Source organism: Panthera onca, chromosome B4 (assembly GCF_046562875.1).
Source record: "Panthera onca isolate mPanOnc1 chromosome B4, mPanOnc1 haplotype 2, whole genome shotgun sequence".
Taxonomy (NCBI): domain Eukaryota; kingdom Metazoa; phylum Chordata; class Mammalia; order Carnivora; family Felidae; genus Panthera; species Panthera onca.
Genome location: NC_138345.1, coordinates 28,977,844 through 29,122,022, shown reverse-complemented (window position 1 = coordinate 29,122,022; position 144,179 = coordinate 28,977,844). Strand labels below are relative to the sequence as shown.

The following is a 144,179-nucleotide window of genomic DNA, read 5'->3' as shown; positions in this document are numbered from 1 at the left end:
CAGTTTGAAAAACACCTAGGAGAATATGTGAAAATTTATTTACTAATCTCAGAATCAGTGCTGAAAGGTTAGAGATGTTTAGAAGATTTCTCTAAGAACAAAAGAGCTGGAAGATTCTATTTCTTCCCCTATACCCATCCTCCCACCCCTAGCCTAGCTAGCTTGGATATTTGCAGGAATCAACACAAACACTCTTAACTACTTTGCTAACACTGTGTGCCCCATCCCCACATTTTACAGAGGATGTGTCCCATCCAATCCACCCCACTTGGCAGGAATCCCTCCAAAGTGGCTCCTGCCATGTTTCATCCTACAGGCAGCCTTGGCAAGGACCAGAGACACTCCAAGTGACTCCTGCCCTGTGGGGAAGGGAAGATAACTACATACACCAGGTCAACTGCAGACCCAGGAAATGAAGTTTATAACTGGCAGTCCATAAAGAGTGCCCTGCCAACCAGTGCATGTCCAGCCTTGGCAATATCTGATCTAACATCTGGCACTGCTCACCAACAAAAACCTCTCAGGGGGCAACACCTGAATAGACATTTTTCCAAGGGCAACAGACACATGAAAAGATGCTCAACATCACTACTTATCAGGGAAATGCAAATTTCCTGTCAGAATGGCTAAAATCAAAAACACAAGAAATAACTAGTGTTGGTAATGATGTGGCAATACAGGAACATTTGTGCACCATTGGGAATATAAATCGGTGCAGTCACTGTAGAAAACAAGAGGTTCCTTAAAAAATTAAAAGTATAATTACCCTATGATCCAATAATTCCACTACTCAGTATTTACTCAAAGAAAATGAAAACACTAATTTGAAAAGATATATGCACACCCTTGTATGTTGCAGCATGATATAAAATAACCAAGGTATGGAAGCAACCCAAGTGTCCATCCATAGATGAATTGATGAAGAAGATGTGGTACACACACACACACACACACACACACACACACACACACACACTGGAGTATTATTTAGCCATAAAAAAAAGAATGAGACCTTGCCCTTTGCAACAACATGGATGGACCTAGAAGGGTTATGCTATGTGAAATAAGCCACAGAAAGACAAATATCATATGATTTTACTCTTGTGGAATTTAAGAGACAAAACAAAGAAAAAATGAGACAAACAAAAAACCATACTGTTCATGTAAAACCAAAAAGCAAACTTGAGACAACTGGGAAAATTTATAAACTGACAAAATATTTGAATAGAAGAAAGACATATTTTAATTTTATTCCATTGGAAAAGAATCCAAATTGTTTATAAGTGAATATATGGGATTTTTTTTCCAAACTCTCCTTTGCTGAGTTTGGAAATTTTAAGAAAATTTTAATATAAATGGTATCCTCAGTTTAATGTTTATATTGCAATTCCTCAAAATAATTAAACATTACACATATGAATGGGGAAAAAAACCCATACTCTTAATACAAAGAAGAAACTGGTGGGTACCAGAGGGGAGGTGGGTGGAAAGAAGGACAAAATAGATAAAGGGGATTAAGAGTACTTATCTTGGGGTGCTTGGGTGGCTCAGTCACTTAAGCATCCGACTCTTGATTTCAGCACAGGTAATGATTCTTAGTTCGTGAGATAGGCCCTCCATTGGGCTCTGCACCGGCAGCGTGGATCCTCCCCTCCCTCTCTCTCTGCCCCTCTCCTGCTTGAGCTCTATCTCTCTCTCTCTCAAAATAAATAAATAAATAAATAACCACTTAAATTTTTTTAAAAAAAAGAGTACACTTACCTTGAAGGATATTGAAAAATGTATAGTATTGTTGAATCATTATACTGTACACCTAAAATTAATATAACACCGCATGTTAATTATACTTTAATATGTGTATGTATATACACATATATACATCTATATTTAAGGTATATATACATAGGCAAACATTCCTACACAATAGAGAAATTAAAAGGGTAATTATTCCCATTGTAGAGTAATATACTAGCGTTCTTTTAAAAGTACAGAACTTGTGGGGCACCTGGGTGGCTCAGTTGGTTAAGCGTCCAACTGTAGCTCAGGTCATGAGCTCACAGTTCTTGAGTTCAAGCCCTGTGTTGGGCTCTGTGCTGACAACTCTGGGCCTGGAGCCTGCTTTCGCTTCTGTGTCTCCCTCTCTCTCTGTTCCTCCCCTACTTGCACTTTCCCTCTCTCTGTCTCTCTCAAAAATAAATAAAGAGCAAACATTTTTTTTTTTACAAAATAAAAGTACAGAGCTTGCCTTTGCATTAAAATATTGTATCTATAATTTGCAAGTCTTTCAGGAATTGATCTCATATAAATTATAATGTACCTCCATTTAAATAGATTATTATAGAGAGCAGCTCCTTTTAATCAGGGGGAAGAACCCTGAAACAGGTAAGTTTTAGGTGAGTTTCAAAGGACATGGTATTAAGGACATGGTATTAAAGGACATTTAAGAAATGGTAGATGGGGACTTGGGTAAATTATTCCAGGTGAGGAAAATACCCTTAGTGGCAAGCTTAAAAGACAAATGAATTCAAAGAAAATGGAAACTGGGGAAACAGTAGAGAGCCAGGCTTGAAGGTCATTAATAAAAAGGGTTTTTGAAAATAAATTAGCTTTTAAAACTGGTGAATGTTACTCAGAGAAGCTATGGGTCTGAGAAAGTATGGAAATGGATAAGTGTCATTGGGTATATTTCCATAAGTAATGTCAACCCCTTTTGGGAATTTTCTGCATATGGATCATCCTCCTCCCCTCCTAATTCAAAATGGATAAAAGAGGGGCTTCTGGGTGGCTCAGTTTGTTAAGCATCCGACTTCAGCTCAGGTCATAATCTCACAGTTCGTGGGTTCGAGCCCCACATTGGGCTCTGTGCTGATAGTTCAGCCTGGAGCTTGCTTTGTGTTCTGTGCCTCCCTCTCTCTCTGCTCCTCCCCTGCTCACACGTTCTCTCTCTCTCAAAAATAAATAAATTTTTAAAAATGGATAAAAGACTTAAATATAAGGTATGAAATTGTAAAACTCCTAGAATAAAACATGGGGGTTAGCTCCTTGACATCAGTCTTGGCAATGATTTTTTTTTTAGATATGACACAAAAAGCAAAAGCAACAAAAGAAAAAATAAACTAGTGGAACTACATTAAACTAAAAAGGTTCTGTACAGCAGAGGAAACATCAGCAACATTAAAAGGCAACTTATAGAATGGGAGAAAATATTTGAAAATCATGTATTTGATAAGAAGTTAATATCCAAAATATATATAAGGAACTCTTACAACTCCATAACAAAACAAAACAAAACACCTGATTAAAAACTGAATAGACATTTTTCTGAAGAAGACACACAAATGACCAACATGTACATGAAAAGGTACCCAACATCACTAATATTCATGTTGACACAAATCAAAACCACAATGAGCTATCACCTCACAGCTACTAGAACAACTATCTTGGAAAGTACAAGAGATAACAAGTGTTGGTGAGGAAGCAGAGAAAAAGGAACCCTCATGCACTGTTGGCAGGAATGTACATTGGTACAGCAACTATGAAAAACAGTATGGAGGTTCTTCAAAAAATTAAAACTAGAAGTACCATATGATTCAGCAATCCCACTTCTGGGTATAATCTGAAGTAAACGAAATCACTATCTGGAAGAGATACATGCACACTATGTTCATTGCACCATGACTCACAATAGCTAAGACATGGAAATAGCCTAAGTATACATCAAGAGATGAATAGGTAGGGGCACCTGGGTGGTTCAGTCGGGTTAAGCGTCTGCCTTCAGCTCAGGTCATGACCTCACAGTTCATGAGTTCCAGCCCCACGTCTGGCTCTGTGCTGTCAGATTCTCTATCTCTCCCCTCTCTCTCTGCCCCTACCTTGCGTGTGCTCTCTCTCTCTCTCTCTCAAAATAAATAAATAAACTTTTTAAAAAAATTCTTAAAAAGCGATGAATAGGTAAATAAAATATGGTTTTTAGATATATGTACACACACACACACACACACACACACAATGGAGTATTATTCAGCCATTTAAAATGAAGGAAATTCTGCCAGGGGTGGGAAGTGGGTGAAAGTGGTCAAAAGGTACAAACGTCCAGTTATAAGATAAATGACTTCTGGGGATGTAATGTACAGCGTGGTGATTATAGTTAACAATACTGTTGTATATTTGAAAGTTGATAAGAGAGAAGATCTTAAAAGTTCTCATCCCAGGAAGAAAAGAAATTGTAACTATGTGAGATGATGGATGGTAACTAAACTTATGTGATGACCATTTTGTATTTATACATATTTCAAGTTATTATATTGAACACCTTAAGCTAATACAATATTATATATCAATTATAGCTTAATAAAACAAGTAGGGGGGAGAAATGTTGACCCCATTTATAGAATTCTCCACAGCTAGATCACCCTCCTCCATCACCCCCTACACACACACACACACACACACACACACACACACACACACTTCTTCCTGAAGCAGAGAGAGAAAAGGAATAGTTCCAACAGCTACAAAACTAAATAATAGTTGTACCAGGTTGAATCAGAGAAAGTGTTTTCTACTAAACACCAAGACTTCCTTCTGCCTGTTTCCAAGGGGCCAGCTATGGGGAAGTTAGCAGTGCATCTGCATTCAATGAAGGTCTTGGAAGAGACCCAAATCACCACATTCGGAAGAGTTCCAAGAACTCTGCGAGGCTGTATGTTCCAAACAGAAAGAAAGAACACAGAAAGCAAGGTTTGAAGTGGAGCCCAGAAAGGAATCTAGTAACAGGAAGCAGGAGTGTGGAAAATGAACATTTTAAATTAAAGTTGCTCAGGGATTCTCAGAATCAATAGACAATATACATGCTTAATGTTTGAAATATGCTTTTTTACAGCATTCCTTTTTGTTCACTAAACTTCTTCATATGATTTTGAACAAGTGTGCTGACAGAGAACAAACAGCCCATGAAAGAGAACACTGGCTGATTCTGGGTAATAAATATTCCCATGTGTACATATACCAAAGAAAGTGCTATATTCATAAGGAGCATATTAGTGACGAGAGGATGCTTTCTAAGAACATATTTCACTTTTTAGGTCCACAATAATAATATGCAGTGTTGGGGCATCATATCCTTCAACACATGGAGAAACGTAATATTAAATGAAATCTAAGAATCTGGGCAAGTATCTTAGAAAATTCATTTTTGGGGGTAAAAAAATGCCACCACCCCCCCCCCCCCCCCGCCAGTGGAGTGTCTGGCTAGCTCAGTCGGTGGAGCCTGCGACTCTTGATCTGAGGTTGTGACTTCATGTCCCCTATTGGGCATGGTGATTATGTTAAAAAAAAAAAAAAAAGTAAGTCCACCCAGAAAAATTCTGTCACAAGCTGCAACATGGATGAACCTTGAGGACATTATGTTAAGTGAAATAAGCCAGTCACAAAAAGACAAACATTATGGGGTGCCTGGGTGGCTCAGTCAGTTAAGGGTTCAACTTTAGCTCAGGTCATGATCTTGCAGTTCATGAGTTCGAGCCCCACGTGGGGTTCTGTGCTGTGTCTGCCTCTCTCTGCCCCTCCACCACTTGTGCTCTGTCTCTCAAAAATGAATAAACATTAGGGGCGCCTGGGTGGCTCAGTCGGTTAAGCGTCTGACATCGGCTCAGGGCATGATCTCACAGTCCGTGAGTTCGAGCCCCGCATCGGGGTCTGTGCTGACAGCTCAGAGCCTGGAGCCTGCTTCGGATTCTGTGTCTCCCTCTCTCTCTCTGACCCTCCCCTGCTCGTGTTCTGTCTCTCTCTGTCTCAAAAATAAATAAAAACATTAAAAAAATTTTTAAAAAATGAATAAACATTAAAAAACATTTTTTTAATAAAAAAATGTTTTAAAAAGACATTCTGTGATCCACTCATACTGTTATCTATCTAGTCAAATCTACAGAAACAGAAAGCCAAATGGTGGTTGCCAGGAGCTGAGAAAAAAGTATATGAAAAATTGTTATTTAATGGATATACAGTTTTAGTTTTGCAAGATGAAAAAGTTCTGGCATTGGATGCACAACAATAAGAATATATTTTACAATACTGAACCATACATTTAAAAATGTTTAAGATGGGATATTTTACCTTATGCATGTTTTACGAAAGCTAAAAAAAATTTTTTTAAACAAGGGAAAAGAGTCAGTCCACCAAGTACACAGGCTTTCTGAGAAGCAGTTGCAGAAGGACTGAACAAACATTTGAAGTACATACAATGTAATATTTTTAAGTATGCAGTCGGAAGAAAGAATAAAGTAAAAGAGCATTTACTGGGTCTCAGTGCAGGCTCATCAATATTAGATCCTTCACATATGTTGTATTAAATTCTTACAATAATCCTGAAAGTAGATATTCTGGTCCAGATGCTGATATGCTAGTCCTGAAAAAATTGGGGTTTAGAAAGGACAAATATCTTGCCCAAGTTTCTGCAGCTAATAAGCAGCCTAGGGGAATAAGGTTGCCCATTACTGGAAGATAAGAGGGTCATTACAATGAAAGTTTAGAGAATTAAGAGAATTAGTTTTCTACCTGTCCCACTTTATTGTCACTTTTCTTTCCCACTTACTGAATCCAGAGAAGAAATTTAAAAGCTAAGTTATTCTAGCATTTATGGAGGAAATTGCAGGGAAAAGCCTTGAGAGTTTCTTAACTTAATTATAGCATAAAATTTTGAAACTGGAAGTCGTATCAAGTTACCTGACAGAAAACAGTGCCTGGGAAAAGGATTCACAAGCCTAATCCCGTGAAGTGAGCCTCCAGGGGGAAAACAAAATATGGTTAGCAGCCATGCACATTTTTCACATATATATGTTTAAGTTTCTCTTGATATGAAGTGTGTCAGTCAGAATACCAGATAAAATTGAACTTCTCCACCACTTAATAAATACCTTTCGTAAAAGTGAACCAAGGACTTTGTATCAGTCAAGGTCATATCAGGAAACAGATGGCACACACAAACTCTGCAATTTGAGGAAAGTTTAATAAGGAGCTATTCATGAAGGTGTGGGCAGGATACAAGGAAATCACAAGGGATAGCACAGTACCTTGGGGCTAGTGACTTCAGGGGTTATCCTCCCCTCTCCAAGGCCATCATGGACTAAGGGAGGGCGCTATTCCTGAAACGCAGAGAGAGAGCATGGTTGATGCTGTCTTTTGGCCACAGGATGCAAGCAGTTTGCAGTGACCCAGCAGCGAGAAACTCCAGAAATTAAATCTCTCTATTCCCACTCTCCTCTATTCCTGTTTCTGATCTTCTGTCAATGCTCTCCATTGGCTGCACCTTATTTAGGCCTTTTAAGGCACAGAGTAAGGTGGAAAAGAATGGAGAGTGCATTTGGAGAGGCAAACAAAAGGTATCCAGCAGAGACTGACTAATATTTTATAGCTCGTGTGTGAAAATAAGTTAAGGAAGAACTAACAACAAAAAACAAGTCCTCTGGGGTTTGTTTGTTTGCTTGTTGTAATAAAATATATTAGAAAACTTACCACTAAGTCTGAGAAATGTGTTAGTTAGGTTTTGCTATAACAATGCAGCATCACAAACAACTCCCAAATCTCAGTAGATTACAATAATAAACATTTATCTTTTACTCTCAGGTCTACAAGTCAGTTCTGGTTCAATTACATTTGGCTAAGTTAACTGGACATGTCTCCTGGCTGAAGGTTGGGATCAGTTGTGCTTCACGTATCTTCTCATTCTGGAATTCAGGCTAAATGGCCAATGATTACATAGAGCATGGCAGCTGGTAGGTGCACAAAGGGAAAAACAGAAACCATAACATCTGTTAAATCTGTATTTTTTACTGGGATGCTTATCATTTCCACCTTATTGAATCTGCCAACGGAAGACTTTTGACCAAGCCCAATGTCAATGGAGTGGAAACATCAATGTATCGAGAAGGGTAGAGTGAATATTTTCTAAACAATAATTAATCTACTATACTTAGTAAAACTGCCTCTGAAAATATACCTTATATAGAAACACCCAGGCTTTATGACTACAAATAGATTTTTATCCCATTAACTGTTTTTTATATATATACTTTTCTTCTTATTAAAAGTATCCTCTGGGTGTGATTATGCATTCCCTGCCAATCACATTTACCTTCTATGTTACTGAAAGAAACTGTCTAGGTAAACACTGTTAACAGAAATGTTAGCCTAAAAGCACATTTATGCACCTTCACGTATAGGTATAGGTGTAGGCCTCTGTGTAATGCACCTAGAAAAAGATGAAAAGCACTAAAAGTTTATACATCACACCCTAGTAACTTATTCAAATTTCAAAGCTACTCATAGCCCTTCCTAAATCAGCAGAATTTTTAAAACATATTAAAGCTGATTTTTAAAGATTTATATGTTCAATGTTTCCTTGCTGCCCATCTACAGTTACAATGTTTTTTTCCAGCTTTATTGGGATGTGATTGGCATACAGCATTGTGTAAGTTTAAGGTATACAAATTGTTGAATTAATACACTTATTACCACTGTAGCCTTAGCTAATACTTTTATCACATTATATAACTGCCATTTCATTTTTGTGGTGAAAAATTTAACATTACTCTCCTAAAAACTTTCAAGTATGTAATACAGTATTATTAACTAAACTCACAATGCTATACATTAGATCCCCAGAACTTATATCTTCTAACTGGAAGTCTGTATTATTTGTCCAACATCTCTCCATTTCTCTCATCCCCATGGTAACCACCATTCTACTCTGTTTCTACCCGTTCACTTTTTTTAGATTCTGCATGTAAGTGATATCATACAGAATTTATCTTTCCTTGTCTGACTTATTTTACATAGCATAATGCTCTCAAGGTCCACTTGTGTTGCTGCAAATGGCAAGATCTTCTTTCTCGTGGCTGAATAATATTCCATTACATATATATCACCACATTTTTCTACCCATTCATCCATTAACAGACACTTGGTTATTTCCCTATCTTGGCCATTGTGAATAATGCTGCAATAAACATGGACATGCAGATATCTCATCAAAATCTTGTTTTTGTTTTTGCATCTATATTTTTCAGGGGTATTGATCTGTGGTTTTCTTGAAGTGTCTTTGTCTGGCTTTTGGTATCAGAGTAATTCTAGGCTTGTAATTTTGTAATTTTGGAAATGTTCCCTCCTCAATTTTTGGAAGTGTTTGATTTTAATTTTTCTTTAAATATTTGATAGAATTTACCAGGGAAACCATCTGGTCCTGGATTTTTCTTTGTTGGGAGCTTTTTGATTACTGATTAATGTTCCTACTCATTATTAGTATGTTCGTATTTTCTATTTCTTCATGATTCAGTCTGATAAGTTGTATGTTTCTAGGAATTTATCCATTCTTCTAGGTTATCCAATTTGTCGGTGTATAATTATATATACTAATTTCTTATGATTTCTGTGTATTTCAGTTGCAATATCTCTTCTTTCACTTCTGATTTTGAGTCTTCTGTCTTGCTTAGTCTAGCTAAAGGTTTTCAATTTTGCTTATCTTTTAAAAAACAGCTCTTAGTTTTGTGATCTCTTCTATTATTTTTCTGATCTCTATTTCATTTATTTCTGCTCTGATCTTTGTTATTTCCTTCCATCTGCTAACTTTAGGCTTAGTTTGTTCTTCTTTTTCTAGTTCCTTGATTTGTAAAATTAGGTTATTTCCAAAGATAAAGAGAAGGAATCAGAGCATACTACCACAGAAAATCACCAATTAGCAAGGGCAGAAAGAGAAGGAAAAAGAAACAAGGAAACTACAAAAAAAAAGCCAAAAAATGATTAATAAGATGACATTAATAAGTCTTTACATATCAATAATTTCTCTAAACAGAATGAATTCTTCAATCACAAAACACATTGTGGCTGGCTGGATTAATAAAAGCAAGACCCAACTATATTTTGCCTACAGAAAACTCATTTCAGCTTTAAGGAAAACATGGGCTCAAAGTGAAAGGATGAAAAAAAGACATTCTATGCAAGTGGAAACCAAAAGACAACAAGGATCACTATACCTACACCAGACAAAGGAGACTTTATGCCAGAAATGGTTAACAAGAGACAAAGAAGATCATTATATAAGATAAATGGGTCTATGTGTCAACTATACTTCAAAAAAGTTAATTTCTTTTAATTAAAAAAAATAAAATTAAAAAGTTTTTTTAAAAGATAAATAGGTCGACTCATTAAGAGGATATAATCATCATAAAGGCACCCAACATGGGACCACCTAAGTATATTAACCAAATACTAACAGGTCTGAAGGACAAAATAGATAACAATACAATAATGGTAGGGTACTGCACTTGCATCAATGGGTAGATCATTCAGACAGAAAATCAGCAAGGAAACAATGGACTTGAACCATGCTCTAGACCAAATGGACCTAATGGACCTATAAAGAACAGTCCACCAATAGCGTCAGAATATACATCCTTCTCAAGCACACACAGAACACCATCTAGGATAGATCCTATGATAGGTCACATAACAAGTCTTATCAAATTAAAGAAGACTGAAATTATACCAAGTATCCTTCCAGCTACAACGGTATGTAACTAGAAATTAACAACAATAGGAAAGCTGGAAAATTCACAAAAGTGGAAATTAAATAACACACCCTTGAAAAACCAATGCATAAAGAAGAAATCAAAAGGGAAACCAAAAATTATCTCAAAACAAATGAAAATGGAGACACAATCTACCAAAATTTGTAGGATGCAGCAGAAGCAGTTCTAAGAGGGAAATGTAGAGAAATAAATTCATAAAGTAAGAACAAAAGAAAGATCTCAAATAAACAACCTGACTTTACACCTCAAGGAACCATGATTTTTTTTATCTACTAATTTATGTATTATGCATGAAAGAAGGAAAATCACAAAAACCTCAAAAAGGATTTAAGCAGTTATACAGGTAAACTTATGATCCTGTTTAGGAATTTTTTTCCCGTGTGCCTGACAAAGGGTTGTGCCACCTTTGATTAGATAGTTCTGGTGACAGACAGTCACCACCTAATGTGGTAGTCTTTTGGACACTCTCCTTTTGTTTTTTAATATTTTTAAAAATATTTATTTATTTTTGAGAGAGACATAGACAGAGTGTGAGTGGGGGAGGGGCAGAGAGAGGGAGACACAGAATCTGAGCTGTCAGCAAAGAGCCAGACGCAGAGCTCGAACTCACAAACCGTGAAATCATGACCTGAGCAGAAGTCAGACGCTTAACCGACTGAGCCACCCCAGGTGCCCCTTCGACACTCTCTTTGATGGAATGTTATAGTTTACTCATTTTTTTTTAGTAAATTCTACACCAAAATGGGGCCTAAACTCATGATCCCAAGATCAAGAGTTGCATGCTCCTCCAACTGAGCAAGCCAGGTCCCCCATTTGTTTTGTTTTTTTAATTGATCCCAAGTCTTCCTTTCTTCAGCTTCCTCTCAATTGTTCCTAGGTTTGTCCTTGAGAGTAAAGCAAATGCATCCCCTCTTCTGTTAGGATAGTTGCTCCATATTTGGAAACAGCTAGAATGTGTGCTACTACCCTCCCTGTCCCCCACCTCTCACTCCACCAGAGCTCTAGTCTCTTAAGACAAGGGCTCTTTCCAAAAGTCTTCATATATCAGTGTCTCCAGAACTCTTCTCACCCTGTTTGCACTCTTTTAGATTACACTAAGAAAAAAAAATATTCAGGGAGATTTAATTTTATATTTTAAATATTAAGTATTCATGGGGTGTCTGGGTGGCTCAATCAGTTGAGCGTCCAACTCTTGATTTTGGCTCAGGTCACAATCTCATGGTTTGTGAGATCAAGCCACCTGTGGGGCTCTGTGCTGACAGCATGGAGCCTGCTTGGGATTCTCTCTCTCTCTCTCTCTCTCTCTCTGTCCCTCCCCTGCTCATACTCTCTCTCTCCCTCAAAAAAAAAAAAATTAAATAAATAAATAAATAAATATTACGTATTCACATTCACTATGCCTTCCCCAAGCATCCAACCTAAAATAACTTTCATTATATTCTTTCAGGGTATCTTGTTCTATTCCTTTATAGTACTTATCATATATAAGTGATACTTACAAATCTAATTAATCATAAATACCTAATTTAGATAACACTTTAAATTATTAAATATTTATTTAATAATTTAATTATATCTATAATAATATCTGTCTCTTCCACTGGTCTGTAAGTTCTCTGAGAGCAGGAACTATATTTATTTTGCTCACCATCTTATTTCTTGTTTTCAGCATAATCCATGCTACACAGTATATATTAATAAGTATTTATTGACTGATTCTCAGCTGTTGAATAAAATGAAATTCACATTGTGAACATAATTAAAGAAAACAGAGTGTCATTGTCTTCCTACATAGGAAAAATATCCTGGAAGAAATTAAGAAAAAGCAAATTTTGAAGAAGACAAGGGTCCTGGATTGATGGAGAAAGCAGGGGAAAACACTCCAGCATGTAGCGCTTTATCTAACGTAGTAGAGAATGGTAACTGTTTACTAAAGTCCATATTCCCTTCTTCCTGGACATATGGTTAGGTTACATTTCTAAGCCTCCCTTCCTGTTAGACAACTCCTTTGCTGGTGACTAATTTATGTTCATGCTGGAACATGAACATAAGTGAGGGCTACTGCTTTTGCATTTCTGTTTTAGAAGTGTCTCCTTGCCCTTTTGTCTCTTCCCAGCCTCATCAATGCAGATAACAACAAGGCCACAAGTGGTTTATTCTCCATTTGGGGTGGAGCCACAAGTTGGAAGGAGCCTGGGTCCATTTTGGACTCCTCGGAGCAGAGCTGTCCCACTCACTTGGATTGTACATTTTCTATTACTGCATAGAAGAGACATAAACTTCTTTGCTCTTTAGGCTACATTATCAGTGGGTCTCTTCTTATAACAAGTTACCTTTGTGGGACACCTGGATGGCTCAGTAGGTTAAGCGTCCCACTCTTGATTTCGGCTCTGGTCAGGATCTCACAGTTCATGAGACCAAGCCCCACATTGGGCTCTGTGTTAACAGTGCAGAGCCTGCTTGGGATTCTCTCTCCCCCTGCTCCTACCCCGCTCACGTGCACAAACACACCCTCTTTCTGTCTCAAAATAAATAAATAAACTTAAAACAAAATTTTACCCTTTGCCCTAAGACATCTGTCATTTAGAAAATGTTTGATCAATATTGCTTGAATTCACAGTATAGAGAATGACATGTGTGGCATAGTCTAAAAGAATCTAATCACAAACAGAGGAGATGAATATGCTTCAGACAAGAAGCTAATGAAGAGTAGTGAGAAATCGCTAACCAATTGTGGGAAATATTGGGGGTTATTATAAGCATATATTAAAAATATTTTTAAATAATATAAATTGTATTATTAAACTCTCATGTACCACTCCCTCAAAATGAATAAATGTCAGCATTTTTGGAACTCAGTTCAGATTTTTTTCATTTTTTTAAAGAAATAGTACCTTATAGCAGGAACTTGGGTGGCTCAGTCGGTTAAGAGTCTGACTTCAGCTCAGGTCATGATCTCACAGCTCGTGAGTTCAAGCCCCACTTAGGGCTCTATGCTGACAGCTCAGAGCCTGGGGCCTGCTTCAGATTCTGTGTCTCCCTCTGTCTCTGCACCTCTCCTGCTCGCATTCTGTCTCTCTCTCTCTCTCTCTCAAAAATAAGTAAACATTAAAAAAAAGAAAGAAATAAAATAGTACCTTATAAAAAATTACTGTCCCCTATAATTATCCTGCCTGGAGGAGGTTTTTCAACATTCCTCCCAAAGTCTGGTACCTACAGTTGAAACCCAAATAAGGACTAATCATGAGAGTACAGAGTCTATTACTCACTGGGATTGGGACGGTAAAGTTCTAATAGCAAAAACCACGATTGCATTTCTTACTTAACAAGTGCTTAACACTACTTGCTTATGTTAAAGTGGAAATTTACTAACACTGCCTAGCCATCTTTCACATTAACTACTACCACCTGTTCTCCCCTTTCTAGGCTAACAAAACTTGTGAAATTGACTTCTGACGTAAGTGCACCACCCGACATTTACTACTTGTAATTGTTCTCCTGTTATTTTGGTCTATTGGTGACAGGGCATGACTTTTATTCAGGAGAATTTTTGGCATCTAGTTGCAGACATTGCCCATTTATGAGGACTAAAAACTCCTAGGTGGATCCTAGCACTTCCAATACTTTATAATAAGTTTATCACTTGGTTCCTTTCCCAAAACCGGTCAATATATCAGGCAGATACAGGTGCCTGGTAAAAGCAGGGTCCTATTTTAGTATTTCTGTTTTGTTTTGTTTTGTTTTGTTTTGAATCTGAAGAGGTTTCATCTAAAAGTTGCTAGACATTTTCTGCCACAAGGAGTAGCGACATCAATTATTCCTTAGAACAGACTTCCTTTGTTTTGAAAAAACTACACGAAGGAGCCATTTAATTATATTTCCCCCAATTGTTCTGTGGATTGTTCTGTGGTGGCATGGAAAGTTGTTTGCTTACAAGGGCAGACTGGGTGAAATTAGCCCAAGAGATTTCCAGATAGTATTATTGAGCAAGAAAAGTAAGATGCACAGAGATGTGTATGATTCCATTTATGTAAAACAAATGAAACAAAAATGTGAACGTGTATAAATATGTTTTTAAGTGGCTACATGATCATAGAAAAAGTACATTAGGCTACATACACCAGACTGTGAACATGGGATGGTTTTGTGGTACAAGGAAAAGCAAAAACAGGGAAGACAAGTAACAAAATAAATAAATAAAAATAAACTTTAAAAAAGATATTTTTAGAAAAGAACACTAAAAAGTAACAGTACCATGTAATATAAGTGAAAGATTGGACTTTGCTAAACTAGTTGAAGTCATCATTTTTTCAAATATAAAAGCAATGTGGTAACAGATTTGTGAGGGTTTAGGGACATATGTGTTTTAAGATGAATATCAAAACACAAAACAATAACAACAACAACAACAACAAACCCTTATGTACACTAGTAGAAAGACGATAGTAAAACCCTCTATGACAAAAGCAAGTGCAAATTATCTCAAGTGTTTCTGTTAACAGATTTTAAAAATGCAGTTTGAGGTTACAGTTAATAGCATCTTAAGTAGAGGGAAAAGAAATGCCAAATAAAGCAGATTTGATTCCAGATCATGGAATAAAATAGGCAGGCTATAATGGCTTCTTTCAGGTATGACTTAAGATCCTTCCACCAGTGGAGCATCTAGGTGGCTCAGTCAATTAGGTATCTGACTCTTGATTTCAGCTCACATAATGATCTCACGATTCAGGAGATAAAGCCCTGTGTCAGGCTCTGTACTGACAGCATGGAGCCTGCTTCAGGTTCTCTCTCTCTGCCCCTACCCCACTCGTTCTCTCTCTCTCTCTCTCTCTCTCTCTCTCTCTCTCTCTGTCTCTCTGTCTCTCTCTCTCAGTAAATAAATAAGCTTTTTTTTTTAAAGGCTCCTCCACCACAGGTATTAATGTAACCATTTTACAGATGATGAAACTGAGTCTTTGAAAGTTTTGGCAGCTTTCCTAAGATTACTCTACTTGAATTTGAGCCCATTTCACATAATTCCAAAACCCATGTACTACTCACTATCATAATAATTGTCTCACTATAGAATGATATACTATAGATTTAAAATTCATTTAGGAGCATGACATACATATCCTGTATTTGCCATGGCAGGCTATATTGTATTCCAGAGTAGTGCCACCGAGTTCTTCTTTTCTTTTGTATCAACCCAAATGTTCTCTGTGTTTCCATGCCCCAATATATATATATTATCATTATCATTATCATTTAATAAGTTTTATATTTATTAGATCTGTATAGGCTCACAAACCTATATGATCTTCACACACCTCCATCTCGCTGACTTCTTCTGTCTTACTCCACTCCAGCCACTCTGGCCTCCTTGTTGTTCCTCAAACACAATAAGCATGTTCCTGCCTCAGTGCCTTTGTACTTGCTATTTCCTCTACCTGGAATAGTCTTCCTTCAGATGTCTACTTGATTCACTCTCCTCCTTCACAATGAATCTTTTCCAGATCAACTTACTTAAAATTAGAATCTTTGTGGCCAATCTGACTCTTGCTAAATGGTATCTCCTGTTTTATTTTTTCTATCACATTCATTATCATTTAATAAGTTTTATATTTATTTACTTTGTTTGATCCCTACCACAAAAATGTAAACTTCACAGGGCATTGATTTTCTCTTTTTTTTTTTTTTTTACTGGCATGTCACAAGCATCTAAAATAGTACTTGGAACACAATAGGTTCTCAATGTGTGGAACAAATGAATAAGTGCATTGCTGTTCTCCTTTCCAATATTCAGATCTGATAGTATGATGTTCATTAGATATGTCTTTTAATTACCACATTCTGGTCATGCATCTCATGCTATAAATGTCTACAATTTCTACATGCCTGTGATTTCTAGAGATAAAAACAGGACTGAGGGGTCAGTGGTGAGACAAGTGAGTCAATAATATTGTTGAAGAAATAGTGATTGTATAATATGAAAATATAATTTTTATCTATGCCTATAGTTTACACAAAAATGAATCTAGGTAGATTATATACATATTTTTAAGTGGTGCAAAGCTACAGAAATTCAAATTTTATGTTGTCATTAGAAGGGTAATAAACAGGGGCACTGGGTGGCTCAGTAGGTTAAGCGTCAGACGGCGGCTCAGGTCATGATCTCATGGCTCATTAGTTCAAGCCCTGCATCAGGCTCTGTGCTGACAGCTCAGAGCCTGGAGCCTGCTTCGGATTCTGTGTCTCCCTCTCTCTCTCTGCCCCTCCCTTGCTCATGCTCTGTCTCTCTCTGTCTCTCAAAAATGAATAAACGTTAAAAAAATTTTTAAAGAAGGGTAATAAACAATGTCAATATTGCAAAAAGAAATCAAACAAATTTATAAGAAAAAAGTTAAGGTTTTAGTGGCTAAAAGGGCAAGGTGTAAATAATTTATATAATGAATACACAATTTGTAAACAAACATGGAAAAACCTTCAATGAGTTAACAACAAATGCAAATGAAAACTATAATATGGTATCATCTGACATTTAGAAAGCAATGTGGTTAAATGGCTATCACAATGTTAAATGAAAAAGGCAGAATTCAAAATTATATCTGTCATGGTTATAATTATGTATATGGACATGGACAGGAAGGGAACCCAAAAGCTAGATGTAACTTGGTCTGCTGGTTTTATGAGCATACTGAAATTTAAAGTTTATTTTCATCCCTTCCTTACCCTACCCTATCCTATGTTTTGGTATGTTGACATTTGAGGTCAATCCTCACCTGGCCAGTTTTGGTTTTATTGTTGTTGCAGTTTTAAACTGAGAAATACTAATTTTCTATCTCTGTCACACCATATTTTTTCCCAGAGCATTAGGCTTTGTAGTTTTGAGAGCCAGAATAGTACAGAGGTTACAAGCACAGACTCTAGAGCCAGACTGCCCTAGTTTGAATCCTACTTTTTACTTGACCTTGGGCAAGTTACTCCAATGGCTCAATTACTTCACCTTTAAAATGGACATAATAATAGGGGCGCCTGGGTGGCTCAGTCGGTTAAGCGTCAGACTTCAGCTCAGGTCATGATCTCACGGTCCATGAGTTCGAGCCCCGCGTCGGGCTCTGTGCTGACCGCTCAGAGCCTGGAGCCTGTTTCAGATTCTGTGTCTCCTCTCTCTCTCTCTCTGACCTTCCCCCATTCATGCTCTGTCTCTCTCTGTCTCAAAAATAAATAAACGTTAAAAAAATAATAAAAATAAATAAAATGGACATAATAGTAATCCCTCACTTGTGTGGTTTTTGCAAGGATTAAAAAAGTTCATGCATGTAAAGCACTTAGGACAGCACATAGCACTAGATAATAGTGACTATTATTATTATTATTTTAATTAATTAGTTAAATAATTGATTATTTTCTCTCTGTCTCTCAATATTCTCAATATTCTTGATTAGATTGAAACTCTTGTCAAGCAAGCTCGACAACCTTAAGAATCATAGGGTTCTTCCGTCTTGCACTGTTGGTGGGAATGCAAACTGGTGCAGCCACTCTGGAAAACAGTGTGGAGGTTCCTCAAAAAATTAAAAATAGATCCACCCAATGACCCAGCAATAGCACTGCTAGGAACTTACCCAAGGGATACAGGAGTGCTGATGCATAGGAGCACTTTACCCCAATGTTTATAGCAGCCAAACAATAGCCAAATTATGGAAAGAGCCTAAATGTCCATCAACTGATGAATGGATAAAGAAATTGTGGTTTATATACACAATGGAATACTACCTGGCAATGAGAAAGAATGAAATATGGCCTTTTGTAGCAACATGGATGGAACTGGAGAGTGTTATGCTAAGTGAAATAAGTCATACAGAGAAAGACAGATAGCATATGTTTTCACTCTTACGTGGATCCTGAGAAACTTAACAGAAAACCATGGGGGAGGGGAAGGGAAAAAAAAGGTTAGAGAGGGAGGGAGCCAAAACACAAGAGACTCTTAAAAACTGAGAACAAACTGAGGGTTGATGGGCGTTGGGAGGGAGCGGAGGGTGGGCGATGGGCATTGAGGAGGGCACCTGTTGGGATGAACACTGGGCGTTGTATGGAAACCAATTTGACAATAAATTTCATATTAAAAAAAAAAGAATCATAGGGTTCTTTGCCAGGAGTCTGTTGTTTTCAAACTATAATTAATGGTTCAGGTAATGACAAATCTGATCTCTAATGCCATCTTTGTACTATGTAACCACAGAACACAGTCAGGCAAGTCACAGTTTCTCCAGGTGGCAGAACAGACTCGAAAGGGTTGGGATCTGGAGCTAAACCACCAACCATGTGGGACAGACAGAGGAAGAACAGATCCCTCCCTAGGTACTAGGAAATTAAGTCTTAACATTTGCTGAAATACGTGTCATGTTCCAGTTATTGTGCTAAGTCTAAAAGCAGAGTAGTCGGTAAGAAAAGCCATTGCTTTCATAAAGGGTAAAGACAAACATCAAATAATCACAAGTGCAATAAGTGCTACTCAGAGATCCAGGATTCTAGGGGAGCTTACAGTCTGACAAGCGGATATTCCAACCACATGATCACAGTCAACAGAACACAGGTTGATCCAGCATAGGCTGCTGTCAAAGTGAGTGGCAGTATCTGGCAATAAGGAATACATAGCAATTATTACTCAAAACTACAGGAGGCATGCTGGGACTCTTTATTCTGGAAGTTCCTGCCACCAGGCAACATCAAGGAGAGAACTCAGATACTCAGAAGATTAAAACAGATTGGCACATCCTGAAAGGAGGTGAAAAGAATGTACCGTATTCTAAAACTCCAAGTAATTCAGTATGGCTGGAGCCCAGACAGGAGGAGCGCTGGGAAGGGAGGCAGGAGCAGCAAGCAGGGACTAGATCTTGAGAGCATTTTCATACCACATGGTGGACATCTGCCAAAAACCTGCAGCCTGCTGGCTGGGGAGTACTATCAGGCTCAGTTCTCTTGCTCCTTTCCACCTAACAATAGCACCACACTGAGCCTCTGCCAGTGTGGAGAGAGGCATTTTCTAGCCGCCACATTAACCCAAATGGTCCAAACCCACATTCAGAAGGACTTGTAACTAATATGGGCTGTACAGTTGCACCTGAGAGCACAAACAAGGGGTAAGGCTCTCTTTTCCTTCTCTCTCTTTCTTCCTCCCTCTCTCTCTCTCTCTTTTTCTCTCTCCTTCTTTTTTAGGTTAAAGTCCAACAACTTCTTTTCTAATGAATAAATAGCTCAATGTTTATTTTGCCTTTTCCCTCCTATGTCCAAGGGAAATGATAACATAGTCCTTAATTTTTCTTGCTTTGAATGGGGTTTGCTGAAAGGGGGTACTAGTGTCAGTAGGTGGCAACATGGAAGGAAGCTCTGCTGGGAATTCTCCATCCAAAGGGAAGAAACACCCACATGCCTACAGAAAAATAAAATAGGCCTTTTTATCTCATCTGTGAGTTCTTTCTCTGTGATCGTTTTTCTTGGAATCATGCTGATATTCACTTTGTTATTATTTTAAAACTATATAATTTTGGAACTATATTTGTGCTATAAACACTACATACTTGTACCACATAGATTACCTTTATGAAATAACTTCACATTTATAGAAGATTTGGCATTCTACTCTAAGAAAAACTTTCTCTCCTGCTTGTTTGCTTATCTCTGTATGGACTTGTGTATTCCTATTTTGTTCAATGCGTTGTAGTGTGTTACTGTCCTTACTTACTTTTATGTGCAAAATGAACCAGACTTGGCCAGTGGGGATCCCTTCAAGCTAGCTTCTATGTCCTTTGACAAGTGTTTATAATTGTTTGAACATTTCCTTACTCTCTTGAACAACAGGTGATCCTAAATCATCTTGCATTTTCTTTGCCTCAGCTCTGGTACCAACCATTTCCAACAAATACTGGCTCCTTTTAGCAAATATCAATATTTAGAAACCAAGATCTAGGCACTCACCATGTTCATTTCTACTGAGCTGTCATTGCTTCTAAGCTCTCTCAGAGAACAGAGCTAGGAAATATATGCATGTATACACATAGACATACAAACACACACACATTTATATTTATCTCTATATGTATCCATGTATGTATATTTTTTAAACTCATTAGTTTACATACCAATACTTTTAATTCCAATTCAGCACTTCAGGTTCTCTCCGGCCTTCCTCTTTCCATATCTGTAAACTCTTTCTCCAACACTGAGAAACCTGACTCACATGATCCTCAGTGTGTTTATTTATTTGTTCAATCTACCTGTATGTAATTGATCTATCTACCATGTTGGTTGTCTGCTTAGCCCCAGGCACTGCCATTTCCACAGCAACTGCCTCTTTCAGAGGAGGAGAATGGATAGAAAGAGTGGCTTAATGAGAGGAAAAGAAAAATGGAAGGAAGGAAGGAAGGAAGGAAGGAAGGAAGGAAGGAAGGAAGGGCCAGTTCCATCTCAAAGCTTCCCACCTACAGATTGTTCAAAAAACCAAGGGCTTACTCAAAGGCAAGGGTTCAATAGTGTTTCCAAATGCCAAATAGGGAAAGAAACAGAGAGTCTGATCGGCATTCAACTGTCTGTGCTTCTTGCAGTAACTCAAAGTTTCTGTCAATAATAATCTCAGAGAGTCCTACAGAGGCTTTTCTACAGACACTGTGATTATGGTTGAGGGTATTGCTGCCATTGCCATAGTACTGTCCCTATTTGGGCTCCACAGTTATATTTCTTCTAATTTATACTCACACACCTGTCCATGATCAACCACCATGTCATAATATCTGTGTTAAGAGGAGCCTACACACAGTGCTGAGACCAACCCTTCCCCATGGAAGCTTTTATATTGAAAGCTAAAGCTCTTAGAGACCAAATACAAAGACACAAATACTTCTATGAGGAGTTATCAGGCCTTTATCCTGCCTAGAAAGATCTTGATATTCTTTTTAGATAAAAACAGTGATAATTTCTGGCTTTTTCAGGATAGTGATGGTGCATAACAGGATCTGCAATTTACAAAATTCCGGGGCCCACATACTTTTATTTAAGAAAGGTAGGAAATTACCTTAGAGACATATGTGAAATATGAATATTTTATTACACTTAGAAGACCTCAGCAAAATTCCAATATATGAAGAATATTCTTCACTTCCTCTTAGAGAACTTGTGGCACCCTCTGATGATAAATCTGTATCCCTCCTTAGATAATAATTTATCCCCTTTACAGAAATCTCTAGTCCAGGGAGTAGTAAGCTTTCCTCGACAATATCACATTCAAGCCAACTTTAGAAATGCTCCTTTAAAGTCCAGAAGCTTAATTTCTGGGCCAAATCTGTCCAGAATGGATCAGAATAGTACCCAACTGTCCACCAACCATGGAAATGAGAAATAAATGATAGTATATTCAAAAGCAAAATATTACACAGCAGTGAGTGTACTACAACTATGCAGCAGCACTGCATCTCACAAACATAACCAAACGTGAAAGTAGGCATCGTGTATGATTCTGTTCCTACACGATGTCTACTTTCATGTTCAAATATAGACAAAGCCAGTGCATGGTGCTACAAGTCAGAATTGCAGTCACTTGTGGGGGAATAGCTAGAAGAGGGCATAAAGGGGGTTTCCAGAATTCTAACACTATTCTGTTTCTTGATCTGGGTCCTATCCATTCTGTAAAATTTCATCAAGCTATACACTTAAAATTTATATATTTTTACTGTGTATATTAAATTCAATCAATATATATTTATGCCTCAAAAGGCTCCTTGAGTGAAACACCACTGATCCTTAAGGAAGGATCCAGAAATTTTCAGGGAAAAAAGACCATTCTTAGGTCACTTTCTAACATCTTCAGGAAAGGTCAGGATTGTTTTAAGTCCCCTGGTTATGACAGTAGGCTTCTCTTCTGTCTCCACACCTGCTTACTCTGACTGACCTTAGCCCCATATATTTGAATCAGACCATGTGGGTACCATTTTGTGACTAGAGGATTTTTGGAGGTGAGTGAAACTCCATGTTTATACCTATATTTTGAGAAGGCTGACTCTCCCCAAGTCAAATTTGCCAAAATTTTTTTTAATGTTTATTTACTTTTGAGAGAGAGAGAGAGAGAGAGAGAGAGAGAGAGAGAATGAGCGGGGGAGGGGCAGAGAGAAAGGAAGACAGAATCCAAAGCAGGCTCCAGGGTCTGAGCTGTCAGCACAGAGCCCAATGAGGAGCTCGAGCCCACGAACTGTGAGACCGTAACCTGAGCCAAAGTTAGACGCTTAACCTACCGAGCCACCCAGGTGCCCCAAATTTGCCAAAATTTAATTGAGAGCCTACTGAACATCAAGTCACATTCAAGGCCTGGAGACTACTCATGCTGAGGTGGGGAAATCCAGTCATGACAGGTAAATATCTCTAGAAAGTAGGAAAATTTAATGATCTTCTTTAAAATGTTGAATTTAAGATTTCAAAGATCCAGAACCAGAAATATTGAGCTGATATCCCATTTTTCAGTCTTAAGTAGTAGATAGTTTTGAAAGCTCCCCATACCCAAAGTGGTTCTTTGCCCTTCAAAATGATGTGAGCCTGTAGCCACATTTAGAGCTATGGGACTTAAATTGGTAGGGGAAATTGGATTTTTGTTGCTTTGGAGAAGAGAGAAAAAGACAAATAAAATGTGTGTCTTTATGACTTACTTTTCCATAGGATTCAAAAGATGTTAATCCATAAATTTGTGAACTCCCCATTTGGCTCTCTGGGAACCAATCTAATCTTAAGGTAACATATATGTAACTATTCCCTATGCACAATGAAGATATGCAGCTATTGAATATGTTCACAGCAGCATGTCCCTGGAATAGTTTCAGGTTGATGTCTGGCTCTGCTTATTCTTACCATTATTATCAGCACACCTATTCATACCCCAAATCTTGCTCAACTGATTTAAAGACACTTTCTAACTTTTTTTCATTGCTTCTATGTCATCTTTGCAGTTTTTTTCCTTTTTTAATTATTTGTGAACACTCCTTAGTCTCAGCCCAATTCCTAAAACTGCCACAATATCCAACTAACAATTTTCATTTTTTCCTCATATATTTTTTCCAAAATACATCATAACAAGTTATCCAAGACTTTAACCAAGTTATATTCTTGCATTCTTGGCAACTGAATCATTGAAAGAATGAGTCTGATAATCATCCCCAATGACATTTTTGTCAGGGCTTTCATAAAATAATCCCTATATTGGAGCAATAAATAGTTTATTTGAATTTTTCTTGAAAAACAAATTATATTTAGAATGGTTCTGTAATCTGTGTACTTTTCCTAAGAGACTCCTTCTAGGTCTTTCTTTGTTCATCTCGTGACCAATAATATCCACAAATATAACTACCACCTAAGCAACTCAGGTATTTTATAAGCCCATAAAAAGGTAAAAGAACCTTCAGAATGTGTGTATATTTTCAAAGTCATTAGATTAATCTAGAAGTATCATCTGAAGCAGAATTTTGTTTAGGAATCAGGATGTGTAATTTTTTTTTTTTTTTTTAATTTTTTTATTTTTGGGACAGAGAGAGACAGAGCATGAACGGGGGAGGGGCAGAGAGAGAAGGAGACACAGAATCGGAAACAGGCTCCAGGCTCCGAGCCATCAGCCCAGAGCCTGACGCGGGGCTCGAACTCACGGACCGCGAGATCGTGACCTGGCTGAAGTCGGACGCCCAACCGACTGCGCCACCCAGGCGCCCCAGGATGTGTAATTTTTAACACCGAGAACATATGCTCTCCTTTTTTCTTCCCCTCTTTATTTCTCCACTACTGTGATTCTTCCCTTCATTTGAACAGCTTCTAAGCTCTTTATTCTAAGATTGCGCCCTGTTTTTGCTTTTCTTTATTAATCTTACTACTCAAAATCTGAAAGTAGGATTCAGTAAACTTTCTAGGTGAAACCAAAGGGGACGTTTGTCAAACTTGGCACCCTCTGGTTTAAGGTCTATATCATGCCGCTGATACTTATAGTTTCCAACCTCTGTTGGCTCCTTTACAATCTAATGCCCTGTAGTCTCTACTTACTTTCTGGCATAGGAAATCTCTCCTCTTTCTTCACAGATAACATGGTAAATGGTTTTGAAGCTTTTTCAAATGAGGAAAGCGATGGCACTAAAAGTTGCATTGATCGTATACTATTTTATAGTTTATGAGATAGTTTACGGGATTGTTAGAAATAAATGACAGGCCTCCTAATTCCCAATCCCTATGTCTGGAAAGAATTTAATACTATTGTCTTACTCTCATTTTACTTAGTTTTAAGATTATCATCTATTAATAATAAGTGTAACTGTTCTCCCATTAATGATGGCAATATAAAGTCTTCCTTCCAAATAATTTATTTAAGTAAAAATGCCATTACATTAAAGAAACTCTAAATAAATAATAGCAAAGGTGATATGAGGATATGGCAAAAATCGTGAAAATCAAATGACTAAAGTTTGGGAACCATCACTATTTGGGAAACTATTTGGGAAACTATAAAGACTGATGTAGAATGATGGCAGGACAACTGAAAGTCAAATGTCATTTACTCTGTTCTCTAGATGGTACTTAATGATTCCCGTGCTCCCTTATGACATCAGTTGAGGTCATAATGGCAAGAGACAATCCCAGGCTTTCCGCTTGCCTGACTCCAGCCAATAGCTGACTGGCAATTAGAGAAGCAATCCTATCACACGTTTGGAATAGTCAGAAAATGTGCTGATAGGAGCCAATCAGAGCGACAATCTTCAGGCCCTATAAAAAACATAAAACTGACCCAAGAAAAGAAATAGGTAAGTTGGCCAGTATCAGGGAGCATAGATTTGCATGCTACCTCACCCCTGGGGCACCAGTCTCTGATTTTTTTTTTTTTTTTTTTTTTTTGGCTCTTTCTAGAAACTAGATGTGAATCCTGGGCAAGTGTACAACAGTGACAGAAAGAGCACTGTGCTCTCGGTAACCCTAAAACTTTACTAAGGACACCGTAAGGTGGGAACCATCTTTGCTTGGTATTTATGGTATTTCTATTATAGCAAATATTCTTTTTAGCTAAAAAATGATAAACATCTTGTTTAAGTGGCAAGTAGTTGGGATGGAAGTTTTGTTTTTGGCAAAGCCATAAGTGGGGGGACAGGGCTAGGGAGACTGACACAAAGATCTTGCCCTAAACCCTTACAGGGGGACAGAAGTTAGAAGAGGAAGCTCATGCTTTTGTTTAAGAGCAATTTATAGGAACAAAAATTATAACAATATTTATTAACTTTAGGAAAATTTTAAAACTTTTATAAGCTTCAATGTCTTCATCTGAAAATAAAGAGAGCAATAACATACCTCATACTAATTATTGTGCAGATTACATGAGATAATGAATATAAATCACCAGGTCACACTAATGCTCCATAAATGTGACTTCTCCATGAAGGCAAAGAACTGAGGTCAAGATCTGAATCTTACCAGTTATGTAACCATGGGTCAGTTTATTTATTTATGACTCAAAATTTTCCAAAATGTATATGAGGCAGATTATAAAAATTCCAAATAACAAAATAGTATACATAAAATTTCAGAATCAGGGAAAATATAAATTGGAATGGAAAACCAAGTGAAAAGAAAAAATATAACATATATGTTCAGACCATTAAGTCTTTTCACAAGTACTAATGTGTACTAAAGTATAAAATTAGCTCTGGGCTTCCTAGCGACCCGAAAGAAGATGGGAAAATGTTTGAACAAAATATCCCTTCATTCTCCATGGGGAAGAAAAATATCAAATGCTCATGACAAACATGTTTTCGAAGCTTTAGTCTCCTCATCCTTAAAATAATAAAAAATATTATCTAGCTTTCAGGTTAGATGTTGAAGACTAAGTGGAATAATGTATATGAAAAAGTACTTTTAAACTTAATGTGCTATATAAATGTTATTTATTATTCCATATACTTTATCTAATAGAGCAGGCTTCTCACACTTTGGGATCTTCTCTTAAGTTACTGAGCTAAATTACTTTTACCATAGGACTATCTAGCATCTCCAGGTACTATTCTAATTATTTACATGTATTCAATTCCTCTTGACAATAATAGTAGCTGATATTTTATTATCCCAAATCAGATGAAGAAATTGGGACACAGAGAGGTTAAGTAACATTCCCAAGATTACTCTGCTAGTATGTGGCAGTGGTAACATGAATACCGAGGAAATTTGGCCTCTCAATACATGATTTTAACCATACTTTTACACAGTTACAACTAGGTATAAATTCCTTATACTCACAGGGCTTATGTAACTATAAAGAATACCCATCTATAAATTGAATATAAACCAACCAATAAAACCAATAAGTTTTAAATTAAAGGTCTTAATGTGATGTGACAGAAGATAATTGTTTTCCCCATAACTACTGGTAGCATGAATTTGATGAATTTGGTCAGGTTAAAACCAGGTAGTGCAAGACTACATTACCTCATCACTGTTTTTCATCCAAATTACTGTAAACCATTGTTCATATAGCTTATAGTGATATTATGCCTTTACTTGATATAAACACATCATTTACATATTAAGTCTGCTTTGGTTCTTTTCTCATTAGTTCCCTGATTAAAGTAGAATTGCTTGGTGCTAACTCAATTATAAAAACAGACTAAAATTGCAGAGTAGCACTTGGCCGTAAGGAGGTCATTCAGATGATGCACAATATGCTTCTTACTTTTAAATTATTGTTTAAATGAAAATTAAAAATTTTTAATTCTCACGGAGAGCTCAGAGATACCAGTTTGAGAAATCCCACCAGAGACTATTCTTTAAAAAGCAGGTGACCAGATGATTTCTTCGTAATTTGATGTGCAACCCTATCCCACTCTGTTGCCAGAGAGGAAGAACTGAGCACCACCTCCTGCCAGTAAGAGAAGAAAGTCTCTAAGCAATGTCTATACTCCTCCAAGTTTCCACCTCTTTCTATCATGTACCCAGGGCTCCTTGGGGCATCTTGAGGTGGCGAGTCCAGCTAGTCTGAATCCTATCAGAAAAGAGGGAGACTTTAGGGAGATTTGGCTACAATAAACCTGTTCTGATGGTACCAAGTGCCACATGCTAGCCCTAGTGGCCTCAGACAGACAAGGGGCTCTTTCGGGATTCTTTCAGCAATAGCCAAGTCCCAAGACCATGCTCAACTTGAATTCCAAGCCGAAAGGGTCTCAGTTCTCAATGAACAGTTCAGGCCCAGGGTGAAAGCAGATCCAGAAGCACTGCTTCAGGATCAGTTCAAAATAGATAGGAATTTAGCCTTGGTTCCTATTGTAAGTATTCTTCAAATTATGTTTTGCAAACTGAGGTTTGATGTATTGGTTTCCAAATATGCACAGTGGACACAGCATACTGATGTGAAGATACAAATAGTTTTAAGATGTCTGTTACTGAGGATTGCATATTAAAGACTTCTTTGAGGACAGCAAAAATGTTGCAATAATCTCTACAGAGAAGCAAAGACAAGAGTCCAGCATGCCAGTGTCTGGCTTAAAATTACCATGAAATAAAGAGCCAATAGCACGGATCTTTACTAGCAGTTCTGAGAATGAAGCCTGGACCCTAAAATAGAGTGACTAACTCAATCTCATGATGACTGAAACCTGATCTTGGCCTCATCAACATTTTACACTACTCCTGGATAAGCAATCGCTTTAAAGAACCCCCAGTAAGGATAAATAACACCCATCTGGCATTTTCTTTTGCTAGGTGAAAAATGATAAGAGGTAAATGATAAATGATAGTAAGTCTGAAATTAAGGAAGGTCTTATCAACAACTTATCACATATAGAATAAAGGTAGCAAACAGTTGGCTGCCACCAGGGCTGTAGGCTTATTTATAAAAAGTTGATCTAAAATGACCATATTTTCTGATTTTCCCTGTATAATCTAGGCTGTTGTACCAGTACAGTTATTAATAGCGCCATTTTCACTCTTGAAAATTTCTCAATTTTACTACAAATTATCTAGTCACCCTAGTCACCCTATCTATGACACCATCCCATGTTATTTTATACTCCACCTCCCCTTCTGATCCTCTTCTCCCTCATCCTCTAGGAATCCCTTATCATCTTCTTTACTCATTGACCATCTTTCCCTGTTTTCCAAGTTTTTCATGCTCCAAAGTTACCCCTCTATTCAGTATTCACTCCCATGTAACCCAAATTCATTCAACTCAAATGATCCTGGGAAATGATTAGAAAGCAAGCAATGTGGTTATTACATGGAAAGGAGTTTGTGCTATCTGTGATTTTACAAATAATTTAGAACTATAGAATGGGGGGACAGTTTTCTAATGCCTCTTGAAAATCTCTGCCACTTGTCAAAGTAGGGTGCAATTGTGTTAATTATGTAATCACTTCTGTCTGAGTTATTTTTGTGACTGCTATTATATATACACTTGTTCAGTTATATAATAGGGATCGCTGACTTGGCACCCTTTATTCTGAAAGTTTGCCAACACAAAAAGAAGTACAAGGAAAGACATTAGAAAGAGATCCAAAGAAGCAGGATTATATTCTTTATTACACATTTCCATATTTTCCAAGTGGCTTGAATTAAGTTTATATTACTTTTCACCATCTGGAAGGAAAAATGAATATAATAGAGGAGAATAATATGTAAGAAAAGAGTAAAGATCACTTAGGCCACTACTTATTCTTATCAACAAGAAAATATGAAAGCTAGCTTTGACATTGGATAATTGTCAGCTGGTTACAAACACATGTGTTTATATCACATATAAAATAAAGCTTCTTTCAGTGGTCAAAAAGTTAAAGTGAATCATCACACCAGCAATCCAGCTTTGCAAGAACTGCCTCTCTTTTATTAGTTACCCTTAACTGGCAAGATAAAGCCCCGCCCACCCCCACCCCCCCCACCCCCCCACCCCCCCACTGCTTCCCACTGTGTGCCATAGCAAGGTGTTAACCAAGACAGACAGGAATAAGTCTTGTAAAAGCACATTTTTAAGGGGTGCTATTTCTTTGCACCACCTACTTTGAGCACCAGAATTTTTACTGCAATTGTCAGTTGAGGGCTATTCAAATTCCCAAATTCTAACTTATAACAATGCCTAAAGTGTTCTTTTAATGCAGAACAAATTCATTACAAATAACTGACCTAAATATTAAAATACAGTAACCACCTATGCAGATTCCTTCATTAAAATCAACCCCCATTCCCCCCACCCTAAGAAATTATAAGAAGCCTTAGCTAGATTTAGCTAGATATAGCTAGGGAAATTATTTACAATTTGATCCTGTTAAACTCTTCTTCCTTTGTCATCCTAGACCTGAATTATTTACTGACTTTTTCTTCCCAATAATAATTCATGTTCTATAACAGTAAATGATCTTTCTTGTATGGAAGCTTTAATGATTTCTCACAGAAAATTTTCATCTCTTTTTCTATAATTATTCAATCTCATACTTTAAGCAAGAAGCACCAAACGTGCTTCTGTTGCTGTGGTTATTCCAATTCCTCTTTGACCTCAAATCTACACAAGGGTTAAATTTTAAACAGGATAGTCTCTGTCAGTATACGATTTTTTTCATCACCAATTTGCAGGTGGGAGTGGTGGGGGTCATGGAGGGAAATATGTTCTATTTTTTTTAATAGCACAAAGAATAACTTTCATATTGAATACTAGAAGAAAAATTCCTCCTTTTCATATTTTTACTATGATACTTCCCATAGCATACTACAATACAAGAAAACTCCAAGCTAGGGTCTAGGTTTACTGTTTTAACCATTTCGTGTCCACAGGTCCATAACAGGTCAGTTACCACAGAGTCTTGAATTCTGATAAGCCATAGAGGAATGAGACGTTTGAGTAACAGCTGAGGTCACCCAAGATTTAGGGTTCAGAGGATGAAAATGGCTGCTGCTGGTGGAGGCATGCATATAGCTGTCAAGAATATAAGAAAAAGAATGTTGAGAGAGTGAATAGTGTTGGAATATGCAGTTCTAGAATACTTGCCAGCAACATGACTAAAGGAAAACATAAATATAGGAGAACCATTTTTTAATAAGAGAAATGAGTAGTTGTCTTAGGCACTTAGAACAGAGGTTATTGAATATTTTTTAAAGAATTATATCTTTCATCTTGTTCCTCACCATGTCTATTGCAAATTATCAGATCCCATCACTCTGTAATAATTAAAATAGCTTTCTTTTATTAAGAAATAACATGCATACAATATAATAGATTTAATGTACTAATCAAAGTATAGCTCAAGAATTTTTGCATATATGTGTACACATATGACATACATATATACATACAAATATGCATATCTTATATCTATGTAACCAAATGTAACCAAAACCCAGATTATAAAGTCCCCTTCTCAGCCTAGAATTATACAGCAATTAAAAAGTAACTGATTTTAACAGAGAAAATAATTTGAAGATCACTCACACTGATTGTACTAGAAAATGCATTAGTTATGAAGAAGAGACCCCATAAAACAGTGCTTTTAGACAAATTAGTGGTTTTCTATTTCCCTTATGTGAAAAAAGAAAATCCAGATGGAATGAAGGCTCCACAGAACCTAATGTTCTTCCTTCTATGCAGCTACCCCTAGCCATGAGCCATCCTCTTGGCTGTCACAGAGCTCCTGACTCCACCTAGGTGTGGTGACCACATTCCAAGCAGGAAGAAAGGTGAAGGTGAAGAGCAAAGGGCCCTGCCTGCTGAGTCAGGCCCCTATCAATGCTTTCTCAGAAACTCCACCAAATCACTTCTGCCTAAATCTCACTGTTTAAAACTGTGTGGCAAATAGTTTGGGGGGTAGCAAACCCAAAACAAAATTAGAATCTTTCTTTCTTTATTAGTAAGAAAGAAAGAGGGGCTGGATACTGGCTAGCCAACAGTCCCAGCCACACCAATGGTCACAAACTCCTCCCATGAATGACCTTTCTTGAAAATGCCACTGTGCTTAGATACATGCAATCTAAAATCATCCCACAATGGGTAATGAGTTCTGAAGTAAAACTCCTATAATCTCTGCCACAGATATAAAATTAAAACATTTGGAAAAGACTGGTGAGGTACTGCTTCAAAATATGTTTCCTAGAAAAGAATCATAACATTTCACTATTCTTAAGAAGGAAAATACAGGAAAAATATTAAAGGGTAAAATTAAAAGAATTTGTTTAAGACCACACAAATAACTAAAGAAATTTGATAACATGGTGCACATTAATTCATTATGGTCCACAAATGGAAGTTTGGCCATTTCCGAATTGTAACTCTTTTCATGATCATTTGGATTATGAGCTTTGATTTAAACTAAGAATGATTTTTTTTTAAAGAAACTGAATGGACTAGCATCTTCAGATGCACAGTCTCTTAACCACAATTATGAATTCCCAAAATTTGAAAACTAAAAACTTTTTTGCAAGTTGCAGTATCTGTTTGGTGACAAAAGCTGACTTGACTGATATGGGGCTACTTATAGTCTTTATTTACCCCCATTTAGTGTGATTGGTCATATATTTTATTATTATATTTGGTTATGGAATGCTGCATCGTATTACTGCTTTAAAATTATGGTAGTTCCCTCTCATCCATGGGCGATACATTCCAAGACCCGTAAGGGATGCCCAAAACCTCAAACAGTACCAAACCCTATGTATACTGTTTTTTTCCTACACATAAATACCTTTGATAAAATCTAATTTGTAATTTAGGTACAGTAAGAGATTGACAATAACTAATAGTAAAATTATAACAATATACTATAATAAAAGTTATGCGAATTTTGTGTCTCTCTCAAAACATCTTACTCTACTGTACTCACCCTTCTTGTTGTGGTGATGTGAGCTGATAAAATGCTACATCATGAGATGAAGTGAGGGGCATGATGCCGGCATCGTGACAGAGCATCAGCCAACTATTGACCTTCTTACAACTCGTCAGGAGGAGGATCATCTGGTTCCTGTGGAGGGTTGGCCATAGGTAACTGAAACTGCAAAAAGCAAAACTGTGGATAAGGGGGACTACTATGGTTTAAAACTCTGAATTCCAAACCATGTTTTCCTTCACCTCACAGTTTTAAGAGGTAAAGGTCTTAAAAACTGCATTACCTAATTGGTTCACAATTTGATTTGTTTAGAGATTCCTATTACTATCAAAGCTCATTCGAGGAATTACACATCATTGCTTTTAAATATTTTCTAAGTCTTGGAATCTAAGAAGTCGAACACATTTATTTCTGCCCAAGTGTACATAGCATTTTGGTTCAGTAACAAACAGTAAATTCAAAAAGGATAACTTTTTATTACTATTGTATTAGTTAAATTCTAGCTTTATAATAATGCTTTGGCTCATTTGTTTAATGTTTATTTATTTTTGAGAGAGAGACAGAGACAGAGTGTAAGCAGGGAAGGGGCAGAGAGAGAGGGAGACACAGAATCTGAAGCAGGCTCCAGGCTCTGAGCTGTCAGCACAGAGCCCAACGTGGGGTTGAACCATGAGACCATGATCTGAGCTGAAGTCGGACACTTAAACAACTGAGCCACCCAGGCACCCCTAGCTCATTTGTTAAAAAAAAAAAAAAAAAAAAATGTGTTAATTGAGCTTTGTGCAACTGATAAGAAATATAAGGTTTTTTGAATAAACATATACCAATATCAAACTTGAAAAGAAGCAGAAAATGAGGCAAATGGTTGCCTGAATTCTTCCTTTTCATTTTACTGGTAATATGTATGATCTTAGAGATTTGTTTCTTATTCATATGTATTTATGAACTGAGTCATGGTCAATGGCTATAGTGATGCAGGCAAAATGTAGATTTTTAAAATATAATACCAAAACACTGTGATGCAGCTGTGTAAATTCACAATTTGCATGGACTTTAGGTTTTTTCCTCCACTTCACCACAGCTTCTCTGGATCTCATCGTCACTAAAACTTCCAAAATCTCAAATTCCAACCTTCTACTCTCTGGATATAATTCACTTAGATATGGAACTCCTTTCTGTAGCTTACAAACCTCTGCAGAGACTAATTTCTGACCTCATCTGATGTCATTTTCCCTTTCTCTCAATAGGCTGCACAGACATTGGCCTCATTTTACTTCCTGGAATACTTCAAGCTCCATTCTGCCTCAGGGCATTAGCACATGTTGTAACCTCCTTCTGGTCTGCTATTTCTCATGTATTTTTCAAGTTTGGCTCCTTCTCATCCTTTAAGTCTAGTTTCAATGTCACCTTCTTAGAAACAATTTCTTTTAACACCTTATCTGTGTGTTTCCCTCCCTGTTACTAAGACTGCACTCTATGTCTTTAATAGCACTTACAATTTACAATTACATATTTATTTGCTTGCTTTCTTCTCTGTCTCCCCACTAGACTATGAACTCTTTGAAGGAGATGGTAAACTGTCTCTTGTTCATTAATATATACGTAGCACCAAGCATCACATCTGGCACATTCCAAGCTCTGAAGAACTATTTGAATAAACAACATGAGAATTATTTATCCTATGTCTTTCAGTAATTTTTTCTAAACATCTCACTCTACATTTTACCTTTGCCCAAGCAAAAGATGTCCAAATCTTGTGTATCATGAATGTTGGCTCAAAAACTCTGAAGAAAATTCTCCCATAAGAAAATATATAATTAGAAATATTAGAAGATTCTAATTTATAGATAATAAAGTATATACACACATGCACATCTACATATGTATATATGAATGTACATATATAATTATATATGTGGATGTGTGTGCATATAAAGGAGTGGTGGAAAGGATGGGAGAGAAAAGAACTGGACTAGGATCGTGGAGAGACAAAAGGACACAGTGAAAACGGCCTCTAGAAAATTGTTTCTATTGGAAAGAAAAGTGCTTAAAAATTACTCAAGAATGTTAGTCTACTCTGTTCATTAGATAGCTTTTTTAAGGATGTTTTCCTGACTATAATCAAATAAATATCACAGAATTTTACTGTCGTCAGGTCACTATTGATGAGATTACAAAATAATCTCTTTACCGCAGTCGTTCATTAAATATATTTGCATCCAAGTCTTTCGTCATCTACTCCAGTTGAAGGAGAGCAGGGACAATAGACATAGCCCAGAGAAGGGATCTAGTTAGGTTCTATCTAAATTGGCCTAGCACCCATGCCTGTAGGTGTCTGTCTGGCAAAAGCAAATGAATGCATGGTAAGCCGTACCTCCTGGTTTACCGTGGACAGTCCCTGTTTATTCCAATCATCATATAGTTAATAATATGTCCCCTTTCGCTCTCAAGTGTCCTGATTAAAATGATGAATTATATAGTCACCTTAGCTATCGCTCCTTAAGAATGTTACCTATTAAATGCCAGGCAGGGAAAGGGATGCCAGACCAACAGGTATGTGCACAGGGGGAAAGGGATCCTGAAGAACTAGGCAATTCCTCACCCCTTTTCTTCATCCAGTTCCTTTAAACATTGCTCTATCCTTGGCTCATTAGAAGTTTAGCTGGAGAAGAATTTTGAATGTGTTCAATTAACAAATATGCAGTATTAGACACATTTCGATATTTGCTGGCTTTTTGACTTTACATTTACAATCATCATGTTGCATTCATTTTGTATTAATTTTTTTTTTAAGTCTCAGACTTCATTTTTATTTAAAAGCCCAATTGGAACCACCAAATACCTGACTCAGCTCGCAACTAGAGACAGAGCATCAAATTTCCCAGCCCACTTAATTTGAAAGCTTGCCAAGATAGGTGAAAGACCTTATAAATATGTAAAGCAGGAAGTTCAAATTACAGTCAAGTAAATCTCTAGTGATTGATGTTCTTTTCAAAACAATTAAAAAAAAAAACTCATAAAAGCAGCACATTTCTAAGACCCCCTTACCAGAGGTTTCACCAGAGTTCAGACTGGACAATGTACTTTTAGTACTCTATTTATTTTGGATTTTTACCACTTCCTGGAGGCCGGGAGGAGGCACAGTGGGAGGATCCAAAAAAACTCAGTACCACAGCCATTTTGTTTGTAAGGCAGAGTGGTAGAATTCTGTCAGCCAGTAAAGGTTTTTGAAACAGAATTTTTAAGGAGGAAAAAAAAAAAAGTATGTCTATTGTTTTAAATTTAACCACTAAAATCGTTTTATTTTTATTCTTTGCACAAATGGTAGTTATTGCAGCTAACGAGTTCTATTTTTACAAGGAATTAAATCTCTCTAAGCTACAGGAGTCGTGAATTTTGTTCAAGGAGGACTGCCTTCTTTAGGTACCTATGATGTGAAATCAACAATGTTTTGATGGAAATAGTTTTTTTTTTTTTTTAATGGCCATATTTGTATCCAAATTACATATCCACGTTTGCGAAGTGATCAACGATTTGCTTAAGAAATGCATTATATTCCGTTAAAACCCCCATACAGGAAATAAGAGGGTTCCTTAAGACGTTAAAAGGGCATTTTCCTGAGCTTACAGGCAGTCGTTGGTGCTATTGTTTTGCAGTGTCACTTAATAGCGAGCTTAGACTTTTGTCGTTTGGGTGGCTGTGCTTTTAAAAGCCCAGTGTAAAATGGCACACACACTGCATTTTTTTCCGAGCTGCAGGAGGCGGGGGGAGCGGGGGATAGTGCAGACTGTAGGGACACTGCCCTCCTAACCAATCAGAGCACGCCTGCTTGCCATCGCAAAGTTGTTAACCCCAGAGTCTTCTGGCTGCCGCTGCCTCCTCTGCTTTTAATCTTCCGTGGATATTTCTCCGATTTTTTCCAAACGCCCACAGATCCTGGGGGAAGCCACCCTATTCAGCCACTGATCATGGAAGAAAGTATTACTTTTTATTTACCAAATATTTTAAAGATGTTTGAAGATCCATATGCTGCCTGGAGGCTGTTGTTTCTAGGGACACAAGTATCCAGCCTATATTGTTACAATTATTTTTCAAGAACTGGCTTCTTCTTTGCCTACACTAATGGTAAGTTTGTATTTTTTAACATTTATTTCATTAAATCTTTGAATGAGCCACCAGATAAAGAGGATTTTCATTGTGTTTCTTCTAACAAAACCAATCTTTGTATTTTTCTTTAGCTTTGATCTCTGCATATTCCACCTAATCTTGTCTGGTTAATTTTTACTAAAAGAAAGAAAGATAGTTTTTTTGTTTTCATTATTAAAGCTAAATGTTTATAATATAAATTATACTTTAATTACTGTGAACTACAGGAGAACTCAGCTATTTCAAGATGGACTTGTTTTGTGCCAGCAATGTTGGTAATGCCAAATATGTGCATATCCCCTTTATAAAAATTATGTATTACCTAATTTGTCCAGGACTAAATTATCAGCAGGCAAACTATGGATGTAGTTTTTGTTTCTTTCTTTCTTTCTTTTTTTTTTTTTTTTTTAACTGGCCTATTGTGGTTTTCTTGATGGATTACTTGGATACAAACTACCGAAAAGCTGCCCTTGGTATAATGAAGGTGGAGATTGACATAACCGGGTTTATATTAAGTTATGGCTGTTACTAAATAGTGGGTCTTTTATTTGCTGATCAGATCTAAACTTGTATTCCATAATATTAATTCTTTGAGGCTCTTCATTAGATAATCTTCGTAGATCTAGCTTGTTTTTCTCCAAAAAGGTATCTTTGGGAGACATTTTGTAATTTTTGGCATTTTTCTAATTTTTTTTCTTTTTGCACACGGTGGGAGATCTTTTTTGTTTTGCATTGATCTGTGTTGGTGGCGCTGTCGTGCTCCTCAACAATTTATGTCAGTTTCACTAAAAGAAAAAAGGAGGAAAAAAAAAGAGGTGGGGCAAGATTTGATCTATTATCTTATCCCTTTATTTCCTTAAAGAAAGTTCAATTTGGTCAGAGGAATTATTCAGTTGTATGATTGAAATGTTTTTGTTTTTTTTTGTGCACTGTGAACTGTGGGTGAGAGCAGACATGTCGTCACAACCAGTCCAGGGAGCATCAGAGACAAGCATGCAGTTTGCAGTTGTGTTTTATCTGATCTGATTATCTCTAGATCAGAATTTTTCAGTAATAAGCTGTTGGTTTACCCTCCCTTTCCCCAGTAACATTTTGCATTTTCTTTATATCACAATACCATACGTATTCATGTTTTTTCAATGTAACAAAACATTTGAGTTTTAGTTCACTCAATGTTGTAAAAGTTTAATTTCGTTTTGAACCTAGAGATTTCTTAAATAACTATTCTAAGTTTCTCCTAGGAATTTTCTACTAGTTTGACGTACAATAATGCCTACATTATTATTTTGAAATGATACTTCAATTAGATTTATGTATATTCTTGTTTTGAAAAAAGCAAGTATTTTGGAATAACATAATTTTTTGAGAATATATACACAACTGCTTCTAACTTTAAAAATACTGGTATTCACGTATCTAAATGTAGGTAAATGTTTTTCATCTTTGTTCTTATTGAGAATTATCTGACTAGAGAATATGGGGTTTAGGCCCAAAGCCTCCCAAGAACAAAATGTATACTATGATATGACATAGGTTATACCCGTCTCTGTGGACATTTTAGTTGTTTATGAAGAGTGTAAGTATGTCCTTCATTTACAAAGAAAGTGGGAGGGATCAATAATTGTACCTAAAAACATAATATTTTGCCAAATAAAGTAAAAACAACTGAAATATTACCCTAGACTACCTTATCATATGATTGAATAATTTCTTGAGAGAGTGAAAATTTCTGGACATATTGTCTTTATTCACTTTGAAATATGTAAATGCTCATTTCACTGATCATTTAAAATTCTGAAGTAAAAACATGTGTGAAAATGACTAGGAATAGTATTTCTGATTTTTGTGTCCCCATAATTTACCTGTATAGGACTCTTTCCTTCAACTTCACAAATAATTATGTATTATGTCTATATTTTGCTTATACAATGCTACAAAAATTTGAAACTGTCCACTGTCACATTTTATTTCTTTATAAAATGTAAATGCCCCCAGCAAGACTAGTTTTGACATTATAGATTATTTATAGAATGAAATACTGCAGGTGTAAATATATTATCTAACCCTCTGGTTATTCTGGAGAGTTTAGTTCTCTGAAGTTGATCTACTGAATAAAATAGACTTCCCAATATGTTTGTTGCTAAAATATTCTGTTATTCAGCTGGTGATATATTTTATTTTAATTTGTAAAAACTAAAAAGGTTTATATATTGTAGCCCCCCTTTTAAAAACAAACTGATGCTATGAAGTCCATATGTAGCTATGCAATGCTCTTTGTTCTCCTATATCATTGACTATTACATCATTGATTATGAAGTAACCATTATAGTTAAATTTTCACTTTTTAAAATCAACCATATTATATTTATATTAAAGATATTCTTTTATGTATGACTCTTATATCACTATGTAGGTAAGGAGGTTTAAATCTAGGAGGCAAAAACAATTTATTATTTTATATTATTCTCCATTTTTAAATCCACCTTGTACCTCATTTTAGCTCTGGATTCTATGGACATTAATTCTTTTTTTAATTGACAACATTTTTGTGGGCATTTAGTTCATGAGTTTGGTGTGATTTAGATTAGAATTGTTATAAACTATAATGTTTCTCTCATGAAAAAAAATCTTTATTTATTAAATGAAGTCTAGAGAGAACTCAGTTTTCCATAGTAACAGTTGCCAGATCACGAGCAATGAGAAAATAATTTTTTTAATCCTGAAATGTCATTTTAGTTAATAATTATACATTTATTTCTTTTTTGCATACCATTTTATCAGAGATAGGAGGAAATAACAAAATTGACTATATTAAAATGGCATATCATATTTTTTACCCTGTTCATCCCTCTCATGGAGGGGAGGGGTCAATGAGTAGTGAAATAGCCAAAAACAGGTTGCAGAAAAAAATGAATAAATGATGCCAAAGACACGGAGAATCTGTAAATCAGATTCTAAACAATAAACCTCAGAAAAATGAACTTGAAATTATGGAGTTCAGTCAATAACAGAAATAATCTGAAAATGTTATTAAGACTTAATGTAATGAACCAACACAATGTCCCAATTTATTAACTTGTATTCATTAGTATTGCTAAAGTTTGAGGAAATTTTCAGGTTAGCCATACCTATTAGGAAAAATGAAATAACAAAAGGAAGAGATATTAAGACAACCTAACATAAAATGCTAAAAATATTAGCCAAAACCAATCTAATATTCCTTGGAATGAACTTCTGGAGAAGAAGGAAATATAGCTAAAAATTTAGCTCTTAGAAAACCAAATTCAATACAGGCCTGAAATCACATATTTCCAACTCCACCTACTTCTTGTGCATATTGACCTCTGCTGTTTCTTGGACATATCATTACTTTCCATAAGACCATACAGATTCACTACAGTCCTCAGCATTTTTGTGCAAGGAAAGAGAGGGGGAAAGTAACAGACAAAATGGGTATTTGTGGTATAACTTTTTTTTATCTCTCCAAAAAGATTCTTAAAAGGAGAGTCTAAAGAGAAAGTAAAACAAAGAAATTATTTGTTTATGAAAAAGATGAAAGGGTTGTACTTTATACATGATTTGTTCAACGTTTTTAAATTTTATTTTATTTTTAATGTTTATTTTTGAGAGAGAAAGAGCTCGAGCTTGTGGGGGAGGGGCAGAGAGAGAGAAGGAGACACAGAATCCCAAGCAAGCTCCAGGCTCTGAGCTGTCAGCACAGAGCCTGACTCAGGGCTTGAACTCATGAACTGTGCGACCATGACCTGAACTGAAGTCAGACACTTAACTGACTGAGCCACCCAGGCACCCCAATTTGTTCAACATTTATTTTTATTTGGGGATTTATTTGTTCTAGATTTTCCTACATATTATGTGCCAGTGTGCTAAGATGCTGGGTATAATATTAAGAAGAGGCATGCATCCCTGCTCTCATGGAGTTTATAGTCCAAGAAGGTTCAAAGTTCTAATCTAAGGTGTTAGATATTGGTAGGGTGGGAGAGGTCCCATTTGGGAATAAAGGCCAAATAAGATTTCTGGAGTAAAAAAAAATTGTGTTTAATTTAAATATGTTCTTATGGGGATTTAACAAGTGTCCTTCTATTGAAGAATCATTATTTGGGCACCAAATATTCACACATTGAGGGGAAAATAGCCCTTAGATTTTAGATACAGCCCAAATAGATGCTATATAAATAGACAGTTAACTAATCCAAATTTCTCTTGCAAAGTGAGAAATAAAACATAAATTTATTGGGGCACCTGGGTGGCTCAGTTGGTTAAGCGTCTGACTCCGGCTCAGGTCATGATCTCGCGGTTCGTGAGTTCAAGCCCCGCATCGGGCTCTGTGCTGACAGCTCAGAGCCTGGAGCCTGTTTCAGATTCTGTGTCTCCCTCTCTCTCTCTGACCCTCCCCCATTCATGCTCTGTCTCTCTCTGTCTCAAAAATAAATAAACATTAAAAAAAATTTTTTTTTAAAAACATAAACTTATTTTCTTGAAAAGAGAGATGGAGAAGATCACTCTGGTAGTACTAATTTGGGGTGTGTCCTTGTGAGGTCCATTTAACGAAAACTTTTAAATGTGGTAGAGCCCGATTTTGTACATTTTGTACATTTTATTCACATTGTCATGAAATAAATGTCTGAATTTAATATAAACTGTGAAATGAAGCAGGGAAATACAATTGCAGTGTTAAAGGATTATATCAAAATTAAAATATTTATTTTTATTTTAAAATCTGTAATAGTTTTAGTGGTATATATAACAGAAACTTTTAAAATAAAAACAAATATTTTAATCTACAAAAGTAACATAATTACACATTTGGCTAATAGTTAATTAGTTAAGCACATCAGATATGGAGCAGGAAATTAAGACCACTGTTATGGGGCACCTGGGTGGCTCAGTCGGTTAAGCACCTGTCTCTTGACTTCGGCTCCGATCATGATCTTGTGGTTTTTGAGACTGAGCCCCACATGGGGCTCTGCAGTGACAGTGAGGAGCCTACTTGGGATTCTCTCCCTCTCTCTCTCTGCTTCTCCTCCTCTCTCTCTCTCAAAATAATTAAATAAAATATAAAAAAAAAAGTTGTTTAGAAAAAGACTGTTGTTATATGCAGATGATATTGAGCAGAAGGCTCTTCATTAAGGATTCTCTATATATGGTTTAAGATGACCTCAAGAATAAAGTAATAAAATTATTTTGCTATAGAGCCAATTAATCCACACTAGCTAGATGTATTATGCCATTTAGTTTGCTTTTGTACTAACATAGAACCTTACTGACAGCGGCATAAAAAATATGGACATTTATTATTTTAACTAAATCATTAACAGGAAGCAAGCCTGTTCTAGGTTTGGTTCAATGGCTTAACAATGTTACCAAGCTCCTTAGCAGTTTACATTTTTTTATATTGCCACAATGTCAGCAATGTCTTTCCTCATAGGCACATTATGACTGCTGCAGCTCCAAGCATCATAGCCTGATATTACAATTTCCAAAGGGAAGAGAGTTTCTCTTAATGCATCTTTTTATAAGGGAAGAAATTCTTTCCCAGAGGCTCATAGCACCATGTTTCTTACAGCTCATTGACTAGGTTTGTAGGATGTGTTCATACCTCACCCAGGCATGATAGAGAGATGAAATTTCTCATGATTGGTTTGGCTAGGCAAGAGCTCTTAGAAGGATGAATACCTTCTCAGTATCCAGTGCTCAATATGGTAGCTTCTATTTGCTTTGTATCAATTTTAACTGCTTTGTGTGAACTTCTTGAATGATAAAACTTAAATATCTGTTTTCACAGAGACCAGACTGGGCACAAAGACAGCTAATTAAAACACACACACGCACACACACACACTGAAAACAAACATTTAATCAGAGCCTACTTTGCTCCAGCTTCTATCTAAATTCTACTTTTTTGTTGTATCCTTAAATTCTCACACAAACTTTGGAAATAGGACAATTGTTATACCCATTTTCCAGAAGAAGAACCTGAGGCTTAGAGATTTGGCTCAGGTTACCTAGTAAATGAAAAAGCTGGAGTTTGAACCTGGGAAGTTTGAAATCAGAGGCTGTGTACTTACCTATTCTTCTATACTATCACATTAGACATTTGTAAAATTTATGTTATGTAAATGGACATCTTTTAAAAGCACTATATGATGTCACTGTTTAAATAAATCTAGTAACATTTTCGTTAAAACAGTAATTGGCCACCTAACTTACCAGCTGTGTATATATCTGATTTTTGTACGTTGAGTTTGCTGAAGGCACACTTGTACCACATCTTGTCTCTTCAGGAATATCTCATGAAATTCTGTCAGAAGTTGGGTTTTTATAGGGAAGAAAAAGATCAAAGCCTAGAGATTCCGTGAGGCTTAGTTGCAGTGGGTAAATACATCATTCATAGCAGTATGTCCCAATAGAATTTTGGCATCTATTTCACAACTTCCAAGTTCAGTTTTATGTACAGAATGTTTCAGTCTTAGCCACGTTGGGGATGTATGGAAGTTTACCCCCTGGGATATTTTGGGGGGATTCACTGTACTCTAGATCAGTGGATCTCAAACTTTAGTGTGCCCAGAATCACTTTAAACACAGATTGCTAGACCCCACACCTAGGGTTCTTGACTCGATTGGTGGAGGTGGAGCCTGAGAAGCTATATTTTTGGCAACCTCCCAGATGCTCCTGGTGCTGCTGATGCTGTTGGTCCCCAGGGACCACCCTCTGAGACCCTGCTCTAGAGAGTTGGATGGTACCTGCCGTGATAAATAGTTTGCCTTTGAAATATGCCAAACTTAAGAAGATGTCATTTAATACTTGGCAAATACATGAATAAACACACATTGAAATATTCAATAGGGTTGTCAGGATAGCCTCACTGAAAGGGTGAGAATTGAGCAATGACCTAAACGGAGGAGTCTTCTTATGCCTCAGCATGAATATCACATTTCAGCTTTATTTGCCAACAAATCATATATGTGTGTATTTTTAGCCTTTTTTAAGCAGCAATCTACAATTTACAAATTATTTTTAAAAGTAGGTAAAAATAGAACTTAGTTGTGTTCAATAGCAACTTACATCTGAGAAAGACTTCTATATCCATGGCATTTTTCTGTTTTTTCTCAAGATTTTATCCCACCAGCCATTAATGGCCCACATTCATTAATAGGACATGGTTTCGATGAGACTGAGAAAGAGGCTGCCATGCCAATGACCTATATTTAGCTTTGAAACTCAGGCTGCTGCCCCAATCCACTGGAAACTCTCCAACCTCCAAGACAAAGGTCACAACCTCTAGTTGAAAAACACTATCACATGCCAAGGAGCAAAGAGGACCTTTGCAAAGAGTTTAATTGCTCCAGTGCTTTGACACTTAAGAAATTTTTATTTCTGAAGGCCTTTGCTCGCTTTTCAGTAAAATAGAAAGTCCAAGAAACAAACTGCCAACATAAATGAGTAAAAGGCAGATTCAATGTCCTTAACATTCCCAGAAGCCGATGTAAACTTTGAGCTATCCTTTCAAACCACTAGAGGCTTCATCAGGAAGCTAATGTGAAGTACCCTGAAGAGACAAGAGTAGTAAGGGTGGACTGGTGTGGTCCACTATCAAAAAAGAGTCATTCAGCATCCATATGATGATAAACTTAGAGCATTTTAAATGGTCTGAACCTGACAAACTGTGCTGTCCAACACAGTAGTCAAGAGCCTCCTGTAACTATGTAAGTTTAAATTAGAATTAAAATTAAAAATTTGGTAGCTACACCTGGCTGGTGGCTACCATATTGAGCAACAGATTCATGGAACATTTCTATCTTAGTCTGTTCAGGCTGCTATTACAATACCATAGCATGGGTAGGTTATAAACAAGCAAACAAAAACATTCATTGCTCATAGCTACAGAGCCTGGAAGTCCAAAATCAAGGTGCTGGCTGATTCAAGGGTCCAGTGAGGGTCATAATGTCCTGGTCCATAGATGGCTGTCTTTTTGCCTTCTGTGTCCTCACGCAGCAGAAGAGGTAAGGGAGCTCTTTGGGGTTTGTTTTACAGAGGCACAAATCCAATTCATGACATTTCTACCCTCATGACCTAATCACCTCCCAAAGACCCCACTTCCAAACGCCATCACATCAGGATTTAGTATTTCAATATATGAATTTGGGGGGACATAAGCATTCAATCTATAGCAGTTTCCACGATTGCAGAAAATTCCGTTGGACAGCACTGGTTCTTCAGACTATGGCAGGCTCACACTGTTGCACGAGTGCTTCTCAACTCCTCCTGTAGTTAGAATCATCCAGAAACTTAAAAACAAAATGCCTGCACCACATCCCCAGAGATTCTAGTTGGTCTAAGATCAGATCTAGGCATAAGCATTTTCCAAAAGTGACTCACAGGATTCTGATACACAGCTGGGGTTGAGAATTGCTAAGTTACTCACTCTACTGAAGTAAGCCCTAAACCAAACATTTAAGAGGTTAGTAGATTTAGAACTGCTACATCTCATCTTAATATTTCAAAAGCTATAATCCATCTCATGTAAAGTGAGGAAGGTTCAAACCAAATTAAAGAATAACTGGACAGTCAGGCCAATTCTGTGGGATAAAGCATTGACTGCCTAATGAACACAACATCAGCTGGAAGAAAAACGGCCCAATAGCCACTGTTAGTTTTGCATACTAAAAGACTATTCTGAAATTAATTTGAGTTTTTAAAAAATAATGCGAAGTTTATTAAAGTTAATATCCAAGGAAGCTCTTCCTTATGTTTTAAATTTAATTTACAAATCTTATCATATTTATAAATCTTGCAAGTTTTAGAAATCATGGTCTTTTAAATTTTGGTCTTATTTATAGTATTACTTAAATGCTTTCCAACTCTTTATTCCCCTTTATACTGCACTTATAAACTTACTGCGTAAACATTTTCAAGAAGTTAAGAAAGTCTTACATGTCTAATAAATTTAACTTCTAAGTATGGTGACTAAGTTCTCTTTAATGTTTCAACACACATATAACTTTGTAGGAATTATACTTAAAAGTCTAATAGGCTGAGCTCTTACAAAACACTTTTGTACTTATTCTACATCTTTCTGGAGTTTAAAGAGTCTTACCTACTAAGAATGTCTTACCTACTAAGAATATTTTAACCCCAGAAAGATTTAGAATGAGTCTAACAAACCAGTTATGTCCTACCAAAAAATTTTGGAGTGATGCCTTCCCAAGTGAAAATTTTTATCTGCCTTCTCAGCTTATTGTGGTGCCTAGATGAGAAGAGGTTTTGGCTGCAGCACACTGTATCTGTGTCTGAGACACTAATGTAATATGCTGAGCCTTATTTATATTCATTGTATCAAAAAAAGTAAAATTATTTGCTCAAGATATTGAGTCATACCTTTCTGGACCTTTTTCCAAGTCAGGTTAGGATCTTTGATCCACACACACGCACAAGTGGCTACAACAATGAACAAATATTTATAGGTTGTGCATTTCTTAATCCTTTAGATATATCCTTTAGATATAAAGGGTTTTATCTAAAGGTTTTATCTATATTTATATCTAAATCTAGACACCTTTGAACTTGGCAGAATCCTTCACATACTGTAGTATAGGACAATCAACTCTTGGATATACTAAGAGTTACTTAATTGACACAATCTCTTTCATGGCTTTGTCTGAATATATGATCACAATTTCCAAGCATATTCTACTGACAAGGTTGTTTTTTTTTTTTTTTTAACCCTCACAAGAGCTGACAAGAGGCTTCTTCATACACATTTCTATTGAAGACATATGAGAACAATTTAAGTACACAGCTTTTCCTGATCTGTTTGAGTCCTAGCTCTGCCCTTGACTACATGTATAACCTTGGGCCAGTTACTTAATTGTGCAGACCCTCAGTTTCCTCTTCTATGAAACAAGGTAATATCACCTACCTCACCTGGTTTTGTGAGACTACAATGAGGGAAAGCACTTAAAGCACCAAATATAGCACCTGACATGTCTAAGCACTCAGTATATGCTCTATGTTCATTTTTTCATAGACCACCCCCCCCCCTTGATGTCAGTGATCAAAATAGGCTTTGTGCAGTGTGTTGGGAATTAAAAAGATAACCCCATTCAGGTGTATGGATATCGCAGTATTAGGGAGGCTCTCATTATCCTCTGCAGTTACTCTTAAAAGTCAGTAAATCCCAGTAAAATGTCAGTAAAGTCAGAGATCCTTTTCAGTGTAATGATTAAGGTTCCTTTGTTACCTGCGTTTTGTTCACTAAATATATCTCAATAAATTTATTGAGTTTCTACTGTATTAAAAACAACAGCAACAACATTGTGCTGAGCCTTAGAGGATTAGGGAGAAGAGAAAAGCCAATGAGAATTGGGGTAGACTTCATGGAGAAAGATACTTTTGACTAGGGCCTTGAAAGACAGTAGGCTTTAACATGTAGAAACTGAGAAAAGACATTCCAGGTAAAGAAAGCCATGTGAGCACAGGCAAGGAGGAGAGAAAACACATGGCATTTGGAGATGCCAGCTAGAAGTCCAGTGTAGGTACAAAGTAAGCTATAATTTGGGGGGGGGGGGCGGGTGCAGAAACTGGGAGAAATGGACCTGTGATGGTAGCTTGGAGCCATCACAAGGAGGATTCAGAATCCCAAGCTAGGGAATCTGGATGTCCGTTATTGCCAATAGAATACCAATTCAAGTGTTTGTAATTAGCCAAAAAATGGTGATGGGATAAATAGGAGGAAACTGCTTCTTTCTTACATCACTGTTTGCCTATTAGCCTGAGTAGAAGAAAACTTCAATGGTCTAGATCTCTGGCCAGGTAAGTTTTGATGGGGGGAATAAAGAGGAATAGAAAAGGTTGAAAAATGTGGGACAGTTTTCAGTAAGTGTGGACACTGGGCAGCAGGGGGCAGCATGAGGGCACTGAAAAGTTAAAAGAATGTGTAGGGCATTTGCTTCTGTAATATTTCTTGACAATTATGAATTTGCATCTATAAGGCTACTTATATTAATAATAACTTAGTGTTCTTTTCCCAGAAATGAATAAATTAAAAGAGAAAAGAAGAAAAGTAACAGGCTGGCTGATGGCAGAATAACATCACTGTTTATTTAAGAGCATAGAAATAAACAGTTGTCTATGTACTATTTCCTTTCAGAGTTCATATAGATTTGAAAATGTCTAAATTTCAATTTGAAAGCAATTGGTTTTCGTTTGAAAAACGAAAGAGTTTATGACTCTTAACTATTTTGCATTTTTTCAAAGTACCCTTGTTCAGCTACACTGTGTCTAAAGGAACTAGTAAAAAAAAAAAAAAAAAAAAAAAAATGAGAAAACACCTGAAAATAAAATTTTAGTTAAATAATGAATACAAATTTTAATATACATTCTATTTTACACACAAATATATGGAATTTTAAGTTTTGGCCTTTTATGACTGTGATATTTTGGTACTTTCAAATGGAATTTTTCTTTCTATATAAAATTTGAGACTATCCTAAATTTCACATTTTTCTGGTGAAGTTCACCTTTTTACTAACCTTTTTAGAAGTCTGGATGGTTCGTGATAGGAAGAATAGAAAATTAGAAGTTTCCCTTTAGATTTTTTTTTTTTTTAGCTCTGGAATTTACCATTGTGAATGCTCCATTACACCCACCAGAAAATCTCTCTCTCTTCCGTTGTATGAGGAAGATGGTATAATACTGTTCATATACCACACACTTACAGAGAAACTTTCTTTGTTCCTTCAAGATTCTCTCAGTGCCCATCACACATGTTTAGGAGGCTGTGATCTCTGCATGGATTGCCCTTCATGTCCTGCTTTTTATTGCCTCATTTCACCTTTATGTATGCTTCTTTCCTTGTATTAACATAATACGTTATACTTGTCACTTGAAGAAAATTTTTAAAATTTTTTTAATGTCTATTTGGTTTTTTTTTTGGGGGGGGGGGGGGGGGAAGGGACAGACAGAGAGGGAGACACAGAATGTGAAGCAGGCTCCAGGCTCAGCTGTCAGCATAGAGCCTGATGCGGGGCTCAAACTCACGAACCGGGGCTGAAGTCTAATGCCCAACCGACTGAGCCACCAAGGCACAAAAAAATTTTTTTTAATGTTTATTTATTTTTGAGAGAAAGAGAGAGAGACAGAGCATGAGCGGGGGATGGGAAAAGAGAGGGAGACACAGAATCCAAAGCAGGCTCCAGGCTCTGAGCTGTCAGCACAGAGCAGTGAGATCATGACCTGAGCCGAAGTTGGACGCTTAATCAACTGAGCCACTCTGGCACTCCTATACTTGTCACTTTAAATGGCCACATAAACTGGGGGCTGACTATTCCATAATTGTTGAATATTGATTTCCACCTTCATTAAGGAAAATTTGAAATGATGAATAAGTGTTCGGTTCTTAAATAACATGAAAGGAGATAAAAACAAATAGCTTCATAAGTTTATGAACCATTTTCTCTATATTTCATTTCAATCATTTGTAAATTTAAAAATATAAAAATAGAAAATTTTTAACATTACCTTTCAAACCAGGATACACCAGTATGTACACACAGGACATACCCTGTTTGTTTTTACAGGAACTAAGTCCATTAAAGGAAATAACATCTTTTTCTTTTGTATCTCCCATGGTTCATAATACAATGCTTGCACAGAGGCAGGGGCCAATAATTAAAACATTAGGAAAATTTATTAAAATGTATGAAACATAAGCTAGTTTTTTGATGTAAAGATTTAAATGTACTCTTTATACTTCTTAAATTGTTAAACTGGTTAAATTGTTACTATTATTGTTCTGGTTGTTTCTATTTGGTATTTTTCTTAGTGCCAGGATAATAGTATTGGCTTATTTTCTTGATTTATTACATAGAAATTCCCTGTACTTTTCCAGTGAGAATATCAGACTAATTGCAGCTCTATTACTAGATTTAATTATTTTGATCATTTCCGCTTCAGCTTTTATTTTGAACTTTGTCTCTTTCTTCAGATAATAATTCTCAATCCTTATTTTCCAGTTTTAATGATATCTTTATAAGCTACATGGATTTCTCAGATCACATTTGACCATAGTTATGGCAAAGCTACTTCTACTAAGCATCCTTTTGTTTAAGCATTGAGTGTTACTAATTACCAACTAGCAGAGCATTACATCTTTGACTCACGCAGTGAAATCACTCGCCCTCTAGGGCATAGCTTTCACTTTATTTGCTCTTACACTCTTCGTAAGGGTTTTCTATACTATGTAAACATATAGCCAAGAAATACGAAAGGCATAATTACTATGAAAATCATATATCTCAATTTTAATTATCTTTTCTTAGACTTTTACATTTAAAAAATTTTACATATCCTCATTTTTTTTCTACCAACTATAGAAAAGGCAAGATGTTCATACAGTTTGACAGTCGGAAAGTTGGGAGGGATCAAGTCTTAGTGCTTTTTTTCAAAGTCCATTTTTTTCAAATGGCCCAAGGACATTAAGATCAAGATTACACAGCTAGTTGGTGTTAAGAAGCAGGATTATAACCTACATCTTTTAACATAAAATGTTCATGAATAACTATTTAATACAGATGAGATAGCCAAGCATGAGTTATTTTTTAATTCATTGATGACTCAATTATAAAATGTAACATGGCTTAAAAACCTTTTCTTTCTTTCTAAAAATAGTCTTAAAAACCCACATAACAGAGGCACTGCTATTATTATAAAGTTAGATTCTTTTCTCTATACTTAAAATTGTTTTGTTTTTTATTCCCACTGAGAATTGAGAAAACAGAATTTTAAGAAAGACCATTAGAATGTAGTTCAAAATTACTCCTGAAGAACCGTTAATTTTCAAGTAGACCATGAAAGTGTATTTGAAGCAGCACAGATTCTGGAACAACCCAAGAAAATAAAGACAGAGAGTTCTGCTAAGATGGAAGAACAGAACACACACAGTAGTGTCTGCTACAAACCTGATATAAGGGTGTGTGTGTGTGTGTGTGTGTGTGTGTGTGTGTGTGCGCGCGCGCGCGCGCGCGCGCGCTAGCATTTTTGTGACTAGAAGGACAAAAGATAGGGTTTAAAAAATTGGGGGAGGGGCGCCTGGGTGGCTCAGTCGGTTGAGCGTCCGACTTCAGCTCAGGTCATGATCTTGCGGTCGGTGAGTTCGAGCCCCGCGTCAGGCCCTGGGATGGCCCAGAGCCTGGAGCCTGCTTCCGATTCTGTGTCTCCCTCTCTCTCTGCCCCTCCCCCGTTCATGCTCTGTCTCTCTCTGTCTCAAAAATAAATAAATGTTAAAAAAAAAAAATTGGGGGAGAAGGAACGCTTTTTTATTCAGATAACATTTCCTTCTTTTTAAGGTTTGGGCTTTGAGTATTTCTGTTTGAAGAAAATAAGGACCGAACAGCTAGTGTATACCCCGTTTAGTATTTATATTAAAATGAAGGTAATTAGGACTTGGTTCAGCCTACTCCAGGGCAACCAACTTTCCAACCTATACTGGAAACTATTCCTTATCTGTTTTTAAGAAAAATGCTCAGCTTTTTTGGTGAAATAGTATTATCTAATAATTCTTATTGGAATCTTACTATAATAACAGGCACAGAAACTATATTGTAAAATTTTGTAGGGATTAAATGAGATAGTGCAGGGGAACCTGGGTGGCTCAGTCACTTGGGCATCTGGCTTCAGCTCAGTTCATGATCTCATGGTTTGGAGTTTGAGCCCCACGTCGGGCTCTGTGCTGACATTTTTTTTACAAATTAAAAAAAAATTTTAATAAGAGAATGCATGTAAAGCAGCCAGCCACAGTAAGAACTCAGTAAATTTGGTTACGTGGTTTCTATACCAAACAATATTTGGAGGCATGAACTATGTCCATGTTACAGAGGAGAAAATTGCAACTCAAAGAAGTAATAATTTAAGTTTACAGAGCTAGGAAAAAGCAGAGTTGAGAATCAAACCCAAATCACCTCTGATTCTGGCATTAGTATTTTAACCACTACATATTAGCCATTTGTTTTATTGGTGTATCATCTGCTAGAAACCTTAAATGCTGCTTTTTAAATGGGGGAAATTGGGCTGCCTGGGTGGCTTAGTCAGTTAAGCCTCTGACTTCAGCTCAGGTCATGGTCTCACAGCTCATGAGTTTGAGCCTCACGTTGGGCTCTGTGCTGACAGCTCAGAGCCTGGAGACTGCTTTGGATTCTGTGTCTCCTTCTCTCTCTGCCCATCTCCTGCTTGTGTTCTGTCTCTTTCTGTCTCTCTCTCTCTCAAAAATAAACAAATATTTTAAAAATGCTTTTAAATTAAAAATAATAAAATGTGGGAAATTAGTGAGCAGAGAAAATTCAGGGAAAAACATTTTTATTAATTTTCTGTTCTAAATGGAGTGATGATGAGAAAGAGGAATTTTTGAGAAAAATATATTAAAATTATAAAAATTTATAATTGTAAGAATTAGAATATAGATACATTTCTTAGAATAATTCAAACTTATGATAGGTTTTAAGGGGCAAAAAAAGATTATTGAAAAATAAATGAAATGGGTGAATTTGGTATTGTGTTCAAGATTTTCCATTTAAGGAAATGTCCAAAGCCCCCTCAGTCTGCCAACAATCTTCTGTGATCAACTGCATGATTTGGACAGGTCATAGATTTTCTGTTCCAATATGCTATTTTGGGGCAAGGGTATGTGTATGCCCTTCCTAACCACTACAGTGAAATTGAAATAATAAATTCTTCCTTAATATTTGTTTAGTACTTTGTAGCTGTCAAAAATTTTTCACTACATTACCTCATTTGTTCTTCATACTGGCCTAAAAGAGAGGAAAACAAGTATTCTTTAAACTAAGTATATGAGATACTTAAGGCTTAGAAACTAAATCATTTCTATGGGATCATACTGCTGGGAACTGGTAGGTATTAGATTAGCATCCAGAGCTTTAAACATGGATGCCAGTATTCCTTTTAGCAGGTGATGCCTCGACTTACTTACTGTACCATGTTGCTACTCGGAGTCCAAAATGTTACTTATCCTTTGACTGTTTTTACTCAAAGCACTCAGCCTAAGGGAAACAGTAGCAGCTTGTACAGAGAGGCTCTGACCCCCTGGGGAGCTTGCTTGACCAGATTTGGAGATTGAGTAGTCACTGAGTTCAATGAGTCATTTGTCAATGGGGGGGAAAGGTGCACCAGAGCTCCTTGTAGATTTAAACCTAGGAATGATACAAAGTTACTAAAGGGAAACAAAACAAAAAAAATCTAACTTTTTTTGATGTTTTATTTATTCTTGACAGAGAGAGACAGAGACAGAGACAAAGCACGAGTGGGGGAGGGGCAGAGCAAGAGAGGGACACAGAATCCGAAGCAGGCTCCAGGCTCTGAGCTCTCAGCGCAGAGCCCAACGTGGGGCTGGAAGTCACAAGCGGTGATATCATGACCTGAGCCAAAGTCTGACGCTTTACGGACTGAGCCATCCTGGCACCCCAAAACAAAAAAAATCTAGATGAATGTAATGTTTTATCTAAATTAGTTGTGTGTGTGTGTGTGTGTGTGTGTGTGTGTATCTTGTTGGACTTTGGTTTCATGTGAGGACTTTTTTAGCTTGGTTTTGTGTCCTTAGGTAAGAATTTTGAAAGTCTTTACAATTCATGTTGTATATGTATATATATACATGTATGTATATATATGTATACATATATGTATATATACATGCAATACATGTATGTATATGTATACTATATATACAGTATTTTATACTGTATATATAGAAAAAAAAAGCTCTGAAAAATAAAATGACCTATGGGATAAAATAGAATTAAAATGTCCTTTAAAAATCGCTCATGTTTATTGAGCATTACTTTTGTGTCAGGTTCCTGATAAACTCTTTGCATTAATGATTCTATTGAATCAATGTATCAACCTACATGGCAGATTCTGTTGATTACTATTTCACTGATGGAGAAACTGCAGCTCCAAGAGTTTTAAGTTAGAATAGAAATCTCTGAATCAAAGTGGTTCACCATGTTCTTTTTAATAGAGAAAGTTTTAGGCAGAAACATAGCTAAATATTTTGGTTTATTTGGTATTAAATACCCAATACATTGTCAAAGTATAGCAATCTGCTAAATTCTGTGTCAGAATTCTGTTCATTTTTATACTTAAATGTCTTATTTTACACTGGTTTTAGCAGGATAAAAATCTTAAGTGATAATAAGGATAATACTTTACATTTATAAGATCGTTATGCTTTTTTCAAAGTTCACATGTCAGACTTCTCAAGTAATTAAAGGAATAACTTGATCAGAAAAAAAACTTTTATTTCCTTGAATTACCTAGATTAGAATTTCCCAAAGTGTGTGTTTATAGAACTAAAGGTAATAATTGATAGTACATAGTAAGGGGTTGCATGGTCAGATAAATTTGGAAAATACTGTAATAAGCATTTGTAAAAGATTTCTTTTCTGCAGTTGTCCTGATCCTTTGCCTTATGAGCCTATACATTTTTTAAAAATATATATAATAGTATTTTTCTAACTTACTGCTTTTTTTTTTTTTTAATGTTTATTTATTTTGATGGGGGTGCACAGAGAGAGAAGGAGAGAGAGAGAATCCCAAGAAGACTGTAGGCTGTCAGTGCAGAGCCCAATGCAGGGCTCAAACTCATGAACCACGAGATCATGACCTGAGCTGAAATCAAGAGTCGGACAGTTAACTGAGCCACCCAGGTGCTACATATGTGCTACCACAGTGTACCTGTGTTTAATTTTTGGCTTATGAGTCTAGTGTTTGGGAAACTTAATTCAGAAGAAATCTTAAGATCTGGATATGACTTATGTCCTTATTAGTTACTCATTTAAGCAAATTGGGTTGGTTTTTTGTTTACTAGTTTCTGCAACTTTAAAGATGGAAGATAAGTTTTACTTCCTCCTGTAACTAGGATTTTGTAAAGACTTGTGAAATAATGGAATGTATTCTCTTTTAATGTCTAATGTGGGAGGTGCTGATGATGTTAGCCACGCTGTGTCCCTGGCTCTGTCCTGAAGCTAAGCTGATTTTTGGCCTTGAGGTGCTCTCACTCCTGTGGGCAAGTAACAAGAAAACTATCACAGAAAAAGTATTGGGAAATCACTTCAAAATTTTACTTGGCTTTGGCTTGCCTGGTAAATGATTAATTAACATGCTTCAGGCACCACTCAGCCTATGACTCCTCCAGTTCACATCTCAACTCACCAGAGTGTATTTTCCGCCCACAGTGTCCTATAGAAATCTTGCTGGCTATGATCTCCAGTGACGGCCTCATTCTTTTTGGTCTTCCTCATTAATCTTTTTGGTCCTCCTTGAAACATTTACCTCACCCAGCTTCTCTCTGTGCTTCTCCCAGCCTCTTGTCTCTCCTTCTCTGTTCTTTTCCTGGCTCTTGTCCCTTTGCTGTCTCCTCGATGTTGGTATCTCTCCGGCTCTGTTCTCCATGCCCTTCTCCTACTCCATGAATCATTCTTCACACCTATAATCTCAGTCCTTGCGGTTGAAATCGTCACTTTCCCTTCCCTACTCCGGAAGAGAGGAGAAACTGGATTTAGAGTATTTATCTAACTAATCGGCACAACAGTTGCTCAACGTATCATAAAGAATACAGTGAAAGTAAAACTTTAATTTCACTAATACTAACTTATTAGATGATAGAGAAGATAATTCTGTGCCCCACGTTTCAAAAGGAGAATGATTTCCTGCCTTGAGTCATAAAAGCAATAATAGCAACTCAAAAAGTCTCTCTCTCTTGAAAGCCCTCTTCTCAATCTTTTTTGTTGTTTACCACCCACTAATAAATTTGATATAAGCCTTCCAATATGAATTTCTACTTCATGAACAGTTTTTCTCTTTTCTCCAAGTTTCATTTCTTCACCCTATGTACCATTTATACCATACTGATTTGTTTATGTTGCTTAGTAAAACTAAAGCTCAACTATAGTATGTTTTATGTGCTCAGACTGTAAGACACCTAAAAGGTTACTACATTCCCTTTCCCTCCCTCCCTTTTCCTCCTCCTCTCCCAGCCCGCTCCTCTCTTCTCTCCTAACTTGCTCATTTTTATGTCTTTGCTCCTTACAACCTTGGACTAACACCTGGGCTGTACACAGTAGTCTGTCAGTGAGTTCCACTCATTGCATTAAATGAGTTAACACTAATTTAACAAAATTCAGTTTAGATAAATACTACCAAATATGATATATATGTTTTAGTTCTTCAATTTCCTTGTTTTCTAAGGCGGACTTTTATTCTTCTGGCAAATTAATTGTTGGAATGTGTGACATTCCTCTAAAGTACTAAATTGTTATTCAAGTTTCAAATGATTTCCTGTTTATAACTCCCACTTATGCATCCAACTGCATCCAGTAGTCTAGTGTTATCCTCACTAAAATAATGCCACAGAAGTCTCATCAACTGCCTACTAGGACTGGGGAAGAAAAGCTCAGATCATGTGTGGGACCTGGGAATTAAGGAAGCCCAGTCCTCAAAATGGTTAAACTTACCTAATCACCTTTTTTCTTTCCAGAGAAAATTTAGACCATTTTGGCAAAATCCTTGCTGGGTTCATAATAGATTTTCTACAAATTTAGGATTTTATATTTCACAACAAGATGTATTATTTTTTTAATTTTCAAATTTCAATACTGCTGGCACCATTTTGCGAATTTTTAAAAATATTCTAATTCATTCTCAGGCCCAATTTGTTTGAGTTGTGTTTCTTTTTCTTTTCTTTTTTTTTTTTTTTCCAGTTAAAATTTGTATTGGAGATAAAGGTAAACTGAAATAACTTTGAGTCCATCCTGCTACAGTTTGCTAAGATTAATATTTTCCCTTTATTCTTTTAAGGTAGAGATAGATTATTTCTGGATATATTCTGAATATTTTATCAAATATAGATCTTAAATATTCCATACAGAATTCCATGTATAAATCAACTCTGTAGAAGAATCAGTTCAGATATTATTTCTTTGACACCCTATTAAATACATTACAAAACAATTGCAATATTTACTTTCCAATATTTCCTTGAGGGGGAAAAACACATCATGAAAGCATTTCCAGTTTTTATTTTCCTAAATGTTATGTTGGAAGAATTATTTGATGCCATTGCTTTATATAGCTTATCGTGAAAATAAGAAGCAGAAAGTTAGGAAAAATAACTTTAAGTGAAAATTTAGTGCTTTTGCACAATGCTCCCTTATAGCCCTATATCATTTTCTCATGTTGAGATCATTATTATGCATTCACACATTTTAAAGAAAGTAATTTCACTTTTTCTCAGTTAAATGTAAAAGCAATATCTCACTTTATTATTAACTCTATGAGGCTATAGGGATCATGCAGATCATTGTTCTGCAGCACAAACTGCTTTACCTAGTTCTTAGTAAATATCCAATCAATATTTGTTGAATGCTTGAAGGAATGAAGAATCTAGACTCCTGCTAGCAAAACTGGCATCATGGTTTTTTAAATCTTATTGTTTAATCAAAGAGAGTGTAACTTCTTTGCATCACCATCCATTCTTGCCCTCTTTCCTTCCTGCCTCAGAAGACAATTCTAACATTAATCAATTTATACGATTCTTTGTTTTCAGTGTACAAACATGCCCACATCTCTCCCACTTTCAAAAACAACACAATCTGTGACCCAAATAGCTACCCCTTTGTCTCTGCCTCTCCTCCCTTCATTGCCAAGCCTCTTGAAAGGGAAGGCTACATTCAACATCTCTTTTTTCTGACTTGTAGTTCACTCCATGCTTCACTTTATAACCTGGATATGGGGGCTTCACTCTGGAATCAGACACTAGGGATTTCAATCTCAGCGTTGCCCATCACCAGCTTTGTGACCATAGGCAGTTTCTGCAACCTTTATAACAGGACAGATCTCATAGGACTCTCATGAAAATTAAATGAGATAATACATTTAAAATGTACTTCCGCATTGCCTGGCACATAGTAAATGGTAGGTATTATTCTTACTGATTGGAAGTGTAATGGGAGTTCAGAGATGAGAAAGAATGGTGCAGACTTAAGAATTATTTTGAATTCACATAACCACTCACTCATTCTTCATATTAGGAAATTAGAACCCAGAGAGATTAAGTAGTCACAATTTCGTGGAGGGCATGATATTTGATTTGGATTTTGAGGGATAATAACAATAGTTTATAATTACTGAATGTTTACTGTGGGCTAGAGACCATTCTAAATATTTACATGGAATGTTTTATTGAATCTTCAAAACATTCCTGTGAGGTCGTATTTCGCATTTCGTTAGCTAGAAATATACTGTCAGTCAGGGAGAACTGAGAAAAAGGAATGAATAAAAATCTGGAGGCAGGAAAGACATGCTGATTTCTAAAGATGGTTATGAGACATACCAGCCAGAGTGAAGAGCTTGTCTTAGGCAATAATGAGAAACGATGTTGGACAGAGTTAGGCAAAGTTATGAGGCCTTAACAACCATACCAAAAATAAAATTTTTTTTGGCTTTATCTAATGGGCAAAATAAAGGGAAGATATAAATAAGTGACTTGGGGAGGGGAGGATACCCACGGAATGGGGATTTAGGCACACCGGTTGGGTGGCATGAACTATGAAGCCCTGAAGGGCAGTTTGTCCTTCATATACCCAGGAACCTCTACCAGCCACTATTAGTTACCACTAGCCACTAAGAGAGTACCTGCAGCTTCCTGTTAGGTAGGTGGTTAATAACGGTTTCTTGAAGGAATGAATGAATATAATTATGAATTCCCACTTTCAAGTTGGGAAGTGATGAGAGCTGGCACTATGGTTAAGGCAATGGGAATGGAAATAAGGAGACAAATCCTAGATACAGTTTCAAAGAATAAATAATAAGACTTGGGCACATATTAGACATGAACTAAAATTTAGAACCATACTTCAGGTTTATTATATATAGCAAACTGCAGTGTTAGAGCAGTTGCATTTCACACATTCTTCGTTGTGTTTTCAGCAGAATTTCTGTATTTGATGTAAACTGAAATGAAGCACATTTCAGCATGATGATATGAGTAATTATTATTACCATTAAAACTTCTATCTCTTTACTTCCTACTCCTACTCCCTCAACCCAAGAGCTTACCACTTTTACCACACACCTGGTTTGTTTTTGGAGTCTTCTACTGAACTCTGGCCAAATAAACCTCACCTTCACACACCTGGCAGTTGCCTTCTCTCACTGTTTTGTTCATACAGTTGCTTTCTCCCATGAATACCTTTTCTTCTACCAGTTCATTGCCATTACCAGCTGGAATATTAGTCATCTTTCAGAACCAAATCACATGCTATCTTCTCCATGATGTCTGATCAGCCCAGGTGAAACTGACTTTTCCTTCTGAACTCCCATAGCAATGCACTTCACCATACTGCCTAATACTCGTCATTTGGTTTACTGGGTATTCCCTTATCAGAATCTTACTTGTATTCCCTGCATTTAAGCCTGAACCTTTATTTCTGCACTCCTGGCCCTTAGGAGAGAGGGAACTGAATTGAGTATGAAGCTTGAGACTCCGGTCTTTGGGTCCTTGAGAACCCAGTAGGACCTGGGAGTCAGAAATCCAGGTCATTGAGCTGGATGGAGAGTCGCTGCAAAAAGAAAATGTCACTCAGCAGGCATATTATCTGCGAAAAGGCAACCTTAATTTGTAAGCATATCTCTGAACCTGCCATGGAGGATGATTCTAGAATTTCTAGAGAACAAGGAACTGATTTGTACAGTATCCATAAGGGATGTAGAAAATGTTATCCATAAGCTGTTATTTTCATGAAGTTTAAAAATATATATATTTGTTTCCGTGGTGGTTCATTCATAACTTAAGATCCTATTTTGTTCTATAAAGTCTGTAAAGACTTTGTGCTATGAAGTCTTCTATAAAATCAATGGAATTCTACTTGTGGGATTTTTAGAAATCTAATATTGTAGGTTGCAGAGGACTACTAGACTAATATTGAGCCAGAACTCTTAAACTTGGCTAAATAGGTGTCTATTTCACAGTGTGGTTGGCAATTCTGGAGGCTCCCAGAATATGATACGGGCTCTCGTGGCTAATTCTTTGCACATGCTGCTTCTCTTGCCTAATATACTTTTCATTTTTTTTTTTTTTTTTGGCAAGGTTAACTCATACTTATCCTACACAATTTTGACTCAGATATCATCTCCCCCAAAAAAACCTTCCCTGAATGCTTTCATTAGAGCACTGCCTATGGATTGGGTGCCACTCCTGCCTGTTCCCACAATAGCCTGTGCTTTCATTATAACACTTACTTCAGGTGTGGCAGTTTTCATCTACAGGTCCTTCTGCTCGAGCTCTGAGCTCTGCCAGTGATAAGTCATCAGCAGCATACTTAGAAGGCCACGAGGGCTCATAAATGTTTGCTCATTGAATAAATGCACAGTATTAGTATAGAAAATGTGGATGAAAGTCCCTCTGCCTCCCAGAGGTAAGTTGTCAGTATGAGAATTTTAGGGTAATTTTTGAGAACTGGAGTCTGTGTGTTCCTTTTCTTCTCCCCACCTGGTAGAGTGTAGCTAAACCAGCCTGGAAGATAGCAGTTTCCTATGTGCCTTAAGCAAGTTAACAGTTCCCGTCCAACCCAGTATTTAAGAATTGTGATTATTTTTACTGTGTAGCCCCCAGGGAGAAAAGCAGACTTATAAAACATTTTTCTATCTCAGTGAACTTTTGAAATTTTGCTGCCAAACCTACTAAACCCACCCTAACAGTCTTTCTGGTTTTTGTTTAATATGCCACCGGAAAGAGCTCTCTGGATACCTAGTTTCATGTATAATATAAACCAAAAATTAATATATCAGTTCTTCCCCTTTTTTTCTGTTTTGATTTGGCAGGAGCACTACAGGCTTTATATGATTCAATCTTATAAAGTTTTTCAGAGAACAAATGATAAGTGTGAACCCATGACTATGTTATAGAAGCAGCTTTTTCCTTCAGTGCAAACAAAATCATGAGCTACATATAATGAATTGGCTGTGCAATCCTGAAGTAGGTCGTTTAAAAAAATTTTTTTTCCCTTAAGGTCATAGTGCCCGATAAGAACTCCTTTTGCTTCAATTACAATAAAAGTGTGAATATGGGTACATAAAATGCAAGACTAAAAAAAGACCTATTTTGGAGCGGAGAAGGATGCGTACCGTTTATACTGAGTTCAGTGGATGGGAACTGACCAAAGATTTGCTGCGGAGCCTGTCAAATATTATAATCCAGAATTTCATTAAATGCAAAAATAATCGCTGGTAAAAGTTCACCCAAAGTATTATTTTGCCCCTAATTTCGTTTGTATTTTTGTTTTAAAGACCTAAAAAGCCGCGATAACTAAGACATGCATTCACCCACTGAATTTGCCATCGGTGCGCAGCGCCGTCTGGAGCGCCCCTCCTAACCCCCACCGAGGGCGGCTTTGGCCCCCCCAGAGTCGCCCCCGCCCCTTGCGCTGGCCGCTGGCGGGGGTGACAGGTGCCGAGCCCGCCCACCCCCGAGTAATAGCACCACCCCGCAATTCTCCCGCCGTTGCCTTTCGCTAAGCCGGCTTGCGGCTGGGTAGTTTGCCTGCACCTTTGCCTGTCAGAAAACGGCGCGGGGAGGGAGCGAGCGTGAGAAAGTGAGCGTGTGCGCTATAGGAAGGAACAGGAGGGTCGAGGCGTCGGCTCCCGGCGTCCGAGCGCCCAGTCTGCCCCGTCCCGCCCGTCCGCCTCCGGGCCTGCGGAGGGTGGGGGCCGCGAGCAGCGAGGCCGGCGGGCGCCGGGGGTTGGCGGGACGCGCGCTCCGTGCCGGCGCCCGGCCTCGAGCCCGCGCTCCCCCCCGCCCCCCCCGCGTGCCCGCGCCGCTGCGCGATGCAGTGTGGGGAATGGCTGGGGTTGGCTGAAGAGCGCACAGTGGAGTTTTAATGTCCGCCATGTTGGCCATGGCGTATTGAAGAGAGCGAGCGAGAGAGGAGCGGAGCGGCACAGCCTCCCACCCTCCCGGCTGGTATTAGTGCCCGGACGGCGGGCTCTGCGCTCCGCCCCTCAAGTCCCCGGCAGCGGTAGGCGAGTGGGGACCGAACCCCCGGTTCTCCATGATCCCGCTGGCCGGGGCCGTTTCCCCAGAGCGGAGAGGTATCTGCTGCGCCTGAGATGAGTAAACTGTCGTTTCGGGCGCGGGCGCTAGACGCCTCGAAGCCGCTGCCGGTTTTCCGCTGTGAGGATCTGCCCGACCTGCACGAATACGCCTCGATAAACCGGGCCGTGCCGCAGATGCCCACCGGAATGGAGAAGGAAGAGGAGTCGGTACGTGTTAACTCCCCTGTCCGACCCAGCGCCAGGCCCCGCTCCCTCTGCTGCCTGCGGCGGCGGCGGAGCAGCATACCCACACAAAATGGCCGCCATCTTCTCTTCGCCGCCGACTCTCAGTCGCCGGCCGGGCCTTTACCCCGCCTCCCCCGGCCTCGACCCCCGGCCGCCGCGGCCCGGCGGGGCCTCCTCTAAGGCCACCCGCCGACCCCGGCCACTTGTACCCGGGTCCCGCGGAGTTCGGGAGCCCGAAAGGCACAAAGGGGTCACGTGACGAAGCTGCCGGCAGCCATTTTGTGGTCTTAGTTCTTGGGTTGGGCCTTGTGCATCCGGAGAGGGGAACGGGCTTGGGTGGCGGTGGGGGTGCGGCGAGCCGGGAGCCGCGGAGGACCCGCCTGCAGCCCTCCCGGCAGGCCGCTGGGTGGCGTTCTAGGGCCACCTCGGCCTTCGCGCGCTGCGGGCGCTGGGGAGCGCAGGTTCCGTGCACAGTGGGGGAATTTCGCTTCCCGATGGCCTGGAAAGGTGGCTGGGCTCTGTGCGGCCCCCACGCGGAGCCTCACTGGGGCATGTAATGTTGACAGCAGGTCTGTGAGGCTTGTAGTCCTTTTACCCCCTGCAACAGAGTGTTGAGAGTACTGCGTGTTTACGCGGATGACTTTTATAGAAGATAAGGTTCATTTTCTGTATCTTTGGGACTTTTGCATTCATTCCTCCCCAATTCTAATTAGTCGAAGGGTAATAAACTACTATCTATCCCTGACTTTTTCTTTGATCTTTGAGACTATGTTGCAGACTTATTTTGGAGTACGTAGCTTTTCTAAAGCCTGTAACTTTATTAATAGATTTTTTTTTTTTTTTTTTTTTAATTAAGTGTAAGTCTGCCTTCTTTCTGGTTTCTCAACATAGGGGAAGAAAAGACCCAATTTAAGAAGATGTTATAGATCTAGATTTCGAAAGAGGGTCCTTACTTATCGATAACCGAACTAAAGTTAAGTGAATTCATTTTACAGAAATCTTCACATTCAGATGTTTTATATCGGGTGGGTTTCAGTATTTAACTATTTACAGCAAATAGACATTTTATCATAGCTATGGCTTTACCTTGTTGTGGAAACTGGGTTGAGACAGGGATAATAGAATCTTCCTCTCATTTCCCCCAGATTCTTGACAGTATAACTTGATGACTTCTAATCCTAAGGAATTGCATACTTTGGTTTTCAGGTACAGCCATTTAAACAGGGTGCAGTGTATTGACAGTTCAAGGAAATCAAGGAGTCGCAAGATTTGTGTGCTACAATTTTGTTGTGGAAAATTGTACTGTAATACTTCTATTTGGTACTGTACGAATTTTAAATGTAGAAATTATGCTCTGTAATGTTGATTTTGAAAATAAAGCTCTTCAAATTGTTTGGGTTATTTAACCTTTTAAAGTAAAATAGTTCTGACAGTTGAATGTTATTTTTGAGAGTAGTGTTTTAAATCTAACTTTACAGATAAGCTAAGTGATAAGTGCATGTAGTAGTTGAGATTGTCTGGTGTAGCACTGACTTTCAGCACTTATCAGACAGAACCTCTCAATTTATTTTACTTGTGTCAACTTTAGAGTAGATTGGTGCCATTTATTTTTTAATAAGTGATTTGTTTTTAAAAATTAAAGTGCTTGTGACTGCAGAATCTTGTCTTTTGGTTTTATTTTTGTTTCTAAGTTTTACAGATCATACTTTCAAGTTGGGGTGTTGGTGTTATACTGCCTTGGAATTTAATTTGTAGTTCTTGTTTTGCAGCCAGGGAAGGTGGGGAGATGCTTTATAAAAGCAAGGTAGCACTACAGTACATGTTAGACATTTAGTTAAGTCTTGCTTCTGAGTATTTTGGACAGTCTCGAGCTACAACCTGAACTCCGAGCTGAACTCAACTAAAGTATCAATGTTTGTTAAATTTTATAGATAATTTTGTTCACGGAAATAATTTTGACATCTTATAGTGCAATGGATATCATTAGTAACATGTGCAGTCTCTCTGAGGAATGTGAGGGATTTTTATTTCCCTTTAAGCTACCTTTTTCCATCATCTGTTTAGAATTTGTTTCAATTTACATCCAGCCAAAACTATGATCAGTGAAGCATAGACATCAAGAATAGATACTGAATTTAATACAAGGATGTAAGCACTACCAAGTAAATTGCTGCTGTACAGTCCTGGTTCATGTTGTCAGTAGTAGTAGGCCATATAAGTCACAATATTGAAAATAGCATGCTACACAATATTGAAAATGTAGGCTAAACATAGAAATAATTGAATTCTGAGTTAACTTTAGAAAAACAAAAATATTTTGATAATTTGTTGAAGCATGATGTACTTGTAAAGGTGAATGGTTAAAACAAACTTTTGCCTTGGACATTGAGGGTCTAGCTAAAAAAAGTATAATGGTATGTTGATCATGAAAGATGGGGCAGATTTAAATGACAGTTTTGTATATACCCCCTGATTAAGAAAGCATTTCATGATCAAAATGTATCTGCAGTATTGTCACGTGAACTGTCTGGTAATTGTTACCATATTTTGTTTCTGTGGTGAAGGACAGACAAATTCTAGGTCTTACCACTGAGAAAATAAAACTTACTAATGTACTCCTATTTAACCAATTTTAATAATATAAGCTGAACACAATTAGGCATGCCTCTTAATTTTTAAGAAACAACTTTAAGCAGAAATTCTCCCCCCACCCCCGTGGCTTTACTCAATTTTAGAATTTAGTTGTTATTTATTAGTGTAGTTGGATTGAAAAATAACTCCAAAAATTGTAATAAATTGAAGAACTTGACTGAGTCTTAGATGTTTAGGGATTAAATGTTTGAATTGGTACACTGTCATACATTGTAGCTTGCTAAGTCAAAAAACAACATTTGATGAAGTCTTGGAGTTGATGAATTACAGAAGTAATTTTCAAATAGGAAGTCAATAGACTGTCAGTTCTAAAATGAGATAAATGAGTCCCTTTGGGTTTAAAAAAGAAAAATTTGGGTAAGTTGAGAGGGCAGATGTTTGCACCATTATAATATTTTAACATTTTTGTTAAGATTATAATCTTAAATTTGAGATCTTAACTTTGAAGTTAGAAATGTTGAAATACTAAGTCTAGTGCCACGGCTTCTCTTTTAATTGAAGGGATAACTTTGCAAGATGTTAGTACTATTGGTGTGTTTTTAATAAAATTGATTTATGTTGGTTAGAATTGGAGCTTTACATTAAAGTATAATTCTGCTAGGAAAGACATTCTGAAAACATTGGTTTTAAAGTGATAATTAATAAATTGGAACTACCTGGTTCCTATAGTGTAACTTTTTCATTGGGATGTCCAGGGTGTTGTGGCTCTATTATGAGTGGAGAGTTAACCTTTCTACTCCTATTACCTAGTCTGATTTGGGTAGAATAGGTGATGTAATTGATACTACCCTACACAGCTACCTTTGAGACTGTTAGAAATAGGGTCTAGCCATTATAATCCAGCACCTTGTTTTAATTGGGTTCTATCTGGACAAAATGGTCTCATACACCTGCCTTTCTCTCCTCTTAGAACTACCATCCATTATTAGGTCCTGTATATAATGTTATTAGATCCAAGTTAAGGACTAGTTATAAAGTGGACGGGTTTTTGTTTGTTTTTAATTAGGGATAAATTAGAAATATGTATATATCTCTGAAATGAGGAAAAATAAATGTTACATTTTCAAAAATTGATAAAAGTCTAGTTTTTCTACTTTGAATGATCAATTTAAATGTTTTCTCATTTTTTGAAATAAACCAAAAATCTTTTTTCCCCTTTAAAATTTTATGAGCTAAGATTTTTTTAGTCCTTGTATTTGGAGCTGTAAAATTAGATTTCTTCCTTCTTTCTTGGAAGTGAAGAAAAATATGTGAAATCTCAGTTACAGTAGAAGCAAAGTTTAATTTTTACAAATAGTTTGAATTAGAAAGGACTCGAGAATTTTTTTTTTTGCATTAAGCAGCCAATAACTAGTCTATTTAAAATGAAAGATAATTGAGAAGCAATAGTAAAATTTAGTTTCCAATTTCTACCTGAAGATATTTTTTTAATTTATTTTTTTAGGTAAGCTATATGGCCAGCATGGGGCTTGAACTCATGACCCTAAGATCAAGACCCACATGCTCTACTGCCTGAGCCAATCAGGTCCCCCCCACCAAGATATTTTTGAGAAATTTCTAAGTTGTAAGGACTGCATGGAAATTATTCTGGAAGTAGTGAATTCCCACGATATGCATATAAAATTTTGTGATGGTATATTTTTCTAGGAGAAAAGTTCATATTTGTCCATCAGTTTCTCAAAGCATTGGTAACAAATTGGAGCAGAAAGCTCAAGATTAAGGGCTACTAACTCTCCTAGAAATTTCAAGTGAAGTCATTTTGGTTTTATTAGACTTATTAGGAGAAGGATAATTCTATCCTTAGCTATAGGCAACTCAGGAAGAGACGACTCTTTTCCACCCCGCCCCCCCTCCTTTCTTTCTTAATTGGCTTAAGGAAGAGACTACTCTTAACTGCAAAAGGAACCTCTTGAAAACTATGGTTCCTAGGTGCCTAAAGAGCTCTTGTTTCGGTGTACTATTTGATATTTAAAATTTTGGATTAATACCATTTGAACTTAGAGTTCATTTTCTTATAAAACAATGGTAATGAAAACTGACAGGCTTACATTATCTATCATGTTTTGTAGAGGCTTTGTGATCTGTAATGGAGTTTGTGCTGAACTACCATTTCTTTCTTTTAATCAACAGTACTTAATTAAAAATACTGTCTAAATGTAAGGTAGCTAAATTTTGTAAACGAGGAATAATCTGTACTCACAGGTTCATGAATTTGTGGGTAGATTAAGTATTAAACCAACAGTCCTAAAAACTAGGTTTTAGTTTTATATTTTGCATACTACTACATCACGGTAGTAAAAACAGATGAGATAGAAAGATTTGGAATCTAATATATATGATTCAGTTTTCCTAAAAAGTTAAGGTTATTTCTTATCAGCGGTTGGTTAAAACAGCAGTTTTAAAGCAAAAGCTAGCATTTAAATGTATATTTATTTGATAGAGAGCACATGTGCATGCTCATGCTCTTGAGCAGGGGAGGGTCAGAGAGAATTTCTAGCAGGCCTGACATTGCCCTGCGCAGAGCCTGATGCAGGGCTCCTATCTACTGACCATGAGATCATGACCTGAGCCAAGATCTCAGTTGGCTTAACCAACTGAGCCACCTAGGCACCCCCAAAAGATAGCATTTTAAAAGTAACACTAATACCATGGGATGAAGACATAGTTTGTAATTCTGCTTCTTAAGATAACCAGCAAGGAAAAGAGAATTTTATATTGTAATTTGGGAGTGAAATGAGTTGTGAGTTTCTAAGTGCAAAGTGGTATGAAAATATGAAATACAAAGACAGGAGTAGAGTATGTCTTTTACTTTTTAAAGTAAATTTTTGAACCCTCAAAGTATGATTTACGTTAGTGTTTTGTAAATTTTTTGTAAGAATATATCAATTTATTGGGAAATCGATGAGAAATGATTCAAATATTTTAAATAAGTTGCTAGAACTACTTTCAATGAGTTGCTTGAAGCTTTGTCGTCTGCAACACATTTGTAAATTTTGGCAGGTCTTGATCAAGTTTATGTAACTTAAAGCCTGCGATTATAGGAAACGATTTTGAGTTATTGAGTGTTTTAAACATAGTGGAGACCCAACTTTAAATATATATGAAGTGAATTTCATCCACCAACCCCAGTGTAGTAGGTAGATGAAAAACAAAAACATGTAGTTAAATCTATTATGACCCATTATTTGAGTTGTAGCTTTGATGAATGGGGATATAATCAGTTCTTTGAAAGGTTTCGGTCAGCTTCTGTTAATGCATGGTGACAAGTTTGCTGAATTTTGTAACAGATTATTAAAGCAGATTTTGGTTGAATTCACTTCAGTATAGAGTTCTGGCTGAAATGACATGGCCTTAGAGTGAATCCAGGGGTAAAGATGATGTGAGATTTAAAACATCCCATCAATGATTTAATAGTTTCAATTTTTTTTATATATTGGGATGAATTATTTTCAGTATTTTAGAACCACAAGTAGCAGTTGTATATTCTCTGAGAAAATGTATTTTGGCTTTTGTGGCTTACTTACATTTACACAATCCCTTGTATTTGGGATTATCCAATATGAATGTGTTAGATATGTTTTTTGTCCTTGTAGCGTTGTATGTAGTTGCAAAAAGTGTGTCTTTAAATTTGGGTAATAATTTGAGAAAGACAATTTTATTTTTATATTTTTAAAAATATTTATCTTTGAGAGAGAGAGAGAGAAGGAGACACAGAATCTGAAACAGGCTCCAGGCTCCAGGCTCTGAGCTGTCAGCACAGAGCCCGACGCAGGGCTCGAACCAACGAACCATGACATCATGACCTGAGCCGAAGTCAGCCACTTAACCAAGCTGCCCAGGCGCCCCAGGAAAACCAATTTTAGACTCAAGGCCTCGTGCAGCTTCCGACAGTTGAGTGTATGCACACCTGCTTCCACTCACCCAGGTTTTCTTAACTGCAAAGTGAAGTAAGGCTATAGTAATTTCCTGTTGTAATGAGTATATTATGGTCTTTTTCCAGAAGTATTTTATGTGTTTACAGAATAGTCATTCCATCTTGAATTAGTTAATAATTTCATTTGCATATTATATAAACATAATTTACATGGAAATGAAGGTAGTCTGGGTGCAGGGATAATTGGTTCCAGTTTAGTCCAGAAAGACTCACAAGTTCTAAAGGATTTAAAGAACATAAACTGGTGCTGTAGTCACAAAGCTTTTATTGTTATGAGAATTTGAAATTAGAGCCAGAATTGTGTAGTTGTGGTTGCAAATTTGTGTTTCACCTGTAAGAGTCTAAAGGGAAACAGAATTTGTGTTTCACCTGTAAGAGTCTAAAGAGAAACAATATAAATATGGCTGTTTTGAAGCCTGAAACAAGAATTTGATCATTATTCTAATACATAGGTGGAGATATTTGAGATGAGGTATGTTGTACACAGACTGAGAAAATGTAGATTAGCCCATTTTCAATCACTTTTGTGGCAAATACTTGTGCATTTGCTTTGAGGCAAGGATTGTTATAGTTCCCATGGTTACAACACTGAACAAACAGGGTTCCTTTTTTCATGGGTCTTACATTCTAGAATATAGGCTGTATTAGGGCAGGAATTTTTGTCTTGCTTTATTTCACTGATGTGTTTTCAGCACCCAAAAGAGTGCCTGGCATGTAGTAAGTGTTCAATATTTGCTTCATTGAATGAATTCTGTAATGGGGAAACACAAAAAAGGCAAATGACAGTAAAAACTATAACTCTTATGTTCCACTCTTAACAGTGGAACAAGTTAATTTCAGATGGAAGGAGGAAGATAGAGTTTCTTGGCATAGATGGTCAAGGAACGTTGGATCTGAACCTGGAATGGTGGGAACGAGCCAACCCTTTGAAAATCTGGGTGAAGAACATTCCAGGCAGAGAGACCCACAGATGCAGAGAATATGAGGTAGGAATAGAAGGCAAATATGACCAGGGCAAAATGAAAAAAGGTCCTCTGAGACTCAGGACCCAACGATAGTCAGGAGTCTATATCTGGTAAGGTATTATAGGCTACTACAAGGAGTTTGGATTGTTCAGAAATGAAGTAAGCCATTAGAGAATTTCAGGCAAAGGAGTGCCATGATCTGAAGTCATGTTTTTCAAGATTATTCTTGCTATCATATGGGAGAATGAGGCATATTGAGCAAGAATGAGAGTTGGTGACTTTAACTAGGGTGGTGGTAGTGGAGATAAAGAGAAATGGATGGATTTGAGGTATATTTTAAAGGTAGAACCAGCAGAAGTTGCTGGTGGATCTGAATGTATTAGATGGAGAGAAAGAATCAAGGATTAACTCTTGATTTTTACCTTGAGCACCTGGATGGTAGGTGATTAGGCCACTTACTGAAATAGGGACAGAGAAGGGAGGATACAGAAAGAATGGATGTGTTTGAAGTGCCTCTTGTCCATATTTAACTGGATATGTAAGAGTGTAGTGAATTAGAACAGTCTGCACTGGAAGTGTATGTAATATTTTAAAGTCATGGGTTGGTGCTATAAATTGGCAAGTCTTTGGGAGATGGCTTTTAAAGCTGTGCCTTGTGGCTCAGCTAAAGGAGGAGCTATTAAAGAAGTAGGAAGAAAATTATCAAAGTGTTTCAAGAAAGGAAATTGGTTAACTGTGTCCACTGAGAAGATGAGTAGGGGAAAGTGATTGTTTAATTTGATTAGATGTGTGCCATTGGCCTATTTTGGTGGAGTAAGTAGGAAGGAAAGCCCGGTGAGGATAGAAGAAATAATGAGAGATAAAAGAATCATGGCAATTGTAGACGATGCTTTGCAATAGTTCTGCTATGAAAAGGAACAGAAAAAACAGGACAGTGGCTGAAGTAGGCTGGGAGATCAACAAATGATTTCTTTTAAAAATGAGTTACATTGGGTGTAAATGTAATTAATTTAAAAAATAATAAAAATGAGTTACAGAGTTTCAGCAGACACAAAGGGAAGGTAGGACATAAATGAGGGAAGCAAAGCTAGTCCTCAGTTTCCCCATCTCTACCCACCTAGTTTCCAGGCTTCGAGCATATGTAGAGGAGATCCCAAATAGACCCTGACTGACAGCCTCCTTGAGTTGGAAGAGAGAAAATTCAGAGTTTGGGGAAGCTTAAGTGGCTTCAGGTCAGGGTATCAGACACGCACAGAGAGCTCCAGAGATTCCCTTGAGGGTGCCTGAAAACTGATCTGAGCCTGTCTGAGGAAACTTTGAAGGCTGAGGCAAAAGCAACTGTAAAGAAGTAGGAGGGACAGTCCTGGGAGCTCACACAGGACTAGGAATGTGTTGTGTTCTCACTAGCCAGAGTGGAAAGACATCCTAATAACATGGGGCATCAGGTAAGATTTCTCAGAAGAGTTACTTCCTTAGTTTTAGGGCCAAATTAGCTCTAAAGACTGTTCAGGATACAGCCTAACAAAGATTAAACACTATTCTCAAAAGGATCAGACTAATTACAGGTAACTTAACTGTGTCCCAGAATAATGCTGAAAAATATTCAAAAGAATACTAAAAGATCCTACAACATAAAACTTAGTGTTTAGCATCCAATAAAAAAATTACCAGGTATGCAAAGAAGCTGGAACATCTAACTAACGACTAAGGAAAAAATACGGAAGACACAGAAGTAACCCAGGTAATAGAATTAGTAGACCAAAATGTTAAAAGAGTCATTATAAATAGTAGACTTAGTGTAATAGTTGGAATGATGTTGTTAAAAAGGATAAAATAATCCTGTCCCCTCTTCCACTGGGGACTTTGTTCCTAAAAACTATTTCCTTAAAACTGTCTCTCCTGGATCAATTTCATAGAGGGGGTTGGTCGCTAATTAGAGCAGAAATACTTCTTCCTCTTTAAAAGTAAGAAAAAAGGCAGATGTGAGAAAAAAAACTCAGTTCAGTTGTTAGAATTGACAGTGGGAGAATGAGGTAATTTATTCTATGATTCTATTTTCTCTGTGAAGTATGAGGTGAGGTCATCACCTCAGAGTGAGGGGGGGTGGGACCTTAAGACAGATGAAGGTATGTGTGGGAAAGCTGACTTACTAGAGAAATGTGGTATGATTGATGGATGAGCTGAGGGCTCAATATTTGTGATCATTTAAAGTGAGACCTGTCAGCTCATTTCAGCAGTTGAATGCAAGCATTAAAATTGAGTTCAAGCACCAAGTAGGTATATGATAGGGGTTTTGGGGGGTTAATGTTTGCCCAACAAGTACAAAGGAAGAAGAGAGGGATGAGAAGATTAGTGAGGTAGATTGTCATGATAGACCATGGAATCTAAACTGGGTGAGCAGGGAAAGGAGATATCAAGAAGCTGATGAATAGTGGAGAAGTGGTAGGAGTCATTGGCATAAAAGGCTTTGTGGGAGGCAACTGCTGGAATAGGTGAAACTAAATCATGAGGGTGGTGGTTAAAAAGTGAGACGCTTGATTTTGGATGTCAGAGGTGGCACAGTTACTAGTGAAGGCAAGAGCTAGAATATAATCACAGGAATGGTGGCTAAGGTGGAACACAGAAAAAGATCAATGTGGGTGAGAAGGTCATGATGGCAGAAGTGTAGTTAGTAGTAGTTGAGAACAAGACTGGAAGCTCTGTGACTCGACCAAGAGAGTGTGTATGACAGCTTTGGGGAGAATGATGTTCTGAATTTCTGAGGGGGTTATGATTTTTGAAAGGAGAACAAAGAAATGGTATGGGATTGGTGGTGGAAAGCAAGGAGGATGAATACTTAACCCACCTCTAAGTAAGTTGGACATGGGAAAATAAATAGCTGCTTCTTAAAAGGGCTATAGGGAGCACTATTTCAGGAAGACACTGCCAGCCTTCAGTCAGGGCAAGAAGTTGAGGGAACAATGAAAGAAATTTGAGAATTTTATGAAGAGGATATCTCTATTCTAGATAACTGAGTGGAAGAGTTTGGGAAAGCAAGGAAGTGTGGAAGATTGGATCACATTAGGTGATGTTGAGGTCAGAGTGATGATAAGAGCCAGGGAAATGCTATTAAGTAAGTTTTGGACTCTGTTGGCAAAGAGGTTTATCCAGCCAACTTCAGATGCACAAACGGTTCAGGATACCTTCCTAGTAGATACTCTGATCTATATGAGCCATTCCTGCAGCTACATATGGTGTGATAGCCTGAAGGATGTGCATCCCCACTAGGTAGAAACTGGCTGCTTGAGGAACTCCAAGGAATATCTATCACTCCTGCTGCAGTTATATACAGGCATACCTCAAAGATACTGTGGGTTCAGTTCCAGGTCTTGCATAGCGTGAATACTGGAACAAGGCGAATCAAATGAATTTTTTGGTTTCCCAGTGCATTTAAAGTTAGGTTTACACTATACTGGAGTCTATTAAGTGTGTAATAAGATGTCAAAAAAAAGTACATACCTTAATTAAAAAATACCTTATTGCTAAAAAACGTTAACTATCATTTGAGCTTTCATTGAGTCATAATCATTGATCACAGATCACCATAACAAATATAATAATGAAAAAATTTTTGAAATATTGAGAATTACCAAACTGTGACACAAAGATAGTAGTAAGCACATGCAGTTGAAAAAATGAGGCCTATACACTTGCTCTGTGCAGAGTTGCCACAAACCTTCAATTTATAAAAAAACACACTACCTGTGAAGCTCAATAAAATGAGGTATGCCTGTAAATATCTTTACAATAAAGGATTTGGGTACAGTATGCTTGTTTCAGGATCCAGCAAGTGGATATTTGAGGTTGTTATTGAGTATCTGAGAACTCTCCTTTCTCTGCGTGGTTCTCCACCGGGACTATACTATTCTCTCATCTTCAGGATATTCTGGAAAATTGTGGAAATGCTTTTGATTGTCACAATTTTGGGGAGATGGTCTTGGGGTCAGGAACAGTATGAGTTCCATCATGCAAAGAGTAGTCCTGCAACACAAAGAATTGCCTGTGGGACTTTTGACTATCCCACAGAACATCCTAGTAGGTGAAATTTCCACTTGTAAATTTTCTGAGTCTAGGACCTAAATGTAAAGTGTTTTTGTACAGTTTTTATATATACTAACATTTCTAAGATTGCTACTAGTATATAAAATAAGAGAATATTATACTGTGTTTTGTTTAGAACTTTTGTAGTGAGTTGTTACCATTTTGGAAATAACTTCATCAACATCATTTGTAGTATTTGAATCAACAGACCTAAAGCATAAACTCTGTTTTTTTTTAACTGTCACATTCACAGTGATTCTTTGTAGACATGTAGCATCTGTGATTGCTTCATTTTGTCTTCCTAGGTACATACCCCAAGCATTTACATGTTGAAATACATATTTGATTGTAAATTACTTTCCTTTTATTTCTACTTTGTTTTGCAGTAGGTTCTTGGATTGATTTGAAAAATATGTAAAGCAGAATAGTGAAGGAATTTGAAAAGAAGGAGCATTGGATCTGATAGGATTGAAAATAGCTACTCTACTGGGCTCAAAACATGAGCAGTGGAGTTAGGTTTCATTTCAAGTTCTGGTTGTCCTACTTAACCCCAAGTCTGGTATAATTGAGATCTTGTGTAAAGTTTTTAGCATGGTGCCTTATTATGCAGTAACTGCACAGATCTTTTTAGTTTACTGTTTTAGTTTCATTTTTAATCCTTGAAGGATAGAAATGTGTTTTTTAGGTTGGTTTTAAAATTTTCAGCAAATTTCCATTATATAACAAGTGATTTTTGTTATAGAGTGTTTTGATAGTACTAATTTTGATACACATATAGTTGTATTCATGATAGAATGTGAGATACTAAGCAAGGTGTCAAAGAACATGGCCTTAAGTAGACAAGTATATCGACCAAATGGATTGTTTTCTCTCCTTAAATACAGGCTTGGTTTCCCAGTGGATGCTAAGATGTATACAATATGTTTTGAAGAATTCATCAGCTGAAAAAAAAAAGATTTCTGCACTTTTTTACAGGTTCTGTACCCTTTAATGATCTTCAGTTTTTAAGGCTGCTCCTTCACGTAAACCTACGCTTTTCAATCTAAGAATTCCTTAAAACGATTAGTCTGCCTTATTCTGAAAGGTTTATAATTGCTTCTTAATTGGTCTCACTATGGTTTTCAAATTTATAACCCCCTCAAAATTGTCAGCATACTCTCTAAAATTTGAATATGGCTGTTGCTTTGATATCTAAAATCTTTTAAATTGTTCCTTTTTCTGATAGAGTAGAATGCAACAACTCTTCAGTGGAGTTTATTGGGTTCTGATGATCTGACTTACCTCTATTTTCAGTCTCTTCCCTGCTTACATTCTGTATTAGTTATTAATTGCTGCACAATAAATCACTCCCAAACTTAGCAGCATAGAGCAGTAAATACTTAATATCTTACACAGTTCTTGAGGGCTAGGAATCTAGGAGCAGCTTTTCTGAACAATCCTGGCCGAGGGTCTTTCATAAGGTCCCAGTAAAGCTCTTGGTTAGGGCTGCAGTCTTCTAAAGGTTTGACTGACTCTGGAGAATTTCACTTCCACACTCCCTCACATAGTTGTTAGCAAGCTTCAATTCCTTGCTGACTGGAGGCCTCATGAACTTCTCCATTGCTGCCTCATTGTCCTAATGGTATAGCAGCAGGCTTACCCCAAAGATAGTGATCCAAAAGAAAAAGAGCACAAGTAAGAGAGCACAAAAGACCAGAATAGTAGTCTTTTATGACTGACTTTGGAAGTTACATATATGGTCACACAAACCAAGGCAGGTAAATGTAGGAGGAACTACACAAGGTTGTGAATGCCAGGAGATGGGGACCATTGGAAGCTGACTACCACAGTAGCCACATGCAGAATAAATGCTCTCCCTTTCAAAGCTGCTACAGGTCTCATCCCATTATAGTATCAGCTCATAATCCAGAATCCCATCCAAATTGGTTTCAGATACCTGTTGTTGCTACTCAAATTTCTCTCAGCGTGTTAAGCTAAAGGGGAGTATCCACCCCCTCCCTCACATACCCAGTATGCAGTACAGGGTAAGGCTTAGGAAAATCCTTTAAACCATTCCCATTCAGAGCAGGAGGCAGAGGGTAGACAGTAGTAGACACAAGACGGTTGGTTCCTGGTCCAAAGCATATCTGAAATCAGTCACACAAATTATGATAGTTCCTTGGTTGAATGTCAGTTCATGAGTATAATTCACCCAAGGCTCTCAACTTTGTCTTTTGGGCATTTGGTTCTGCCCTCTGCGCACCCTTTCTTTTTCATGAAAGGTAGAACATGTTTGTTATTGAGTTTTCTTAGCTTTCTTCCTGCCAACATTTTAGGATTCTGAAGACCTTTTTTCATTTTATATTGTTTCTTGTCTCATTAGTTCAAGCTGGCAGAGTTTCAGAATATGTAATTCTTTAAAAAAAAAAAAAAACTTGTAGGTCTTCTATGTACTTTATGGGGTCTATTTCATTAGTTAAATGCCACACCGTGAATATATTTAAGAGAAGCCTTTTACTACCGAGAGCTGCTGCTGAGATACCACACCCTTAAGCTTCCTAAAAGCCTTATTGTTTGAGAGAATCTGAAGAGAGTTGTTCTCTTTACTAGGCCTTTTGTCTGGCACAGTCTTTGATCTTTCTGAGGTTTTAACAAAAGATTTTATACTCACTCCCTCAGCTTAGTTTTAGACCACGTTTTTTCCATTGGTGCTCTGGATTTGATATTGGCTCAGAGACCATTTCTAAATTTTAGTGTTGTTTGCATCCTGGAGAAATTGCACATTTTCAAAACCCTCACTCAAGTCCCGGCTCTTCTTTAACAGTTCTTCATTTAGTTTGTTTTTGTCTTTGTCTTTGTCTTTTTTTCTTTTTTTTTTTTTTTACCATATAAAGCCAAAAAACAAGGCAGCACTTTTCAACTCTCTGGTTTAAAAATCTCCTTAGCTAAATCACCCAGGTTATTAGGTAACATTTTCTACTTTTCACATAACTAAAGGTAACAACAGTGTTCTTGAACTTTCTGTACCCTTCCTAACAGGGATACCCTTCCTGTAACATCTACCTCACTTTTCTGCCCTCATTGCAGCCTTATAAAATGCCATGTAGCTTTTATTAACAGTTTCTCCACTAATACTGTCCTTAGAGGCCATGGTCTAGTTCCAAAGCCATTCCAGCATTTTAGGTTTTTGTTACACCATGAGGACTCTCGGTACCAATATATGTGTTAGTTATCCCTTGCTGCATCACTACTTATCCAAACCCTAGCAGCTTAAAACAATCTGACCTACCTTTTCTCAGGATCAGGAATCTGGGAGTTGGTTTACTGGGTGATTGTGGCTCCGTATCTGCAGAAAGCTGTTCAGGGTTGCAGTCACCTCAAGTGGAAAATGTGCTTCCAGGCTCACTTATGTTGGCTAGAGGTTTCTGTTCCTCATCACACGGGACTCTTCATTTACTACCTATTTGTCCTCCTCACAACCAGACAGCTGGCTTTCCCCAAGCAAATGATCCAATAGAAAGAAACAGTGTGCTCAACTAAGAGAGTGCCTAAGACAAAAGCTGCAGTCTTTTGTAACTTAATCTTGGAGGTGATTGAGACACCATCATTCCTGCTGTATGCTACCGCAAGCCCTCTGCTCAATAAACTGAACTACTTATTGCACTTAATATTCTTTTAATTGCTCACCTCTGCCTTTCCTTACACTATCCCCTTTTACCCCAAAAGCCTTTTCTTTCTTTCCACAGGGTCACTCAACAAACTCCGGTTTGCTGTCAACTTTTATGAAGCCTTTATTGACATACCTTCCCAAGCCCTGTCATATATAACCTGAACTTGTAGAAAATAAACTCGTTTATGTGATTATTTCCTAGTATCTAAAAGCCCTTTGAAAGCAGAAATAGTGTTATATCTTAACTACTTAATATTGTTCTGGCACCAATGTTTAATTAATGATTAAATGATTCTGAGAAAATCTAGGTACTTCATGATTTTTTTGTTATCTAAAATGGTAATCAGATACCTGTTTTAAATGCCTGTGAGCTTTTGGAGTGAAACTAATAAAGTAGGATTTAAGCTATAATTTTTATGTGTTTTTGTAAGATTAGGAAGAACATGAGACATTCTAATGATTATGCCAAAATTTTAAGCCAGAAAAAATGTCATGACCTTTCTAAAAATACATTTTGTGAGACACTGTGCTAAAAGTACTTACTTTATATTGTGTAGATTTATCAAATATGAGTAAGCTTATACTTACAAAGTGTAATGATAAATATTATGGGGTCTGTAGACATGTCTTTTCCTTCAAAGGGTTCATAATTCATATGATAAATAAACTATAATCTGAGGCAGTCTTTTTAAGTCCCTGTTGTAAAGATCAGGAATACATACCTATTTTTACTTTGGGTAGTTTATCACTCCGAATATAATAAGGGGAGCCTGGGTGGCTCAGTCAGTTAAGCACTGGACTCTTGATCTCAGGGTCATGAATTCAAGCCCTACGCTGGGCTCTCTGGACTGGGTGTGAAGCCTGCTTAAAAAAAAAGTCTAGTAAAACCTCGCAAACCAACTTCTAATGTTAAGTCCTGAAAAGTCATCTTTTTTGCTCCATTTGAAGTAAATAAAGTAAAAATCATGCAAGATCAAAATCAGTTATTTTACTCTGTATATGAGAATGCTTTTCCCTTGGTTAATTTTTCCTTTGCAGTGCAGTACCAATAAAATAAGAACAGTTTGTTTTGTTCATTTTGCATATCAGTAAATGTAGAATCCACTCCACAAAAATACATTATTTTGTTTTTGAGTTTTTCCGTGCACTATCTAAAAACATTTATTGAACTCTTTATTTTTTTGTCTGAACTTTTGTGTTGTGATTTAGTAAAATATACTTGAGAAATTTCTAACTTTTGTAATAATGAAACAACATCTTGGTTTTTTTGTTTTGTTTTGTTTTGTTTTTGAAGATGGGATAGAGTAAAGAAATGTTTGAGAGGATTAACGTTTCCCCCTGGTCTTTGTATTTTTTAGGACTGGGTATTTTCATATAAAATTTCTCAGTTGAACCTTGGTTCTTGTTCATATGTAGAACTCTTATTTCTCAAGGATTCCTAATAATTTGTATCACTGGCAAGAAACCAGTTAAATTACTGTAATGCCCCTTTATTTCTGCCCAGCTACCTTAAATCCTTCCTGGAATAAATCTTAAGTTTGAATAAAAACCATCTGTAATTTCTAAGATTTGGATCTAGAAAGCCTTATCGGTTAGGAAATAATGGAATATAATCTAATGTTTACTGTATAAAGTGGCATGAAATAAGATGACCACTCATTCCTAATAGCTGTGTATCTTCTACAAGTATGGGGGTGGGGGGGAGCTGTTGGAAAGGCATCCTTTTGATATAAATGTGTTATGCTACCCATAACATCTTGGTGTTATGCTGTCCTTTCAGTTTAATGCATTCAGATTTATTATGAATTACAGTGGAGAAATTAGAGAATCAAGAGGAAAGTTCAGGTAGGGTAGCAAGAACTTAAAATACCCTGAATAACAATTCCTAAATAATTCAGATGTTGTCTCCATTGCCACTTCCCTAATTCAAAGTACTATCATACTCTTGCCTAGACTTAAGTATTTTCCTAAGAAGTCTTCCCAAGACTGCAATTACTGCCTTCCCCAGTATTAGCAAAACCAGTGGTCCATTGAATACTGTGAAATCTCATTGTGTCGCTTCCTGCTGAAAACCTCTGAAGAGCTCCCATTGCTCTTAAAGTGGCTTATATATTAGGCCTTATGTAACCTGGCCCCTACCTTCATTTAGTTCCTCCAAATCCTTTGAGGTCCCTCCATCCACAGGAGGATCATTTATTGCCATGTGCTGATACATTATTTCTCTACAGGTTGGTTTAGTAATCTCAGATCTCAGCTCCAGGTCACCTCCTTCGGTATCTATCCGTTAGGATAGGTCTGTTACATTCTCCCATAACATAACTTTTTAGCAATTACTGTTACAAACTTCCATCTCATTTATTTGATTATTTGCTTAGTCTTTACCATGTGATTCTTGGGTCCAAGCACCTTTGGCATTTGAGCTTAAATTTCTTCATTATTTGTTGAATAAATGGGTACATTATTGGCCTGTTAATTTATTCATATATCTCTAGTTCAGTGTATCCCGAGTTGTGTTTAAAGATTAAGAGCATAAATCCCATTATAATTTAGAGTTACAGGACAATAGTGGTATTTCCATCAAATTTTTTTACCACGTGGTTACATGTGATTAGACAGGTCACTTAACTACTAGACCTCACTTTTGTCATTTGTAGAAGGAACTAGTTGATATGTAAGCTTGCCTCTGACTCAGATGTTCAGTGGTGTTAATGGTTTCCCTTCATCAGATGGGACAAAGATTGATTTCTAGCTTCATTGTCCATTAGGTTGATTTGGAGGTTCTGTTCCACGTGACTCCAACTCTGGGATTCAGCTGAAAGAGCAGCCTCCATCCTCAATTTGGCTGGATGCTGTGATAGAGGAAAGAGCTCTGGAAGATCTCTTATCTTGGATCTTAATGCTCTGGCTGGAAATTACATGTCACATAGGCTCACAGCTCATTGGCCAGAAGGAGCCACATGGTTCCACCTAACTATGAAAGGACCAGTAGGTACAGCCCTACCATATGACCAGAAGGCAAAGAAAAAATATCCGGCAAACAACACCAATGACAGATCTACCCTTCTCATCAACCAAAGATTTGAATCACTGTCTTTAAAGCAAAATATACTCTTTTCCTCTCCCAGTGAACCCGCCCAAAAGTCCTAGCTAAACTGCGTCAAGCTTGAAGTCTTAGGATTTCCAGGTGATGTACATAATTCTCTGCATCCAGTTTGGATGTGTTTTTTTCTTGATCTGGAAACGTGTGAATGAAAATACTATCTCCGTCACTGCCTGCTACCACCCCCCAACCCCCCCCCCCCACTGTAAATACACCCAGTATACATCAGATATATATTGTGGTATGATAACCACAATAAACACTCCCATTTGGATAATGAGAGGAAAACATAGCACTCCCTAATCTAAAGCAACTCAAAAATCTCACCAGGCTGACTTTTAAAAGGGTCCCTTTCCTCTGGATATGGGGAATATTCTTATTTGGGTACTAAATCTGCTCTTCTGGAAGGTCTCTCCAGTCCATTGTTTGTTGTGGCTCTTGGCATTCTTTAATTCTCCATCATCTTCCCTAGCCTCATCTGAAGTAGGTATTAGAAAATATTAGGGGAGGTAATGCAAGTATACTTCTAAATCAGTCAGATTTTAATATGGGCTTTTGATTTTTGTTAATTGGCAGCACAACTTTGTAGTAGGCTTCTAATGTGTTTTCATTTAAGCTCAGTATGCTAGTAGCCTGTATTCATAGTTCTTTATCAGATGCCAGTCTCCTAATTGCTAGTAGCATAAACCTATTAACTTTTGCTGGAAAAGCTACACCCTTAATGTCCTTTCTTTTTCCTCAGAGCTGTTTTGTTCATCTGAAAGCATTAACACAGTTTTAATTGGGTCTCTGCTTTTGAGACTGTAATCAATTCAAGTGTTTTACTCTGAGCTGAAACTTACCCTCAAGGTCTGCTGCTCTTCCTTTGTTAGTCAATAGCCTTCTTGATTTTTACTTATGACTCAGATGGAGAAACATTCTTCAAATGCTACAAGTCCCTGTCATTCTTGTTTTACAAACTAATCCGTTTTTTAAATTTGTTACTTACAATACTGAACACAGAGCAACGAGCACACCGTTTTGGTGTTGTTTTTTTAACCTCTTCTCCTAAAACTACAGCTTTATTAAGTACATTATTTGCTTTTCAAACTATAACTGCCTTTTATTTCAAATAATTTGTACTCCCTAATATGGATTATCATCCTTCCATCCTCTGAGAAGTGTCCTTCCTGCTTGGCCCCCAAACTAATGGAATATATTTTAGTCTTTGCGTTACAACAGTATCCCACTTCTGGAGCCAATTTATATCAGGATCAACTAGGTTCTGATGTGATAAGAAGCAGCTTCAAAAGTTTATTTCTTGTTTTATGTAACATTTTTTCATGGATCAGGTGGGGAACTAGGCAGATGGCAGCAGTCAACATCTCAAGTATGGTGACAGAAGGAGATTGCGAGTGTTTCACCAGCAGCAAAATACTCTGGCCTAGATACAGTAAGTCACTTTGATTCACAACTCATTGGCCAGAATTAGGCACCTAGTCCCACCAGCCACAGGAGAGCCAGAAAGCACAATATTACTGTGTGCCTGGGAGGCAGCCAGGAATAATTTGATGAACAGAACTAAGGGCTATCCATTACACTTTCCGTATTTCTCTTTGTGTGTTGGGAAAAGAGGATGAAGAAAGGAGGGTATTTGAAGACATTTGTGAAGACATAAAAGGTATACCTTCAGTAAGCTATGTTCTGAACCTAAGGTTTTTAACCTATCCTCCTTTACTCCATTTAAATCAAAAGTTTTGCATTCTTACCATGGTTTGGTGAGATTATAATATAAATATCTCTTACTAGAAGGTATACTTTGGTTGGCATCATCAGATTGAGATAAGCGTAAATTTCTAATTAAGTACAGATGTTTAACATCAGCCCTTTGGTGGCATTTATTACTGGAAAATTTGCCTTTATGGGGTTAAAAAAAATTGGCAGTGTCTGCCATAGTTTGCTTCTTTAAAATGGGATCATGAAAGTATATTACTTTTGTTTAGGTATAGAAGAGTCAGTTTTATTCTGACCAAATTTAATGCAGCTTCTAAGATAAAACTTAAAAGCATGATTTAATTAATGCTTTTGTAATGCTTTAAATATTATCTCAAAGCTTTAGTTATTTCATCTCTTTCTGCTATGAAATAAGAGAATTCATGCAATGTTTATATAAGCCTAAAGACCTTTGCAAGAAAGAATATAATTTCCCTTCTCTTATGAATATAAATACTAACTAGAGAATAATTCAAATGTGAAGATTAAATCTAAAACTGCTGTAGGTATGTTGTTCAAGTTTTGCAACCATTTGCCCTTCCCAAATAAAAGTTACGCATTTTTCTCTTCATAGGAAAGAGAAAACCAAATTTATTTCAGGTAGCATAAATTAGTTTTAAAATGTTCCAGTGAGTTATCTCATATCCATTGTAGGATAAGATGTGTGGTGAAAATAATCTTTGAAGTGAATTACTGCCATGAATTTAACTTGATCAGGAAAGCTGAGAGAACAGGGCTTCCTTATGACTGCAGTGCAGGTTTTGGTTTTTTTTTTTCTTTTGTACTTTAGAGTGTATAGAGTTCTCGTTCTTTTGTAAAAGCTGAAAAAGTGAGTGGAGTTACTATAGTAATGTGCCTGAGTTTGTCATATAAAGTTCTTGAAGTTTACAGTGAGTGAGATTTGACAGTCTTCGGAAGTTAGGATTGTTTTTAACAATGACAGACTGCCAATAAAAATTAAGAGGTTTAAAATGTCCTTATTTATAGGATTAGTTAGAAAGGACCTCATTTAAGAAAACACGGGTAAATTTGAACTTAGTCTTATCAACTTATTGATTCACATATAGCTACAGTAAAACAATGTCTATTAATAACTTAGCCATTTATTGAAATTTGCTGTTACAATAATACACCAGTTTTATAGACACAATTTCACTTAATCCTCAATGCAGTTTTTATAAATTAGGTAGCATTTTCTGCCCTTTAATGATAAGGAAAAAAAGGTTAAGTTGGTATCATTATTTATATTATTAGAAGCTAGTAAGTATGTGCTAGGTGCTATGCTGAAAGGTTACCTGCATTTCTTCATTTTATCTTTATAATGGCAGTTACCTCATTTTACTAAAAAGAAAATTTAGGGTTAAAGAAGTTAAGTCACAGTTTAAGTGACACAATTGGAATTCCAATCCAGGTTTCTGACATCAAAGTGTGTGCTTTTAAATAGTATACCTTGTAAATGTCTTCCTATTTGATAAAGGGTATTCTAATAAAAAATTAATATTAAAATCAAATTTTATTTCCATACAATATGTTTTGTAATTTATAAGAAGATAATTTATGACACAAAATAACATTAAATTAGAATGATTTGGGATTAAAAATACTTATTTTCGTCCACCACTGTGTTTAAATAAAGGGGGAGTGAGTTTGAGTAAGTAAAGGAAACAGACATATAATTTAAAAAGAAAGTTTTGAGACTATCAGAGCACCTTTTATTTTTTAGCTACTACAAGACACAGCTTTCAGAAATTATCACACTGGGAGTTTAATGGTTTTGGTGAAACCAAGGGACTTGGTATTAGTTAAGAAAAGAAAATTTGTGAGATTAGTTTTAGTGTATGAACTTCCTATACTTTCTTTGTATACTAGCCACGTTATAGTGTTTTCCACAGTTACTTAAACATGCACAAAACTTAGCATTCATACAAACCCTGAAAGTTTATACTTTTGATAGGTAAAACAAAATATTAATAAGAACAATATAACAGCAGCTAAGTCTTGATTGCTACATCGACTTGCAGAAAAATACAAGAGATAAATCTGTTATTTTTGATGGAAGAACAAGTTTCTAACGAGTCTGTTTCATTCTTCTTAGATCCTTATCTCTCTAGGGTGGTAAATCACTTAGTATCCTCTTGACTTCTTTTATGGTAGATTATATTATAATACCTAAATAAAATACTTTAAAGCCAAAATGAACTCCTTCCCAATTAGCTGTTAATTCAAAGCTTATTCTCTTTTTGGAGGAAATCTCATATTACTATTTATTTCTGTAAAGAAATTACTTTGTTTCCACATTTGGTAATAAATGTGGTATCAGAGATATAATAAAGTATCCAGTATAGTAAAAATTTTAGTGTAAAATAAGTATAAATTTTAATGTATTTCTATGGTCTATTCAGCAAGGTAAAACAATGCTTATTAGAAGAAAACATACTTTATACTTTACTGTGGACCTGTATGTATGTAGGGATGATAGATGATTAAGAGTAGTTACACAGGAAACATACGTACCTGGTCTTGGTTCTCCTAGGACTTACTCTTGCTCTGCTCCATCCTTCATATCCATGGTGCCTGGGTACTACCAGCAGTTAGGCTGTTTGAGCATTAATTTAGTAAAACACCTCAAAGAGAATCCTGTAAGAGAAGTTGGGGAATTGCTGTTATTTCCTTATCTGGTTGTAGCTTTCCACTGATCCTTGTAGCCATGATGCTGTTGTTATCTCTTCATCTGTTTAAAGTCCTTTCTGCTTCTCTCTTAGTATTCTGAGTCCTCCCCTGAGTACCAGCCAGAACGCAACCGTACATGGGGAAGGCAAAAGAAGACAAGAAGGAGGAATTAAGGCACAGTAGAAAGACCATGGGGTTCTGGAGTCAGACCTTAATCCAAATCCTTCTTCCACCACTTCGGGCAAGTGACTTAATCTTACTGAGTTTCACTTTCCCTGTAAAATAGGTATAGTACTACATTTTAAGAATGAAGGTTAAGTATCTAATATAGGGTCTAAACATAGAGATAAAATTTTACTTAATAAACTTAACTTCCCCCTTCTTACTGTCATTTTCACCATGTAAATAGGGCATGCTTTCGTGTCTGTCAGTGATCCACCTTACCACAACCAGACTGCTAAATCTTCAAAAGTAAACAGTGTAAATAACTACCAATATTAAGAGTCTCCAAATTTTATAAGAGTCAGATAGTAAATATTTTAGGCTTTGCAGTTCTTACAGTCTGTCACAACTACTCAGCTCTGCTATTGTAGGGCACAAGCAGCATGGGCAATATGTAAATGAATGAGTATGGCTATGTTCTACTAAAACTGTTTACAAAAACAGATGGTGAGCCAGATTTGCCCCCCCCCCCCCAGGCTATAGTTTGCCAACTGCTGGTCTGTACTACTGTCCATAAAAGGGAGTTCTATTGTCAGAGATTTCATAGTCTAAAAACAGCCCCCCCTTTTTAAAAACAAACAGTGAAAAATACCTCAGTATGAGTTAACAGTGAAGTCATAAGGTTATGTTTCCCGAAATTGATAGACTTTCTTATTGTAGAAGAGAATGGTTTTTATATGCCACAGTTTAACATATAACTTTAATGCTTACCATACTTTTTAATATGATAATGCTTACCATACTTTTTAATACTGAAAATTAAAGGTTTGGTCCCACCAAACATTTAGATGAATTACACTAAATGGTCAGTAATAATTAGGATATATTGACTTCTGTATTACTCATTTGGAAAATCATAGTGCATTTTAGTATATGTAAAACCTGTGAAGATTCTTCTGTACAGAAACTGTTCAACATTATTTATCCCTGTCCATGCATTTCTCAAAATGAATCACACAGCTCTTCACATAACACTTAATGCTGTCTCTAGAACTATTCAGAAGACAGTATTCTGATAATATCTAGTTTAGGTAAGGAAATTAATTTAAAGAGCCAGAAAACTTTCACTGACATGTGATCAGAGATAGTGCAGTTACTTGGCAGTAATTCTGGAAGAAGTACTTGTACCTCTTCCTCTGGATTTCAAGGAGTCTTGTTTTTCTCTTTCTTTTTACTCTTTTTTTTTTTTTTAAGCTATTATTGGGAAATAATTTCAAGTTTACAAAAAAGTTGTAAGAAAGAGTAGTACACCCATACATACCAATTGTTAACATTTTTCCCAATGTGCTTTATTGTTTGCTTTTTCATATGCTATCATGTATTGTATGTGTTTGTATAACACATGCACATACATAATATATTTTTCCAAACCATGTGAGACTAAATTGTCTACATCATGGTCCTTTATTCCTAAATATTTCAGTGGGTATTTAATCTTTTATGGTACAGATAGTCTTTGAAGATTACAGTTTCTTTAATTTTTTTTATTTTTAACAGAGGATCCCATTTTGAGTTTGATGTTTTCTCAATTAGATTCAGGTTTTGCACTCCCAGGTAGAATATTACATAAAGGATGTCATATTCTCATGGTATCACATCTGGAGGCACATATACCTATCTGCCTCTCATTGATAATGTTAGTTTTGATCACCTAGTCAAGGTGTGGACCAGTCTCTCCACTGTATAGTTACATCTTGCATCTAATAAGCAATCTAATAAGCAACTGCATCTAATAAGCAATCTGAGGGGAATCTACATCTTTTGGGGAATTAATATAATGAAGTTGTTAAGAGTTCATACTAGAGTCACAGCTGGGTTTGAATCCAGCTAATTGAATGAACTTAGGCAAGTTTACTGATACGTGAAATACGTGAAATACGTGATGATAGTTGCCACATCTTTTTCTGTGTGTGTATATAACATACATTGTTATGAGCTTTAAATGAAATAAGATATACGAAGGCCTGGCATGTAATAAATGTTCAGTACATGTTGGCTATTACTATTTTAGTTCTGGAAAGATGAATTAATAGACACAGTAATAAATTCTAAGGCTTTATACCCAAAGTTATAAAGGACTTCACGATGTTGTTTCTTCCAAGTAGATTAATATTTTATCTGGGGCACCTAGGTGGCTCAGTCAGTTGAGTGTCCAGCTGTTAGCTCAGGTCTTAGTCTCAAAGGTCGTGAGTTCAAGCCCCACATTGGGCATCACGCTGGGCGTGAGCCTACTTTAAAAAAAAGATTAATATTTTATCCAAGATGAATGACTTTTTAAAAATATCTTATTATTGAGCTTGTTCTAATTCTTGGTATTCTTCCCTACCTATTGTGCTCTGTCCCTTCTGGTATGTGTGAGGCAGGTAGTTTAAGGGTGAAACCCCTATCAGGAAGTTTTTTTCTGAATTCTTACTTGCTTAGTTTTCAATTTCATGAGGATTTTAATTGAATTTTTATGAAACAGACATTTTAAAAATCACCTGTATCTATTTTCTATTCTACCACTATGAAAGTGTCATGTAATAGTTGTAAGAGACTTTCTGAAAGGGGTAGATATCCTAGTAGAATTATAAGGAGTAGAGAGAGGTTTAGATGGACTTAAAGACAGGGAATATCACATATAGGTATCACTAACAAGTTCTTTTAGGTGTTTCCTGTGGTTGGAGTGTGAAAATCGGTAAAAAGTAATAAAGTGTTAGACTGGAAGAATTAGCTAGAGCTAGATCATGCCAAGAAGTTTGAATTTCATCATGAAGGCAGTAGACAACCAAGGGTTAAATGTCAGAGTGATGGGATCTAACTTTTAGAAAGGCCCCTGGCAGTAGCGTTAGAAGGGAATTAGAGGATAGTGATACTAGAAGTAAGAAGGCTAGTTGCTGCCTGAACTGTAACAATAGGATTAAAAAAAAAAAAAGCTGAATAATTTCTAGACATAAAATGAATGAGAAATCTATAGGATCTGATGGCCTTATTTGGAAATGGGGAAGTAGGAAGCAAGAGAGAGATGGAAAAATCAAGTCTCCTGACTTGCGTGACTAGATATATGATGGTGCAATTCACTGCATTAGGTATTACGAGAGCAAGAACAGATTTGGAGAGTCAGCAGGTGGGGATGTTCATGTTCGTGTTCTGTGAGGTATGTCTGTGGAACGTATAGTAAGAGGTCTTTATACATGTGCCTAGAGTTTAGCAGAAATCTGGGCTAGAAATTAAGGTTTCGAATCATGTCATCAGCATACAAATGGCAGTTAACGCCATGATCATGGATGAAATTGCAAGAGTGAATATGTACAAGGGCTAAGGACTAAATCTTGGCATAGCTTTTGTTTGTATTAGATTATATAAACACATTTAATTTTAGACAAGTTTAAATTTGATTATTCAATACTGTTGATTTAGGGTAGTAACCTCCCAAAATGAGAAACACCGTTTGTATTTTATTTGACTGTGTGAGTTAAAAGGTATTAAATAATGAGAGATGACTAGCTAGCTCTCCAGGATATGTCAGAGGCTTAGAAGTCATCAGCATAAAGATTATAACCAGAAACAAGAGATTTTTGAGCCTTTTTACATTTAATTTTTAGGGAAGCATTCCAATTAGATTGTCACTTCTGTGGGACGCCTGGGTGGCTCAGTTGGTTGGGCGACCAACTTTGGCTCAGGTCATGATCTCACAGTTTGTTGAGTTCGAGCCCCACGTCAGCTCTGTGCTGATAGCTCAGAGCCTGGAGCCTACTTCAGATTCTGTGTCTCCCCCTCTCTCTACCTCCTCCCCCCCCCCCCCCGCCCCTGCTCATGCTCTGTGTCTGTCTCTCTATAATAAATAACCATTAAAAAAAAATTTAGATTGTCACTTCTGTGAGAGTAGAAAGAAACTAATTTCAGTCCCTTCCCCTTCACATGCCAGTCAGCACATTGGGCATGCAGGCTCTTAGTAAATACAGCACAAGCCAAGTCTAAAGGGATGTAAGGGGTGCAAAAAGAAATGAGAAGGCAAGCAACAAAATTGAGCTTAATTTTGTCTGGGGCTACCTTTGACCATGTTACATAATACTTTATGTCCTGAATATTTTGTAAGAAATGGACTAAGTTGACACTATTTCACACCGCAGAGAAGAAACAACACTGGACTATTTTACATGTACCTTAGCAAAGGTCTTATTTTACTGTTTTATACTCTAGAAATAAAGTAAATTCAGAGTATTGATCTCTAAGTGGGAGAAGGGGTAGAGGGTAATAGTTTTATGTTCTTTTACCATTTATTCCTTGTAGAAAATAGTAAGAATTGAATTGTTCTTTTTCATCCCAAATAATCCATATGTTCAACTATTTTAACTATTCACATGAGTATTTTAAATACAAAAGCCAAATGTGTTTAAGCCTTAATTTGTTTCTTTGCTTTTATGAAATTTAATCTTAGTTTTTTTATGAAGTCTATTCCAAACCAGAACAGTTTGTGGACCTTAAATAATTGGCGCAATTCACTGGCTCATCTATTCAATAAATATTTCTTCGGTATTTGTGTTAGGCACAGTTCTAGACCTATGGCAGAGCTAAGCAAAAAACAAATTCCTACCTTCATGGATCTTATATTTTAAGGAGAAGGAGATAAGACAAATAAAACAATAAGTAAATTCAGTAGTCTGCAAGGAGCTAAGTACTATAGAGGAAAACAAGGGGGTGGGATAAAGTGTTCTAGAGTTAAGAGATGAGAGAGATTTCATATTTTTTTGCAACATTTTATTATGAAAATTTTCAAACATATACAGTGAAGTTTCAAGAATTTACAGTGACGACCTGTATACCCACTAGCTAGTTTCTACTGTTAACATTTTACTCTACTTTATGTCCTATCCATCCATCTCCCCATCCATTTTTTGATGCATTTCAAAGGAAATTGCAGACATCAGTGCATGATTTCCTAAATATTTCAACATACATGTCATTAATACAGTTCAGTATTTACTGTTGTTTTCTTTTGAGGTAAAATTCACATACAAAGAAATTCACAAATAGTATATGCTAGCTGAATTTTGACAACTCATATACTTTCATAACCCAACCCTCATCAAGATATGGAGCATTGTTACCATCATCCCTGAAAGTGTCTTCATTCCCCTTCCCAATTAATCCTTACCCCCACTCCCCAGAAACAAGTACTGTTTTGATTTTTTTTCACCATAGATTAATTTTGGCTGTTTTAAAATTTCACATAAATGGATTCAAAGAATGTGGACTCTGTTTTATAAAGCTATTTTTACTTACCTCGGTGTTTTGGGGATTTACTCATATTGTTGCATGTATAAGTAGTTCCTTTTTGTTGCTGAGTATTATTCCACTACATTACTATACCGTGGTTTGTTCATCTGTCCTATCGATGGGTATCTGGGTTGTGTCCACTTTGGAACTACTATGAATAAAACCATATGAATAGTCTTATTCACGTCTTGTTGTGGGCTTGTGTAAATTTAACCTACGAGTGAGATTACTGGGCATGTGGAATGGGTATGTTTGGTAAGATCTTCCATACCTTTTTCTCAGTGACACCGTGTATGCGAGTTCTAGTTATTCCACATCCTCACCATCATTTGGTATTGTCAGCCTCAAGTTTAGATATTCTGGTGGCTGGCAAAGAATGATCTTTGTGCAAAGATGACTTTTGAACAAAGACTTGAAGAAGGTGAGGGGGCAAGCTATTTAAGTTTGAAAAACAAATAATCTAGTATGGAAAAGCAAAGTGAATGAAGAGGAAAATAGTGAATGATGCCAGAAAAGGGGGAATACAAATCATTTGGGACCTTGTAAGCAGTTTTAAGAACTTTGGCTTTTATTCTGAATGAGGTAAGAAATAACTGGAATATTTTAAATGGAACAATGGCATGACTTGCCTTGCATATTAACAGATTGGCTATTCTATGAAGAATGGTAAAAAATGGAAGCAGGGAAACCAGTCAGAAAGTTCTTCTAATGAGCCAATCGTGAGTTGGGTGTTTGGATGTAGAAAACTACACAGTCCTTGCTGAAGCCATGTTCCTGAATAGGCACTGATGTTTAGTTCTTAGAAATGTCATCAGAGAACAGAAGAGAAAGTAATGCAGCTCAGCCTTTGTGTTCAAGTAGCAGTGGAGTCTAGCTCTACATGCGTAAATAATCAGGGGTTAAATTTCTCAAGTGGCTTTTTATAAATTAGTAATCACTTATTTCCCCATAAGGAATTTCATATATTGTTGCTTATAATAGCGTGTTTTAATTTCTTAACCCAGAGGGTCTAAATGTGGTCCTAATTGTTGTTACGTCTAAGTGTTAAGGTCATTATTTGCTTAAACAAAAACTTAATAAGTGAATATAATTTAATCTTTATTTAGGAATTTGTACAAAATGACCTTAAATAGCTCTTTTCGGTTTGCTAATATTTATTAGATATTATAAAACAAAGTATTGAGTGCCTGCAATAAAGCAAAATATAGTACTAGATGCTGAACAGGTTACAAAGATAATTGTATTTAGTCTTCATCCTTAAAAAAAATTTAGAGTCCCCAAATAATACAAGAGAATACATCTTTTAAAGGAAAAAAATTGAAGGTTAATTAAACATAGTGTCCACATTTTAGAGATCAGTATATATACAATTACAACACAATTTCTAAATAGAGAATGTAGTACTATAGAAGCACAAACTGGGGAGCATTTGTGCTAAGATGAGGCAGAGGAAAGATAATTTTAAAATAGACCTAGAAGAACAAGTGGGAATTTTCCATGGAGGAGCGGGGGCATGGTGAATGGTAATGTCAGCAGAGGTAGCCATTCATCCATGTGAGCAAAAGCACAGAGCATATGCTTAAGAGACCTTTGCAATACTGTCCCTTCAGATAATTTTTATCTACACATAGCTAATGTCAGTCTCATTTAATCAATAAAAATGGTATTTTCTGACTTCTCAAATGTAAGTGACATGCCCTGTTTAGAACCAGTTAACCCTTTCACATTAACTACCAATGCATTTAACAAAGAGACCATAAAAAAGCACCCGAAAGGGCAACCTCTTTCTAGGGATAAGCAAAAGTAACAAAGAGGAGAGTAAAAGAAAAAAGCATTAACTGCATGAGAGAAGAGAGGGAAAGTTGGGTAAGGGAGGGAAAAAACCAAAATAATACAAATAGGTAGCAAAGTGACTTGCTGGACTTGGAGTCTATGAGGAAGCTAGGATTCTTACGTATTCTTATGTATTCTTATTCTGTCTGTAAAACCCATGCTCTTCCTGTGTACTAGGTGGGCTGAAGTAACATGAGTGAATACTTACGGAGCTTAGTGTCATGATAGCAAGTTTCATGGACACATGACGATGTGCCTCTGAACTTTCTAAAGATTATTGTTCAGTCTTTCCAGATCTTTTTTATTGTTCATATTGCTATGTATAGAAAACATAATTACTTGCAGTACAAGAAGCTTTTTAAGTTATTTGCTTAATCATAAGTTATAGTTAACCTAACTCCATTTTATGTGGGATCAAATATTAAAGAATTCTTTAGATCATTTAATTTTATTTACTTTGTTCCTTGTAAAACCAAACTTGAGAATTTATGCCTCTGTTATTTTATGAAAAATTATAATTGTTCTTGATATTTTGGTAATTAATTTTTAGTTGCAACTGTGCTTAATATAAATACAGTATAAATTTTACCTCCCCACTGTGTCAAATGTATAAGTAGTCTTCAAACATAGTTATTCCCTTTTTTTTTTTTTTTAAACAGTCTTTTAAGTAACTCCCATTACTGCAGATGTTAGCTTTGCACTAGTGAAAATGATACTGTCCTTGAAATCCTTTTCCTATTTATGTTTACAATAACACATTGTACTTTTTCTTCATAGCACTTACCACACTGTACAATTTATTTTTAAGACTATTGTATTAGTATCTGCTCTCTAGTAGAGTGTAAGCTTTACAATGTTAGGAACTGTGTGTATTTTATTTACAACATTGTGTTCCCAGTGCCAGGCACATGGTTGGCACTCAATAAATATGGACTGAGTTAATGAACAAATTTAATCCTAGATGTTCTGCTCTGTATCTCTAGTTTTTGTTCTCTACCAGCATTTCCCAAACTATTACAGAAGTTCTCCATGAGCTATTAACAGATATTTTCTGAAAAAAAAATGATTCTGTGGTCATAAGTTTGGAAGGACTGCATCCCCGTTCTTGAACAACCCCAATTTCCATTAGTATGTTAAGACCCCTCAGAAGTCCTAAAGTTCAAAAAAAAAAAAAAAAATCTAAGGTTAGAATCCAGCATTTTGTCTTTTTTAACTGTCATACTCTTTACTAGACTATTTGAAATTATTGGAACACAGCTGACCTATTTAATGTTGCAAGTAGATGTATTCAAAAATTTCATTGACAGATCTTATCTTCAGTGAATATCTAACTTTCTATATAAATTGTAATTGAAAATTGGATTATCTGTCTTAGGTATTTAGTCCAGGCATTCAATAACTTATTGAATTGAATTCAGAACTCATTCTCATTTATTCATTTGTTACTTGGTTTCACGATTCTACATCTTCCTACTCAAATTAAAAATCTCATTTTCACTTATAATGTGATGTTACTGTAATGTAATTTGTTCTGTTTCCTAGAAACATGTATATAGTTTTGGGTTTTAAAAATACTTTCCTAGAAAGCTGCAAGTATATTTTACTCTTGAACTAAACTAACTTAAATGGGGAAGGTTTTACTGAACCAAATAAATTACGTCTTTTACAAATCAACACTGTTTTATAAAATCATTTAGTGAAATGTACTCAAATATTTTTTTGTCCAAAAGTATTATAGGTACATTTTAGAAAATATAGGAAACAAAGTACAAAAGAGCATTTCAAAATTGTACCACTTAGAGATAATTTGTTAACTCTTTGGTGTCTATACTTTGAAACTTTGTGTGTGTGCGTGCATACATGTGTGTGCATATGTGTATATGTGTATACACATACATACATACATACATATTTATTCAGCAAATATTTAAGCACTATGCTTTGTGCCCAGCTCTTGTTTTAGGGTGGCTGTTTAACAGTGACCAGAATAGACAAAAATCCCTGTCTTCATGCTGCTTAGATTGGGGTGGCAGAGGAGGGTGAGGAGAAAGGGGTGACAATAGTAAACGGGTATATGAGATGTCAGAGGATGGTAAGTGCTGTGAAAAAATAAAGCAGGGAAAGGAATAAAAGAATATAGAGATTTGTTTTATATATATGCTCATCTACTTTTAGACTTTTTTGTGAATGTGCTTATGTTCAATTATATCTTTTTATTTTAAAAAAGATTAATTACTACAAATATCCTGAACATACAGTTTTTACATCTTTTTAAAAGATGTAAAAAGATTTTACAACTTTTTAATAAGTTGTTTTTTTTTCCATATTAAATATTATTCTGAGCCATTTAAAGTCTGCACATATTCCATTTTATAGAATATGGTTTATTATCTACGTAGCAACCAAGGTGATCTTTTAAAACCTTTCAGCCACTATTGCCCTTAGTAAAAGGACAGATCCTTAACATGACCAATGACTGTGCATGATTTGGTGCTAATCCCCCGAGCAGACAGCATCTGTTATTCTCGCTCACTCACCATGCTCCAGCCATAGTGGCCTGTGTTTGGTCCCCTTCCTGTCTTAAAGTCCTCATACATACATGGGGAAAGGGAAAATAGGGATATATAAAGTTATAGCTATATCCCAGTTGTTGAGGAATGCTTTGAAAGACTTAGAACTTAACCATAAGTCTTTTATACTCTACACAGTTAAGGTCCTTCGTACCCTATTCTTCATCTAACTTTTTATTATAAAAATTTTCAAACTTAGAGAAAAGCTGAACAACCTAGATTCCAAACTTGTTAGTTTTGCAGTTTATTTTTTACTCTATAATAAAATGTATCTATAATTGAACCATTCAAAAGTATATTGCACACATTATGACACTACCCCTGTAAGCCATGTATTAGGGGGAAAATATTTTCTTGACTGTTAAAGATAGGAGGAAATTGTGGGAAGTATTTTATTTAAAAAAAAAAAAAAAAAAAGGTTTTTTAGGGCAGGAAGTATTCACTCTAATATTAATAAATAAAAATTTGGTTTCATAGTTATGGAAAATAGATAAAACCATAAGGAAAAATCTACAGGACACTGTTCAAGCTACAGAGACTATAAATGGTAACTGTTAAGCATATAGAACATTCTTTAGTTTTTCTAATAATAAAAGATACATATTTGCTACCATATGTTGAATAGTATGTTTCATGCATTTTAATCACAATTCCATAAGGTAAGTGCACAATGTACACTTAGAGATAATAAAACATGCTGGGATAAATATCTTGTCTCAAGTCCTAAAGACCTAGAGCTAGTAAACCATGGAGCCAACATTCAGATCCAGAGCACTCTTGGTTGCCAAAGTCCATGTTCTTAACCGGCATACCATATTGCCTATAAAAGTCAAAACATTTTAAGGGTTCTATTTCACACCTGGAAAGTAATTTTCTTTATGGTTCATCTAGAAAAATAAATGAGATAGCCAGGAATATTCTGAAAAAGGAATTATGAGGGAGGAGTTGCCTTACTAGATAATGAAATGTAGTATGAGGCTACACTATTAAAATCAGTTAAATCTGGCATAAGGGACAATTGGATAGAGTAGGAAAAAAGTTTAGGAATACTCCCAAGTGCAAGGGAAATTTATTCTAGGATACAGGCACATTTTTTTTAAGTTTATTTATTTATTTTGAGAGAGAGAGGTGTGTGTGGAGGGGAGTGGCAGAGAGAGGGAGAGGGCGAGAGAATCCCAAACAGGCTCCTACTGTCAGTGTGGTGCTGGATGCTGGCCTTGATCCCACAAACCATGAGATCATGACCTGAGCTGAAACCAAGAGTCGCGTGTTGAGCTACCCAGGCATCCCAATACTGGCACATTTTTAATCATAAAGAGAATAGATGATTTTATGCATGACATTAGGAAAAGTGGCTTGCCATCGTCTGTCCTTATACAAAAAAAGGAAAAGACCGTATGTCTCATGTTCACCTCCACAAGTGATAATAGATTAACTGTTCTAAATTAGGAACAAAATGCAAATTAAGAGTAATGTGCCTTGCTTCCCCACTCCCTTCTTGAGTTTGGTATAAGTATGCAGGGCAGAGGTCAAAGAAAATTTTTCTCAACATTTAAGGGAATCTGAGAATAGAAAAAGTATACATGTGACTGACTTCCCAGCTGGAGCTTACAGAAGCACCCTGTGTCAATAGATAAGGGCCAGTAGATATGACAACAAACTATACTAAAGTATAAAGATACAATTAGCCAGTAGGGAACCTAAATCAAAGATCAAATTGAATTATAAAAAAGAATTTGTGTACACCCTGGTTTGTGACTATACAATTTATACCTCTTATTAAACATGACAAAACCATAAAGGAAAAAGATTAATAAATTTAACAGAACGTTCTTGCATGGAAAAAATAAAAACAGAAGTCAAATTTAAGGAAAATACTTGGAAAATGTATTACCTGGGGCCAATTTCCTTAATATTAGAAAAGAAATAATCTATTTAAATGTCGAGAAAGAAAAGCACTTTTGAAAATGAGCAAACAGCAGAAAATTTAAGAAAAAGTTAATCATCCTTATAAAGAAATTAACCTAAAATAACTAGATGGATGATTTTAAAATTTAAAAGTCTCATTAAGATGCTGCAGGCAGTATTTTGTTGGAACCCCATGTGTCCTTTGAGGACTTTCATTTGCAGTGCTTTCACCAAGCCACAAAGCTGTCTTGTATGTAACAGTACAGGAGTGATTTTTGTAGCATTCAGGGAAAAAGGTAGGCACTTAGGTTGTTTCCAGGGTTTTGTTTTGTTTTGTAATGTTTTTTCCCTATCAGTTGGTGTCTGGTTAAATAAGTCAGGTACATCCATATAGTAGGACACAAGGCAGCTGTTGCAAAATTGTAGTAGAAGTGTCAGTGTGGAAAGATCTCCAGGATATATCAAGTGAACCAGCACCCTAGAAATAAAGCTCTGTGTGTTGCATAGGAGAATCCTATCTGAATTTTAAATCTTACCTGAATATGAGGACTGGAATTCTCTGTTTTCATACCATTGGAATATTTTTTTGTCCTTAAACTTGTATTTTATATATTTTTTTAAAAATCAGTTTAATGAAACATTTACCAAAATTCAGTGATGATACATGGGCTGGGTGAGAACAGGTATTTTTATGGCGCTGGTGGTATCACAAACTGGTAAAATCTTTCTGTGTGGTGACTAAATCAAAGTTTATTTTTAGTACCTGTTATATGCTATATGCCACACATTATACTAAACATTTCAGGCACATTTATGTTACTTAAACCTCCAACCAACTCTATAAAGTAGATTATTTTTCTCTTTCTGTAGGAAACAGATTTAGAAAACTAAAGTATCTTTCCAGGAGTCACAGACTCTGAAGCCTATGCTTTCAACCCCTGTCCTCACTCCAGTATGATTCAAAAGGGATCTGGAAATTCATAAGGGGTTATAGAGACAAAAGACCAGGTTTGAATGTGTCCATTTCATAAACTAAAAATGGAGATAATAATCTCTTTCTTTTAAAAGATATTAGTTGATGTATATGAAGGTATTTTTCCACATTTATGAAGCATTCTATGAAAAAGGAGATTAGAGTAATTTTTTATCCATATCTTTCTTCATACAAATTTAAATGTTTTAACCCTTTTTCTTTGAATTTCATCTATAAAATGCAAACTTTAACAGTTTAGTCAATTTTTTGGAATCTTTTGTATGATTTAACTCAATTTCAGTGTAATACCTTTCTTAAATTGAGAAAGTATACAGTGTATTTAACAAAACCTTGTTTCTTCTTAATATGTTTTTACCACTAACTGTATTGTCAGCATCCTTTCAAAGCTATTAAAATCCTTCTTTTTATTTTTCTTTAATTTTTTTAATGTTTGTTTTTGAGAGAGAGCACGAGTGGGGGAGGGCAGAGAGAGAGGGAGACAGAATCTGAAGCAGGCTCTAGGCTCTGAGCTGTCAGCACAGAGCCCAATGTGGGGCTTGAACCCACAAACCATGAGATCATGACCTGAGCCGAAGTCTGACACTTAACCAACTGAACCACCCATATGCCCCTAAAGTCCTTCTATTTTTAAAGTAAAAACCTCTTCATAAAGTATACGTTCTGTTGGCTATTTTAAAATACATAGACTTACCTATTTTTTCCTCTTTTAGGAACACCATCTTCAGCGGGCTATTTCAGCACAGCAGGTGTATGGCGAGAAGAGGGATAATATGGTCATACCAGTCCCAGAGGCAGAAAGTAATATTGCTTACTATGAGTCTATCTATCCTGGGGAATTTAAGATGCCAAAGCAGCTCATTCACATACAGCGTAAGTAATTACTCTTTTAATAATTATATTTCCTATTTTATCTGCTTAACTTGACATGTTTTTTTACTTTTACCTGTTCAAGGCCTTCTTAGGTATCCATTTCATTGACTGGCATCAGCTTAGAGAGTTACTAGAGCCCATTTTCGACTTGTTTGTTTGTTTGTTTGAGAGAGAAGGCACAAGTAAGAGGGGCAGAGAGAGAGAGAAAATCCCATGGGCAGAGGGAGAGAAGTGGTGTTCACCCAGGGCTCGTGCTCTCCCAATGCAGAGCTTGAACTTACAAACTGTGAGATCATGACCTGAGCCGAAGTCAGATGCTTAACGACTGAGCCACCCAGGAACCCCATTTTCAACTTTTAAAATTGAGATTTCTACTTGACAAAAAAAGATGGCATTTTCATCCTACGTTTTTAGTTTCATCTCAACATATGATCTTATGCTACTTTCAGATAATGAATATACCTAAGATGTGGAAATGGTTTTCTTACTATTGAGAAATAGTAATATGAGTAGCCTTAAAGAACTTCTTAGTATAAGTCAGGAATCACCAAACTTTTTCTGTAAAGGGTCAGATAGTATATATCTTAGCCTTTTAGAGTCATTCAGTCTGTCACAACTGTTCAGCTCTACTGTTGAAAGGCAAAATCAACAATAGACAATACATAAACAAATGGGCATAGCTGTGTTTCAATAAAACTTGATTGACAAAAACAGATGGCAACCCAGTATTGGCCCTTGAACCATAGTTTGCCAACCTCTGATCTGTAATTCTATTTACTTTTTAAAATTTGGTGGATTTTGGGGGGTTGTTGTTTTAATTTGAGACAGCTCACGAGCTGGGGAGAGGGGCCCAGGGGAAAGGACAGAGACAGATAGAGGGAATCGTAAACAACCTCAGCGCTGAGCGAGCTCGATCCCACAATCCTGGGATCTCCCTGAGCCGAAATCAGGAGTCCCATTCTCAAATGACTGAGCCACCCAGGCATCCCTAAATTTAGTGTTCTAATTGGTAACTTGTTTCACTTGATAGTGATAAGTTCTTCATTAGCAATAATCCTTTGATAGCTATCACATTTGATGATGAACAGCTGAGAGCTTGTAAACTTAAGAGACTTAAATTTCATTTACTCCATCCTCAAGTAGTTGACAACTTAAAAACATAGTTGAAAGTTTATATAGGTAAAATTTGTACAGCTTTCATTGTTATGTTGTTGACCTTTATGATTAAGACATTTTTCCAGGGGCGCCTGGGTGGCGCAGTCGGTTAAGCGTCCGACTTCAGCCAGGTCACGATCTCACGGTCTGTGAGTTCGAGCCCCGAGTCAGGCTCTGAGCCCCGCGTCAGGCGCTGGGCTGATGGCTCGGAGCCTGGAGCCTGTTTCCGATTCTGTGTCTCCCTCTCTCTCTCTGCCCCTCCCCCGTTCATGCTCTGTCTCTCTCTGTCCCAAAAATAAATAAAAAACGTTGGAAAAAAAAATTAAAAAAAAAAAAAAAGACATTTTTCCAGCAGAATGTCCAAACTTTTTTTTTCTGTCTAAGCCTTTTTCAGGACCATATAAATCTGTGTTGTTTTTAGAATAATTATTTAAAATTAATTTTATTTTCCTCATTTAACCTTTCCTCTATCTGATCTAGTTTCTGTCCTAAATTCTAAACATTTATTTTACTATTTCTTAAATGTGAAAAAAAAAAAAAAAACACATAGTGTCTATATTGGCTCTTATCAGTACTATATTAGCATTTGATATATTTTTTTTAATTTTTCTTAATGTTTCTTTATTTTTGAGAGAGAGACCACATGAGTGGGGAGGGGTAGAGAGAAGGAGACACAGGATCTGAAGCAGGCTCCAGGCTCTGAGCTGCCAGCACAGAGACTGATTAGGGGCTCGAACCCATGAACCGTGAGATCATGACTTGAGCCGGAGTCAAATACTTAATTGATTGAGCCACGCTGGTGCCTTTTAACTTGATGTTAAATCTAACTTGTATGTAACCTTCTTCATTTCCTTTAGGAAAAATAAATATATATTTTTTCCAATTTACTAAAGGTTACTTTGAACCAAATAAGTGGCATGTGCTTTCTTGCCCACTCACATGTTTAGTTACATTTATGGCACAGACATTTTAAACAAATTTGATCAGTATTAGAACCTAAAAATTAGTTCTCTGAAAAATCATGGGAGTTTGAAAGTTATAGATCATCATCAGATCTATATATGTTAACTGGGGCCACATTGTATTCCACAGCCACAGGTAATATTCATATGAATGTATGTGTTTGGGTTAAAGCAGGATTAAGTAAAATAAAATTATATTAATCAATTTACATAAACATTACTATCAGAAAAAAATTTGGAATGCATGTTTTACAAATAGCTCATTGATGACCAAAACCCACAAAACACATTTTAGTGGTAACTAGTGGATTAAATTACGGTCAGAAGAGTCAAAAGGTGCAATATTTATAAAGGAATTGACCTTGCTGTTGTTGTAACCAAGTAATAGTAATAAAATGGCAGCAGAATTGTAGCTTATTTGGGAAGAAACTTTTTTAGTCAGTACAAATTTGAAGTATGTTGTCTCTGGAAAGCTGTATACATTGGAATATCAATCAAGACAGTCTGCTAATTGGTGTTAGCTGCCATTGAATTTCTTTCAACATTTTATTTTGGGTAATTGTAAATTCACAGGATAATACATTAGTGTTAGATACGTCAGTCAAGATACTCAACTATATGGGAATGCAAGCTGCTGCAGCCACTCTGGAAAACAGTATGGAGGTTCCTCAAAAAACTAAAAATAGAACTACCCTACGACTCAGCAATTTCACTTCTAGGCATTTATCCACGGGATACAGGTGTGCTGTTTCGAAGGGACACATGCACCCCCAGGTTTATCGCAGCACTATCAACAATAGCCAAAGTATGGAAAGAGCCCAAATGTCCATCGATGGATGAAAGGATAAAGAAGATGTGGTATATATATATACAATGGAGTATTACTCGGCAATCAAAAAGAATGCAGTCTTGCCATTTGCAACTACGTGGATGGAACTGGAGGGTATTATGCTAAGTGAAACTAGTCAGAGAAAGACAAAAATCATATGACTTCACTCATATGAGGACTTTAAGAGACAAAACAGATGACCATAAGGGAAGGGAAACAAAAATACTATAAAAACAGGGAGGGGGACAAAACAGAAGAGATTCATAAATGTGGAGAACAAACTGAAGGTTACTGGAGGGGTTGTGGGAGGGGAGATGGGCTAAATGGGTAAGGGGCACTAAGGAATCTACTCCTGAAATCATTGTTTCACTATATGCTAACTAATTTGGATGTAAATTTAAAAAAATAAAAAAACAAGTTAATAAAAAAAAAAAGATACTCAATTATATCATCCCCACAGGATTCCATGTTGTTACTCCTTTATAGCCAAACCTAGTCCCTGGCAACTGCTAATGTGTTCTCCATCTCTGTAATTATGTTAGTTCATGAATGTAACATAAACAGAATCATGCAGTGTGTGTCCAAACTTTAGAGAGTGGCTTTTTTCACTTAGCATATATCCTTGGAGTTCATCCAACTTGTTTCATGAATTATAGTTCTTCCTTCTTATTGGCAAGCAGTAGTCCATAATATGTATGTACCACAATTTGTGTAGCCACTGACCCAATGAAAGACATTTGGGTAGTTTTCAGGTTTTGACTATTATAAATAAAGCTGCTGTGAACATTCATCTGCAGGTTTTTGTGTGAACTCCTGGGATAAATACCTATGAGTGCAGTTGCTGGGTCCATTTTTAGTTTGACAAGAACTTCCACAGTATTTCCCAGAGTATCTGTACCATGTTACATTATCAGCAGCAGTGTATGTGTGATCCAGTTTCTCCTGTATTCTTGTCAGCATTTGGGGTTATCACTTTTTTATTTTAACCATTCTAATAGGTATGCATTGATAGACCTCAGTATACTTTAAATTTGTATTTCACTAAATAGCTAATATGTTAAATACCTTTTCATGTGTTTATTTGCCTTCTATGTATCCTCTTTGATGAAATGATTGTGTTTGTGTTTGCCTGTTTTCTAAGTAGATTGTTTTAACATTGAGTTTGAGGATTGTTTTATTTATATATTCTAGACACAAAGTCTTTGTCATATATGTGATTTAGACATATTTTCTCTCAGTATATAATGTCTTTTCATTCTCTTAACTGAGTCTTGTCACAGAACAAAAGTTTTTAATTTTGATGAAATCAAATTTATCAGTTACATGTAAGTATATGATCAGTTTTGAGTGTGTGAGGTTTAGGTCAAGGGTTTTTTTTTTTGTTTGTTTGTGCTTTGTTTTGGTTTTATTTCTGGATGTACAATTGCTCCAGCATCATTTATTGAAGAAACCCTCCCTCCTCCATTGAATTGCTTTTGCTTCTTGGCCAAAAATTAAGCATATTGATTTGGATCTGTTTCTGGGTTCTATATTCTATTCCACTGATTTCCATTTATTTCAAGATGGTACCACTGTTTAGATTACTGCAGCTCTATGATAACCTTTGATATCAGGAAGAGTCATTCCTTCTTTATTTTTCTTTTTCAACATTATTTTGGGTATTCTAGGGCCTTCAATAAGCTTGTCTGTATCCACAAAGAAACTTGATAAGATTAGATTAAACCTATAGATCACTATAGGGAGAATTGACATCTTTAATATGTTGAGTCTTCAGTCCATGACCACAGTGTGACTCTGCAAGTATTTAGTTCTTCTTTAATTTCTTTCATTGACGCTTCATAATTTTCATTATACAGATCCTGTACACATTTCTTTATTATTTAAAAATAATTAATGTTTATCTACTTATTTTGAGAGAGAGAAAGAGCATGAGCTGGGAAGGGGCAGAGAAAGAATCCCAAGCAGGCTCCATGCTACCAGCACAGAGACTGACATGGGACTCAAACTCATGAACCGTGAGATCATAACCTGAGCCGAAATCAAGAGTCGATGCTTAACTGAGCCACCCAGGCACCCCAGATCCTGTACATATTTCTTTAGATTTATACCTGAGTGTTTTATTTTCTGTGGAGCAATTGAAAATGGTATAGCATTTTTGATTGGTTTCCACCTGTTCATTGTCAGTATACAGAAATGCAGGTAAAATTGTTTGTCTTATGTACTGTGGCCTTAATTGAAATTGCTTGTTCTAGGAAATGTTTGCAGATTCTTTGGAATTTTCTACATAGAAAATCACACTGTAGTCTGCAAATAGAGACAGTTTTATTTTTCCTTTTCAATCTGTCTTATTTCTCTTTCTTGCATTAGTATAGTGTCTAAAACTTCAATACTGTGTTAAACTATGTGATGAGAGCAGGCATCCTTGCCTTGTTCCTGATCTTAGAAGGAAATAATTAAGTCTTTCACCATTAAGTATTACGTTACCTGCAAGTGTTTTTGTAGTTGCCTTTTATGAGATTGTCATATATGTGATTTGGAAATATTTTTTCTCAGTATATATAATGTGACTTTTCATCCTCTTAACAGAGTCTTCCAAAGAGCAAAAGGTATTTTTCTGAGATCCAGTTTATTAGTTTTACTCTTAGGGATCGTGATTTTTACTCCTACTGTACTGAGAGTTTTTATCATGAATTGTGTTGAATTTTGTCAAATACTTTTTCTACACCAATGGATAGCATCATTTGATTTTTCTTCTTTAGTCTGTTGATGTGATAAGTTATTGATTTTCAGATATTGAACCATACCTGGAATAAATCCCACTTAGCTGTAGTGTATTTTTTTTTATACCTTGTTGGGTAGAATTTGCTAAAATTTAATTGGGGAGTTTTGCTTCTACGTTCATGAGAGATAATGTTTGTGTATGTGTGTGTGTGTGTGCCATGTGCACGTGCCCTGTCTTGTTTCTCTTTTTTTTAATCTTTTTTTTTTTTTTAATGTTTATTCATTTTTGAGAGAGAGAGAGAGAGAGCACGTAAGTGGGAGGAGGGGCAGAGGGTGGACTGGAGACAGGATCCAAAGGGGTCTCTGCCTGACAGGAGTGAGCCTGGTGCCGGGCTCGAACTCACAAATTGTGAGATCATAACTTAAGCTGAAGTCGCACACTCAAACAACTGAGCCACCCAGGCACCCCTGCCTTGTTTGGTTTTGGTATCAGAGTAATAGTGGCTTCATAAAACAGGTTGGAAAGTATTCTCTCTTACTGTTTTCTGGAAGAAATTGTGTAAGATTTATGTTAATTCTTTAAAACTTGGTATTGGCTTTTAATATAATACAATAAAAATAATTATGGTGTAAATTTCTGCAAAGTTAAAATTGAATTTTGACTACAAGGTGGTCTAGTAAATTACTTATGAAGGGTACATTACCTTGAACTATATATATGGACTGGTTCATTGTAGTTCCCCTAATTCCTATTTTGTAAAGCTCTTAAGCTAATGTTACACAAATTCTTCTTGGGAGTTGTTTTTTTTTTTTTTTTTGTTTTTTTGTTTTTTTTTTTTTTTTTTTTTGTTTTTTTTTTTAATTTTTTTTGTTTATTTTTGAGTGAGTGAGCACAAGCGGGGGAGGGGCAGAGAGAGAGAGGGAGACACAGAATTCAGAAGCAGGCTCCAGGCTCTGAGCTGTCAGCACAGAGCCCGACGCAGGGCTCAAACTCACAGACTGCAAGATCATGACCTGAGCCGAAGTTGGACGCTTAACCAACTGAGGCACCCAGGTGCCCTACTTCTTGGGAGTTTTTCAGGTGATAGATAATTAGTATTCCCTAAAAAAAGCAACGGTCAAACATGTTTGAGAATGATTACATATTGTATTCCCCTATCATAATGTATAGTATCATTTTTATAGGCTCTGGGAGTCTTGTGGCTAAAAAAAAAAAAAAACTTCTTTTAACGCACCATTTTCCAATTGTGTGTTTGTTACATGTTCTGTTAACATTTCTTTGAACTTTAGTTTGGAAAAGTTCATCTCTGTCCTTGTCTTTGACTGGCTTAGGGAAGAAATCAGAATTTTCTCCCTTTTTCCCTAGTGGGAGCTCTGAAGGAAAAAAACCAATGCTAAAACCATTATCCGCTTCAGTCTTTAGGTACTCTGTAAGGTATTTCACTGAGTGTTGGCTACTCAGCATCTCTTGATCCAAATATCATGTAATGTTGTTTCTCTTTTGATTAGTGACCTGTAAAGTTTCTGGATTACACAGCTAGGACTTCTTTCCTATTTATACTGGAAGAAAGGACAAAACAGTCTGACCAGAATGAATAGACAGGAACAACTCTCTCTCCCCCTTCCTTTTGCACTTGGGTCTTAAGACTCTCCTGTTAATCCTGAAAGGAAACTTTTTTTTTTTTTTAAACCTTATTTTAGAGAGCACAAGTGTAAGCAGGGAGAGGGTCAAAGGGGGAGAGGGATGGGGGAATCTTAAAACAGGCTCCATGCTCAGGGCAGAGCCCAATGCAGGGCTTGATCTTACTATCCTGGGATCATAACCTGAGCCGAAATCAAGAGTTGGCTACTCAACCAACTGAGCCACCCAGGCACCCCAAGGAAACCTGTTTTTAAAGAGCAATCTTAATGTACATTTATATAAGTATATATGTGTATACTTAGGTATATATATTTATAGCTCTGTCCACTGGAAAAACCAAGAAGCAAGATTAAAGCAATGGAAAAATTAAGAATAACATGAATTATAAAGCATTGAAAAATGTAGGAATTCGTGAATCCATACTGATGATAAAAAATGGTGAAGAGTCGTCTCCTGCTTTTGTAATATAAAGCCAAAAGCTGAATGGTACACTGTGAAGAGAGTGCTAGAGTTACAAAGTCATTTTGCAGTTAATCATGATCAAGATTGAATCATGTAAGAATCATCAGTGTGTTCTCAATAGAAGAGGAAATTTTGAAAAGGAGCAGAATATTTGCATGGTCTTAAGCTCTCCCTACAAATTGCTTATTACTTACAAGAGGGGGAAAAAAACAAACAGTAGTTATGCAGTGGAATAATTGGGTAATTTCTTGACTGATGAAAATTATCATCACTTATGAGGAACAGATGAACACTGTGTGCCTCTAGATGTGATACACTGAGAAGGACTAAGACAGTTGAGTATTGCAGTATGCCATCAGAGAGTGCATAGTCTAATCACAATGGGAATAATAAGAAGAAAGGTTCTGGGGAGAGGTGTGTATTCTCAAAAATATTAGTGTGTAAAAGACAAAGACTATGAAAATGTTCCAGATTAAAGGAAGCCAAAGAGACAGTAACAAAAATAATACCTGATCCTAGACTGGTCCTGTGCTGGATCAGCTGGCAAAATTGGAATATAGGCAGGAAATTAAATTGTTGTATGAGTGTAAATTTATGAGGTTGATGACTATACTGTGATTATATAAAAGAATCTAAGGAAATACACTCTGAAGTGTTTAGCAGTAAAGAGCAATTGTGAATGTTACTTATCCTCCAATGTCCCCCAAAATAAAGTATGTATGTATATATCGATATAAAATAGAGAATGCATGCAAATGATAATAAAATTTAACAGGTGAATCTGGGAAAGGATATGCAGGTATTCCTTATACTCTTTTCATTTTGCAATTTTTGTAGGTGTGAATTTCTATATGAAAAGGTTTTTTTAAAATAGATCTTTGTTGAACCTACTTTCTAAAGTACCTCTCAGCATGGATGTATCCTGTCTTTATGCCCTGATTCTGAAAGATTGCATTTTCTCCTTCCTTTGCCTACCTCCCCATCCCCCTGCAACACTCCGTCTTCCCCCATTATTCTTCTGATACTATGTTCTAACATATAAAATCCATAAAATCAACCACAGAACTTTATCAAAAAGGATTTTGTATCTGTGATTTAAATCTTTCAAATCTGGGATTCTCTATTCATTCTCCTCAAGTACATTCTGGAAGTGACTCTAAGCTGTGTTTACTTAGAAATATAAAGAAGTTGAAGACTTTGATGATCTAGTTAGCCAATGATAGCTTTGTCTTCTTAGGTCTAAGGCAAAGATGTCAAATACTACCACACCATAGTAAATATCACTATTAACAATATTTTCTCCTGCTCAGCATTTATTTTAAGAACTTTGCAAGTTGATATTACCAATCATTGAGGGTTAGTGCTTGAGTTGAAACCCATTTACCATTCCTGGTCTGACAAATGTCTCCTGAATCTTGGATGGTGTGCCTTCTTTTCAATCAGGGATTACATTCTGTTTCTAATCCACAATTTGTGCCATTTGATGGACCCAAATATCCTTTCACTATTTGCCTCTTGTAGTTTTATTTTTTTATTACTATTTTTTTTTTTAAGTTTATTTCTTTGGAGAGAGAGAAAGAGAATGGGCGTGCACATGCAAATGGGAGAGGAGCAGAGACAGACAGAGAGAGAGAGAGAGAGAGGGAGAAAGAGAATCCCAAGCAGGCTGTACACCCATCGTGGAGCCCAATGCAGGACTCAGTTCACAACCATGGTATCATGACCTGAGCTAAAATTAAGAGTTGGACACTTAAACCAACTGAGCCACCCAGGCGCCCCTGCCTCTTATATTTTTAAAATGCTGTTTAGTGTTATGGTCTGAGTTATATATGCCATTTGTTATATAAACATTTATATACATTTCATCTCTATTACTTGACTCTAAGCATGAGACTGTGGTTTGTACTACTTTGTATTTCCTTTAAAAATAATCAGTTTATATGTACTATTATGTTCTTGCTTAGATTTCTTTACTGCATTTTCTCCTCCATCTGTGTATTTTGTTTAACCATATACATATCTGGGTTTATCCCTATCAAAATATTTTAAAAGGAGTCAGCCTCTACAATATGGTTCCTGTTTTTAAGCAATTACTGGCTAGCTAGGTCTCATTTTAATTGACAACTTAATTACAAGATGCAATCCATTTGCCTGTTTCTCTACAGACCCTATTTTCTATTTTGAACAAACTCAGTAACATGGCCCAGAAAGTTTGAAGATACTCCTATTTTTAGGACCATGATAAATACATTATATCTTTATCAGCTGCAGTTGAGCTAGCATTTGGAAGGGACAGGTTTGGCTGAAGCCAAATTACACGTTAAACATTGGCTTTGGTTTTTTTGGTCAAATGAAATCCTAAAGTGAATTTTTACATGTTAGCATTTTTCTAGGATATTAATATTTTTATATCTGAACAAGATTTGGTTCTCCTTATATTTTAAGATCTTACATGTGTTTGCACCAACTATAAAAGGAAAGTTTCTTGCAGAGGCAAGAGCAGTCTGACCATCAGATACTTGTTAACTTCTGTAAAAGGCAGGAGCACTCCTAGGATAGGGATCTTCCTTTCCAGTCTTGATTGCCTTCCTCCATATGTTAGATGAGACTTGTCATTCATGATATAATGTATGTCAAATATATTTTGGTAAGGCAATAATAAGGTGATAGTAGATGGGTTTGTTTAATTTTTGTGAATAAGTTTGGTAAGTGTGATTTGATCTGAAAAATTATTTTATAGCGGAGGAAGCCAAAGTAATATATAAATGAGACCCTAAAAATATATAAAAATACCCTTAAGAAGCAGAACATTGCTGGTTGGTCCGTATCAGTTTGGCTCTTTGTATTATCAGGATCACCACTTTTTAATAGAACTTTCAGTGATGATGGAAATATTTTATAATCTGTGCTTTCAGGTATAGCACTAGCCACATGTAGCTATTTAATACTTGAAATGTGGTTAATGTGACTAAGGTACTAGATTTTTAATTTAATCTTATTACTTTAAATTGGCTAGTGGCTATCCTATTGAACAATACAGCTATGGATTGTTTTGGTTAGGGACCCAAGAAAACAAGTATTTTTAATCTAACAGTGTTTAATTTTAATCTACTTCAGAATCTCCAAAAGTTCTGTTTACATAACAATAACAAACAAATAGATCATGGAAAGTCATTGGAGGGCCAAGGGTTATAAGAAACATGGGTGCTGAGATGATAATGTATAGAGTTGTTGTTTTTTTTTAATTTTTTAGAGAGCACTCTGAGCAAGGGAGGGGCAGAGAGAGGGAGTGAGAGAATCCCAAGCAGGCTTCAGGCTCAGTAGGGAGCCCAATGCAAGGCTCAGTCTCAAAAACCATGAGATCATGACCTGAGCCTAAATCAAGAGTCTGACAGTGAACCAACTGAGCCACCCAGGCACCTCAGTATACAGACATATTTAATGAAGGAGTCTAAATATTTTAATTAAGAATGTTACAGAAGTGTAATGTAGGTCAAAACGGAAAATGAACAATGCTATGTAATATGTTCAATTCTACAAATATTTATTGGATTCCTATAGGCCAGGTACTATTTTAAACTTAAAGCAAGGATGTAGATTTCAGGCAGCCAAAGGACCCCCTCTTGTACTTATCACGGATATCACTAATGGATGACTGCATACTTTTTCAGGGTTTTTTTCCCCACTTGAATAGAGGCAGTATCAGTATGTTTTTCAGTAGGGTACAGCAAACAGTTGGCATACAAGATGAACATGTTTACTGTCTCTGCACTAGAGGTACAAAGATACAATGAAGTAAATTCACAGAGGTAAAGTCACAATGCCTCCTTTCAAGGAAATCAGTCATATTCTAATACTTATCAAGTAGATTATAAAGTATGTGTAGAAAATAGTACAAAAGAAGGGCATTGATCTAGAACAGGAATTTTTAAGCTTGGTACCACAGCTTTTAGGGATATTTGAATTGCTGGTGGTTTATGCAGAATGTTATATGTTCACACAGTCTTTTTTCTGGGGAGAGGGTTCATAACTTCTAAAAAAGCAAAAAGTGACAAGGAACCATCTGCTAGTTGGGGGGGCAGTCAAGAAGGAATTCCACAGGACTTGATGTCAGGTTGGATTTTGAAAAGATTAGTCGTTTGCAGTCATTTGCTAGGTGGGCAAACAGAAAATAGCTAATATAAAGACATGAGATAGCATGCTGTATGAAATACATAAAATTTGAGAGGCACCTGGCTGGCTCACTCAATAGAGCACACAATTCTTGATCTCAGAGTTGTGAGTTCAGGCCCCACATCAGGTGTAGAAATTACTCAAAAAAGAAATACATGATATTTGCTACGGCAAAAAGTACTGATGAGATTGGAGAGACTCGGTCAAAAAGGACCTCAAACAGTCCTGAGGATTTGGATTCTGAGATGATGGGAAGTTAAGGAAGGGAAAGGTGTGAGACATTTTGATATCAAGCTATTTGATATTTTATTTATATTATCAACCTAGTTTAATATTGGGAAGTATTGAAGGACATTTGATAATATAGTATAGAGCAGTGGTTCTTGGCCTTTTTTTTCTAATCCTAACAAATATAGAAATACATCACATTTCTATCACCATGACAGTGATTGTCATAAGGAAACAAACCTTAGCAGATGTGCATTCATTGAGTGAAAGCTATTACTGTTATTGGCAGTGGCTGCTAACACTTCAGCTTTAAATACCACTCCCTAAGCATTTGGTAAAATAGTTAAATAATTTATTAGGTAGGACTTAAATATTCTAGAAACAATCTTATTTAAAGAGATTTTCCTTTTATATTATGTCAAACCATATGAAATTGCCGATATTACATCATTTTTAAGCTATACGATTTTCATATAGTACAATACATTTGATAATCTCTTTCTGTTCTTAATGGCTTCTAGTTTATTTGCTTTTGAGGTGGGAGGAAGGGTTCACATCCATTGTCTTTTATGACTCATGTCTCTATTAACAGTAAGGATAGTCTCCTTTCTTAAACTTTAAATGTGGGAAACATACATTTCTTATTTTGTTAGAAAATCTAGATCTTGTTTTTATCCAGACATCTGTGAGAGGTTTTTGTCAGTGGATTCACATAGTAAATGATTGCTTATGGTTTCTTCTGTCAGCTTTTAGTTTGGATGCTGAACAGCCTGATTATGATTTGGATTCTGAAGATGAAGTATTTGTGAATAAACTGAAAAAGAAAATGGACATCTGCCCATTGCAGTTTGAGGAGATGATTGACCGTCTAGAAAAAGGCAGTGGTCAGCAGGTAAAACTTCATTGTATATGTAATAAGTGTGTGTTTCCATACCTATATGGAAATAGGATAATGTTGAGGTTAGGATAAGTGAGCAGACTCTGGAGTTAACAAGCATGAATTCATATCCCATATCTGCCCAGTACTAACGTGCATAATCTTGAGTGATATGTTTAAATTTCTCCACGCCTCATTTTCCCCCTCTGTAAAATAGAGATGATAAACATGATAAGATTGTTGTAAAAATTAACTAAAATAAAGCATCAGTGGCTGACATGTATAAGGCACTCCACATTTGCTGTTATTAATTATTGCTGTTTTGATTGCCATTAAAGTTGGAAGTACTTTTGAACCTTATGTATGTATTCTATGAAAATGACATAATGATTTTACATTTAGCCAGTCAGTCTGCAGGAAGCCAAGCTACTGCTAAAAGAAGATGATGAATTAATTAGAGAAGTTTATGAATACTGGATTAAAAAGAGAAAAAACTGTCGGGGGCCATCTCTTATCCCATCAGTAAAACAAGAGAAGCGAGATGGTTCCAGCACAAATGATCCTTATGTGGCTTTTAGAAGGCGTACTGAAAAAATGCAGACTCGAAAAGTAAGTGAATTTGGAAAACTTCTTTCGTAATTTTTTTTTGATATAAGAAAAATTATTTATACTTACAAATATCTCAGTATCTGAAGGTGGTATTTTAATTTGTGTTTAAATAGACTTTCTATACAAAATAATGAAAAGTATTAATTTAAAGTGAATCAACCTTAGGATTCATTACATAGCTATTAATGATATATTTTAATGTTAAACTATTTAAAAATCCTATATATAATTGATCCTGGTGATCCATATTCCCTTTCAGTATCTTTAAAATTCTAACTAACCTATCAAATATATCTATTCTTATATGTTAGTAGTGGTGTTCAGAATGCCACTAGTTAGAAATGTTACTGACATTCAAAAAACAACTCCATATTTGCAGAATCGCAAAAATGATGAAGCCTCTTATGAAAAAATGCTTAAGCTGCGTCGAGATCTGAGTCGGGCTGTTACTATCCTAGAGATGATAAAAAGAAGAGAAAAGAGTAAAAGGGAGCTATTGCACTTAACACTGGAAATTATGGAAAAGAGGTAAAGTATACTTTAATAGGAATACTTCAATAGGAAGTATGGTACCATTAGCATTTTATATATTGAAGTATGATACCTAAGCAGTTAACCCCAGAAATACCTTCTATTAATAAGTAGAGACTATATAAATGCGTGATATGGTATACTTTGTTTAATTTTACATGTGTTCCTCTATTTTCTTTAAAAGTGACTGGGTTCAGTAAAATTAAAATATGCCAAGTATAAGCTTATTCTTTTGTCCTTAGTTGAGTGCAAGGCTGGGAGGGAAAGAACATTTGTCAGTCCTACAGCTTTTAATTTACTCACTAGATGGTACTGATTTTTTTTTTTTTTAAACACATACTGGGTTTTTGTTTTTTTTTTTTTTTTTTTTTTTACAGACAAGTGTAAAGAAGGGAGGGGGAAAGGCCCATAATCTCAACATTCAGTCATTCAGGAAAGTACACAATGAAAACTTTAAGCCTCACTCCCCTATTTCTCAGTCATTATCTCCAAAGAAAACCACTATTAAATTTCTTATAATTTGTTTCAGGAAAATTAGTTTTATAGTAAAGCACAAAGCAATTCAAATTAGCAGAAAGTTCCTCAACACCATTTTAGGCATTAATTTCAACATCTCCACCAAATCTTTCACCAAAATTGGTAAGTTATAGTTCGAGCCTTTTTTTTTTCCAACAGTCATCTACTTATGGTGCCAAGATAAAGTTTTAAGCCAAAACTAAACAGAAGAAACAAAAGGAATTATGTAATCTTTAATAAGCATTCAGCAAATAGTCAAAGTTTAATTGTAATCTTAAATCTAGTCAGTGTTTATAATTATGTATCAGGTATTAATAGTTATGTACAGAACTAACTTTAACTTTCTAAGCTTTTTTTAATTTTGTTTTATAATTTCAGGTATAATTTGGGTGACTACAATGGAGAGATCATGTCTGAGGTCATGGCACAGAGACAACCAATGAAACCTACCTATGCCATCCCCATCATCCCTATTACTAATAGCAGTCAATTTAAACATCAGGAAGCAATGGATGTGAAGGAGTTTAAAGCAAATAAGGTAGGGGCATCTGGGTGGCTCAGTCAGTTAAGCATCCAACTTCGGCTCAGGTCATGATCTCACAGCTCATGAGTTCAAGCCCTGTGTCAGTCTCTGTGCTGACAGCTCAGAACTTGGAGCCTGCTTTGGATTCTGTGTCTGCTCTCTGCCTTTCCCCCACTCACCCTCTGTCTCTCTGTCCTTCAAAAATAAATAAACATTTTAAAAAATGCAAAAAAAAAAAGCAAATAAAGTGATAAAAATTTTTGTGATAACAATAGCTGATAATGGAATGGTATTTTATCATTAGAGTGAAGAAAGAAAACCCATATAAATCTTACTATGAAATATGCCACAAAGTCAGGTTGTGATTCAAGGCTAGCCTGTCGATGCAGCAATAGGAATTGTAAAGAGAGATACCATATAGATTAACTTTTTACCAATTAACTTTTCCCAAAAAAACTGTAATTGAAACTTGATATAGATATTTAGCATATGTACATAACCATGCTACTTGTCATGACTTTTTCTTTCTGACAAGGATTATTTTTTGCCTCTAACCTTTCTTGCCTATTGAATACTTCATACTTCTCCTAGCCTTTGCTGTTACCTGCCATACATATTTCTAAAATCACTCAGTGCATCAGCTCATTCACTCTTGCTTTTGTATTTTATCCTGCGTTGCCTCTGTTTAATGATTTCATCTCTTTATCATCTAAAACTGCTCAAATTCGCCACTCCACATAGCCTTTATTGTTCAGCTCTCAAATCCTTACCACTCTATTTTTGTGACACCTCCACATTATAACTTTATGTCCCAGTATGGTAATAGTTATCTGAGGTTTGCTTTGTGTATCTGTAAAATTATTTTCATTATTATTTTCCCAAAATTGATTTGTTAATTCTTTAAAATAAAGACTAGATCCCCCTTTTTTAATTCTCTTCTGGATTTTTCGTAGAAAATTAAGAAAAAGGTACAGGAGCCAATGGTAAATACTAACTGCAGGATTTCAGAAGCTCAAGAATTTCTATTCTGTTTTAACTGAAACAAAATATTTTATGAGGTTGTGTTTAGGTTGTAGGAACATACCCATGTGTCACAGAGACCAACCTCTAAGATTTTACAGTAAAAGATGACAAAACATAAAGTCTTCTATCTCTTCTGAGTATGAATGACTTCATTATAGCTATAAATTTCTTTTTAAAATTACCCAAACTGTAAGTTTGATGAACATGGTTTCTAGAGTTTGATTAATATATGACTTTATTGCAGCAAGATAAAGCTGATCTTATCCGACCTAAACGTAAATATGAGAAGAAGCCCAAAGTCTTACCATCGTCTGCTGCTGCTACTCCTCAACAGACGAGTCCTGCCGCACTGCCAGTCTTTAATGCTAAAGATTTAAATCAGTATGACTTTCCCAGCTCAGATGAAGAACCTCTCTCCCAGGTAAATATGAGAAACTCTCTGTGAATATAGAGGAGGGATGTAAGAAGTCACGTGTTTTGACTCACTTCATTTTATTTAAAGGTTTTGTCTGGCTCTTCAGAAGCTGAAGAAGAAAATGATCCTGATGGTCCCTTTGCTTTCCGTAGGAAAGCAGGCTGTCAGTACTATGCTGTAAGTTTCAGGTTCTCTTTTTCAATAATAAACTGTTCACCTTTAACTGACAAAATGAAATAATTTGGATTTTTTTTTTTAAGCCTCACTTAGACCAAACTGGCAACTGGCCTTGGACTAGTCCTAAAGATGGAGGATTAGGGGATGTACGATATAGATACTGCTTAACTACCCTCACCGTACCCCAAAGGTGTATTGGATTTGCACGAAGACGGGTTGGGCGCGGTGGAAGGTAAGGCATTTCTGTACTCCTAGCATAGGGATATTTTAGACAGTAGGGAGTCAGATCTAGAGCTGAAAACGAGGTAATCCTTCTCAGTAGTTCATTTGTTCCCATTTGCTGTTCTTAACTGATGTTTTTACTAAAATCCTTAAAGAAACTGCAAAAAGTTATTTCAGAAGTTCTGGGAGATATTAGGAGAAAGGATTGAATAGGCTAAGAATGTCATAAAACTTGGGGCACTTGGCTGGCCCAGCCAGTTAAGCATTCGACCCTTGATTTTGGCTAAGGTCATGATCCCAGGGTCATGAGATCAAGCCCCACATAGGGCTCCATGCTGAGAGTGGAGCCTGCTTAAAATTCTCTCTCTCCCTCTGCCGTTCTCTCCTGCTCACACTTTCTCTCTCTAAAATAAAATAATTAAAAATCAAACAACAACAACAACAAGAAATGTCATATAACTAGTATACTAAGTCGTTTAACTCATCAGTGAAAAGGATCCAGGATCAATGCATAACCTGACCCTGACATCCCAGTTTTTCTGGATCTAATCGCTCTTCTTTTGTTTAAACGTGATGGAACCAACCCATGTATATTCTAGATGCCTTTATGTAAGAATCTGTGTATTTGTGCAGGAGGCAAGAAGGAATTACAGAGCACATAAAAGTGCAGAAAAAGAAAATTATTCCTATGTTGGTGAAAAAAAATATGTAAGACAGAACATTAAGGTGCTTTTGGGAGAAAATCTAATGATGTAATTTATAGTGAATTATTGCTTATATATGTGTTTCTTTCATTTTTGAATCTTAATTTCAGTTTTTAATCACTTAAAACGTAAGTTTAGAGTTGTCTGAGCACTGAAATATATTTTATTTAGTGCTTTTCCTCCCATTATTGTGTTGACATCAATAGTAGTCAAAATTCTCTATGTTGGCTATATTTTGTTCTGTACTAGCATTTATCAGTGGTAGCATTTTAAGATAGAATCATTTTTATAAAGTTTATATAAATAACATAAAAGTATATCCTCTAGAGTAGTGGGTATCAAATACTTTGTCTATAAGAAATTTTAATGAGGGGTGCCTAGGTGGCTCAGTTTGTTGAGCTTCTAACTCTACTTTGGCTCAGATCATGATCCCAAGGTCGTGGGATTGAGCCCCACAGGCTCTGCACTGAGTGTGGAGCCTACGTAAGATTTTCTTCCCCTCTCTCCCTCCCTCTCGCTCGCTCTCTCTCTCTTCCTCCCTTATTCCCTCTGCCCTTCCTCCCTGCTTGCGCGCACGCTCTCTCTCAAAAACATAAAGACAAATAATTTTTAAATAAAGAAATCTTAATGATATAAAATATCCGAAAGATCGTATACTTTTTATTGCACTTCTACCTCTCCCCTACCCCTGTCAAAAAAAAAAATGAAGTGTTTGCTTAATAGAGAACAGGTATTTTATAACATATTTTGGTGCTTTGTAATGGAAATAAAAACCTTTGGTTGAAAAGCAATTTGAAAAGAAAAATATTCTCATGTTTTATCAGTAACTTATACTAGTAGACCAACTCCTAGAACTGTTGAAAGACTCTTACTGATGTAAAATGAATAGTATACGTTATTCTTTAAGGTGGAGTACTCTCTTTAATCAGATAATTATAAAGTAAAAGAACTTTTATCAGAAGTTGAGAATTTTTTAAAAAAAGAAAAGAAATTGGGAGTTTAGCCTATAGGAGCCAAATACTGAAATAATCAAATTCATAGCTTTTAAACATTTATTTAGTCTGAGATGGCTTTGGGGGAATTGAGTGGGTCTTTTTAATATAATTTTTGAATAGCTATTTTACATGTATGTTCCCTGCCTTATTTTTAATAGGGTCTTACTGGACAGAGCTCACTCAGACTATGACAGTATGTTTCGCCATCTGGATTTGGAAATGCTTTCCTCTCCACAACATTCTCCAGTCAATCAGTTTGCCAATACCTCAGAAACAAATACCTCGGACAAATCTTTCTCTAAAGACCTCAGTCAGATACTAGTCAATATCAAATCATGTAGATGGCGGCATTTTAGGCCTCGGACACCATCCCTACATGACAGTGACAATGATGAACTCTCCTGTAGAAAATTATATAGGAGTATAAATCGAACAGGAACAGCACAACCTGGGACCCAGACATGCAGTACCTCCACGCAAAGTAAAAGTAGCAGTGGTTCAGCACATTTTGGTATGTGTTTTTGTTATGATGTACATTTCTATAGAAATGTCAGGTTCATTAATTTTTTGAGTGTGTGGTCTATTTAAGTTTAAAAGTCCTTTTCCCTCAAAATAATGAGAGAAAAAAAGGACTTGGTCAAGTATTCATTTGAATTCTGTTTGTACATGTGTTTCTCATTTAAATAAACCCACATTACAAAGGTGAATTATTACTATTTAATATATGACATTTGTTTCCTGGGTACACTCTGTGAACCACAATTCCTGATTCAGCAATTATATTTTCAAATAATAAGAAAATGGGCTGTTAATTGTTACTATTTTATACTTGGACACTTCTCTAGTCTTTTTTTTAAACTGTAAAAGTAGACCAGCAAGTCAGTAGATATGCAAAAGCCTTACCTAATGATAGTAATGCAGAACAATTTATAAGAGGGAAAATAATTTTTCAGAAAACAATATTTAAATATTTAAAGGATTATTTTAATTTTATAGGATTGTAATTTTGGAAACATTTCTAGATAATATCTGCTTTAGCATTATGGCTATATTGTGAAATGTGTCTAAAATAAATGCTGTCTTAAAATATAGTCCTAAGATTTTAGCTTTCTATTTTAAAGCATAAATCTGTGTTATACGAAGCATGTAGATTATAGAAATTCACTGTTAAAATTATGTTACCACAGATTTTTGTAAAGATAATTTAAATACTCATTTTGAAGGGACTGTAAAGATATTTATTGCATCGCCCCAATTATCTGGTAAGGTACAGCCAAACCTTCTAACAAATACGAGAACGTGCTGCTTATTGTTAAAGATCTCCAGAAAAGGTTCTATAAACCAATTTACTTTGTGTCTAGAAAACAAGTACTTCTGTGAAATGGAAATCCTTAGTTCATAAGAAAAATAATCACATTTCAGAAATCTAAATTATTCTGAGGCCTAACAGAGTAGTATAGTTCCATTAATTTCAGAGTGTATATATATCATGGAAAGTTAATCTTCCCTGCTATTACAGTCTTAAAAATCAAAATAACTTTTCAATATGAAGGAAACATATAGTGTGGGGTGTAAACATGTAATATGTTTTCCCTGATAGATTTTTAGGCTCTATAAATTCCTTGAGACTTCTTGTAGAAAATTGGCATGTTCTGTCAATCCCCATCTTCTCAGTCCTTAAATAGAGCCTGGTGAGCTCAGTCGGTAGAGCATGAGACTCTTGATCTCTGGGTTGTTTGAGCCCCACATTGGGTGTAGAGATTACTTAGAAAAATAAAATCTTTAATAAAAAAGAATAGAGGAGTTGAATTTTATAACTATCCTAAGGATCTTTTAATGATCTTTTTTTATGTAAATTGTTTTGCTATACTACGTAAGTAAGCATTGATATTATGAAACTTACCTGATTTGTGTTTGCCAAAGAATATTAAAAGGTGAACTTTGAACAGTAGTAGTATTACCAAAAGTTTAGCTGAAAAAAAATTTTTAGTAACTGTGATTTTCTTTTTAATCATTTCCTTGCCCATATATACAACTTCTAGAAAATGGGTTTATCAGTTTTTTGTCATTGCACTTAATTGTTTTCAATTTTCCCTTAATTTTTACTAGATCTTTTGTATACTTAGAGAATAGTTGCCTACAGATTGCTATAGGGAAATGCTTTATTTTTTGCTATTTGTGAATACTCAAGAAACCTAAAGCTCTTCTCTTTATGCTCTATAAAGTATATTATAGTAGAATCATATCATAAGTACATTTAACTTTAGAAATTCAACTATAGGCCCCTGGAGAAAAAATAAAATTTTAACAGTTCAAAAAGTATATAGGATTATAAATACAATTCTACTGAAAGAATATAGTCTCCAGAATTGGCCACTCTGGCAATGGCAGAAGTGAATCTGTTGTTTCTCACAGAGTGTCAGTGCCTCCTGAGGTGCCACCTTCATTCATAGGTGAAGCATCTCACCTCCATCAGTGTAATTATAATTTTAAAGATAAATTTTTTCATACAGCATGGCCCCCAGATACAAGCCAAACTATTTCATCTGGTACTCAACCACAAAAATTGATCTCATCTGATGCAAAAGGAAAAACTGCTGAGCTTATTGAAAGAGATAACATCCATCATGGCACACTCTAAAGGAATTTTCAAGGCTTAATTTTTACCATACTGACTTTGGAACTTAACTATTAGATAAGATAGGAGTCAATTGATATATACTTACTTGCCTACTGCTTAAGCCAAGTATTTTGATTTAGCCATTTTTTTCTGTCATTGTTTTAAATACCAATATTTATTCATATGTTGTGGCATAGTGATACACCCTCTGAACTGATTGTCCTTTTCCTAAATAATCACCTACAAGAGCCTATTTCTTCTCATTTTCAAATAGGAAATTCTAAATGAGGATTATCAAGAGTCCATTATTTTTAGTAAAAGGTATGAGCTTTATTTAACACACCAACTTTTATAGTTTCTGGTGCTCAGAATTTTTTTGCTTGCTTCCCAGTCTTGGCCATTTTGCATAGTTGTGTGGCCAGATGGGTAACCTGGTTAGTCTGGCATTAGGTAGTCTGGTTAGTCAGGTACCAGAGTGCTTGGTCCACTGGATAACACACAGCAGAATGACACAGTGCTGAGGAACTTGGGAAGACTTAACTATATGCGTATTTAGAATTTCTAGGACTAGATCTTAGTATGTATGGCTAAATTGTGTATCTTAATCTTCAGTTAATATGTGATTTGGACAGTTTCCAAATACAGTATTGTTTTTTTTTTTAATCTATAAAAGTACCTTTGAAAATGTTTGTTCAGTGACTAAGTATTCATTTGCATGTGTTTGAGTTTCGGGGATACAAGATATCAGAACTAACACCGTTTTTTCATAATTAGAAAGGACTATATAATTTTGAAAGACTGTAAGTAGAAAAGTGGTTTGTAAACCACCATTCTATGTTCAGGAGGATTTGAATTCCTAGTTCCCACTGAAATTTCATCAGCATTCTACAGATTAGGCTTATTTTCATATATTAATAGGATATATGTAGCTGGAATGATGTTCTAAGTCTTAGGATCTGTAGCTTACTTAAATTAGTGCTATTTACTTCATAAAAATTGTAACATAAAATTTTAAAAGGAACTCTAGTTTGAACCTTAAATATTTTTATGGTTAGATTTTATAAAATTGTAGGACCTTAATCCTTATCCAAGCGTGTTTCACAGTTCAGAATTACATCCTCAGCAGGGTCTGGAGTAGCACCCATAGTAAAATTAATAGTTCTCTCTATGCTGAAGTAGAAGAATATTCACAATAAGGGGAAGCTTGGGCCACAGATAATCTCATGTTCAAGTAATTTGTGGCCCAATGAATTCAGGTTCAGACATGTTTGGCCATCTATGGCAATATACCATGTTTTTTTTTTTCAGGTTGGATTTCTGGGTGGCTGACAAATGCTTAGGAACCGTAAAACTTTCGTTCAAGCTTGCTGACTTAGGGGATCATACTTTAACACTTTCTAAAGTCATTTCATTTTATATTTATTTATTTAAAGTTACCTTTTCCTGTATTGAAATAATTTTCTGACTACTGCTAAAAGAAATTTCTAATTGAGGATTCTCTTTTAAAATAGGTGTTTGGGTTTGTTGTTGGTGGGTTTTTTTGTTTTTTGTTTTTTTGTCTTTGTTTTCACAAACAAAACGACATACATTTTGGTAATCTTAAATCTGTCTTCTCAAACTGAATTTTCAAATTATTAACTTTTTTCTAAGTACCTGTCATCCTCACTACTCCCACTTCAGATCATTTCAGTTGATCTGCTCCAGCTGCAGGAATGTGACTTAAAGAGCAACAGCTTGAGCTATAGGCTATTCCAGGTGCTGGGTTACCACATAATAGTTTCTTTGTCCAAGTAGACTGGTAACATTTTAGATTATTTCATCTAAATTCCTACCCCAGAGAATTATTAGCAGCTACCAAAACAACAGTGGTCGTTGTAGACCTTTGCCTAAACACCTCTAGGGAGGGCACATTCAGCAGTTTTCAGGTTATTCTAGAGTTCGGAATCTTGTTTAGAAAGTTCGTCCATATATTAAACAAAAGCTGCCCCCTTAAATTGAAATCTACAGATTCCTCTTTTACCCTTAGAAGCATGCTGAATAAGTTTTCTTGCTTTCCAACATCATAGTATTCTTCAAATATTTGACGTCTTACCATGCTTCTTCCCTCTTCTCAGCTTTTAATCATGTCCCTCACGTGACTCCTCTCCCATACCTAGACTCCTGTCAGGTGTTCTATATATGAGGCTGTTTGTTTTTTTAAAGCACTTGAGTCACACTGTTGGGTATATAAAAAGTTTGATTATTTCTTGTAGATAGTATTAAATCTAAAACTTTTATCTATTTCTTTTCATATTTAAAATCTCATTGGTTTGGGGATGGATTTTCCCCCTTCCACTGTTAACTATCTTTGTGACCTCAGATGAAAGTTTCTTCATCTTTAGTGTGAAGTGATAGGAGGACATCACCAAGGATGCCACCTAATCTAAAAATTTGGAGTTCTGTGAAACGCTTCTGATTCTAGGTTTGGTCATCTGTTCATGAAACCATCCTGTCCATCCTTAAGTAAATTGCAAACCTGACTACCACACCCTGTCTGGAGGTAGACATACAACCTTAACACCTTCTACCTTGATAGGGATTGTGGTCATTTTTATTTATTTACACTTAGCATTTGGTTAAACTTTGAATTAGAATGCCATCTGAAGTCTTCTCAGTTTTCTGTATAAATAACAATATAAAACCCAATTTATTTTGTTTTGCCCAATTTACTACCTTACCTTTGTCCAGGCTTTTCCTACTTATTCATATAGCCTTTAGAATAGGATTAGAAATTTATTTCTCAGAAGAAATATAAAATCCTTACATCGCATGGCTGAAAAAGGCTTTAGTGATCACCTAACTTAGTCTAAGTATTTTGGATGAACATACTGAGCCCTAAAAGTTCGGTTACTTGCCTAGGTATACTCAGATAGTTACGATAGAGCCAAAAGCTGGGGAAAAAAAAAAAAAAAATCAAGGTTTCTTGGCCCCTACACCTATGGTTTTTATTACCTTCACTTACAGCTTATATGTTGCTTAACATATGCATGTCTTTTAGATCATTTATTTAAAATGGGGAAAATTTCGTAACTACTCCAGAGGTGTAATAATATCTAAGCAATAGATTGACAATACTGATCTAAAGTCATGATGAGTGTTAGGTGCATTTTTATTCCTAAATCTGTATTAGGAAGAAGTTAACAGTTGTTTAAAAGTGAAATTCAGAGACCAGGATTAAATGTTAACTTACATTACCGCAAAAATATTTGGAACCTTTATTCAAATGAATTTTCCAATTTATTATTACTAAATTTTTTATCAAAGTGTACACAAATACAAGCAGAGTTCTGCAAAAGAATATTTTCATTCATATAAATGGAGTGTTTTATATACAGGTCTCCAGTGAATGCTAAATTACTGTTTTTCTAGATATGTAATGACCTGACCTTGCAGAAATGATCCTTTCTTAAAATATTTATTGAGCATCCCCTACTAGGGAATTCAAGACTTAGGCAACTCAATCAAATTTAGGAAGTTAAAACATAAATCTCAAAAACATACTAGCAAAACTAATAAATTAAGTTGCTTTTTACGGATTTTTTTAAACCTAAAGATAAATGTTACAGTAATTATAAACCATCTTTCAGGGCAGCATTAATTTTTATAAATTTTCTTCAAGTTTTGATTCAACACATTTCTATTGTATGGAAATGAACATTTTGACACAAAGTTACTTTATGTCCATATTTACAGGTTATCCTATTACCAGTAAAAGTCTTCCCTGTAGTATTCAGATCTGAGAAATACAACATAGTAGGAAAAGAAACTTATCAAGGGACAGATATCAACGAAAGTTTTTACAAGAAATTATGTTTTTGTTCTTGTAGCCTAAGCACTTAGTTCAATTCAAGTGTAAATAAAGCCTATGTAGACACTAATAACTTCTGAGGTTTTCATAAATATTATTTCATAATTTCCTGATCCATTGAAAATATGGTAGAATTTCTACCTGAACATTTTGTAGTGGTACTAGGCAGAAAGGCTGTATCCTGGAAGATAAAGTTTCTTTATGAGTTACGAGTGAAAATTATAAAACTTGTTAAAGTGAAACTGTCTTCAACTAAATTACTAAAATGCAATTAAAGACAACAGGAAATTCGGTGGACAGTGTTTTGAAAACATTAAACTTTAGATTGAGGAAATTTGCATTGCATGATTTATAGATTCCCTGGTATTCAGGGATGCATGATAACCTTTTTTGTGTTTTGAAATAATTTCTTACCCAAACACCACAGGCTTCTTAAAGAAGCCTTTAAAGTCAGATGTTGTGATTGTATGTACCCTTTTTTTTCCTTTTTTTAATTGGCAAAAAATAAGAAAAAGAAAAAGGTTTCCTTTTTAAAAACTGCACACACTTTTTTGGGGGGTAATAAATGAACATTTTTTTGTTTGTTTTTTTTAGAACTGAGCTCTCCATAGACAAACATAAGTAGCATAACACAGTGTCTTTCCTCAGACATCATTCTGTACAGTAAATCAACATAAACAACTCCGTTCTTATTGACTGGATTTTTTCCAGGTGGGTTAATTGGGTGGGGAAAATTAATTAACCTTAACATTTGGAGCCTCTTGTCTTCCTGCTAAAGGATGAGTTCTTTAAAAAATAAAATAAAAAAAGGTAATAAACCAACAACCTTATATTCCATATAGAGGGAATGTTTGTAATGGCTAAAATTAGAAAATATGTAGAACAATTAGTATTTATACACAGAACTATTAGGGATCATCTGAATGCATTGGGACAGTGATATGAGTAAACTAGAAACCAAATGGTAATTACCAGATTTCTTCTCAAGCTCCATGCCAAGTTGAATTCTAAATATGTAGATTTAAAAAGCTGGATTACCTTTTTACACTGTCTAGCACAAGTGTCACAGCTTATAAAAATAATGGTTCTGAAACTTGAGAAGTGAGCATTTCTCTTTCCTATGTTGTTATAACTCAGGAAGTTTATAATTTTGTTTTTCTTTAAACTCCAGCCACTCCTGATAAATGTGGTTGTAAAAATGCTGAATTTTTCATATGGAAGTGATCTTTAGCAGGATCATCAGCCTTTGTCAAATGCTTTAATTTTACACAAAAATTTTCTTAATGCTGAAATTTGTTTTAGTATTGTAAGATATGTGTGGTATCTGTGTGTTTTTATAAAGTATTTCCTCGTTTTATGTTCAGCATTTACAGCCGAACAATACCAGCAACATCAACAGCAACTGGCACTAATGCAGAAACAGCAGCTTGCACAAATTCAGCAACAGCAAGCAAATAGTAATTCCTCCACCACCACTTCACAGGTGAGGGATTTGTCTGTCTTATGATTATCCCTCATTGTTTCCCACCAGAGTTCATCTCTAATTACCAACTGTTGTCATAGAACCTTGCATCTAACCAGCAGAAAAGTGGCTTTCGCCTGAATCTACATCATAGCCATTCTATACAGGGTTTAGAAAGAACATTACAGGTGAGTATGGAAGCTGTTGCCTCTGCTCCCTATTTTAAAAAGTAAAGCTAAAAAACATAGTTAAATGCGATCAAGACACTGTCTTCCAAGTCTGTCCTATAGTCTGTGAATTTTCCTTGTTAGTATATGATCTCACCCAGCTCATTTTCTTAGTTATTTTAATTATTATTAAAATTTATCTTAAATTACATACTAAACCTCTTTGACTATTAAATGAAATCACTTTTAAACCTCAAGGATGATAAATGTTTGCCATTGAAACACATTTAAAGCTTGAAGGCTGAAATTTTAATCTAAGCATCTTGGAGGAAAACTCATTTAAAAAAATTCAAAGGGCCTCTTAATTTCTAGGCCAAGTTATGATGTGATGTTTTGTTACTTCTGTTCTAAAAGGATAGTTATCCTCCTGTCCCAGAGATACCTTTGGGTGGGTGGGTGGGTGTGTGTGTGTGTGTGTGTATAAGTTAGGTTAAAAAAAGCTTACATACTCATTTTTCATTATATGTATTTGCAAATCACTGAAATGTTTTACTAGCATATTTCTTGTCTGACACTTTGTGTTGGAGGTTTACTGTTTCCACATTCTAGAAGGTTTATTTTTGTAGTTGATTTGTCCATATTACGTACTGTCACATGTGAAGATCAAAATTCATAATCCCTGAGTTCTTATATTGTTTGAACACTCTTCAAATTTATGACTGTCAAAAGAGATGAAGATATTTCAGTGGTTTGCCACTTTGGTTTATATTCAAACTGATTTTGGTATACCTGTGTAACTTTAATGTTGATTTGAGACTAAGTGATGCTGATTAGATTTGTTTTGTATTTTCTTTTTAGGGTTTTGTTTCCAAGACTTTGGATTCTGCTAGTGCTCAATTTGCTGCTTCTGCTTTGGTGACATCAGAACAACTGATGGGATTCAAGATGAAGGATGATGTGGTGCTTGGAATTGGGGTGAATGGCGTCCTTCCAGCCTCAGGTAAGCATAAAGACATTTAAATTGTTCTGATATTTGTAACCTATATCTCTTATTAATAAACAGCAAAGTCGTACATTGTTTAGATGCTTCTTTCTTTTTCTCTAGGAGTATACAAGGGCTTACACCTCAGTAGTACTACACCAACAGCACTTGTACATACGAGTCCATCAACGGCAGGTTCAACTTTGTTACAGCCTTCAAACATGACACAGACTTCAAGTTCCCACAGTGCACTGAGTCATCAAGTAACCGCTGCCAATTCTGCAACAACTCAGGTTCTGATTGGGAACAACATTCGATTAACTGTACCTTCATCAGTTGCCACTGTAAACTCTATTGCCCCCATAAATGCACGACATATACCTAGGACTTTAAGTGCTGTTCCATCGTCTGCCTTAAAGCTGGCTGCCGCAGCAAACTGTCAAGTTTCCAAGGTTCCATCTTCATCTTCTGTAGATTCAGTTCCAAGGTCAGTAGTTATTTTAAGCCTAAAATGTTTGAAAAATATGAGCCCTAACTTAAATCCTCTAGCAGTGCTCTCTACTTATTGGTGTTTTTTGCTCTTTCCTTATATACATTAAAAATGTATAGGGGCATCTGGGTCTCTCAGTCGGTTTAGCGTCTAAACTCTTGATAGTGGCTCAGGTCATGATCTTGAGGTCGTGGGATCCAGCCCCACATAAGGCTCTGCACTGACAATACGGAGCCTGCTTGGGATTCTCTGCCCCTCCCCAGCACGCACACACACACGTACGCGCGCTCTCTCTCTCAAAATAAACTTAAAAAAATGTATAGATGAGAATTCCTTATTTAGTCAAGACTTAAACAGATAATTTTTATAATTCAGTACTGTTAACAATTTGAACTAAATGGTATACTGAGTATTGCATATATGCTTTGGATGTCACTTCCTTAGTATAATAATAGCTTATAATGCTCTTGTTTTTCTACCTTTGCATGGAGGGAGTTCTCTTTAGAATGTTTCTTTTGTTTTCTTCCACAGCTTCTTGTGTAAAGAATTGATAGAACCCACTGTGGCTTGTATGCTAAGCTGCTGTTAATAATGTAAATAATGTAAAGGCTTACGGTATTAATGCCAGGTCAACTTTTATTCAAACCATTATTTTTTATGCTAATTTGTCATCTTGGGTTTCAGTAGATTGTTTAGAATGTTTGTTCAGGTTCTTTTCTGTTTTAAATATTAATGGTAATTAGAATCTTACTATTTACAAAGTACTCTGGGGGAAACAAGAGAAAGACCAGGGGTTTTCAGTTTAGTTAAAAGACAAGCATAAAAGTGTAAAAATTAAATGCTGTTAATTGTGAGTAATAGCTGGAAGTCATTCTTGTATCACAAAGCATTATAGCCTTGTCAGATTAATTGTGTAAATTATGACTATAATTTCAATATAAGGAGTGATCTTTTCACACCAGGGGTATTCTGGGAGAGTTCTACAAAATAAGATCAGATTTGTTCTTAGCTGGGCAGAGAAGAGGATGAGAGAGTTGGAGAAATACAAATGTGTTCAGAAGCTAACAACTAAACTAATTTGTCTAGAGGTTTGGGAAGGTTAGTAGTTCAAGTTGAAGGGGTAGGAGGTGGGCACACTTTAGAACACCTTGGATGCTAGACTGATAGGTAGACTTCCTCGGCCAAGCGTGGCCCAAGAGGGAAGAGCAGGCTTTGTAGCAACAGACTGTATAGCCTTAAGTTTCCAAACCCATGCATCCCTGTCTGCTTCTCAATTTAAGTAATAGTTATTGTCTGCTCCATTCAGGTCCATTCTTATTATTCTGGGTCTAGTCATAACTAATCAATCAATTAGAGTTCTTACCTAAATATATAATACATGGTTTTCACTGTTACAGAATTATATAACCATGAAACACTGGCAGTGTATGGTAAACTTTCGTATCACTTATTTTAGTCCCTTCATTTTAAAAATGAGGGAAATGAGATCCAGAGAAGCTGATTACTACAAGCACATTCAGGTGTTAGAACAACTGTGACCCTGGTCTTCTAATTACCAGCTCAGTAGCTCTGCTACTCAACTGCACATATAGAGCACTGACAAAAGTCCTGACTTGAATGACTTTTGTTCACATTTGTTACTTTTTTGAAAGAGGAGGAAAGTGAAATTAGAGACTAAAAGTTAGGAATTCTTTATGTTTTTTAACATCTGGGTTGCTTGGCTGCCACTACGATTTTATTGGTGATATAGTTGACCATGGAATTTATGGTGGACAGAAGAAGCCTGACTTTTGGTTGTATATTCCTGATAATAAACTATAAAGGTTCATACTCCTCTACTTGTGTCTTATCCCAAAAGTGTCACATTTCTTCCTATTACTAAAAATACTTAAAAATTTTTTTATTGGGGAGATAATCTTGATTTGTTAAATTTGTTGCAGATAAGTAATTTAATTAAACTTTATTTCAACAGGGAAAATCATGAATCAGAAAAGCCAGCACTAAACAACATAGCAGACAACACAGTAGCGATGGAGGTGACGTAGCTTCCTCAGGAGTGGAACTGCAGCCTGGGGACTTGATTAGGTGCTATGCATCAGTAGCATTTTGAATGCAAGGGATGATGGAATGCAGCACACGCGTTTCGGTGGCAGCTGTGGGGACTTGACAGCAGTGCTCATCTCTCATGCTTCAATTTTTCTTTTCTTATTGTTAATAGGAAAAAAATCAACATCTGTAAATTAAGAATACAGCAATTATCTGTACAGTACTGCATATTTGTAATACCCTTGTATATATGTTACTTGAATACAGAAATGTTCATTTGTGATGCTTTGCACTTGGGGGTGGGGGGGGTGGGAGGGAAATAAATTGCAACAAAGAGTGTGAGATGTGAGATTGTATAGAGATGAAGTGTCATCACATCATGTGCATGGTGCGGAACCTGCTGTTTTATCTATTTATTGTGCCGTGTTTACAGTTTTTTGTACACTGTACCTTCATTGGTTCCTGTGCTGTAGTAAATGTGTTAGGTAGCTGTGGACTCCTTGGTATTTTGTAAATGGTATAACATAACTTGGTTCCCCTCTGGGTCCCTGAGTTTTCTGTGTATCATGTGAAAAAAATGGTGACATACATACAGAATTTTACAAAAAAAAAAAAAAAGGCATCAGTTTTTAAAAAATGGGGAATGTACTGTTAAATGGGGATCTTCCTGGTCTACTATCATTAGGACAAGTAACAAGCTAAAAATGAAGTCTCTTGAATCTTCCCATCCCCACTTGCCCACAAAGCTGTGGGCAGTTTCTGGTACTTAAAGCACTAATGTTATGTTGCTGCTCTACAAACAGCCCAGTAGTCCCATTTCCTTCCACACCAAAAAGTGTTAAATCAAGTATGCAAATGGAGTCCTTACAACTGGAGTTTATGTTGTCTTGCCCTTTTTTTAGCACAAAAAAAAAAAAATTGTACTTTTTTATTGTCGAATTGTTGAAAAGACTTCATTCTTTACTTGTTCTTACAAAAAGGATATAAGGGAGAAGAATGCAGTAATTGCTGTACGTGTATCATCATTCCAGTTTCTAAAAACAGCCAGCCAGCTTTTTTCCTTTTCAGATTCTCCAGAAGGCTGCAAGGCCAGAACCACAAATATCGGGTGCCTTCCTTTGGAAATATTTGACCTCTCTTCTGTGAAGAGAATGGTACTTAACAGACTACTACCAGTGCTTTGTCAGTACCGAAGTCTGAATGCCCAGTCCAATGGCATACATGATCCTTAAGGTTTTTAATCCCACCTGGAAAAATTGTGATAGAATTCTCACAAAATAAACCCAGGGCATTACATGTTGACAAACTAATGTGTAGTGGTCTTTTGCTTTTATTTTCAACCCAAGAACTCCTGTGTACTTTAATTGAAATCACTCCATAAAGGGGGGACTTGGGAATGGGAGTGATGACTTTAAGTTCATTTTTTTCAACAGTTATTATTGAATGATCACTAAGCTTAGATCCTAGAACAGTGGAAAAATGCCTGCCCTCGTGGAGTTTGTAATCTCATTGAGGGATAAAAACAAAAGAAGTAAGACTTAAGTTGTATTAGGGGATAAATATTTTAGAGGGAAAAGTAATGCAAGGAAGGGGGAGAGGGAGAAGCAGTGCTAGGGGAGGGTGGAGGGTTCAGTTTCAAGTGAGGTGGGCAAGGAAGGGTTCACAGACCATGCTTCCATTTGATCAGAGACTTGAAGTTGGGCGGGTAGAGCATTCTAGGCAGAGAGGATAAGTACAAAGAACCTGGGGTGGCAGTGTGCCTGGCTTGCTAAAGGAAGAGAAGTGTGGCTGTGCAACGGAAAGAGGAGAGTAGGGTAAGTCGAGGAGTAATGAGTCTGCTCACAGAGGAGCTCCAGGCAGGGCTTTATAGGGATTTGTGCTGGAGGACAAGGTAGAGAGCACAAAGGAAAGAATCCTCAGGCTGACTCCCCAAGGAGACATTAGAAAGAGTTTTTTAAAGATAAATTTGGGTGGGAAAAGGGTGACATACAAGCACATAAAGGCAGGGTTTTATTAGCACCTGTGCATTTAAAGATCATGCTTCTTCATGCATCACATGTCTGATATATTAAATCTCCACTCCTGGGTGTGGTTCTTAGTATTATAATGAGGGGGAAGGTTGGTGAACTGTCAGCTCTGGGGTCCATCTTGGCACAGACTGGTTTGATCCGGTCTTTGCCAGTCTTCGTAGTAAGCATCCTCCCTCCACATTCCTGCAAGATAGTCTACCCAGGAGGTATAGAGTTGTAGCTTTTTTTTTTTTTTTTTTTTGGTCCTTATGAAGGCATCCTAGGAATGCTGGATTTAACAGGTTTGAGGGGACCCAAGTCCCTGCTCTGTGTCAGTAGTGAGAAGTAGTTGGATTCTGTTTGCATTTTAAAGGTCAGCCCGGTAAATTTTGTCCATTTTGAATAGATGTGAGGTACATGAGAAAATGAAGATTTAAGGATGACTCCCAAGGTTTTAGCCTGAGCAACTGGCCACAGTTGGAGAGCACTGAGGAAGAAGTGGGTTTGGGGAATCTTGGTTTCTGGGCCGTTAGAGATCCATTAGACATCCAAATAGAGATGTTAAGCAAGGAGTTACATACAAAATCTGGAATTTGGAGGAGAGGTCTGGGCTGGAGATCAAACCTTAAGAATCATCTTCGTAAGATGATGTTTGAAGCCATGAGTCAGTGAGATCTCCAAGAGAATGGGATTAAATCTTGGTATAATAAATACAGCTATCACTGGTGGAGTGTTTTAAGAGTTATTCTTACCTTGAAGAGAATTCCCTGTCTCGAATAGACTTCCAATTTATATAAGTACTACCTGTCTTTATTCTATTCTACAGTCTTTAAGGAAAAAGACAAAAAGTTGCCTTTCAGTGCTAATGGCTGGTAAGTGTGACTAAAATTTAAACTGCTGGTTTAAATGTACTCAAGAATAATTAGGATTAGGACTAAAATTTCAAAATAAAGTCCAGCAGGTAGAGTGAGGCCTGAGCTCTCTTAGTAATGCCGAGTCTCTTAGTAATGCCGACTAATTCACAAGCAAATTTAGAAATTGATTGAGGAACAAGAAAATGAGTCTTCAAACATACCCAGGAATTTGAAATGAGTCTTGGAATGGGGCAGAGACATGGCAGATAGACTAGTAATCATCAACATCCATGTGGTACTTACTCATTCCCTCATTTTAGCATACCAACCCTGAGATTCAGAGAAAATACTAATTTGTATCATTCACATTTTAAAATAAGGGAGTTCATTCAAAATGGAGTCATCAGCCTCTAAATTTCTTGCTGTCTTCCATATACTCCATTACCAAGGTTATAATAGCCGAGAGTGAAGGACAATACAGAAGAACAATTTAAACATGAAGGTCTTAGAGAAATAGGTCATCAAGGGAACTTTGACAGCTAGTGTAGCTAATAACTATCATTATTTACAATGTAATATCTTATGCATACTAACTATCTCATTTATTCCTTAGAATAATCCTTTTATACAGATACTAGGATTATCACTTTTAAAGGTGAGATTACTTCAAAGTTATACAGTGAGTGGCAGTCCAGGATTTGAACTCATCTGCCAAATTCCAAAGCTGTTGCTATTTGCTTCCCCCTACTTCGTGAATAAGCCTGGAAACAAACATTTCTAACATAATTTCTTAGTAACCTCTGTTCTTGTTGTGCTCTTAAAGAAATTGGTACTGCTGATTCTGTTACCCTGGTATTGTTCTACTTTTGTCTTGAAGTTTCCGGAGCAGAAGCCCAAAAAACGCCCCAGACTGACTTTTTGCCCTAGATACAAGTTTTGTTTCTTGAAAAGGACTATGTAAATAGTGTCTTCTGGACTCCAAATTTAGGAGTTTTGTGAATATTGTAACAATGTGTAGTATCCTATAATATTAATGTATCATATGTTACAGACAGGTAAACAGGATTTCACACTCCTCACTAAGAGCAGATCTACTTGTATCTATTTTATATATTGATGTTCTTTATAAAATACAAATTCTTTAAATAAAATGATTCTGCTGTTTTTAAAAAGTTTGAAAAAAGCAGCAATAGAGATATACACAAATAGCACATTGATTCAACAAGTATTTATTAACTGTGCCAGGCATTATGGTTGGTGACACAGCAATGACATTCTCATAGGATATACATTGAATAAAAGGCTAGGCAAAATTAAACATGATATTAAAATCAATATTAAATAAAAATGTCTAAGGAGTCATCTTGAGATTTTTAAAAATACAACATTTAGCTTTGGAAATTACCTGTGGAAAACATCATTGGAAGAACCAAATGACAATTTCTTATTTTTTCACGAGGGTATATTCTGAACCAATTAGGCACACACACACACACAAGAGTTTCACATAGGCAAATGTATAACCATGCATTTCGAAAGAGAATCCAGTCTTAGAGAATAATCTGCCCTACTTTTGTAGTCCTATGAAACAAAAACGGGTTAGTATGTAGGACTATTAGTATTACAGAGCATTAGTCTCCACTGAAGACTTCATTTCTGACCACCTGTATAGTTACCTGTGGCTGCAATAATAAATTGCCAAATGATGGCTTTAAAACAACAGAAATGTATTCTCCCATAATTCTGAAGGCCAGAAGTCCAGAGTAAGTTTTTTGCTGAGCTGAAATCAAGCTGTCAGCAGGGCTCTGCCTTTGGATGCTCTTTGGGGAGAATCCATTTCTTGTGCCATCCAGCTCCTGATGGCTGCCTGGCTGGCATTCCTTGGTGCATGGTGGCAGCAGTCCAAACTCTGTCCATCTCTGTGTTCACATTGCCTTCTCTCAGTGTGTCTGAAAACTCCCTCTGTCTTCGTTTTATTGTACACATGCAGTTGCTCTAGAGCGCACCCACATAATCCCGGATAAACCTTTCAAGACCCTCAATCTAATCACATCTTTTGCCATATAAGGTAATATTCACAGGTTCTGGGAATTAGGACTTGGACATACATTTGAGGCCACTATTCAACCCACGATACCATGATACTTCTGTGGCTCCAGATATCCAGCCAAAGGGTAGTAAAAAAGCAAAACAAAGTTTACCCTTGTAATAAGCCATTGTTGTAAGTAGCTAGAATTCATTGTTTTAATTCTGGTTTGTCTACTTCAAGAAAAAAATTCTTAAGTTTACAGAAAAAGCAACCAGAATGATCATGGATATAAGAGAATTGTGAATAGACTAAAGACATTTGGTCTCTAGTCTGGAAAGATGAAACAAGCTATGACCAAAGTCTTGTAAGGGATATACAGAGAGTGAACACTGATTTTGTTCACCAAATTTTGAAATTCTAAAAACAAGAGAGCCTCCCTACCTCACCCACCCACACACACATCTGATTCTGGGGAAATATTTATGATTAGAGGAAGAACTACTTAAGTTTACAGTGAGTGATTTAAGGTATTGACTGGGCTTAGAAATCAGCTAAAAAGTTCACAACAGGTTTAATGTATGCAATAAAATTGATATGCTGTTATGGTCAAACTAGGAATTCTCTAATATTAATCTTTATTCCAAGATAGCCAGCATAAAACCATCTCTAATTTCCCTTAAACTAATATGATTTTACTCATCAGATTTTATTATTTATCACTTCACCTCTTGACTCTAAACTCTAAGCCTCTGCAGTTCAATATGCTAAGTACTAACCACATGACAACTTAAATGTAAATTAATTAAAATTAAAATTAAAGATTCAGCTCCTTAGACTAGCCATTTTAATAATCTTCAAAAGCCATTTGGCATAGTAGCCACCATATTTGATAGAACAAATCTAGGACACTTATATCACTGCAGAAAGTTCTTATTAGACAGTGATGTTCCATATATATGTAGTGTGATTGTTTCCACTTGGATGTAAGTAACACATTTCAAACTCAATTTGTTCCACATTAAGGTCATCTTTCCTCTTCCCCTTCACCCCATAAAGAAGCCACATGTGCAATTTGGTTCTTCTCTAGTGTTCTTTTTTTTTTAATCTTGTTTCAAACTTATTCCCAGACTTCTTCAGCTTAATTAGCTGCAAAGAATGAATTGTGTATAAGCAAAAACTGAAAAGAGCTGCAGTGTCCAAGAGGTTGGGGCTTAAAAATATTAGAGATCTAGATTTTATCAGATCCATGAACAAAATTTTTAAAAAGCAGTCATAATATAAAATAGCAGCTGCCAGTAACTTCTTCAAGCTTTATCTTCTTCAGAAGTTGATTCAATTCTGTTTGCTTCCTTCTTGGAAGCTTCATCAAAATTCTCCACAAAATCTGGAACTTCATCATCCTCCTCCTCTCTGGTAGCAAGTGGTACCTTTCCATCCACAGATTGTTTGGGCAGAACTTCAGCCAGCCTTCTTAAACTAGTCAGACTGTCTGCACCAAGTTGGTTTAAGATACTGAGTAGCATTTCTGTCAGATGCTTCCTCTCTCTCAGCATGGCCTGTAATGGTTAAAGTGTTCGCTGCCAGGGATGCCTGAACTTTACGGTTGTTAAAGTGGATCACCGTTCCTTGGTTTGTGAACATATTCCCTTCTTCAATACCAGAGATATTGTTTACCCCTGACTTCTTTAAGGAGAACTGAAGGTTTTTGTCATCTGCTATAGCTGTTCGATGAACCACCTTTTTTCGGCGAGCCGTTCCTTTCCCACCAATGCGCACTTGCGCTTGCAGTTTGACGAGTTTCTCCTGCTTCATGGTAGTTGCTCTCATCTTGTTGGAGAGGAAATGGGGCCGCTCCTGGGACTAGGGTTGGCGCACAGGGGGTCTCGGGTGGACCATCTGAGATTAGGTGCACACACGGCGGGGACACAAGATGGCAGCTCTAGTGTTCTCTAAATAAAGGACACCACTATTTACCCATCTCACTGAGCAAGAAACCTGAATCATGCTCATTTTTCCCCTCCTACCTAACCTCCCACATTCATAAGGCAAAAATGATTTTTTTTTTAATTCCTCTATGGGGCACCTGGGTGGCTCAGTCGATTAAACATCCCACTCTTGGTTTCGGCTCAGATCATGATCTCACAGTTGGTGGGTTCAAGCCCCTCATCAGGCTCTGTGCTGACAGCACGGAGCCTGCTCGGGATTCTGTCTCACTCCCTCTCTGCCCCTCCCTTGCTCTCTCTCTCTCTGTCTCTCTCAAATAAATAAACTTAAAAAATTAAAAATAAAGAAATAAAAATTCCTCTCTGTATTGAATTGGTATACTTCCCTCCATCTGCATCACTGCCACATGTGTTCAGACCACCATAATCTCTTCTGAACTACTGCTGTGGTTCCCTAACTGCTCTCCCTGCTTCCAGTCTTAATTCTAAACCTTTCCCCATCTCATTCTGTTGCCAGAGCATTCTTTCGAAAACTCAAATCTCACTATATTTAATGTCCCCGGGGTGAATTCCAAACAGTTATTGAACACTTACCAAGTGCCAGCACTGCTCTAAGCACTTCACATTATCTCACGCAATCCTCATAACCAAGGCCACTGGGTATGGCTGTACAGGTTCTGCTGCTATTAACTATGTGGTCTCGTGTAAATAGCACACTCTCAAACCCCCACTCCACAATTTACAGATGAGAAAGCAACCTATCTATCTCAAGTGAAATTAACTACAAATCATTTTAATTCCTGAGTCCACATATGTAATTAAAGGCCATATTTTTTTTTTCAATATATGAAATTTATTGTCAAATTGGTTTCCATACAGCACCCAGTGCTCATCCCAAAAGGTGCCCTCCTCAATACCCATCATCCACCCTCCCCTCCCTCCCACCCCCCATCAACCCTCAGCTTGTTCTCGGTTTTTAAGAGTCTCTTATACTTTGGCCCTCTCCCACTGTAACCTCTTTTTTTTTTTCCTTCCCCTCCCCAATGGGTTTCTGTTAAATTTCTCAGAATCCACATAAGAGTGAAAACATATGGTATCTGTCTTTCTCTGTATGGCTTATTTCACTTAGCATAACACTCTCCAATTCCATCCACGTTGCTACAAAGTTAAAGGCCATATTTTTAAGTAACAGTCTATCTTTAGTGAGGACAAATGCAAAGTATTACATTTGTGGATAAATAATACTATATGTAGAAGATTGTACTTTCAAAGCTAAAAGTTGTAAAAACCAAAGAGACTTCACTTCTAGGAAGAAATACTCCCTCTTTCTTCATCAGATTAGAACATGGAAGAAATTCTTAAAATGATCCACCCTTTTCTAAAGTAAAGCAGCAAATCTTTGTGTTACTTGTTGGCCATTCCAAGAAATTTGATGCATAAGGCATAAATGACATCCTAATAGGTTGATTATTATGAATTTTGTGGCTGAATTTGTGAAAGGCAAAAAATAAAGAAGATATAATTATTAAATCTCATTTAGTAAAACCCAATGTTATGTTTGTGTAGTCTTAAAAATTTTGTGGAAATAATAAAGTACTTGATCTATAAAACCAATGTAGGACATCCAGAGAGTTTAAAATTAGAAGAAAAAAGATCTTAATCGTGTACAAATGAGTATTCTTAGGTCATGGTAATATTAGAGTGAAGGCAAAGCTGGTGGTAAACCGATTAATTTGTATAAAAATTCAATTATTCAGCAGGAACATTATATGAACTTTGTTCCAATACACATTATAAAATTTGTATTTCTAAATAAAACTGTTATATTATTTAAATTGTACTTAAAAACTCTGAATGTGAACTTCTAATTGTGGCCAAGATGGAGTAACAAGGATCAGATTCACTCTGTCACCTAAAACACAAAACTGAACAAAGTACATAAAACAGTAATTTTTAGGTATTAGACATAGGCAACAGAAGATAGCCATAAGAGAGAGGAAACAAATGAGGTGAGTTCTGAGGGTGCAGTGCAGGGCAGAGGAACTCAGAGCCTAGCAGTCTCACAGAGTTGAGGAAGTGAAGCTAGGAGTCGCAGAGGTTAAGGGCTAGAGTTCACAGAACAAGTACCACAGAGTTCTGAAAAGAAAGAGAACTCCAGAGATTTGCAGGGGTCCTCTTTGATTATTCAGTTGTAAACTTAATGCATATGTGTGAAGAAACAGCACAAAGATGAGGAAAAGCCACCAGAAAAATTTAGAGGCAATAATTCTCAAAGCTTAGGGTTGCAAGCAGTTTTTATACTTACTGGACACAGAGTGGAAGCACTTAGAATTCATGAGGCATCAGGTAGAGTACTCAGAAGCATATTGCCTCAATAGTAGGGCAAAATCTGACTAAGGCTGCTCTGGATCTGCCTAATAAAGCATAATAGCTAACTTCAAAAGAATCAAATCATTTCCAAGTAATTTAAGTACTTCTCAGAACAAAGCTCAAGAATTTTTTAATACAAAAAGTAAAACTCACAGTTTCTGGCATCCAATTCAAAATTATCTGGCATGCAACAAAGCAGGAAAATACAACCCAATCATGAGAAAAATCAATCAAGTGGAAGCGTTCTTATTTTTTTTTACATTTATTTATTTTTGAGAGACAGAGCACAAATGGGGGAGGGGCAGAAGGAGAATTAAACACACAATCCGAAGCAGACTCCAGGCTCTGAGCTGTCAGCAGAGAGCCCAACACAGGGCTCGAACCCACAAACCATGAGGTCATGACCTGAGCTGAAGTTGGACACTTAACTGACTGAGCCACCCAGGCACCCCTCAAGTGGAAGAGTTCTAAATGGCATGGATGAAAGAGTAGGCAAAAATGTAAAATCTATAACTATATTTTATACATTCAAGAAGTTACAGGAAAACTTGTACATAATAAATGCAGACATTGGAAATACTAAAAGACTCAAATAGAACTTCAAGATGTGAAAAATCTATGTCTAGATGAAATTAAGAGATTAGGTACTATTGAAGAAAGATTAGTGAAACTGAAATCATGACAATAGAAGCAATCCAAAATAAGACATGGGGAAAGAAAAGATTGAGAAAAACAATCAGTCAACTATGGCACAATTCCTAATATATATGCAATTAAAGTATAAGGAAGACAAGAAAGAGTGGGGGGTGTACTTAAACAATGACCAAAAGTTTTACAAATGTGATTAAAACAATTCACAGACTTAAGAAAATCAACAAGCCACAACGACAAAAAAAAAAAAAAAAAAAAGGAAAGAAAATTCACCAAAGTATATCATTAAAAAATTGCTAAGAATGACAGCAAATATTCACTGGAAGAACATGCAAAAGACAGTGGAGCAATATCTTTATTGAACAACAGCAACAACAAAAAACTATCAACCTAGAATTCTATATTTAGCAAAATTATCTTTCAAAAGGGAAGGTGAAATTTTTTTTCAGATCTACAAAAGCTGACAGACTTCATCACAAGTAGATATTCACTATCAGAAGTATTAAAGGAAGCAGATGAAAATACGAGATAGAAATCTAGACATATACAAAGAACATCAGAAATGGTAAATATGTATATACATATAAAAATCCCTTTTCCTTATTTTTAAAGTCTTTTTAAAAGATAATTGACTTTTTGAAGCAAAAATAACAAGTGTATTATAGCACTATAACATAAAGGGAAAGAAAACTTATGACAACAGCACAAAGCTCATGAGAAAGACAAGACTGAAGGGTCTTATGCTATATTTGAAGTGGTATAATATCACTTGAAGGTAGCCTATGATAAGTTAAAAATGTACACTAAAAGTCCTAAAGTAATCACTAAAATTACAAAACAGAATTATAGCTATCAGCCAGGAAAAAAGATAAAGTAAAATCATAAACAATATTCTATTTATCCAAAAGAAAGTAGAAAAAGAAAAAGGAAACAGGACAGAGTAAATAGAAAGCAAATGATAGTTTTAAACCTAACCCCGTCAATAATATTAACTACTAACAATATAAACAACCCAATTGAAAGGCAAAGATTGTTCAACTGTATAAAAAAGAAAAATCCATCTATACATTGCCTACAAGAAACTCACCATAAATCTAAAGACACAAACAGGATATAAGTAAAAAGATGGAGAAAAATAAACCATAATCAACAAAAAATCTAGAGTAGCTATATTAATATTAGACAAAGTAAATTTCAGAATAAAGAATATGGCCAGAGATTTAAAAAGGTCATATTGATAAAATAATTGATTTATCAAAGCATAATAATTCCAAACATTTATGCAGTCTAATTAGAGAAATCCAAAATACATGAAACACAAGTAATAGAATTAAAAGGAGAAATAGGCAAATATATAATTACAATTAGAGATTTTGATACCACCTTTCAATAGTTGATAGTATAAGTAGGCAGAGAATCAGTGAGAACTTGGACAACATTATCAACCAATTTGACCTGACATTTATAGATCACTTTATCCTACAATGGTAATTACACATTTGCTTCAGATGCACACGAAACATTCATCAAGCTATACCATACCATACCATAAAACATACCACACCATAAAACAAGTTGCAATAAATTTAAAAGGAGTTAAATCATGCAAAGTATTTTCACTAAACCACAATGGAATTAAATTAGGATTATTAACAGAGATAGAAAACCCGTAAGTATTTGGAAACTAAATAAAAAACTTCTAAATATCATATGCATCAAAACAGAAATCAAAAGAAGAATTAGGACATTTTGAACTAAAGGAAAATGGAAGTACAAATATCAAAAGCTGTGAGATATAGTTAAAACAGTGCTGAGAGGAAAATTCATAGCAAAAAAGAAGACATCAATCAATGACCTAAACTTCTACCTGTATAGGAAACTAGAATAAGAAGTGCAAATTAAATCTAAAGCAGACAGAAGAAAGGAAATAATGAAGACCAAAATAGAAATCAAAGACATTTTTAACTTAATTTTATTTTATTTTTTTTATGTTTTTATTTATTTTTGAGAGGGAGGGAGGGGTAGAGAGAGAGGGAGACACAGAATCCGAAGTAGGCTCCAGGCTCTGAGCTGTCAGCACACAGCCTGAGGCAGGGCTCAAACTCACAGACCACAAGATCATGACTGGAGCTGAAGTTGGACGCTTAACCAATTGAGCCACCCAGACACCCCAAGGAATTTTTAAAAAGTAAAACAATACAGAAAATAAATGATACCAAAAGCTGATTCTGTGAGTAACTCAATAAGATTGATAAATCTCTAGATGGACTAATTAGGATAAAGAGAAAGAAGTATGCAGTATGAGGAGTATAAGAGGAAACATCACTATAGATTCTACTGAAATTAAAATAAGAAAATACTAAAAATTATATGCCAATAAATTTGACAACTTAGGTGAAGTGGAAAAATTCCTTAATAGACACAAATTACCAAAGCTCCCTCCCGAAGAAATAAATTAAAAAAAAAAAAAAAACTACAGTACAATACAAAAAACAAAGATCAATACAAAAAAAAATCTTTTAATAACATTTTGGCAAATCAACTGCAGTAACATATTTGAAGAAATCTACATTATGACCAAGTAAGAACCACCCCAAAAGTGACTATGTGGCACATCTAAGTGACTAACGCCTGAGACACTTACATATTTCCCATGGTCCAGGTGTGGCCTTGTAAAGTGGCTGAAATTTATCTCAGGCTTGTAAGAGGGTGTGGATAGAACTTAGATGGAGCCAGAGCTATAAAGACTCTGTATTAGAAGACAAGGAACACATTTATATATCAACAGCCCACAATCCAATGGGGCAATTTATAAACTACCATGTGTCAATGTAGGATCAGATGACAATTGAAACCCAGGCAGTTCTAGTTCAAATCCTGTCTGTACCACTAATTAGTTGTGTGACTTTGTGTGAGTTACTTAATCTATCTAAACTTCAGTGTCTTTATCTCTAAAACGAGGGAAATAATAGTAGCTACTTGTTGGGAGAATTAAATGAGATCATGCAAGTACAGTATTCACTCAGGCCAATATTAAAAAAGACAAAGAGAGAGACAGAGAGACAGAGAAATTCTATAGTGCCTTCCTCTGAAAATAGTTGAGTGTTATGTTGTCAAGATGATGCAGTCATATAGGGACTGGGAAAACAATTTATAACTCAATACTTGTTCTGGATTTTTATTTGTTTGCTAAATAAGTTGACATATAGATGTACTCTTTATTTCTTGCTCTTCCTATTATTATGAGAAATTAAGTGAGTCTCTCAATTCACTGTGCCCCAAATTGCAAAAGGAAAAGAAACACAAACGTCTAGCCAGTAATGTGTTAGAACCGGTTTACATTGGCTCATGAGAATCAATTGTTAAATTTTTAGAAATGTTATGACCTGGTTGTTAAACAGTTATTATTAAAAAGTAAATTATATAAGGTTACAGATTATTAAATTATATAATAACAAAGATAATACAAGAAAAGTATAGAGCAATATCCCTGATGAATATTAATACAAAGTTTTAAACAACATTCAACAGAATTCAATAGCACATTAAAAGGATTATATACCATGACCAAGTGAGGTTTATTCCTGAAATGCAATGATGGTTCAACATATAAAAATCAGTCAATATAATATACCACATTAACAGAATGATGGGGAAAAAAACACATCATCTTACTTTCTCATGATGAAAACATTCAACGAACCAAGAATAGAAGAAAACTATCTCAGGGTGCCTGGGTGTCTCAGTTCATTAAGTGGCCGACTTTGGCTCAGGTCATAATCTCCCAGTTGGTGGGTTTGAACCCATGTAGGGCTTTGCATTGACAGGGCGGAGCCTGCTTCAAATTCTGTCTCCCTCTCCCTCTGCCCCTCCTCTGCTTGTGTGCTCTCTGTGTCAAAAGTAAATATTAAAAAAAAATTTAATTGAAGAAAAGAAATAAAAGGTATGCAAATTGGAAAATAAATAGGAAAATTATCACTGCTCACAGATGGCATGACTTTTTATGTAGATAACGCTACAGATTCCTCAAAAAAATTGTGAGAACTAATAAACAAATTCAGCAAAGTTGCAGGATACAAAATCAACACAAAAATATAAGTAGTGTTTCTATATACCAACAATGAACAATCTGAAAAGCAAATTTTTAAAAACACTTCCATTTACAATAGCATCGAAAAGAATAAAATACTAGGGCACCTGGGTGGCTCAGTTGGTTAAGCGTCTGACTTTGGCTCAGGTCATGATCTCGCAGTTCATGAGTTCGAGCCCATGTCAGTCTCTGTGCTGACAGCTTGGAGCCTGCTTTGGATTCTGTCTCCATCTCTCTCTGCTCTCTCTCAAATATAAATAAATATTAAAAGAAAAAAGAATAAAATACTTAGGAATAAACTTAACCAAGGAGGTGAAAGATAAATACACTGAGAACTACAAACATTGCTGAAAGAAATTAAGAGGACACCAATAAATGGAAGAATAGCCTGTGTTCATGGATTGGAAGACCTAATATTGTTAATACTGTTATTGTTCAATCCAAGGTGATCTACAGAATCAGTGCAATCCTTATCAAACTCCAAATGGCAATTTTTGCAGAAATAGATTAATCCATTCTGAAATTCATATGGAATCTCAAGGGACCCTGAGTAGCCAAAACAATCTTAAAAAAGAACAAAATTGGAAATCTCACACTTCCGGATTTCAAAAGTTACCACAAAGCTACAGTAATCAAAACTGTCATGCTAGCATAAGGACAGACATATAGACCAATTGAACAGAATAGAGTACCCAGAAATAAACCCTCACTTATATGGCCAAATGATCTTTGACAAGAGTGCCAAAACCATTCAATGGGGAACGAATAGTCTTTTCAGTAAGTGGTGTTGGGACCTTACACCATATACAAACATTAACTCAAAAGGATTAAAGACCTACATATAAGACCTAAAACTATAAAACTCTTAAAAGGAAACACAGAGGGAAACCTTGATGACTATGGATTTAGCAGTGATTTCTTGAATATGACACCAAAAGCATAGGCAACAAAAGTTAAAGTATATTGGACTACATCAAAATCAAAATCTTCTATGCACCAAAGGATGCCGTCAACAGAGTGAAAAGGCAATCTATAGAATGGGAAAAATATTTCCAAATCATATATCTGATAAGGGTTTAATATCAAGAATATATACAGTACTCCTATATCAACAACAAAAAACAACTAATTCAATAATAAAAAAACAGGAAATGAATAGATGTTTCTCCAAAGAAGTTATACAAATAGCTACAAGCATATGAAAAGATGCTCAACATCACTGATCATTAGAGAAATACAAATCAGAACCACAATGAAATACCACTTTATATACATTAGGATAGTGACTGTTAAAAAAAAAAAGATGGGCACCCAGTGGCTCAGTCAGTTGAGCGTCTGCAGGCTCAGGTCATGATCTGCAGGTTTGTGGGTTTGAGCTTCACATAGGGCTGTCTGCTGCCTTTCAGCACAGAGCCCACTTCAGATCCTCTGTCCCCCTCTCAGTGCCCCCCCCCCACTTGCACTCTGTC

General features: G+C 36.2%; 1 protein-coding gene, 1 long non-coding RNA gene and 1 pseudogene across 8 annotated transcripts; 2 read left to right on the top strand and 1 right to left on the bottom strand.

Annotated features, from left to right (window-relative positions):
• The first annotated feature begins 25,268 nt into the window (after positions 1–25,268).
• LOC132694959 (uncharacterized) lies at positions 25,269–34,085 on the top strand. Its single transcript, XR_009617577.2, has 3 exons — positions 25,269–25,384; positions 25,488–25,580; positions 33,670–34,085. It is a non-coding gene; the product is annotated as an uncharacterized LOC132694959 (long non-coding RNA).
• A 2,184-nt stretch (positions 34,086–36,269) lies between these two features.
• Positions 36,270–130,074, top strand: EPC1 (enhancer of polycomb 1). Of its 7 annotated transcripts, XM_078450293.2 has the most exons (16): positions 80,554–81,740; positions 84,823–84,971; positions 98,227–98,386; positions 111,305–111,450; positions 111,838–112,044; positions 112,424–112,572; positions 113,470–113,629; positions 114,882–115,058; positions 115,140–115,229; positions 115,313–115,461; positions 117,309–117,661; positions 124,982–125,100; positions 125,181–125,267; positions 126,105–126,246; positions 126,352–126,715; positions 128,691–130,074. In XM_078450293.2, the coding sequence occupies exons 2-16, from the start codon at positions 84,867–84,869 to the stop codon at positions 128,761–128,763; spliced, it is 2,481 nt and encodes an 826-aa protein (XP_078306419.1). In that variant the 5' UTR covers positions 80,554–81,740; positions 84,823–84,866; the 3' UTR covers positions 128,764–130,074. The 7 variants fall into 7 exon arrangements, with proteins under 7 accessions (XP_060515001.1, XP_060515002.1, XP_060514998.1 ...); XM_060659018.3 differs by lacking the exons at positions 80,554–81,740; positions 84,823–84,971 and adding an exon at positions 36,270–36,547; XM_060659015.3 differs by lacking the exons at positions 80,554–81,740; positions 84,823–84,971 and adding an exon at positions 61,443–61,910.
• Positions 130,075–134,515: 4,441 nt separating this feature from the next.
• LOC132694962 (transcription factor BTF3 pseudogene) lies at positions 134,516–135,888 on the bottom strand (annotated as a pseudogene).
• Between the last annotated feature and the right edge of the window lie 8,291 nt (positions 135,889–144,179).

Bases quoted from the DNA above. Each gene is read 5' to 3' on its own strand.
- EPC1 (XM_060659015.3), top strand. From the start codon at position 61,758: ATGAGTAAACTGTCGTTTCGGGCGCGGGCGCTAGACGCCTCGAAGCCG. The intron at 113,630-114,881 runs GTAGGGGCATCT...ACTTTATTGCAG, and splicing joins AGGAGTTTAAAGCAAATAAG to CAAGATAAAGCTGATCTTAT. The intron at 125,101-125,180 runs GTGAGGGATTTG...CTGTTGTCATAG, and splicing joins CCTCCACCACCACTTCACAG to AACCTTGCATCTAACCAGCA.